Genomic DNA, 112855 nt, shown 5'->3' on the forward strand with positions numbered 1-112855 from the left:
CAAATGGCAAGATTTTGTTCTTTTTCATGGCTGCGTAATGTTCCATTGTATATAAATACCACATCCTCTTTATCGATTCCTGTATGGGTGGACACTTGCTTCCATAATTTGGCAATTGTAAGTAATGCTGCAGTAAACATAGGGGTGCATATATCTTTTCAAGTTCATGTTTTTGTCTTCTACCCAGAAGTAGAATTACTGGATCATACTGGTAGTTCTATTTTTAATTTTTTGAGGAACCTCCATACTGTTTTCCACAGTGGCCGCACCAGCTCACATTCCCACCAACAGTGCATGAGGGTTCCTTTTTCTCCGCATTCCCACTCGCCAACGCTTATTTCTTGTGTTTTTTATTCTAGCCATCCTGACAGGTGTGAGCTGATATCTCATTGTGGTTTTGATTTGCATTTCCCTGATGATGAGTGATATCGAACATCTTTTCATGTGTCTGTTGGCCATCTGTATGTCTTCTTTGAAAAAAACATCTATTCATGTCCTCTGCCCATTTTTTAATTGGATTATTTGGGGGTTTTGGTGTTGAGTTATAGAAGTTCTTTATATATGTGGATATAACCCCTTATTGGATACATCATTTGCAAAATATTCTCATTCAGTATGTTGTCTTTTTGCTTTGTTGAATAAAAAGCACAAAAGCTTTTCATTTTGACGTAGTCTTTAATTTTGCTTTTGTTTCCCTTGCCATAGGAGACGTATCTGGAGAAATGTTGCTAGAGCGGATGTCAGAGAAATCACTGCCTGTGCTTGAGGTCTCTGATATCCGCTCTAGTCTTCACTCCATGCATTACCGTATTTGTTTTTTAGGCTGCTGCAACGAAGTATCACAGACTGTGTGCTTTAAAACAAGAGACATTTGTTTTGCCCAAGTTCTGGAGGCTAAAAGTCTGAAATCAAAGTGTCAGCTGGGCCATGCTCCATTTTTCTTGCCTCTTCCTAGTTTCTGGTGGTCTCTGGGAGCCTCCCTCGGCTTGTAGATGGATCGCTTCAGTGTCAGCCTCCTGACTCCCTTGTCATGGGGTCTTCTCCCTCCGTGTGTCTCTTTGTGTGTGTCTCCTCTCCTATCCTTATAAGGACATCAGTCATATTGGATGAAGGTCCACCCTAATCCAGTATCACTCATCCTAACTCATGACATCTGCAAAGACTCCCTTTTCAAATAAGGTCACATTCTGATATTCTGGGTGGACATGACTTTTTGAACCCAGTATAATTATCTTTAAAAAACACTTTATATCTGACTTCCCATTGGTTTCTCCCTCACGTTCCTTTCTGGACAGATGTCAGCCCAGCCACTCCTGCTGATTCAGCTTCATCGCTCGGCAACCACCCAGATGCCAGATCTGCCCAGCCGTCCCATCCTCCGAGTGGCAGCACACAACTGAGCGGGACGCCAGGCCCGGGGCAGCGGGGCAGCAGTGGCCCATGGGACGAGACGAGGCCTCAGAAAATGAATGCATCTGGGCATCTGTCCCCGTTCTCCTCTTTGTACCGGCCCAACTCCAAGCCCTCTGGTAAACACTAGGAGCAGGTGGTGAAGTAGAGCCCATTGCTGGGAGGGAACACATTCTTTTTGGGCCCAAGGATTGTTTTACTCCTCTGTTAGATCCTGGCTCACAGAACTGGGTGAGGTGAAGGGGGCAGTATCCTGTGGCCCAGCCAGAGAATGAGATGCCAGCCCAGTGCCGAACCTTTCTAAGTACTTCTCCCTTTGCCCCTCCCGAGGGAGTCACTCTGAGCAGGAGAATACAGGAAGTCGGGGGCATTCTGAGGTATTCTACAGAGAGGATGAGTTGCTTCACATCCATGTGCTCCCTTTTCTCTGTGCTATAATCTTCCCAGGCCTAGATTGAGACTGTTCTTAGAATTCCCAACTCAGGCTTCCATGGGAAAGGTCTTCCTTAAGTCAAGAGCTATTTATTGCAGGATAGGAGACTATTTCTACAGGTACACACACACACAAACACACACACACACACACACACACACACGTGTGCACACACTTTGTATGCAACCATAAAGCAGTCTTGCCTCTCAAACTTTGCTGTGGAGTTTAAAGCCGGGCTTCCTGGCCACCAGTGACTAGAGGTGCAGCCGTGAGGAGGAAAGGCTTGAAGCATTTCCGTTTCTAGCACCCAGGCAGTGTACCAATAAGACATTTGAAATTCTCAGAGAAAAACCTGGCCCTCCCCAAGTCGTCCTGGCAGATGAAGTCCATCCTTGGTTTCTTTCCCCTTCCCTTTGTGCATCCATTGCCTTCCTCAGAGGTGTCCCCTTCTCTCGTGTTACTCCTTCAGGTCCTAACACCTCCCCAGGCCCTTCCTTGTCACTCTTCACCAAGAGCGGTCAAAGGGAAACACTCAGTATCACTCATTGTTCACTGCCTGATTTAATTTCATATGCATTTACCTTAGCCTTTCTGATAATAGGTGGGTGTTAAAGATTTTCAGTCATGGATCATCAGGTAGGGTAGGTACGAGGTAGAGAGAAAGGCCCTCTGGATTGCTACCACAGAAGGTAGACCAACTTTCTCATTGTTAGGCCAGTCTTTGTAGCAGATTCTCACCCTTGCTTTCCAGCCCAGTGTCCATCTCCCTCAGATGTACTCGGCCTCTATCTGGGAGGAGGCCCTTGAGGGGTTTCCTTACCGAGGGCCATCTTGTGTTTGAAAGCCCAGGAACTCTTTAAACAAAGTTGCCTGGTGCTTCCTGTTTACCCAGGTGAGAGAAAGAAATTGTCAAAGTACAGGGATGGGCAGGGATCTTGCAGAGAAGTTCTGGGCAGGCGCCATGGCTGCCCACGAGGGAATGGCTTTCCCCACCTCTTACCTCTCCCGTGCCTTGGTGGGATGCAACAGGGGCCGACCTACTGGAAAAGAATCTTGTGGAGATCCAGAACCTGCGCCAGCGCCTGGAGGAGTCCATCTGCATCAATGACCGCCTGCAGGAGAGGCTGGACCACGTGCTCAGCAGTGCTGACCAAGGAAAAAGTAGGAAAGGCGAAAAACTGATTCTGTCCACATCTTAAGTCTTGAAGGGCACATAGGTTCCCAGTTAAAAGGCATGTCAGTGTGCATGCAATACCCTGGTCTTCCCTACAATCTGCCCAGAGAGGGAAGCAGGGCAGTCACTGTTGGCCCCACTTTATCAATGAAGACACCGAGTGTTTGCCCCAGGTAGGGCTAGGTCTCACGCTCAGGGCTGTCTGACATGATGCCCATTCTTGTAACTCCCTCCACTACCTGGTGCTGACCTGGCTTATGCCTGACTGGCAAGTGGTAGAAGTGAGACTTGCACGAAGCCCACTCCAGCAGAGGGAGGACCGCATCTCACTTTCTTAGCATTACCACATGTCCTGGGCACCACCTGCCACTGCCCATATGTGAATGGCCCATACTCCCACACTTTCCATAGGATGCTGTCACTCGGAGACCAATACTTCCACATCCCTTCTCCCATGTCAAGCTCAGAAGAATGGCGGCCAGGGCCCCTACAACACCACAGTAGCAGCTAATTCATGGGAAAGACTGTCCCACAGTTGCAGCCATTGCACATGAATGTGTGGCCTGCTACAGCATGACTCAGCCACGTCACACGGTTGTGCCGGTGCACGAAGCCCCGGTGTTCTGTGTGGCGAAGGCTGTAACTTTGGTGGTTGCAGGAAAGTATATCTTTGAGAGCACCTGTTTCCCAAATATAGGACTTGCCTGGGTTTTTTAACTTCCTGTGATAGTAGCCGCATCCGGCTTCCACGGCTAGAACCCAGAGTCTGTGCCTCAGCTCCACCACAAGAAAAGGGCCTTTGGGAAAGCAAACTGGAGTTTTCAGGCTTATAGAGGGCAAAATCCAAACCTGGTCACTTCCGTGGTCCCCCTTTCCACAGCAGTACCCAGTCGCAGAGATAGAGAAGAGGGTGGAAAGTTCAAAAATGGCCCAGACCCACATGGGCCAAAATTGTAATCGTTATACTCAATTTGAATAGGCTGCTGCTACTTATAAGGTCCCATCTACTCAACCCTAGCAATGTAGGAGTGAATAGCTCTGGGAGATTCACATTTCACATATTAGTCCTTTGCTCCGTCTTTGCAGATAACCAGGGAGTCACTAGCTGTGAACTGGATACCAGCTTGGTGCTCTCTCCCTCCCTTTCCCACTCCCAGCTGAGTGTGAATAAGGAGGGAAAGGAACGTCAGATTATTTCGAGTAGTCAGTGAAGAGTTCCCTGAGTCCCTGCAGACATCACTGCCGCTCTGTCTCTCCCTCCCTAGGCACCACACAGGCCGCTCCAGGGGTCTCCTCTGCAACCCCACATTCATACGCTCGGAGTCACTCTTCTGGCTCTCCTCAGGATGTCTTGTGACATGATGTCTGATGGTCTAGAAGAATGTTCTCCAGAACTTTTGCAGCCCTATCGAACAGCATTCTTGGCTGTGAACTTGGAGGCATCGACATCGACCTTTAAATGAATGGATCAAATTAATAAATTCTTATTTAAAAATTATTGTTTACATGTATTGAATGCCTATAAAGAGTAAAATTTGTGAGGAAAGAATAAAACCAATAATGGCCAAAAATTCATAGAAAAAATTAAAGGAAAAAATGAGTTTTCTCTATGAGCTATTTTTTTTCTTTCTTTCTTTTTTTTTTTTTTTTTGCAGAACACTTCTTTATTACAGCAACATATAAAGCAAATATAACCTTAAATGTTTATGACCACAACTGTACATTACTATGACTGCTGGTGTCATCCAGCTTGTTCAAATTCGGGGGAATAGCTTATATGTAATTCTTGAAATCCACTGACCTTCTTTATAAAAATGTGGTTTGAAATGCATGTACACATTTTTAAAGTACATAAATTTTCACTCTCCTGACTTTATTCCCAATCTCTGCGTTTTCACACATCCTTGATGAGTTAACCAAACTCAAGGCCTTTTGTTACTAAGAGAGCCGGCGAGGTTATGTTCGCCAGTGGCAATATCCTTAAAAGTTAATAATAACTATGGTCACCGGTAGATTTTTGAACTAGTTCCTTCTTCCTTAAGGGCAAACGAGCTTTCACCTGGGCATTCAGACCGACAATCCTTCAAACATCTCCTTAAAAGACTTTATTAAACAGCCATTTCCATTTTAATAGTAGGGTGAGGATTGTACCCCTCAATCTGAAAGTCTTCAGCTTTGAAGTCATTGATTCTCTCAAGTTTGAGAAGCATTTTGAGCATTTTCGGCAGCTCAACGTGATTCAGGTAAATATGTGCATCTCCCAAAGTATGTACGAAGTTAGCTGGCTTCAGGCCCGCGATGTGTGCGACCATGTAGGTGAGCAGGGCCTACGAGCTGGCGATGAAAGGCACACCCAGGCCCATGTCTCACGACCTGTGGCACAACGGGCAAGACAGCTTGCCATTTACCACATAGAACCCGCAAAGGGCATGGCAGGGAGCCAGGGCCGGAAGAGGAAGAGCCAGAAGAGGAAGAGCCAGAAGAGGAAGAGCCAGGATTATTCGTGTGTCATCAGGATTGGTGTGGATTGCATCAGTCAGCTTTTGCACTGGGTCTACTCCTTCCTTGACCTGAAGAATCTGAGTTCTTACCTTTGTATTCTGCCCCACACACCTCCACTGAAAGCCTGACCTGGAGTTCTCCTTAGCGTCAGGGGTATGGACCTGTGCTGTCACTGGCCTTCCAGCTGCCCAGTAGCTACATCGGATGGCCTCCTTGAAAGCTGTCTTCACCTGGAGGACTTTAGAGGTGCGCTGGAGGGAAGCCCATCCCGAGATAGTTGCAGAGGGCGGGGTTTCAAGACGTAGAGCATCAGATGCCTGAGGTCTCCTTACCTTCGATAGCCTGTCCCTCTCTGCCAGGGACAGCCAACAAAGACTTAACTCAGGCTTCAGGGAAAAGTGTACACGCAGGAGAGCTCCCTCAAAGAACAATGGATAACTGAAGGCGAGCATTCAAGAGGAGAGCCTCAAGAGGTTCGTTCTCAACCAACACGAATGCCAAGAAAATGGGAAAGGGAAGAGGTGGGCTTCCAGCACTCCACCTGGGCTGCTCCAGGTTCAGTGACCTTTGAGGTCAGAGGGTACAATGACAGGGAGAAAACTATTCAGCTTGTCTGAACTGCCTGTAAAATGGGTAACTGTGGATTCAGGGAAAGGAGAGCAATGGAGGCAACAAGAAACAGAAGAATGAATACATGAGAGAGAATTGCTTTGGAAAACACATGCCGTGTCAAATTTGGGACCACACTGAAATTCTGCTTAGTTGTGTTATTACAATGACCAGGTCACATGCTATTTTGAAGAAGAAGTCAAGGATTGAGATCGGTCCACCAGTCAAGAGTCACAGAGGCTGCCCCCCAACCCACCACATATCCAGGGAACCATAAATATATATTGCTTTGCGACCTGCTGCTTTAGTTCATCATAACACTTCTGAAATTCTTCCTTGTTGTTGCGTGGATCAGTCATTCGTCTTTTTATGGTTGAGTACTATTTATTATATGAATAGCCCACAATTTGCCCATACTCCCATTTGTGTCCTTTCACTTTCCATCTTCTCCACAACAGTCCCCCTCCTTGTCTCCTTCCTGCTCTGTGCACCATCTCACTGGCATTTTTTTTTACTTTGTCTTTGTTACGTCAAGTTTTCAGTATGGCAAAATGCAACTCACTTGAATCTTGAAGGTGTGAAAGACAGGGGAGTTAGCTATAATTTAGCTTTGGATAAAGGGAGTCCATAGGCCAGTTTTATAAAATTGCAGAGAGAGGGGCACCTGGGTGGCTCAGTGAGTTAAGTGTTTGCCTTTGGCTAGGGTCATGTTCCCAGGGCTCCCTGGTGGGGGGAGCCTGCTTCTCCCTCTCCTTCTGCCTTCCGCTCCCCCTGCTTGTGCTCTCTCTCTGTCAAATAGATAAGTAAAATCTTTTTTAAAAATGCACAGAGATGCAGGAAGGTAAAACAATAATTATTAAGACAGGGGCGCCTGTGTGGCTCAGACAGTTAAACATCTGCCTTTGGCTCAGGTCACGATCCCAGGGTCCTGGGATCAAGCCCCACATCGAGCCCCCTGCTCGGCGGGGACCTGCTTCTCCCTCTCCCTCTGCAGCTCCCCTGATTGTGCTCTCTCTCTCTCTGTGTCAAATGAATAAATAAAATCTTTTTAAAAAATAATTAAGACAGCCATGGCCCTAAGGGAGAGAATGGTTTGTCGTCAGAAGGCAGAACATCACTATCTTTGCGCTATAGTGGGGAAGAAGTCACATCCAAGGAAAGGGTGAGGTTAAGGAATTTAGGTTCTCAATTTTGGTTGCACCTTACATTCACCTGAGGACCTTTAAAAATGATTATCAAACCTTATTAGAAATTCAGACTTATTCGATCTGGGATGGAGCTTGGCATAGAGTTTTAAATTCAGCACAGATGATTCCAACAAACAGCCGGGAATAAGAATTGCTTAGCATTGCAGATAAACCAGCTACAAACTGTTCCAAAGTGGGCATCTCCTTCATAGCAAAGGCTGAAAATCAGGCCATTTATGCAATTTGCATTTGTCTGTCAGGAGTGATGGTTATAGAACCTGGAACAAGGATCATTGGAAAAGCAACAGATGAATCATATCAATTGTGTTTCCCACACTGATATCCCCTCCTAGAGCCACGTTGCTTAAATTTTCTTGACCACAACCCACAATAAGAAACACATATCACACAGTGGCTCCATTCATACAGCATGTAAAATAGTTAAAATTTTGCACAATTATACTTACCCTTACTACATGCAATGTACTTTCATAATTTCCATACTAAGTTGATTTCCTGATCCACGAATTGAGAACATAGCTTGAATCTATGGCCATACCACCTTGAATGCGCCCGATCTGATCTTGGAAGCTAAGCAGGGTCGGGCCTGGTTAGTACTTGGATTGGAGAACATAGCTTGAAAAACATGGATTAAAATGTTTTCTTTGGGCATATTTTAAAAGACAAGTATTAGGTGTTACTGGCCTCAAAAATTCTCTAAATAGGAATTAAAACATAAAAGCATTCTTATCTATACGCTGTCCTTTACTGTGCCATAAGAAACTAAGAGGAAACCATTCTCTGATGAGTAATTCAGAGGATGACAGAAGAGGGAAATAGTTTAAAGTGCAACAGTTGAATCTTTTCACGCTATTCTTAGAATGTTCCTATAGTGTGATGAGATGTGAAGTCCCTTTGGAGAATACTGATCCCCAGGCAAAAATTTGGTAGTCATAGTTCAGCTAATTTTTTCGCCAATTCTTTTTTGCTTTCTCTGTTGGTTTCTTTCTCTCCTGAGCCTCTTCAAAAGAACACAAGACTTCTGTGAAGCCTTATTTCTTGTCCCCACAAAGGTGGCCCATCAGCCTCTGATGACTGTTGTCTCCTTCCAGATTGGGGCCTTTCATCTCTCTCCCACCAGCCTCTCCTTTCTCACCAAACGGTTGTGCGTCCTTAGCTACTCCCTCCGTCTCCTCGAACCACTGTCCCCTATTCTGTGGACGATGGAGCAGGACTTTTTTGATCTCTGAAGGCCCACTAGCTTTTACATTCTTGGGCTCTTCATTGACCCCTCTCCCTTCTCTTTAAAAGGAAAGGGAAATCTAGTTAGAGGTGTGTTCGCTGTAAAATTTAACAGGCTGTTCGTATATGTGCATATTCAAGGTTAAGCACCTGTTTTCCTCCTGAAAAAGGGAGGAGGCCATCACTTTCTTTAGAAAAGAAGGGTCTGGAGAGTAAACTTGGCAGCTAAGGAGGAGGTGGGGGGGATTTGGCTATCTAGTCGGTAGAAGCCGTGAGCAGGGATGTCACCAGCTTCTGGCCGTGAGCCCTGAGTCCCGCATCCAGGAAGGGAACTTAGCCTCTGCTTCATTGGTACTGCTTCCCCATTCCAGGCTGCTGCTCACTGCTTCGCCTGCCTTCTATGGACGCCCACTGTGCTCTTGGTCTTCAGGACCACATGACTCTCACTCCAGCCATTGATAGGATAAAGACGAAATGACTCCTGTTTAGGTTTCTTCCATTTTCTGTCTGCAGATCAAACCTCAGTGGATGACGCCATACACTCTAGTCCTGTGAATTCAGACTTCCAGAAGCCAGGCAACCAACAAACACAACCTTACTCTCTAAAGCATTAGGAAGTATGGGTCTGATATTCTCTCAACTTTTAGAGCTACTGATCTCATGAGCAGAATCTGGGCCTCATCTCCGCAAACCTACAGGGTGGCCCAGAAGAAGTAGTCACAGCTATGTCCTGTTGGGGTCGGTGGAAAGTTAGGAAGAGATTTTCCACTTCTGGCTGATCATTAGCCAATGCTAAGCAAAATGCACTTAGTCCGAAGACATAATTTGTGATCCTGATTTTTAATGAGACTCAGGTAAACTTGGACTGGCTACAGCAGCTTTTTACTTCAACTTCTGTCTTCAAATGATCAACTCAAGGTAAAGAAAATCCTGCCCCCCATGAATGAATTAGGTGGCCCCCAAATGGGCCTACTGCCTTACTACCTGGATCCCCTCAGGGATCAGTCTGACAACACCACGCAGTGGTGTTGCTCTGCTGGCTAAATGGTGGGAGAACGGCACGGGTCAGTGAACACTGCTTTCAGCCCTCACCTGACCCTGGGGCTGTCCAGTTAGATCATTGTCAAGATGGGCTTTGTCTAGACTGCGGTCAAGAAAGACTTCAAAGAATGGTGGGGACAAATGAAAATGCCACAGAAAACAGCTAGAAGGGGCTTCCAATGGAAAATCACACTATCTTTGTCAGATGACATTTAGAACAGTGATAGTGGCACAGTGGGTTAAGATAAAAAATTAGAATCTACAGAGGCGCCTGGGTGGCTCAGTCGGTTAAGCGTCCAACTCTTGATTTGGGCTTAGACCATGATCGCAGGGTTGTGAGATTGAGCCCCATGCCAGACTCTGTGCACACAATCTGCTTGAGATTCTCTCCCTGTCCCTCTGCTATTTCTTCATGGAAGCTCCTATGTTAAAGGTTGGGGTCTGGGGAGGAATGGGAGTCTGACCAACCACTGCCCCCAAAGCCAGGATGTGAGCACGTTATAGACCAGCAGAGGGAACACTAAGAGCAAGGCCTGGGGGCATCTCAGAATTGGGCAGCCTGGATAGAAACAGAGCTCTCACCCGTCACCAAAGAGGGGCTGCTGGCTTATCTTTCCAGCTTAGGGTCAACGCCCCAGCCCTCAAAGCTCAAGTCAAGCAAGGAGAACGATCCTAGTGTACTCCCAGGAGCACCCAGAACCAGGGTGGACACGCAGGCCTCTCCACCTGCCCGGTGCCGTGGAACAGTCACTTCTAGACTGATCACACCTGTAGCACTCGCAGTTGTCAAAAATAGAATGTGGATTGTTATTGTCTGTTCTCCCACAGAAATAACTTGTTTTTCTTTTTTTTTTCCCCAATGATAGTTATCTTGGAAAATGGAGTGGATGGGATTTACTGGGGATGCTTCTCTTCTCCTCCATAAGAAAGTGGAGACTGCTAAACAACGCAGTGGGAAGAGCTCGAGTGATCATTCCTTCAGTCGCACAGCTTTGGCCCAGGCAATGACTACTAAGATGAGAAGTTGTCTGGAAAACAGAAACCACACCAGGGAAGGGATTCAGCAATTGTTGGAGGCTCAACATGCAAACCACAAAACACCAGGTCAACACAGATCAACAGAGCAGGAAATAGTTGCCATAGCTAGGGCTGGAAAACCAAAAAGAATATACTGAGATTGTAGAATCTGGACGCTTGGAAGAGAGGCCCCAGCTGGAATCAAAGCTCTGAAGTGAAGACTGTCTAGCTATTGCTGTTACCACAGGTAATCAGAGGAGATGAGGCCCCCGGAATCAGGACCCAAATCTTTGGTCCGGTAGTTGGCTAAGCCTTGAGGAGTCAGAGGGAGGGACGCTGCAAAGTTTGCACCTGAGGAGGAGGGGCCGTCCACCTTTGGTAGTGCCTCCAGAGCCTGAAAAGACCCCTCGCAGAGCCGAGATCCAGACCTCCAAGGAGGGGACACTGGCAAACTGGTGCTGGCGCCCGTGCCTCGGGGGCTCTGAGGAGACCCGCTTGCCCTGCAGCTCAGAGCAGGAGACGCGGGGCGCTGAGGCCAGACTCTCTGAAGGGGCCCGCTAAAAACCGTTCCGGGAATGGGGGAAATCTAGAATCTGGGGCCAACTGTAACCACCAGAAACACCTGACACAGTGCAGAAGGGTTGCTGAGGTGATGCAGAAAAGGAACAGTGAGAAAACAGGAAGAAGCAAATCCCTCTCATTCTCCTGCCCTCGGGTGCCCCCCCACCCCCCCCCCCGCACAGTCTGATGGGAGCGGCTGGCTCGGAGGCACTCAGAAGCCAGTGCCTGAAGCTGACAGACCGTAGCTTCCAAACCAACACACCTCACATCCTCAAGGCAGGCTCTCTCCTCCTTTCTTCCCAGAGGTCTCTTCTCTTGTGACGAGTCAGATCTAGCACCGGGCCCTTAAATTTCTGCATGAACATCACTTCTCATGCTTGAAAAGCTTTTTTTGAAGTCCTCCTCACTGAAGTTGGTTGCCTTGAATAGCTCCACTTCTGCCTCTGTGAACAGGTCTCTCTGTTCCTTTTCCCCTGATTTCGGCGACAGTCTTGAGTGAGACAGCGACCCGAAGGATGAACAGATGCGCATTCTAAGACAGAGCCGTTTGGGATGTGGCCTGGTCACTAATGGCCGTTGCTGCTACAGGACAGGAGTAACTCTAGCATGAGTGAACAAGAGACAAAGGCTCGGGGATCTCTGGGGCCAGGCTCTGAGCATCTTGGCCTAAATACCTTGGTAATGCAACCCTCAGTTTGTTTCCTTAGTTAAGAGTCTCTTGGGGTTTGTCTGTCTCTCAAACAAACTGGGGGCTGCTGGAGGGAGGTGAGCGGGGGGATGGGGTAACTGGGTGATGGTCATTAAGGAGAGCACTTGATGTAATGAGGCCTGGATGTTATATGCAAACTCCACCTCTGAAACTAAAAGCAGTCATAAATACATACATCCATACGTACGTACCTCGATACTGCGAGCACCACTCACTGACTTTCAGCTTTAAGCAAACTGATTCATAAAGTCACTTCCTCATGGGGGGACCAACTGAGTTTACAGTTGGCAGTACTGTTTGTAATCAAACATTAAGTGCAAATGTTAAACTACTGTATGTGATTGCTGGCCGTCTTCTATGTTATTTGTATAATCGAGGAGTATTTCTAACATATTATCAAAAACAGCATTATTTGCCAGTTAAAAAAATTAAACCTATATCCTGTCCTCTTAAAATGAGAGAGTTTGAGGGGCGCCTGGGTGGCTCACTGGTTAGGCGTCTGCCTTCAGCTCAGGGCGTGATCCTGGCGTTATGGGATCGAGCCCCGCATCAGGCTCCTCCGCTGGGAGCCTGCTTCTTCCTCTCCCACTCCCCCTGCTTGTGTTCCCTCTCTCGCTGGCGGTCTCTATCTCTGTCGAGTAAATAAATAAAATCTTTTTAAAAAAGAAAATGAGAGAGTTTGAGAAGATGGATCTGGTGTACTTCCAGTATTAACATTCTAATGGATTAAATATAAAGAATATTTTAAAAATCTGGATCTACTTTCAGTTGATAGAATTCAATGGCATGTATACAAAAAGTACTTTAAGACTGGCAGTCATCATTGAAGTTAGACATTATCTTCTGGGCGGGGAGACGCTCCTTAGTATTTAGACGTAGATAGTCTGGGTGCAATTCCCTGTCGCACCCTCAAAACCTAAGCACCTGAGCAAAAAAATTATTTGGTCTCCCTAATCTTCAGCTTCTTTTCTGGTAAACTATGTATAATAATAACATTTCCTCAAAAGTTAATAGGAGATTTCAGGGCACCTGGGTGGTCCAGTTGGTTGAGCGTCCAACTCTTGGTTTCAGCTCAGGTCATGATCTCAGGGTCATGAGATCAAGCCCCACATCGGGCTCCACAATGACTGGGGAGTCTGCTTGAGGATTCTCTCTCTCCTTCTCCCTCTGCCCCTCCCCCTGCTCACACACACTCTCTCTCTCAAATAAATAAATAAATCTTTAAAAAAAAATTATGGGAGATTTACATGAGTTAATGTTTGTACTGGGCTTATCATGGTACCCGGTACACAACTGCTCAGTTAGTCTGTTATTGTGCTTATTCTTATTGTCACTGTCAATAACTCATCACTAAGTGGCATCATGTAAGCACAGGGTTTTAAGTAGGCCTTGATAGTTTTTAAAATAAAAGACTCGATTAGAATGTCTTTTTCTGACACAATGGCCCGTCCCGTAGTTACCGGAGAAGAGAGTTCAGAAATGTGTTTGAGACATTTCACAAAGCAACAGCGCCATGCAGCCAGGTGTAGTGCAGAGCAGAGTAAGGAAGACAACAACTTTCGAAAGTGATTTTCCCTGGTCTTTCTTCCTTCACTTTCTCATAAACATTTTGCTGCACATGGGCAGGTGTCTGGGATCAAACACGTGGTACCAGCAGCCTAGCTGCAAAGCCATCGAGACATATACTCCAAGACATCCTCCTCAGTCTCCTGCTTCACCCTCAGTGAGCGTGGAGACACAACGTGGGTCAGATAAGCCCCTCCCCTGCCACACCTGCGCATCCCTTGACGATCTCGGCTGCAACACCACTCAACACCACTGCACGTGTGGGGCATGGATTACCCACCAAATACCTAAGGGCCAGATTTTACCATGCTCTGTAGAAAGGTCACATTCATGGGCCATATGCAATGGCTTTATGGCAACCTCCAGCAAATCGGTCAAGATTCCTCCTGAGTGCTCTCATGTTCAGCATACTGGTAACCTGAATAAAAGAATTTAAAAAACCATCAGATGGGCAAGTCATCATCAAAATGGGTGTCCACGTCTATATTCAAGGAGATTTATTGAAAACTGAGCTTATATAGCCGGAATGAAATGTAAAACCAACAAGTAGAAGAATAATATTTATACAAAAAAAAGCAAAAACAAAGGCATCCCACAGGTAATGAGAGGTAAGACATTAGGAGGTCAAAACTGACCTCAATTTAAATGAGACATCAATATATTCCACTGCAAGGAAAAGGAAAATGGTTTTGGAATATATTAAGAAGAATACCAAAAGTCAGGGGGAGAAACCCTTCTACTGAATTAATTAGTCGTACTTCAGGAGAATAATATTTGTTTTAGTTACTATTTTTTTTTGAAGAATGTGAACATATGAAAACTGGAGAGGACTCAAAGAAGAAATACCTAAAACTCTTTGATTTTTTGTTTGAGAAAGAGCCATAAAATCCGTTTTAATTAAAAGAGAATGAGGAATGACTTTACGACAGTCCTCAATAAAGGGGGGGGGTGGGAATATGTACGCCTTGTATCGTACTTACATAGAAAGGGTTGAATGAGCAGCAGTATTTTAGGTTTTTAAAGGTGGTTGGTTGGCAATTTTGTCAGAAAGGTGTCCAAAGACTGCAAATGGCTGCTAAAATAGGCAATACCCGGAGACTTTTAGAGAAGGTTGCATTGGGCGTTGGTTTGGCTAGACAACCAAAGGGCAGAGCCTCTCGGGGTAAGAAGCTCTCCTTATATTCTATGTCTATGCTTGTAACTCCAGACAGTTAACTGGCAATTTTGTTGGAGCCTGGGCGACAAGCAGTGCCTCCGGCTTTAAGCTCTGGCACGGGGAGCCTCCCTCCCTGTGATCAAGCACTCAGTTGTCGTGGGTGCTAATGAAGCATTTGACCGCAGATAGGATTCTCAAGAGACTCTATCTCAACCGTAAATATCCTCCGCCCCACCCTTAAAACACCGTTAGTTTCCATCTTCATTTAATCCATTTTTTTCTTTCTTCTCACATTCCTCTGGACAGTCCTCAACCTCCCGCGGCAGCCTCTCCATAATTCGTTGATATGTTTTCCCCATGTTAAAGATTCTACCTTGATCATGCCATTGTCCTATCTCCCATGAGGGGCTGCCCTTATGATCTCTGCTCCTCTGGGATCCTCTTTTTTGACCTGACTTTTTATCAGTCATGATGTCTTTCAGCTCACTGAGGTGGCTTAGCAGAAAACCTAGAACTATGGAGATCCAGACTAATCTCCATCCTCTCTTTCACCAGGAGCAGACAAGTAACAGGATTCTTCATGAAGAAATGATCCACACGAGAGCTGAGATCACCCAGCAGTTAGAGCAGAGGAAAAATGGGGGGAACAGAAGGAGCCAAAGACATGCGCTGGGGAAGCAGTGTTTTTGTTTCCCAAATCAGTTGGGACGCCCTTTTCGGAAAACAGGGACACTTAGCGTTGCAAGACCACCCTGAGCAAAGGACTTGCATGCTTCAGCTGAGTCACTCTTGTTTCAAGTAGGGCTTTGGGGGTCTTCATCTCAAGTTGTTTGCTTAATGGTGGGGCTTTTCCTTTGCATGAAAATCTCCTGGGGAATTTGTCTGAAATGTGGTTTCTTGGGCTGTATCCCCAGCTGTTTTTTAAAATTCAAGGATAATTCATACAGTGTTAGTTTCGGGTGTACAATATAATAATTCAACAATTCTATACATTTCTCAGTGCTCATCATGATAAGTCTACTCTTAATCTCCTTTACCTACTTCGCTTGTCTCCCCACCCACCTCCCTTCTAGCAATCACCAGTTTGTTCTCTATAGTGAAGAGTCTGGATTTGTTCATCTCTTTTTCTCTGTTCATTTGTTTTGTTCTTAAATTCCACATATGAGTGAAATTATAGGGTATCTGTCTTTCTCTGACTTATTTCACTTAGCATTTTATCCTGTAGCTCCATCCATGTTGTTGCAAATGGCAAGATTTTATTCTTTTTATGGCTGAGTAATGTTCCGTTGTATATAAATCACATCTTCTTTGTCGATTCCTCTATGGGTGGTCACTTGCTTCCATAATTTGGCAATTGTAAATAATGCTGCAATAAACATAGGGGTGCATTTATCTTTTCAAATTCGTGTTTTTATTTTCTTTGGGTAAATACCCAGAAGTAGAATTACTGGATCATATTGGTAGTTCTATTTTTAATTTTTTGAGGAACCTCCGTACTGTTTTCCACAGTGGCCGCACCAACTCGCACTCCCAGCAACAGTGCACAAGGGATCCTTTTTCTCCACATCCTTACTCACCAACACTTACTTCTTGTGTTTTTTATTTTAACCATTCTGACAAGTGTGAGGGAATATCTCATTGTGGTTTTGACGAACATCTTTTTTCATGTGTCTGTTGGCCCATCTGTATGTCTTCTTTGGAAAAATGACTATTCATGTTCTCTGCTCATTTTTTAATTGGATTATTTGTTTTTTCGGTATTGAGTTGTATAAGGTCTTTATATATGTGGATATTAAGCCCCTTATTGGAAACATCATTTGCAAAATCATCTCCCATTCAGTAGACTCTCTTTGTTTTGTTGATTTCCTTCACCGTGCAAAAGCTTTTTGTTTTGATGTAGTCCCAATAGTTTAAATTTTGCTTTTGCTTCCTTTGCCAACGGAGACATCTAGAAAAATGTTTCTACAACTAATGTCAAAGAGGTCACTGCCTATGTTTTCTTAAAGGAATTTTATGGTTTCAGGTCTCACATCTAGGTCTTTAATTCATTTTGAGTTTATTTTTGGGTAGGGTACAAGAAAGCAGTCCAGTTTCATTCTTTTGCGTGTAGCTGTCCAATTTTCCCAACACCATGTATTGAAGAAACTGTTTTTACCCCCTCTATATTCTTGCCTCCTTTGTTGTAGCTTACTTGACCATAAAAGCATAAGTTTAGGGGTGCCTGGGTGGCTCAGTTGATTATCTGACTCTTGATGTCAGCTTAGGTCTTGATCTCAGGGTCATGAGTTCAAGCCCTGCACTGGGCTCCACACTGGGCATGGACCCTACCTGAAAAAAAAAAAAAAAAGCATGAGTCTATTTCTGACCTCTCTGTTCTGTTCTGTTGATCCATGTTATCTATTTTTGTTCCTGTACCACATTGTTTTGGTTACTACAGCTTTGTAGTATATCTTGAAATCTGGGATTGCAATACCTCCAGTTTTGTTCTTTTTCAAGATTGCTTTGGATGTTCAGGATGTTTTGTGGTTCCACACAAAATTTTAGAATTATTTATTCTAGTTCTGTGAAAAATGTTGTAGATATTTTGATAGGGATTGCATTAAGTCTATATATTGTTTTGGGTAGTATGGACATTTTAACAATATTTATTCTCCTAATCCATGAGCATGGAACATTTTTCATTTATTTGTGTCATCCTCAATTTCTTTCATTAGCATTTTATTGGTTTTGGTGTATAGGCATTTCGCCTCCTTGGTTAAGTTTATTCCTAGGTATTTTATTCTTTTTGGTGCAATCGTAAATAGAATTGTTTTCTTAATTTCTCTTTCTGCTACTTCATTATTAGTGTATAGAAATGCAACAGATTTCAGTATATTAATTTTGTATCCTCCAACTTTACTGAGTTCCAAATTTTTTTTTGGTGGAGTCTTTAGGGTTTCCTATATACAGTATCATGTCATCTGCTAATAGTGAAAATTTTACTTCTTCCTGACCAATTTGGATGCCTTTTATGTCTTTTTCTTGTCTGACTCCTGTGGCTAGGACTTCCAATACTGTGTTGAATGAAAGTGGTAAGAGTGAACACCCTTGCCTTACTCCTGATCTTAGAGGAAAAGTTCTCAGTTTTTCAGCATTGAGTATGATGTTAACTGTGGATTTTTCATATATTTCCCCAGATATTTTTAACAAGCACACTAATGACTATGATGCTGGGACTGGGAGCTTTCTCTGCTGATGTTAATTTGAGCACCCAGAAACTCTCCTGGTTAATGCTTCCTTCTCTATTTTAGATGTGAACAGAATAGGCTGAAAGAGGATAGTGACATCATCCATTTAAGCATATGTGATATGTGATGAAGCTGGTATTGAAATTTTGGACTGCTTAATGGGGTGCCTGGCTGGCTGGCTAAGTCAGTACAGCATGTGACTCTTGATCTCAGGGTTGTGGGATCAAGCCCTATGTTGGGTGTAGCGCTTACTTTAAAGACAACAAATAAATGAAAATATCAGATCTTGGGCTGCGTGTCCTAAGGCCATACTTTTATTTCTTCAGCAAGACCCAGAACAGGATTTGTTTGGAAACATGATTAGGACTGGACAACACAGTAAAAGCTATTCCTCGTAACTGTTATTTATCCATTTCACAAATATTTACTGAATGTCTTATCTGGTAGTTTCTTGTGCGCCACTGGGAAGAGGAGGTGAACAAGGCAGACAGAGTGCCTTCTCTCAGGAAGAGGACCTTCTAGCAAAGGAGCCCGATGTCTTATAGACAAGCACATCAATACATTTTAATTATGGCTGTGATCAATTTTACTTAATACTTGTGTTCCTCGATCCCATTGTGTCAGCCACAACTGAAAATTGACTGAGTATAAATAATAGGACTATAGAATTGTGATAAAATAATTGTCCCAGGAAAGACTCTTTGTTTTAACAGTGGAAATACCTATGTTTGACCCAAGGTCCCCTGAAATTTAGATGTGGGTTCCCTGGGGTGTGTTATGTGCTTTGGACAGAGAAGCTTGAGGCCAAGCTTTATGTGGTGATTCTGCTGCCGTCTAGTAGTGAGGGAGCTTGGGAATATCTCTTAGTCTGGGTCTGTTTTCTTCATCAATAAAATAAGGTTATTATTTATGCTCTTCGAGGTCTTTCCCATTCTTTTTTTTTCTCTGAGTCCATGTGGCACCAAAGTGTGTATTCAACATGCCCTGGGGACCGCAGCTGGGACCTGACCGTGGCTCCTACTGTGTGTGTTTCCTCTAAGAACCAGAGCTGAGCCAATACCCTGAGTCCAGAGCTAAAAGAGCAAGTGGAAGAAAATCAGCAAGTTTGGAAGATGAAAATTATCCAAAGAAAGTCAAGATAATGGCAGAGCATGTGGTAGCCAACAGTGGAGAGAATGAGAATAAAGATCTTCGGGCTGGGTTCAAAAAACTCAGCGGACACTGAGGAACGCCTATGGCATCATTAGACTCCTCAAAGAGCGTCCTGAGTGAAGCAGTGAGAACTAGGAGAGTAACTTACCCCACAGTGAACTTGTTGTAAAAGAAAAACATCCCTGGTTTGTGTCCTTTAGTTTCCGTATTACAACACTACTTTACTTCTGACACCAGCTATATGAATTTTCCACACATCAAGTAATTCTGCAACACCAGTTAGGTGTCTTACAATTTAACTCAATTTTGACACTGTCTACCTGGAGATAGTGTCAGATCCCTCAGGTGAAGGGTTCAGTCCCACCAGACTGCCTCCGTCCCATTTCAGATGCCAATCACCATGCTTCCCACCAGCTATAAACCGGAGGTTCCTAGAACCCCTTCCTTGGGTTCCATTAGTTTCCTAGAGTGTCTCACAGAACTCAGGAAAACAGTTTACTTACTAGGTTACTGGTTTGTTATAAAAATATATGTATAACTCAGAAACAACCAGATGGAAGAGATGCATAGGGCAAGGTATGTGGAACGGGGTGCAGAGCTTCCATGCCCTCTCTGGGCTCGCCACTCTCCCAGCAGCTCCATGCGTTCACCACCCTGGAAGCTCACCGAACCCTGTAGGTCAGGGATTTCTGACGGAGGCTTCATTACATAGGCAAGATGGAGTAAATCACTGGCTGTTGGTGATTGGTTCAACCTCCAGCCCCTCTCCCCTCCCCAGGGGTAAGAGGGTGGGACTGAAAGTTCCAACCTTCTCACCACGATTAGTTCCCCTGGCAACCAGCTCTCTTCCTTAAGGGCTTTCCAAAAGTCCCCGTATTAACATAAACTCAGGTGCTGTTGAAAGAGGCTCTTTATGAATAACAAAAAACACGTTCAAAAATTTAGAAGCATTTGGCTAATTCCTCAATAACTACAAACTAGTAAAACTCAACCAAGATGAAATAGCCTGAAAATCCTGTAAGATCGAAGAATTTAATTTGTAATTAAAAAATTCCCAATAAACAAATCTCCAGGCCCAGATGGTTTCACTGGAAAAGTCTATGAAACATTTAAAGAAGTAATATTAATTTTACACAATCGAATCTGGAATATACAAGAGAAAGGAACACCTTCCAACTCATTTTATGAGGCTAATATTACCCTGATACCTAAACCAAGCAAAGATAGTACAAAAGAAAACTGTAAACCCTCATGAACTTAAATGCAAAAATATTAGCAGATTGAATCAGCAGCAAAATACTAGCAGATTGAATCCAGCAACGTATAAAAAGAATTATAGGGGCGCCTGGGTGGCTCAGTCGGTTAAACTGTCTGCCTTTGGCTCGGGTCATGATCCCAGGGTCCTGGGATCGAGTCCCGCATCGGGCTCTCTGCTCAGCGGGAGCCTGCTTCTCCCTCTCCCTCTGCCTGCTGCTCCCCCTGCTTGTGCTCTCTCTCTCTCAAATAAATACATAAAGTCTTTTTAAAAAAAAAATTATACACCATGACAAAGTGGGATTTATTCCAAGTGTTCAAGGTTGGTTCAACACTAAAAAATTAATTGATATAATTTGTGGTGTCTTGTTTTGATCAGATGGAGGCCCCCAAATGTGGGGCAACAATCAGGTGGAAGTCAGTGGCATGGGTAGTGAAAGGATTCACACAAGGCAGAACAAAGGAGATAGAAATTTATTGAACATACCGCCAGGGAGCAGTGGGCAAGACAGCAGAGAGGCTGTCTGCCACAAGGATGCTGTTGTTAAAGAGGGAAGATGAGGAGGTGTGGCAACGTATGGAACTGTCCCCTTTTGGTTACCATGACTGGTTGTAAGTAGGCCATTGGTTAGCTGGAGCCTATGGATGTTCTGAGGCGGGCTGCCTGAGGGCTTGTCTGTGTTCAGCCAGGAGGCTGCCGTGGGCCCTTCTGCCACGGTCAGGTTTCCATTGCTCGAGTCTACTGTCTAAAGCGGCGTCTGCATAATTCACTGTCTCAACAGGCTAAAGAAGACACAACATACTATCACACCAACTGGCACAGAAAAAGTATTCAACAAAATCCAATACCCATTCACGAACAAAATTCTCAGATAAATAGGACTAGAGACGCACTTCCTCAATCTAATAAAGAGCATTTACCAAAAAAAAACCCTATAGGAACATTATACTTAGTGGTGAAATACTGTACGCTTTCCGGTATAATTTGGTGTTTGGGTCCGAGAGCGAAATGTCAAGAAAGAATTCTTGAGATGTTTTCGATGCAAAAAGGTGGTTTTGTTAAAGCACAGGGATAGGACCCATGGGCAGAAAAAGATGTATTTTAAGTATGAGGAGTAACCGATTATACAGGGTTTTTTATCCTATGGAGGCGGAAGGTGACGTTAGGGCTCCAGGAAATTGAGTCTATAGGTTCCTGGAGGTCTGACTATTCTCAAGATTGTGCTTTTCTTGTAAATCATTAAGACAGTTACAAACTGATGGACTTTTATGTCCTATATGGCTGTGGTATTTATCAGTTAACCATTTGCTTTTTCCTTCCTTTGTTCTTGGACAGTCATGAGTGCCTGAGAAATGTCACATACATCCCGCTCCCACTTTGAGAGACGGAGGTGGTATGTGGAGTGTCAGTTTGCCCTTTACCCTCAGCTTGCCTTTTGTTATCTCATCACTTTCCCCCAGAGATTAGGGAGAAGAAAATAATGTCTGCTCTCAAGACTTGTATTCAGTATCATACCGCAAGTTCTGGCCACTGCACTAAGGCAAGAATAAAGAAATAAAAGGCATATAGATTAATAAGAGAGAAAGAAAACTGTCCCTATTTGCAGATGACACAACTGTCTATATAGAAAATTCCAAGGAAAAAACAAGCCTAGAACTAATAAAGGAATTCAGCAAGGTTACAGAAGATGAGATCAACACACAAAAATCAACTGTATTTCTATACACTAACAATGAATATATGGAAATTATTTAATTGAATTTAATTGAAATTTAAAAACAATACAATTTACAATTGCTCCAAAGAAAATGAAATACTTTGGTATAAATCTAAAAAAGCAAATAAAGGATTTGTATGCTAATAATTATAAAACACTGATGAAAGAAATTAAAAAAACCTAAAAACAGCGAGAGATACTGTGTTCATGATCGGACATCTCAAGATAGTAATGATGTCAACTCTCCCCCGACTGATCTACAGGGTAAGTGTAATTCCTAGCAAAATCCCAGCAAAGTATTTACAGACATAGATATGCATATTGTAAAACTTCTATGGAAATAACAGACTCTTAAATAGCTAAAATGATCTTGAAAAAGGAGAAGAAAAGGGGAGGAATCATTCTACCTGATTAGGTAGGTTATTATATAGGGTTATTATATAGTTACAGTAACCATACAGTGTGGTAGTGTGAAGGGATAGACAGATCAATGGAACAGAACAGAGAACCTACAAAGAGACCCACACAAGCATGTCCAACTGATTTTTTTTTTAAGATTTTATTTATTCATTTGACAGAGATAGAAACAGCCCGCGAGAGAGGGAACACAAGCAGGGGGAGTGGGAGAGGGAGAAGCAGGCTCCCAGCAGAGGAGCCCGACGTGGGGCTCGATCCCAGGACTCCAGGATCACGCCCTGAGCCGAAGGCAGACGCCCAACAACTGAGCCACCCAGGCGCCCCCCAACTGATTTTTTATGAGGTGCAAGAGCAATTCAATGGAGGAAGGATAGCCTTTTTCAACAAATGATGCTGGAGCAATTGGACATCTATAGGCAAAAAAATGAGCCTCGACTTAAATCTCGCACTTTAAACAAAAGTAATCCAAGATGGATCACATGCTTAAATGTAAAATGTAAATAAAATTATAAAACTTTTTTAGAAAAGTAGGAGAAAATGTTCAGGGTTTAGGAGTAGGCAAAGAGTTATTAATCTTGGCACCAAAAGCATAATCCATAAAAGGAAAGATGGATAGATTGGACCATATCAAAATTAAAACCGTTGCTCTGGGGCGCCTGGGTAGCGCAGTCGTTAAAGCGTCTGCCTTCGGCTCAGGGCGTGATCCCGGCGTACCGGGATCGAGTCCCACATCGGGCTCCTCCGCTATGAGCCTGCTTCTTCCTCTCCCACTCCCCCTGCTGTGTATCCCTCTCTCGCTGGCTGTCTCTCTGTCACATAAATAAATAAAATCTTTAAAAAAAATAAAAAAATAAAACCGTTACTCTACAAAAGATTTTGTGAAGAGAATAAAAAGACAAGGAGAAAATATTTGCAAACCATATATCCACAAAGGACTAGTATCTAGAATATAAAAAGAATTTCAAAACTCACTTGTAAAATAATGACCCAATTAGAAAATGGACAAAGATATGAACAGATATTTCACCTGAAAGGATATAAAGCCTTCAAATAAGCACATGAAAAGCCATTCAACATCACTAGCCATTAGGCAAAGGCAAATTAAGACCACAATGAGATATCACTCCACACCTATCTGGAATGGCTAAAGTTAAAAATACCAAATGTTGTTATAAGTAACTTCATCGTATGCTCCTATGAAATTGTTAAATGCTGCCTAAATATGTAACTCGCTGCTCTTCCTACTAAAGGAAAATCTCATGACAGTCAAATAGATGTTCAAATTCTTTTTTTTTCACAATAGACATTTATTTAAAGTAATACATTGGGGGGCGCCTGGGTGGCACAGCGGTTAAGCGTCTGCCTTCGGCTCAGGGCGTGATCCCGGCGTTATGGGATCGAGCCCCACATCAGGCTCTTCTGCTATGAGCCTGCTTCTTTCTCCCCCACTCCCTCTGCTTGTGTTCCCTCTCTCGCTGGCTGTCTCTCTCTGTGTCAAATAAATAAATAAAATCTTTTAAAAAAATAAAATTAAATTAAATTAAAAAAAATAAAGTAATACATTGGCAGCTCAGATACTTCTAAATTGTACATTTCAGGTTTACTCAACTTAAAAATATTTGAGGGCAGCTGCAACCACAGATTTCAACTCCATGATTATTTCTTTGCCCATTCTTCTCTCTCTTTTCTTTCCCAAATAACTTCTTTCAGATATGGTTCAAGGTAGAATTTATCCTCCTCATATTTTGTCCACTACTCTTTAGGCAAGATCCGATGCTTTATGGTCAGGTCCAGTACCTTCTTAATGTGAAACATCCTGTCGTTTTAAAGGATCTCGGGAAGCCTTCTTATGGCCTCTTTCACATCTCATCTTGCATTAACCCCACTTTATTGAACCCAGCAGCACTGTAATACCATTTTCAAATACCCTCCAGCCACGGGCTTGATGCTGCAACAGCAGGCCTGTTCGCCATTTTGACCCGACTAGATGTTCAAATTCTAAACTTATCTCATTCTGATTTAACTGATAATCAGCCCCAATGATAATCCTTATGTAATATTTTTTAGCAATTAAGCATAACCAATAATAGCTAAGGTAAAGTAATATTTATTATGGTAGAATTGTCAAACATTCTGATATAAAGTTATCTTTAACTAATAGAGCATTCTACTCAGATGACTCTGGCATGAACGTGCTATTTGGCTAAAGGTCTGAGAGCATTAATTTTTAGCCGTATAAATAGCACCTTTCTTTGAGGGGACCTATCTTCCCTTCATTCAAAGGGCTCTATGATTGTGAATTTGTCGAGGATCTGGGGCTATTGTGATTCAAGTCAGACATGTTCACTAGACCTAAAATGTCTCTGCCTTTACGGATCAAGCAAAACTAATAGGCTACCCATCTACTTCAGACGTAGGGACACTGCTGAGTTAATGACAAAGGGAGCTGAGCCATTCTGATTAGTCTTTAGGTCTGCTATCCATCGTATTAAGTGTGATCACCTTGTCTTTGGAGACTAAATGTTGTCACGTGACCCTCTCAACTCCAGCTCCCTATTATCCCCGTTAATTTCAGGGATCACAGTTCAATGGCAGCAGTCCCCACTGTCCTTCCCAAAACAACCGCAACAGAGTCCTTTGAAGACGCAGAGAAAGACTTCTTGAATGTATACCCCACAGCCTTCTTCAAAGTAGTGTTCTTCTTGACCTTTCCAGAGGATATACACAGGGGTAAATGAGTTTGTCTTACATGACAAATTCACTCCAGCACCCTGATCTCCCTAAACCTTTGGATACTTTCCTCTGTAATATACCAAAGAAGTTCCGGCGCTCGAACTTCATTTGCAACAGGCCACCTTTTGGTGCACGTTTTCAGTCTACAAAGCAAATGAACAGTGAGAGCCTCTTGAGTAAATGTTGCTACTGCATGCCATGAACTTGTTAAGAGTTAGTTGGACAGTTAGGTAGTCAGGGTCAGGGTCCCCAACAAGAAAATACGGAGTCAGGACAGCAAAAATAAAACGGCACTAACATCCTGTTTAACAGCGTAGGACCACACTGGCTTTATGTTTTGCAACCTTTGCAGAAATGACTTCTGCAAAACGTCTTAAAATAAGACAATTAACCACAAAGCATTTGTCAATATCACGGGCAAGGGGCAGTTAAGACATAAGCCCCCAGATGTCAGCAAAAAAAGACCATCAGCATAGAGACATTAACCTAATTGGTAGATAGATGCCTGACCAAAGCCCTGATTGCCATGACTCATTACACCCTGATTGCTTAAGACAGCTCCACAGAAGAGCTCATAAAAACCCCTGAACTTAGAAACTCTGGAGGCAACCCACTTGGGCTCCCTCCCTCTCCAGGAGCTTTATACTATTGCTCAATAAACTTTGCTTTGCTGCCCACCACTCTTCGTCTGGTCTACCTCCTCATTCTTGGAAGTGGTGTGACCAAGAACTGTGGGCACCAAAGGCAGAGAATTCCTGCAACAAACTGACGATATGCCCTCACATCAGGACCCTTAATACCTTCAAATCTAATCAGGTCTAAGACCCAATTCCAGATAATCCAGAATAAATTCTGAGAACCCATGTGTAAGCTTATGCTCTACTGGAACCACTTCACTTACTACAACTCAGGTCTAACCAAGGATGTCACTACAACAGTGTTAAACACAACAGAACAACGGCACCTCACAGAGAAATAGGACTGGGAACTTCAGCAAAGTGGATCTCTGCTACCATGTTACTTTCTTGTGCCCACACACACACACACACACACACCCCTTACTCCCTCCTGACCATATATTGGATCAGGCATTTACACTAACCAGTTTTTCAAGAATTTAAAAATAGAGCTACCCTACGACCCAGCAATTGCACTACTGGGTATTTACCCAAAGGATTCAAACACTGTTATCTGAAGAGGCACCTGCACCCCAATGTTTATAGCAGCAATGTCCACAATAGCCAAACTATGGAAAGAGCCCAGATGCCCATCGACAGATGAATGGATAAAGAAGATGGTATATGACTACAATGGAATATTACTCAGCCATCAAAAAGGATGAAATTTTACCATTTACATTGACGTGTATGGAACTGAGGGTATTATGCTGAGCAAAATAAGTCAATCAAAGAAAGACAATTTCCATACGGTTTCACTCATATGTGGAATTTAAGAAACAAAACAGGATCATAGGGGGAGGAAGGGAAAAATAAAATAATACAAAATCAGAGAGGGAGACAAACCATGAGAGACTGTCAACCATAAGAAACAGAGGGTTGCTGGAGGGGAGGGGGATGGGGTAACTGGGTAATGGGCATTAAGGAGGGCACTTGATGTAATGAGCACTGGTTGTTAATTACAATTGATGAATTACTGAACTCTACATCTGAAACTGATGATCACTGTATGTTAACTGAATTTAAATAAAATAAGCTAAAAAAAAATTTTTTTTTAAATCAGATAACAAAAAGCCCTAAAGGGTGCCTGGGTGGCGCAGTCGTTGGGCTTCTGACTCTTGGTTTCCACGCAGGTTTTTGTCTCGGGTCATGGGATCCAGCCCTGACTCAGGCTCCAAGCTCAGGGCTGAGTCTGTTTGGATTTTCTCTCCCTCTCCCTCCCCCCCACTTGCTCTGGCACACACTCTCTCTCTCAAATAAATAAATAAATAAATAAATAAATAAAGCCCTAACGAGTGGAGTATTGGTGGACATAACTGAAATACTTTTCATCTGGAGCTCTAGAAATAAAGGTAAAACTTGTCTACAAAGCAGTTGTCTTGTATTGCTAGAATTTGGCTCTTTGTAACTGTATCCTTCCTTGGAAGGCAGGCTTGGTGTGCTCAAAACTTGTTTCTAACTCTTGATTGCTTCAGCGAGCTTAGACCATTTTACAGGGTTCCTTTGGAGTCCTCCAAGGACGCAAATGATGTCTTTTATATTTCTTGCTGAAGGCTGAAGTTCTCAAGGCATTTTCAAGCAAGACTCTTCAGAAAAGAGTACATTAAAGTCTTTCAAAAAAAATAATTTTGTCCAGTTTCTGAAAGGACATATTTTTTCTTTTTCTCTGTTTTCATTCAAATACAACTAACATAGGGTGTTACATTAGTTTCATTTTTCACATGTGAGGCAATCTCTCCACTGTAGTGTCTCCACCCCTTCCTGAATAAATTTCTGCTGCGTCCAAATTTAGGGCATGTGATATGCAAAATTCAACCAGAGCAATGTCTTCAGAAAGAACTAAGGCAGTGCTTCAGCCAAATGAGAGCTCAGCACTGCAGAGGCCCCTGCTTAGGGACTATATTGCCTTTCCCTGGAAGTAAGGGCCCAGGATTTTCACGTCCTGGATTCAGAATCCCACATTTCAGTCAGGACTCCTGATTTAGAACAAAGCACAGATTGAAAGTTTTTATCCCTTGGACCCTAGAGCTTCTGGAAGCTTCAGAAGCTGGGGGTCTTGCACACTCTGAGGCACGAGAGAGCTCCTTGCAAACCAAGAGCAGTGGGACTCCTTCCCTCCCCGTCTTTCCCTTCCGTTTCATTACATTGCTCTGGCAGGTCATTCCTCTCAAGCTGCAATGACTCTGCCTTGCCTTACTTTCAGAAATAGAGGATCCCTTTGGCTTCTGTCACTTTGTGTTTTGGGGTTTTTTTTGTATTTGATCAAATTTTAAGTCAAACACTTTAATCAGGCCATCATGTTTTAAACAGCTCCATAGCCAAGGCTGAAGGTCTCAGGGCATTTGGCTGTCGTAAAATGGTGAACATTCCACCCAAGTCAGTCCTTGATTATACGCTTGAACTAGACAGACCAGTCATGAGACCAAGTGTTACTCATATCACAGACCACCACCAAGTGCAGCGCCAAGGTCCAGGAAACACAGACTGCCATGTTGGCTCTACTTTCTCCTCTTTTGACTTTGTATTGTTTGTTTTGATGTAGGTAATAATGTTTTATAAGGGTGCAGTTGTATTTCTAGCTTTTCATTACCTGCACCACCTATTTTCTTGCCTTTTATGTATGTATATATGTATGTATGTATGTGTGTATTTCTGCTGGCCCAAAGGACACCAAATGAGAAATTTTAATCAGGATTAAGGAAAGCGTACAGACAGAAGCATCCTTAAGTCAAATGAATTTTTTCACTTGGATGGTTCTTCTTACAGGAGAGTATATCTAGCGGAAAGCAAGAAGCAACTGCTTTTGTGAAAGACCTTCATGCATCCATTTTCTCAAGGGTCTCTACAGAAATGTAAGGAAAAAATATCAAAAACATCCTTAAACTCCTCTAGGATTCTAGGAATAGCAACTCAGTCACTACCCCACTTGGGGAAGAAGCACAATTGAATACACACCTCAAATTAAGTTGCCTGTGTCTGCTTGGACTCAGACTGGAGCCAGGACCAGCTCAAGGCCAGAAGAAGATAAGACTAAGCACCATCATCACAGGGCAGCCACCTCCCTGATGGCACCAAGGCAGACAATTCTGGAAAGCTCTTGAAAACTTTCCCCTTGCCTTTGAAGTGTTTCTTTTCCGGTGCCCCTCATCCTGCCACCACAGGAAAGGATTCTTCACCTTTTGTTGGGCCAGGACCCTTTAAGATCCCTGCAGGACACAGAGAGCCAGGAGGGCAGGAGCCAAGGGGCAGCTGCACTTCCCTGAACAGTCTCTCCCTTGGGTGGGGGCTTCTAGAGCTCAGGCTGACCCTAGACCCACTGCCCACCAAAGTCACCAGAAGGAGTCCAGAGGGCAGGCGGTCAGTGCTGGGGGCATGACAACCTAATCGTATTCCTACAAGCACAGGGCCCACCTAGCCCGCATAATCTGGGAGAGACAAATAACACTGGGCCTGCCTGAAGCTTCTCTACAGCCTGAAGGCAACAGGTGTCTGGTTCCTGAAGGGACAGGAGGGGCCTCCTCCAGAGGACAGTGCCCTCCCGTGGCCTTGGAGGAAAGGTCCTGCAGAGGCTGCTTTTGAGGGACATTGCCCAAGGAAAGGAGCAACAGTGGCCCAACCAATTATTTTGAGATGTCTGCAAGGTACTTTCAAACGGTGTCCAGAACGTGTATATATAGAGAAAGAAAGTAAATGTGGGGTAAAAATTTTAACTGGTGCACTTAGGTGAGGGATATAGGTTGTTACTATTCTTGCAATGTTTTTGTGTATTTCAAAGTTGGTTGGTTGGTTGGTTGGTTTTTGTTTTTTGGTTTTGTTGTTTGTTTGTTTGTTTGTTTGTTTGTTTTAAGGAGTGACTGGAAGTTCCAAGTTCTCTTTAGATGGAAATTCTGAAAAGTGAGACCTTAGGTTTCTGAGGTGAGTGCAATAAGAGGAGTCTCTGTCCAGGCTATTCCCAGCTCTCCTCTCCCAGCGTGGGAGTTGCCACGGACCCTGGGGCCTGACCTCCCCGGCATTTAGGGACTCAGTGCAGAGGCTCTTCTTCATGAGCCCTGGGTGTACACTACACTTCCGGGGATGAAAATCAAGATTTGTGCACAGGAAGCCGTTGCAAAAGAATGTTCCCTGACCGGGAATCGAACCCGGGCCGCGGCGGTGAAAGCGCCGAATCCTAGCCACTAGACCACCAGGGAGCTGGCAGGTCGGTTTTTTTAAGAGATCCAAGTACCCTCTGCATTGAGCCGTGACTATTTCCCGTCTGTTTGTTCTTCTGGGTGGCGCACACCCGTCTCAAAAATTGTCCCCAAAGCCTCCCTCCCTGCTTTCTCAATAAAAAGAGCCCCACAGGAAAGACCAAGAGCTCGGCGCGCCCCGAGCCCCGCCATGTCCCCAAGTCCCGGCCGACCCCCCCCCCCCCCCAGATGCTCACGAGGTCGCCGCGAGGTTGCCGAGGAGAGGCGCCCGGCGTGAGACCCGGCGTCCCCAACATCACCCGGCGGACTCCGGGGGACGCAGCAGCACAGGGCGCAGAGCGGACCGAGACCGCCTTCAGGAGCGCTCGGCGGCCCCGAACTGGACGCGGGGTCTCGCCCCCGCAACCCGCCGCCCTGCGCTTCCGACCTACCTCAGCCGAGGCGCCGCACGCTCGGGCCCAACAGTTCTCTCGGACGCCGGCCTTTCTCCCGCGCCACACGGCCGCTCGGGCGGAAAACCCCGTCTCTTCTTTCGCTGCCCGCCGTCTGGGAGCCACACACTCTCCCCTCCGGCCCGCGTTCGGCGAACGACTGTCCCGTACCGGCGGGAGATCAGTCTAACGCTGGGCCATCGGCGCCCTCACCCTCAAGCGTCGGGACCGTGGGATTGAGCGCCCTTGCGCTTTTTCTTGGGGGGTAGGGGGTCCTCGAGGCCGGTCCTCGAGGGCCAGGGGTTAGGGCCGGGGCCCCTCAGCGCGGCCTCTCGCGCCGGGTCTGGAATCCCACGCGCCTTCCCTGTCGGCCTGCAGAGAAGCTCCAAGGAGCGCTCGATCGGGTCGGCGGGAACCCGGCGTCCGCGGGGCGAGGGTGCTAGTTTGTGGTCCTCGAGCGCTCACCGCCCTTCCCACTCCTGTAGGGGAAGGGACAACTACTCCTTCCTCCTGTCCACGCGGAACCGCAAAGGGTCCCCCAAAGCGACAGAAAGACGGTGAATCCTCTCCACTGCCTGGGCGGGGGAGGAGAAAAATAGAATTTGGAGAGAAGGAAAGGGGGAAAAACGAATGACATGTCACAATGGAATGCTACTTTGAAGGCCACGTCTTTTGGAAATAAGCCCTCCGGTTAATGGTGAAGGTGACGCAGTCCAGTCGCATCCTCAACTGCATTCTGAGCCAAAGCAGAACAAGACAGAGCACTGAGGGCTGGTGTCCAGTGAGTTTGCTGCCCGCCCTTCCTCAGGGTGGGAACCCTTGAACTTCGAGTGTGAAGGAAACTCGGTAATCATTGCTCTAAGAAGAGCAACTGCTGGAGAAAATGGCACATTTCTTCCCTCACACGTTTTAAGCTTTACTTCTGAAGGAAAATGAGAGAGAGAGAACGTGTTAAGGTCTTTCTGGGCATTTCTGCCCGTTGGCCCTTCACTCTGAGGTAAACGTGAAAACCCCTCTAGACACTGACTGGCTTTCTGTGAAAACCACCGTTACCTCTTTGTCCCTCCGAAGTTAAAAACTGCACTCTGTGACCTATTGAACAGAAAAACTATAGAAGGCAAATAAAAGAAGTTTCAGGCATTGTAAAACGTAAAGCAAAACTGTTCTTCAACAAATGGTGTTGGAAAAACTGGATAGTAATATGTAGAAGAATGAAACTGGACCACTTTCTTACACCATACATAAAAATTAATTCAAAATGGATGAAAGACCTAAAAGACAGGAAACCATCAAAATCCTAGAGGAGAACACAGGCAGAAGCCTTTTGATCTCAGCAGTAGTAACTTGTTACTAGACACATCGCCAGAGGCAAAGAAAACAAAAGCAAAAATGAACTATTGGGACTTCATCAAGATGAAAAGCTTCTGCACAGCGAAGGAAACAATCAACAAAACTAAAAGGCAGCCTACGGAATAGGAGAGGGTATTTGCAAACAACATATCTGATAAAGGGTTAGTACCCAGTCTATAAAGAACTTCTCAAACTCAACACCCAAAAGACAACTAATCCACTTAAGAAATGGGCAGAATACATGAATAGACATTTTTTCCCAAAGAAAACATCCAGATGGCTAACAGACACCTGAAAAGATGCTTAGCGTCACTATCATCAGGGAAATACAAATCAAAACCATGATGAGATAATACTTCACACCTGTCAGAATGGCTAAAATTAACAACACAACAAACAACCGGTGTTGGTGAGGATGGGAAAAAGGGGACTGCTCCTGCTCCTGCACGGTTGGTGGGAATGCAAACTGGTGCAGCCACTCTGGAGAACAGTTTGAAGTTTCCTCAAAAAGTTACAAATAGAACTACTACCCTAGGATCTAGGATTGCACTATTAGGTATTTACCCAAAGGATACAAAAATACAGATGCAAAGGGATACATGAACCCCAATGTTTATAGCAGCATTAATAACAATAGCCTAACTATGGAGAGAGCCCAAATGTCCATGGATTGATGAATGGATAAAGATGTGGAATACAATGGAATATTACTCAGCCATCAAAAAATGAAACCTTGCAATTTGCAACTATGTATTATACTAAATGAAATAAGTCAGTCGGAGAAAGACAAATACCATATAATCTCACTCATATGTGGAATTTAAGAAAGAAAACAGATGACCATATGGGAAGGGGTAAAAAAAGAAGAGAGGAAACAATAAGTGACTCCTAGGAATAGAGAACTGAGGGTTGATGGGCGGGTGGGGGGTGGGCTAGATGGGTGATGGGTCTTAAAGAGGGCACTTATGATGAGCACTGGGTGTTGTATGTAAGTGATGAATCACTGAAATCTACTCCAGAAACCAATATTGCAGTATGTGTTAACTAAAATTTAAATCTAAAAAACCCTGCTATTCAAAATGACTCTCAAGACGATTAGGGAGAAATCAAACAATCCTGAAATTTGAGTGGACTCCTCCTGGATCCTGAATAGATTTATACTCTACCAGGTCTTCAAACGAATTCAGTACTGCCCAGGAATCGTGAGTTGGCCTGTATGGTGTTCGATATTTTAAAACAGTTAAACGTCCTAACACATAGCCTTTGCTACGATATGCCTAAAATATCCAAAAATGATTAAGATGTTTTACTTAAGTTAGTCGACTAGAATAAGTGACAGTGCCAAGAATCGGAAAGACCCCCTCTCCCGAGAAGACCCGGGAGAAGCGCAGAGCCAAAGGGCCGGCGAGGGAAGAGCGCGCAGGGCAGGCGCCGCGGGGCAGCCGGGAGGCCGGGGAGAGCGCGCCCTCCGGTTCCTGGGAGGATTCCAGGCGCCGAGCGGCGGCCGCGAGCCGAAAACCCTGACCGCCCCCGCAGCGAGAGGGGCCGCCGTGGGCCCAGGCGGGCGGATGACCCCACGGCCGGGCGGCGGGGCTCCTGGGGCTCAGACGCACCTGACCCGCCCCCTCCGGGAGCTGGGGAGTCGGCGGGGCGCCTTCCGCACCGGGGCCCGTCGCTCCGGATCTGCAAAGGCTGCGTTTGATGCGGATCCGAAGCCAGACCGCCCAGGGTCCCCGGGCCTTCGCTTCCCCGGATGGGGAGACGCGGAATCCTAAGCCGGCGCCGCTGGGGCGCTGGGGTCCTCTTGCCTGCAGGGTCGCGGGTGCTTCCAGGGGCCTTTCGCACTTAGGAAAGCAGTTGGCGGGCACCGCAGCAGCGGCAGGCCGCAAGCTTTTCAGGGTTCCGGCATGAAACCCCGCCGGCTGTCTCGTTTCCGTAGTGTAGTGGTTATCACGTTCGCCTCACACGCGAAAGGTCCCCGGTTCGAAACCGGGCGGAAACAGCTTCCCTTTTACCCCCAAGGGCTGCTGTTCTCCTGAACCCACACAGGAGCGCGCTTTCAGCCAAGGCGGCCTCAGCGTGCGCAGCCCCAGTTTCCATTCAGAAAAGCGAACACAAAGCAAGGCTGGAGTCCCCTTGCTTCCTGAAAGCCTGCTCGGCGCTTAACAACGCGGCCGGGGTCGTCGGCTCCGAGTCTCGGTGGAGCGCAGGCCGCAGCCAGGTCGTCAGGCCAAGAGCGCACGCGGGACAAGGCCCCCTTCAGGTTTCCTCTGCATCCAGAAACCCCCTAACCTGCTCCTCTGGCGCCTCCATCGGCTCTGCTGGCTGACCGGGGCCCCACGGCTCTGAAAACCAACCAGTTCTTCCCTGGGGAGCACACTTGGCTTTCCCCGACCCCCGCACGCTTGCCCCGCACGTGGATTTGCCCGAGGGAACGAAAGAAAACGAAGCGCCCCTGGGACTCGTCGAGTAAGAGCTTCCGGCTCCACCTCCTGAGCCCGCGGGGACACCAGAGGAGCCCTTCCGGTGCCATCATCAGGAGAGTCCTTGAGCTAGTTGGGAGGTCACGAAGTCCAGGGACTCTCTGCTCCCCACCCGCTGAGAGCCAAGTCCGCACCTTAACTCACCAGGAAACCGAGGCTCAGAAAGAGAGCGTGGCCTTGCCGCGGCCACACACCGGGCTAAAGCTAGACTGCAATGCAGCACAGGCCAGTTACCCGGTGGTGGGACCTCAGAACCCAAAGCGCCGCTGAGGCTGGGAGAGGTGATGGGCAGCGGGGCGAAGGCTGGCAGCCTTGGGCTGCTGGGAATCACCCCCACTTTTGCTCTGTCTCTCTGGTAATCTAACTTTTACTGCAAAGGCCCAAGCAGAGATCTTGCATGGTCTACTGAGAGTCTAGTGGTCTAGTGGCTAGCATTCACATCTCTTTCACAGCCACTACCTAAGTCAAGGAAACTCTTTTCCCGGCTTCCCAGCATAAAGAAGCCTCTTCTTAATCCTCAGAGGTAGGTGTGTCCCAAGGTCCAGGTGACTCTGGTGAGGCCGGGCCTGAGGGTCCAAAACATCTCCCAGTCAGGGAGGGGTGAGATGCTATGTCTTGTCCCGGCCTTGACCCGGTCCTGGCTGCAGTCTGAGTCCAAGCAGACACATCCTGATTGGTGTGTGTTGAATTGTGTCTCTCCCTGAAGTGGGGTAGTGACTGAGCTTTAACATATCTAACATATACCATATAATATCTTTTAAGTGAAGATTAAGATTTTAAAATTCTAGAAATCATCATGACTTAATTATTCCACTCACAACTTTCAGTAAATGTTTTAGTTATCATCTAATATGATTCCAACATACATTTCTCTATTATGTGTCAGCTTCCTTTGAGATTTTAAGATCTATTAAGTTCTTTGAATGATATTAAATTGAATTAACGTATAATCTTTGCCTGGACAATTTCTAATTAAAAGAGAAATAACAGGGGTGCCTGGGTGGTTCAGTTGGTTAAGCATCCGACTCTTGATTTTAGCGCATGCTCTCAGGGTCCTGAGATTGAGCCCTGCATCAGGCTCCCCACTCAGTGGGGAGTCTACTTGAGATTCCCTCTCCCTCTGTTCCTCCCTGCTGCTCTCTCTCTCTGTGTCTCTCTTAGATAAATAAGTAAATCTTTAAAATATAGATAGATAGATAGATATATGTATGTATGTATAAGGAGAAATAACAAAACACTGTTTTTAATATAATGCTGCTGCATATTTTATAGATTATAGAGTGGCTGCAGGTTAACAGGTTGAAAGGAAGTGTGACTGACTTTAGGGGTGTTGGTACAGGTGGCCATCACTGTCACTTTAAGAAGTATAAAACCCATGCAATGTCTGCTCCAAGAAGTAAGGTGCTGTTACTGGAGGCCTGGTTTTTCCTGGGGTGCTTTTTTATAGAAAATATCTTTAAATGACTGGTGGGGGGGTAGTCAATGTGGAATTCTATGCTTCCTCCCCCCAAAAAAAGTCTTTCAAAAATGAAGGTGAATAATAACATTTGCATACAAATGCTGAAAGACTTCATCACCAGCAGACTCACGCTGCGAAAAATGTTAAAGGAGTCCTCCAGGAAGAAGGACACTGATACCGTATGGGAACCTGCATGTAGCCAAAGGAATGAAAGACAACAGAAATGATACTTGCATGGGAAAATAGATAAGATTTTTCTTCTTATTATTTAAATCTCTAAAAACAAGGGACAGATTAAACAAAGGTAATGATGACGGATTGTGAGGTTTATAACATGCAAAATAAAATGCATGACAAAACAAGCATAAAGACAGGCAGGGGAGAAATGTTAAGAGGTATGAGATGACTTAAAGGCCAACTGTGGTAAGTTACAGATGTATGCAGCTATGAAGCCTAAGCAGTCGCTGAAATAACAAACGAAAGATTTATAGCTAATAAGGCAACAAAAGAAAAAATCGAATCATACAGAAACCATGTAAAGACTATGATACAGCAATTGCTCTTCCAGCATTCTTCGGTAAAGAGTTGTCCAAGTATTGAAACGGCATATGGCTGCAGTATTATTTATAATACTGATAGCATAAAAACAACTTAATTTCAAAAGTATATGGAAAGGGTTAAATAAATACTAACACAAACAAAAAAACTTCATTGTTAAAAGGAATTCAGAAGGTAACGATGATGACTCTACTCTTGAGGATTCCTGGTGACCTGTTTTTCTCCCCAGCTCTTCCAGGATGCGAGGATCCATGACGATCTTGGCTTAGCTCCTTCACTTGTACACAAAATACTTAAGGACCGGAGGGTCATAGAGGCATTTCTCTCCCTTTAGGTGAGAGGATGCGCAGAGTAGAAACAACTGCAAACGCTGTCACATTCTAAAAATACAACTTCGTCCCTGGGTGGGCTCGAACCACCAACCTTTCGGTTAACAGCCGAACGCGCTAACCGATTGCGCCACAGAGACCCGTGGAAGCATACGTCCCCATCCAACAGAGAGCAAGCACACGCACTTAACGCTAGGGGGAGCCACCTATCTTTGCAGGACTGCCGTTAAGGGTCCAAAGTTTCGGAAAACCCGAGAGGAATGGATACCACGTGCTGGTCGCGTTTGAAACCCGTGCGTTGAGTGATTTCGAAGGCAGAAGGACAGCCAGCGGAACAGCCTTCCCACACCTCGTTCCATACCCGCTTCAGATGCCAACGCCCCCACAGACACCCAGGGCCGTGACCTCCCGGGCCTGACGCAAGAGGGGCCCAGAAGAAGGTAAACGCCTGGTGGGCACGCGTGATGGCTCTTCCAGTTGCTTCGCCTTCACCCGCCTATTTGCGTGGCAGGTGCTCCGCTCGGCTGCGGTCGGTGGGGTGGGAGCCGGAGTGGAGGATGCAGGGATCAAAAGAGGAAATGTGAGGAGGAGGGAAAGAAATGGGGGAGGCGTGGACGCTGCAAAGATACTTCCCAGGAGGCCTGTACAGATGCACGGGCTGCATGAAGAGGAGGTGATAAATGCATCAGAATGGGGAGGGAAACGGCACGAGTACCTTGTAGTTGTCCAAGAACAAAGCAGCGCAATAACTGGAATGAATTTGTCAAAATTAGTAGAGCAAGGCTTGAGCTTGCCACCGGGAGGGTGGCGCGCCGTGATCGTATAGTGGTTAGTACTCTGCGTTGTGGCCGCAGCAACCTCGGTTCGAATCCGAGTCACGGCAAGGCTTCCGTTTTGCTTTGTGTTTCAAACCGCAGGGGCTGCTCTCCTTACCTACAGGCCGAGAGCCACGTTTTTCGCGGACCACCAGGGCAATACGGTCAGGAGAAGAGAGGAAAACCTAATACTGCACTAAGCTATATGTAGCTGTCACACAGGAACCCCGGGTCTGCTCCACATTTCACCATTCAGCAGAAAATCTCTAAAAATGAGGTGCGAGCGGAAATGGTCTAGTCATATCGGGGGTTTTTCTGGTGGAAATATTTCACACATTAGTGAGACTTCTGTACACAAAAAGAGCAGATTTTAGAGAGTTTGCAATACACTCCAGACTAGTCCTGGTCTACGTTGGATTCTCTAATGTTGAATAGCTAATTCTTATCCTAAAAAGGAAATTAGTAACGTGTATTCACAGAACAAAAGGCCCAAATAATTAAGGGACAGCTATTTAAATATTGAAATGCACAATCATCACCAGGATCAAGACAGAAGTTTTCTATGATTCAAGCATGTGTTTGATACACTTTTAGGTAATGCCTGTCCATCCCTGCTATTTTAAACTATTCTGATGCCTACCCCTACAGATTAGGCTTCTTTCTTCAAATTCACATGAATGAATATACACTTTTTCTATCTAGCCCTTATCAAGCAACATTATGGTTTTTATGTATGTTATTGCATTTGTCACACTTTAATTTTGGTGTTAATGATAATGGTGTAATGATAAGTATCACATCCCTGTAAAACTAAAGACAAATGATAGATTTTTGAGTAATTTCAATCTGCAGCATTTGAGGAAAGACTCATACAAATGCCATTCTACTAGTAATGTGTGGATATGTGAATAAATGTACATTGAAGGAAAGGGAGCCATGGACCAAAAAAACAAAGCACACACACACACACACACACACACACACACACACACAAAGTCCGCAAGTTAAGCAAGACCACCGAACCGCTAAAATGGAAGAGCGGAAAGGAGCAGTGAGGAAAGTCGGAGAAAAGTGGAATTTTTATTGCCACTGAAGAATGCGTCCTCCTCCAGCATTCCTCCTCTCTCCAAGGCCCTTCCAGGGTTGGATGGGCCCATGGAAGTGACGTTGAGAAGTGGCCCGGTGCGCCGCTTGGGCTCCTGCTCGACCAGTTGTCAGGTGTCTCTTCTGGGTAAGAGCGACCCCACAGGATATTCCTGCTCTTCCCCGAGGAGCGGTGGGAGAGGCGCTAACTTGGCCAGCTCCTTGAGCCGCACGCGTCTCTGGCCCCTCAAGGAGCAACAGGGATTCCAGGCCCCTGAGCCGGGCCCCTGGAAGGGCTGAGCCCTGAGAACCAGCACAGGAACCGGTTGCCTGCTGCTGCAGGTTCTCTCTCTTCCCACGGTTTGGCGAAGGTGGAACCAACTCTCTCCGCAAGCACTGGCGAGGCGGCGGGGTCACTTCCGCGGGTTGGGGGGGGGGGGAGTGGTGGCGGCTTCCCGTCCCCAAGAACACAGAGGGAGTGGAAGACGACGAGGACGGAGAGGGAGAAGCGGGTGAAAGGCGAGGAACAGCAGGCTAGGGGGGGCCGGGACGGAGAGGGCGCGCTGGACCCGGGAGCCTCAGTGCGAAGGCCAGTCTCAGGCCTCCATGTTCCTGGAAGGGGTGCCTCCTTCCGACTTGGCCCCAAAGGGAATGTGGAGCGGGAGGCCTTCGGGCGACGTCCCCCAGGCTTTCCCACCAATATACGCCGCGTGGCCTTTCTTCTGTTGGTGCCGGCCCTCCAGCCTGCGAGAAATTCCCGGCCTGGTGCGGAGCTCGGGGAGCGGGGTCCCTGCGCGGGAGCTCCCACAGATACTTCCGGCTGTAGGGAGTGAGCAGAGTGTACCCCTGAAACCTGTGGACAGGCAGGAGGTGGGGTGCAAGAAGCAGTTACGTGCATACACTTCCGTCGCGAAATAGAAGAGCCAGAAGGATGAGAGTGGGGACCTGATTTCCCAAGCAGAGCTGAAAGCGATACCAGGAGGGAGAAACGCGCCTGACTCAACCAGCCTTGATGTTCCCACACAAACACGAGCACTGGAGAGGCCTTTAGCTCCTGTGGCTTGGAGCTGTGAACCCGGTGCCCACAGGCACCTTATAATGTAGGTGTGAGGGAGCCGCAAATGCTTGTCATCAAGGTCTGGAGTAGGAGATACACGGAATTGGTAGAATTGTCAATCCTGTGGGATGTTGGATCCACCCCAAGACCTTCTAGAATTGGTCCTGGATAGATTGTGGGTCAGGTCCCTGCCCTGGATGGGCGAGAAAGGGGAATGTGTGAAGGAGGTAAGTGTTCAAATATGACAAGTGTGAGTTTGCGTGTGTGAGAGAGAGTGTGTGTGTGTCTGTGCGTATGTGTGTGTGTGTTTGCATGATATGTTCTCAGGGCTTTTTAGAATGCCATCTAAAAAATAAATAAAATACCATCTAAAAAATAAAGTAAAATAAAATGTCATGTAAAGGAAACCAAATACTATGGAGGAATCACTGGAGATAGCCTTGGGAAGAATATAATTCGGAAAATACCTGTGCAAGTTATCTATGCAGACTTTCCCTGGATCCAGTAAACATCCATTGCAACTAGGGGGAAACTGTTGTAAAGATTTCCAAAAGAATCATTTTCACTCAACACTTGACAGGTTTGAAGGATAATTTCTGAATCTTCCTGTAATCATGGAGTATGCTAATACCATCATTCCTACAAGTATGGGAGCCTAATGGATTCTACTAAGAGCATTTTGGAAGTATTCTCTATGCATTGTCATTGATAGCTCCCAAGAATATTTTTATTTTGAGAATATGTCACAGATTTTTATTTTTTTAAAGATTTTATTTATTTATTTATTTATTTATTTATTTATTTATTTGACAGAGAGAGAGAGAGCCAGCGAGAGAGGGAACACAAGCAGGGGGAGTGGGAGAGGAAGAAGCAGGCTCCCAGTGGAACAGGGAGCCTGATGTGGGGCTCGATCCCCAGGACTCTGGGATCACGCCCTGAGCTGAAGGCAGACGCCTAACAACTGAGCCACCCAGGCGCCCCAGATTTTTAAATTAAACCTAAAATCCTAGAGCTCATAGAGAATTTGAGAGAATACATTCACAATATTTGGTACAAAGATTTCTCATAGAACATAAAAAGGCATAAATATAAACGAAAAACTGAAGCTAAAAAGATTTCATCCGAATTAAACACTCGTACTCATGAAAAATCGCCATATGAAAGACAAAAGTTAACTCACAAACTGAGAAAACACATTAGCCGTATCACTTTAAAATGTCTCAATTATTCAAATAGATGAAGAATTTTTATAAATCAGTAATAAAAAAACTAAACCAAATAAAAGTAGGCAAAATATTTGAATCGATTTTCTTCACAAAGTAAGATATCTTAATGACCAAAATGTAAGAAACATTCTTGAGGGGTGCTTGCGTGGCTCAGTCAGTTATGTGTCTGACGAGCTCAGCTCAGATCTGGATCTCGGGCCATGAGTTTGAGGTGTGGAGCTTATTAAAAAAAAATCTTGATTTTTTTACTTATTTGGGAAATACAGATTAAAAATATAAGCAGATAACATTATCCACCCTCCAGCATGGCTATATTTAAAAGAATTAGTACACCAAATGCTGATAAGAATATTGAGCAATTGCAACTCTAGTTACTGGCTCAAAACCATTCCAGAGGACTGTTGACAATTTCTAATAAAGTTAAACTCATACCTACTTCACAGCCCAGCAATTGCAGTACGTCTATCAGTGCACAAACACACAGAAAGACTGGTACAGAATATTCACCAAAACACTAAGAATATTCTTCAATCACACTAATTAATACCAAATAACACCAAAGTTACTCCAATAAAACCAAAATCAAGTCATGTACATATTAATACGGATATATTTAATGAACATAATGTTGCATAGAAAGGCAAACGCAAAAAATAAGCATTCATTCATTTGAATTTCAAGAATAAGCAATAGTAACCAATAGCAAATAGACCTCAAACTAATAATTAACTAAGCGAGATAAGGTATGAATTACCTGGAAAGGGGCTCAAGGTACACTTCTGAGATGATGGCAATTTTTTATAACTTTTTTTGAGTGATGATTACATTTGCCCACATTCAACAAAGTGGACGCTAAAGATTTGTGATCTTTAGTCTTCGAGAACTGTAATTCAATAATTCACTGTTCCCATAAAAACTAGCGGATGGCAGATGGCGACAAGCTGGCATAGACCATGACTTGTTGGCATTTTATCGTAAACTCGAAAATTCATTTTCATTTAGAGTTACCCCTCCCCCCCCACACTGATTCTTGAAATATCTTTACCAGAAAAAAGGCTACGAGGACACTATTTCATTAGTGAAAGCTATAGGCCAGTGTCCTTGAAAGGCGGTATTTCATCTTTGGGGATATTTTCTGCTCCGTAGGGAGACAAGGAAACCAAGCTTTCACTTTGGCCGGCCGCCGGAAGTGCACTGTGGGATTTACTCCTCTCCCGACCGCAGGGCGCTGTGGGCCAGCGGTGTACTCCGCTCCTAAGTACCCTCTGTTCCCCCTGCAGCAAACTAAGGTGCATAGCTGGTGCTGAGATTAAGAGCAACCCAAAAGATTGGCCAGACACTACCCTACGGCTACCTGGTTTGAACGGAGGTTTCTGCAGCCGCGAGGGCACTAACCACTCCGCAGGGACGATGCACCACAGTCCTGCTGGCAGCCACTGCACTTCAATTTTTTTTGATGTAAAAATATTCACACTTCCTTTGTTTTATTCCTGGACATCTACAGATGTTCATGCCGTTCTCTTTCATACTGTTCTCCGTTTCTCCCTCCCCATTCTGCTACATAACAAAACAACTTTCATATCTCAGGTTCGGGCTTGTGCCTCTTCACAGATTTCCTAGCAGTCTCTTCGTCTCATCCATACTTCTTTCTTTGTTCCTTCTCACGCTTCCTTTTTTCCTTTGATCTCGTTTCTGCTTCTCCCCCACGCTTACTCCGCCATCCCCCTTCCCTTTATCTTTCCGGTTCCCATCACAGCGACCAGCACTTCGGCTGGCTGCCCTTCCGCCTTCGGAATCACCCAACGCACGGGGTTCAAACGCAAGGAGCACAGCGCGACTCCTCCTCCTCCCGGGTTTTCCGAAGCCTTGGAGCCTGCACGGTGGTCCTGCCAGGGTTTCCCTTGGCGTTGAGTGCGTGCTTGTTTTCAGGTGGGAGGAGGGAAGAGGCTCCCGTAGGTCTCTGTGGCGCAATGGGTTAGCGCGTTCGGCTGTTAACCGAAAGGTTGGTGGTTCGAGCCCACCCAGGGACGAGACTTTGCATTTAGAAAGTCTTTGTTCTGTGGTCTTCTCCTCTTCAAGAAGACCCCACTTATATTACCATTCTGTCCTGTGCACCTCCTTTATGGGAAGGTCATCCCAGATCCTGGGAAGAGCTATTTAAAGCATATGTATGAGAAAGCAAGAACACCAGTGTTCTCTGCCTCACTTTCCATATCGCGTGTACTAGTGCTTATTTAACCCTTTGTGTATTAGGAGTTAGTTGGACAGTTAGGTGCTCAGGGCCAGCCTGAGTTCCCAACAAGAAAATATGGAGTCCAGACAGCTAAAGTAAGACAGAAATCCTGTTCTGCAGCTTAAATAGGACCACACTAACATTCTGCTTAGTAGCCCTTGCAGCAATGACTTCTGCAAAACGTCCTAAAAAAAGACAATTAACCACAAAGAATTTGTCAATATCACAGGCAAGGGGCAGTTAAGACATAAGCCCCCAAATGTCAGCAAAAAAAGACCATCAGCATAGAGACATTAACCTAATTGGTAGATAGATGCCTGACCAAAGCCCTGATTGGCATGACTCAGCGCACCCTGATTGCTTAAGACAGCTCCACAGACCTCATAAAAACCCCTAAACTTACAAACTCTGAAGGCAACCCACTTGGGCTCCCTCCCTCTCCAGGAGCTTTATACTATTGCTCAATAAACTTTGCTTTGCTGCCCACCACTCTTCATCTGGTTTACCTCTTCATTCTTAGAAGGTGTGACCAACACCCGCAGGACTGAAGGAAAAGAAATCCTGAAACAATGTTTTCCTACTTTTTAGTTCTTTCATGCATCGCTTGGTACAGATTTGTACTACTCTTAATATTTATCCCTTTTCTGTCTACTACCCTGCTGTAACTGGAATTTACTTTTATACACACCCTGAGAAGACTTGAATCCATTATAATTAGCAGTATTTAGTCTTTGTGTTGGGGATTCCTGACATAGTTGGTCTCATTTCCACCATATCGTGTATTTTTTAAAAATATTTTCCTTATGTTTTTCACTAGACTGGTTTACATAGATACAATTCTCTGTTTTCCTATAGCATTTTAAAAATTCCATTTCCCTGATTAGTTAATATATATTTTTAGATCCTGGGTACATAAGATTATGTTCCTTAGTTCAGGAAATATTAACATGCGTGCTCTAAGCAAGGCTCTTTCATACCTTTCAGTTATTTTCTGTTTATCCACACCCATTCCCTTTTCTACCCCTAGAGGTTTACACTCTCTGGGGTTCACTATATGTCTTTTTATTCCAGTTTCTCTTTGCGTATGTAAATAAGGTCATGTCTTTGAAAAATATATATAGTGTCCTTGGCTGTTATTTTTTTAATTGTGGCAAAATACAATACTATATACTTTAAATTGGTATGGATATGAAATATTGATTCCACAAATCCTTGGTTTGAGATCCAGGTACATATTTAGATTTATATACTTTGGCCTTGTAATGGAAGTGAACCTGTTTTGCAACTTTGCTCCAGAGCAAGGGAAGCTAAGCAGTACCCTTAGGAAATACTTGAGATACATAATCGTTTTCCGATGTCAGCCTATGGAGAAGGTTCAGGCACTAGGAGATAACAAAGGGAATTGTAAGGGATTGCCTGATATAAAATCCAACCTGAAGTGGCCACTGTTGTGTGCTTTTGGAGGGAACCCGGTAACTTTGTGGCCTCTTCAACCTGCTTAGGAGAAGAGAAATGAGTACTGGCTCACAGATAGTGGGCCGGTTGGGTAGTAATGGCACTTTCTCTCAGGGTTCCTAAGAATCACAGGTGCAGCTATTGCTTCCCGACGTCCCCTTTTCCCCTTCCGTCAGGAGGAGTTACTTTGAGGGGGAAAAAACGCTGTTTCCGCCCGGTTTCGAACCGGGGACCTTTCGCGTGTGAGGCGAACGTGATAACCACTACACTACGGAAACGAGAAGCCCGCGGAGTTTTCTGCCGGAACCCTGAAAAGCTTGCGTCCTGCCGCTGCTGCGGTGCCCGCCAACTGCTTTCCTAAGTGCGAAAGGCCCCTGGAAGCACCCGCGACGCTGCAGGCAAGAGGACCCCAGCGCCCCAGCGGCGCCGGCTTAGGACTCCGCGTCTCCCCATCCCGGGAAGCGAAGGCCCGGGGACCCTAGGCGGTCTGGCTTCGGATCCGCATCAAACGCTGCCTTTGCAGATCCGGAGCGACAGGCCCCGGTGCAGATGGCGCCCCGCCGACTCCCCAGCTCCCGGAGGAGGCGGGTCAGGTGCGTCTGAGCCCAGGCGCCCCGCCGCCCGGCCGTGGGGTCACCCGCCCTCCTGGGCCCACGGCGGCCCCTCTCGCTGCGGGGGCCGTCAGGGTTTTCGGCTCGCGGCCGCCGCTCGGCGCCTGGAATCCTCCCAGGAACCGGAGGGCGCGCTCTCCCCGGCCTCCCGGCTGCCCCGCGGCGCCTGCCCTGCGCGCTCTTCCCTCGCCGGCCCTTTGGCTCTGCGCTTCTCCCTCCTCCCGGGTCCTCTCGGCAGAGCGGGTCCTTCCGATTCCTGCCGCTGTCACTTATTCTACTCGACTAAAGTCCAACATTTTAATCGCACTTTCATCTTTTAGCTGGTTCCGTAGTAGAAGTTGACGTCCTTAGAGAATTTGTCCGTTTGAAGATGTCCAACATAGGCCAAACCATGTTTTCTGGCCTGTATTAATTCACTTGAAGACCAGGCTGCCAGGCGGAATATTGACCACAAAGCTTTCGGGATTTGCCTGAAGGTGGAGGGCCCGGGAACAGGCCATGCAGATTTCATGATCACCGAATTTCTCCCTCATTGGTCTTTAGATTTTTCTTTGTTGTGGGGGCAGTTTTATTTCAACTTTTGCAACACCCAAAACATCTTTTTAGTTGCCTTTTTACTTTTCCTGCTCAACAGGTCCTGGAGTGTAAATTTTAACAAAGAGGTAAGGATAGTTTTCAGAGAAAGGTAATGTCTGAAAAGTTTTCAGGTTTGCCTCTGTTAAAGAGCAAAAACTCAATTGAGTAATTAAAGATCTAATGGGTTTATTAGACACGGGGCCACCAGGCCAAGGTGGTTGGCCTTTTTCAACTCTGGCTGTAACTGGAGACCAGGGCAGGGATGGACCATATCACTCTCATCAGTGACTGGGGGCGAGGGCAGGGGGACAGTTCCAGATTAGGCACACTTTATGGTGGCTTTAAATCAGGAAATTCTGTGATATTTCCCCCCCTTCTATCCTTCCTTGATCTATCTCCCTCTTTCCCTGCCCAGTCAGAGGAGAAGATCCATCATTTTTCTGTTTGTGGGACACTTTGGGGTCCCTCCTGGACAGAACAAAGGGAGCAGTTGCCTTTCCTGTAGGGGAGTGTGAAGGGCTGCAGTCACTGGGAAACCACAAACCCACTTCGAGTGCACTTGCGCCTCTCAGGATCCTGCCATTCCCACCAAAGCGCCACCCTGCAGGCTGAACAGGAATGTGTGGGGCTCCTGACTCTGCTAGAGGAGAGGAGGCCCAAAGAGAGGACAGACCAGTAAGAGGCTGAAGTTGAGGGCAGGCCAACCTCACTGATGAGGCAACAAAAAGCAAACTGAGGGGGAAGCACACTGGCATTCCACATACTCCTTCCCTTCCCACCCAAGGTGGGACAATGTGTGACATTCCTCAAGCACTAACGATTGCCCAAGAACAAAGAAAGAAAAAACAAATGGTCAACTGATAAAGATCACAGTCATGTAGGATATGCAACTCCATCAGTTTGTTACTGTCTTAGTGATTTACAAGAAAAGCACGATCTTAATAATAGCCAGACCTCCAGGAACCTATAGACTCAATTTCCTGGAGCCCCAACATCACCTTCCCCACCACAGGATTAAAAAACAAACAAACAAGTGAACAAAAAAATTCCTATATAATCAATCACTCCTCACAGTTATAAGGCAGCTTTTTCTGCCTCGGGTCCTATGCCTGTGCTTTAATAAAACCACCTTTTTGCACTGAAAATGTCTCAAGAATTCTTTCTTGACTGTTCACTCTCAGACCCAAACATCAAATCACATTACCCAACCATCCTGAGACTAAGTGTCTGGAACCTAAGACCTTGAGTGAGCCAAGGATCACTTGTTTAGACTGATTTCTCCACTCTTATCAAGAGAGTTGTTTGCTCTAACTGCGAGTTCAAGAAAGAGGAGGATAGTGTAGACAGATATGCATACTTGACTGACAGGAAAACACGAATTCCTGACTAATTAGATGTGAGCAAAACACTGTCGTCAAGAAGAACTCTAAAGTTTTTTTGCTCAGAGCATTGGAAGGATGAGAACAAAGGATTCCAACTGAGAAGGAAACACTGTAAGGTACAAAATGTGTTAGGGAGAACACCCAGAGTTCTGTTTAAGACCTTGCTTGAAAGAGATCTCCATCCACCCCGTCTCCATTCCTGCCTGTGTCTGAATCCTGTTGTTGTCGATCCCTGGGTCTCAGTGCTCACCTTCTCCTCACCCTGGGAGCCTCCCCTTCTGTCTCCTCCCAGCAATCTGGTCTCCTCATTGTCGCAAGGAAAGGCACATCTCCAGGTCCCTAGCCAAGAAGTGCAAATTCCCTCCGTGACTTGTACACCTGGCTCCTAGGTGGCATGCCATTTGGGGCACAGGGTACCTGGTGCATCGCCTGTGGGCTTGCCTCTTAGAGAAAATTTGGAGGGTAGGACCTTTTAGACCATCCCTGGAGGGGCAGGCAAGGCAGGGCAGGATAAGGGGAAGAAACCAGCTACAGTACCATTCCAATGGAGCTATCATCAGAGGGCAGGAGAGAAGACCCAGAGGTCAATTCCCTGGTGGTCTAGTGGTTAGGATTTAAGGCTTTCACCACTGCAACCCGGGCTCGATTTCTGGCTAAGGAATGTGCTTTCTTGAAAAGTCTCAGCATGCAGGAGCAATCTCCTTGTGTACAGAGGAGTCTGGCGGTATGTGGGGTAGATGCAGAAGGGTCTGGTCTCCTTGCAATTTGTGAAGCCCTAAAACTGATGAAGGAAGAAAAGTGATGATGGTCTGCTCTAGTCCCTTCTCAAAAGTGCTGCTGGTGACCCAGCTCCTCACCCTCTGGAAGGGCCAATCCCCTTACTTGTGCCCCCTATTAATCCTCCTCCATACACCCTGGGTTTTGTCATATCCACATTTGAGGTAGGAGTGACTTTAGAAATTCATGAAACAGCTTGTGCCAAGCTGAGATCCAAGCTCAATTTGCTAAGCTCCCTTTACTGAGACAATAAGGTAAACTTGTGGTAATGGCTGCTTACTTTTTTTCAGAGTACTACAGATAATAACTATAAACTGGGGACAACGTATGTTTCTTAAATACTATCTCAAGGTTCTGGGGAGACTGAACAAAAGCAGGCAGACACAAGGTAGAACTGATATGGTGAGTTTTCCACTTTGCAAAGTTTTGGCTGAGACCACACCTTGGTCTGCCCTATTTGGGTCAGCTAAATTCCAATACAAAATCAAACTGTCTTGCTGGATTAAAGGAGCAGAGGACAATGCTTGGGCAAGCATAGCGGTTGAAACACCAAGAGGTGGAGATGAATCTGAGAAAGGAAAAAGCCACTGAAAGGAAGTTCTAAGTTGTTTGTAAAGTTCTGCCCGAGTTTCTGGCTGACTCCTGCATAATGCATGTTGGGCGGCCTCCAAGTAGTTCAGCAAAAGCTAAAGTGACAACTGAGATTTCGCCTGTCATCCATTGCAAGGGAGAGAATTCACAGTTTGATATCAACCAGGCCTGCTTTTATAAAAATTCAGTGTTTTTGTAACACATAGCAATCCAGAATCTGTATGTATACCATTTACAGTATCCACAATACAACCCAAAATGCTCTAATACTTTACTCTGATATTACTCTAGCCATGCTCAAGATAAGACAATCATGGGAGACTGGGACATCACCCAAATGTTGAAACTAGGAGGCAAGAAATACTAAGCCACAATTATAACTATTTCAAGACTGTAAAGGAAAATATAACCATAGTAAGTTAAAAGTTAGAAAAATTATCAGGAAATAGAGTAAGTGAAGGACCAAATGTAAATTTTGAAATTGGAAAGAGTTCTCAAAAAAACAACCACTGATGGATTTAATGGAGTAATGGAAATGACAAAAATTCAATGAATTTCAAGAGAGAGAAACAAAAATCATCTTACCTGAAGCACAAAAAGAATTGAAAAAAACAAAAACCCAGAACAGAACCTTAGCAACCTATAGGGCAATATCAAAAGTTCTAACATATTTAGAGCTCAAGAAGAGGAACGAGATGGGGCGCCTGGGTGGCGCAGTCGTTAAGCGTCTACCTTCGGCTGGGGCGTGATCCTGGCGTGAGGAGATCGAGCCCCACATCAGGCTCCTCCGCTGGGAGCCTGCTTCTTCCTCTCCCACTCCCTGCTGTGTTCCCTCTCTCGCTGGCTGTCTCTATCTCTGTCGAATAAATAAACAAAATCTTAAAAAAAAAAAAAAAGAGGAACGAGAGAATAAGGCAGGAAAAAAATCGGTATGTAAGTTTGTTGAGAAACATATTCACCACACAAAGCCCCTTTCACGGTTGGCTAGAGCCTACAGAAGTTACGTCGTGCTCCAGGAGAGGGCGAGCCCTGGGCCAACTGCAGGGCTTCATCTCCGAGCGAGGGCCTCACCTCTTCCAAACGCCCAGGACGTAGTTTACACGCAAAGAGAACCAAAGAGGCCGAGCGGACGACTGTCGTGGTCCGCAGAGCGCCTCAGGGGCGGCGACAGCAAGAGCGTGGGCTCGGCCTGAACCCCGTGCGAGATTTCATCTCTGCGCCTGGCTGTGGAAGTTTGGACAAGCGGCTTCGAGCGCCGTGTAGCCACTGCGGCCCGTGCGTGAAACGGAGATACGATCAGAACAGGGATACTCCGAGGGAAGACAGCGCGCGCAGGTAAGAGGGCCTGCGGGCGAGCGTGAGGAGCCGGGCGCTCAGCCCCGAGTCGGAGAAGCGACCCGCGCAGCCGTTACTTCCCCGTCTTCCCCGGAGCTTTAGGACTCGCCGCGGAGCCTCTTCTGCATCCGTCTTTGGCAACACCCCAAGGACCCGGGGATAAAGAGAATTCCTGCGTAAAAGGAGACGTTGCAAAACGCCACCAGACCAAGAATCTAGCCCAAGGCGTGGTGGCGAAAAAGCGCCAAGTCCCAGCCGCTACGTCACCAGGGCACCGCGTGTTACTTGGTTTTCTCGCAGCCTCCGACTCGCTGTAGCTGCGTTAGAAACGCGCACCGAGAAGCTCCGACTACTCACCCACCCTTGAGGCTGCCGCCCTTCCTTCCGCGGAAGATCCGGAAGACTATTCCTTTCCTGCTTTCCCCAAAACCGAGCCCTGACGCACTGAGCGCTCAGAGAAGCCAAAGACACACCCGGAGCCCCGCCAGATCCTCCACTCCGGCGCCAGTCGCCCCGGCCCGGCCGCCCCTCAGAGCGGCCCTGGAGACGCGCCTTCGCGAGGCCGCGTGCGGACACGAGGGCGCGGCGAGGGCGCGGGAGGGGAGGCGCCCGGCGTGAGACCCCGGCGTCCCCAACATCACCCGGTGGACTCCGGGGGACGCAGCAACCGAGACGGCGCGTACGGACCACTTTCAACGAGGGCTCGGCGGTCGGGAACTGGATTCCGGATTTTTGCCCCCCACCCGCGTGCAACGTGCTGCCCCGGCAGTTCTCCCGCCTTAGTTAATGCGAACTCCATCTTTCCGTGTGCCCAGGCCAAAATCTCAGCGTTCTCCCTGACACCAGTTTTCCTCAGACTCCATATCCGTAAGTCAGTAATTAGTGTTGTCTAGTAAATAAAGTGTGGACATGGATCCACACCTCGCACCACTGATACTGCCACGGTAATTCTTTCTTGTGGAGGCATTTCCCGTGCATTGTATGTACGCTATTTGGGTGCACTGTAGGCTGGCGCTTCCCCGGCGTCTGCGTACTACATGCCAGTAGAAGCCAAACACACCCTCCAGCCGCGATAATCAAACTTTTCAGACATTGCCAACTGTCCTAGTGGGAAAGCGGGTGGGGTGGGCAAGATCGTCCTCTGTTGAGAACCACTGATGTGTGCTCACTCCTGTCCTGGACGCTGAAGTTGGGCTAATGACTTCATAAATGTGGGAAACAGATTCAACTCATGGTCCTTACTTCATTCATAGGTTGAGATTTGAGCCTTTAGTCTCCGTATCCTCGGGTTGTGCTACCATTGCTCCTTTTCTTTGAATCAGCCTCCTTCAAGCCTGTCCTGGAAAGCTCAGTAAGGTTCTTCTTGACCTTTTTGGAACCTCACACTTCACTCAGTTTGGCCTGCAGAGAAGGTTTGTAGATAGTATTTTCTTCTTTACCGGAAACCCAGGTATCATGTGAGCCGTGCACTCAGGGCAACTGGGATTTAATTGTATGTAATCTCTACAGTTTGCACAGCTATCCAGATCCTTTTGGTCCAACAGGCAGGGAGTTATGTCGTGGGTCACTTCTGGTCGTTGAAAATCAACCAGATTGGGAAAGACACATAGGAGAAACCAGCTGCCTACCTCGGACATGTCCATGAGGGACCCCAAAAGAATGCTGACCAGAAAGAAAGGCAGTGAATCCCTCCTGTTAGGTAGGTGAGAGGTAGTTCAAAGAGAAGGGAAGAAACCCTGTGAGATTTAGGATCTAAAGTTACCATAAGTCAGCCTTCTCCAGATCCTTGTCTTCCCATGGCTGGTGAAAGTGAGTAGTATCCTTGCTAAAGTAAGGGAAATAGACAACTTTGACCAGGCTACCAATCAGTAGGCAATCTCTAATCTTGCCTTGATCTTCCTTAGCCAGGATTTCTGTGGATTCCAAGGGTGCAACTGAATACTTCTACTTTTCATTTGCCTTTATTTAAAGAAGAAAGGAGGCGCCTGACTGGCTTAGTTGGAGGAGCATAGGACTGTTGATCTCTGGGTCGTGAGTTTGAGCCCCATGTTGTGTGTAGAGATTACTTAAACTTTTTTAAAAAATGAAGAATCAGGTGTGAAAGAAATAGGAAAACTGCTACATTAGGGGCAACTAATATTCCTGTGACAGTCAGAACCTCTCTCCTTAATTTTAATTGCACTTTCGCAGGTAGATCTCCAGGTTGGGCCCATTTTACTCTCAGGGCACAGGTGATAGGGCCATGTATGTGGTTAAGAGGTTCACAGATAAATTTCTGAAGTATAATAGTCATTTAAAATATATATATACATTCCCAGGGTTGCCTGGTTAGCTCAGTAAGTAAAGCATGCCACTCTTGATCTCAGGATTGTGAGTTCAAGTTCCACTTTGGGCATAGAGCATACTTTAAAAAAATAAAAATAAAAATATATTCTAAAAAAACCCAACACATCAAGCTCAGCTATGCCACATTTACAAAGATGGAAAAGAATTATATATTCACAAATAAGTAACGTCATAAAAGGGACTTTAAATATGTTTATTTTTAAGTAGGCTCCGTGCCCAGCATAGGGCTTGAACTTGAGATCAAGAGTCACACGCTCTACCAGCTGAGCCAGCCAGGCACCCCAACTCTCTGTTGTTTCCACTAAAGTTTTTTTTCCCCTAGATATGCCCATGTAGTCTCTTCCCTTTTCCAAACTCTGACATTCACTACCAAATCCTAACATTAGTGTTCTGGTTCCAGACTATTCTTCCCACTTTGCATCTTTGCCTCTCTCCCATCTTCTTTCCTATGCAGAGAAAAGTTAAAGTCTTTCTTAATCTCCAATTTGCAACATCAGTTCTTACAATCAGGTTAACAAATTAGGGATCTTCCGTAGGACTCTATTTTCCTAGAAAAATTATAAATAACACAAGGCTTTATTTCACAGTTGGAAATGTTTCAGAAATAAGTAAAGGAAACATTTCCTAAGATCAAAGGCCAGAAAAGTGATCGAATTTTTTTTGTTGTTGTTCAGGAAAAATCCTGACTCTGCTGAGTGTTACGGACATCCTGCCTCTTCCTCAGCCTGCACACAACAGGTTTATTTTTCCTAAAGGGTACAATAAATAGAGAACCTTGGACCACAGGGGTCAACCAACACATAGGTGGGCATGTGTTCTACGCTGAAATGAAAGGGATGAAAATGACAGCACATCTTAATCTATGTAGTTGTTTACATAGAGTTTTACATTTTTCAAAATTGAGCTGTTGAAAAAGAAGAGCAAAACTAGAGGACTTGCACTTCCTGAATTAAGACTTACTGGGGCACCTGGGGCACTCAGTGAACTGAGCATTCGACTTTTTTTTTTCTCCAAGAGTTTATTTCAGAGAGAGAGAGAGTACACAAGGGTGGGGGGGAGATAGGCCGAGGGAGAGGGAGAAGCAGACTCCCCACTGAGCAGGGAGCCTGATATGGGGCTCATCCCAGGACCCTGAGATCAGGACTGGAGCTGAAGACAGACCCTTAACTGACTGAGACACCCAGGCACCCAACTCTTGGTTTTGGTTCAGGTCATGATCTTGGGGCTTCTGGGATGCAGCCCCTTAGCAGTGGGCTCTGTGCTCAGCAGGGAGTCTGCTTGAGATTTTCTCTCTCTCCCTCTGCCCCTCCTCCATGCTCTAAAACAAATTTTTTCTTAAAAAAGACTTATTATAAGCTATGGCAGACAAGGCAATGTGCTAGTGGCAGCAGGATACACCAGTAATTCGGCTGAATTGAGAGCCCTAAAACTGACATTTGTTCAACTGGTTTTCAGTAGAAACCAGTTCAATGAGGTTCAATAAATGGTGCTAGAACAACTAATATCCATATTGATGGGGAATGGAGATAAACCTGTGTAGACCTATGGCTACAGGAGTTTGGATTTTATTTAAAATGCAGTAAGATCATCCCCATTTCTCCTAAAACAGCTCCCACCATTTTAAATATCTCAACCAGAAAAACAGCTATGCTGACGCTATTTCATCAGTGGAAATTACAGAGAAGTCTCCTCGAGAGGAAGCATTTTGGAGTAGTTTCTGTACATGCTTATACATGGGGCATGTCCAAGTTTCCTACACACTTGGCTCTAGGAGTGTTTACTGAAGGTTTTCCTTCCCTTCTGACCACATTGTGCTGGAGAGTCAGCAGTAAATCTCTGGCAGCAAAACAGGGTCACAGTCAGTGCTGGGATTAAAAGCAAACTAAAAGACGAGTCAGTACCGGTCAAGATAGATGCCACGCACTACAGTTTTGGAGTCGAGGTTACTGCTGCCACGACACATCTGCTGGCAGATGCTGTATCTCCTTTAATATTTTCGACATAAAAATGTTCACAGTATTTTGTTGCTTTGTTCTTGGACAGCTTGCTTCTTGAGAGCATGCAATAAGAAACACAAATACTTACGTATTGTTCTTTCCAAAAATGTTGTTTGATCAGAAGATAAGATCTTGAACAAGATAACTAGCCTGTCCTCTTCAAAAATGTAATGCCATCAAAAACAACAAAAACAAAGATATCACGATAGAGTTCCAGGTAATAAGGACTGAAGTGCAATTTAGGGACTTCAATTAGAGCCTGGGGAAATATCAGTATCACAACACATACTCCTAATCCTTAATCTCTCATATATATATGATATAGACACAAATATTAAATGCATCTATATCTTTATACATACATGTGTATATAAATAGGACATTTTTTAAACAATGGGAACATTTATGCAGCATATATTAGATAATGTTATTGATTTAATATTGTCCTTAGATTTGATAATTGAATTGTATTATGGCTATATAGGATAATGCCCTTAATATTAGGAAATACATACTGAAGTATTTAGGGGTGAAGTGGGCTTGCATTTACTAAGTAATTGGAATGCAGGTGTGGGTCTCTGTAGACAGAGAAAAGGAGCAAATGAACATTTAATTGTTGAATTCAGATGAACAGAATAAAGGTGATAATTGTATTCTTCCAACTTTTCTGTAGGTTTGAAATGTTTCAAAGTAAATAATTTTGAGGGAAATTGATTATAAAATATGAAAGACTGAACAGCTATCTGAGTCCTGGACTAAAAATTGGCTCTCTATGGGTCTCCACCTTGCAGGAGGGTATGGCAGTCCTCAATACTGACCACCAGTACAAGAATATAAGTCACTAGTTTGCTGTACCCACCCATCAAAAGGATCTTTCCTGCCATCCAGGATTTGTCCTCCTTTCATTAATCAGCCTTCAAGCCTGGAAATCTGGTAAGTTTGAGGCTACTTTATATGTTTCAGAGCTTCAGAATAAGATGTCTGGTTTTTATATTTAATTGCAAAAGACAAATCAATGGGTACTTATTTTCAGGGAAAAAAAAATCCAAATGAGAGAGGAGTTATCTGAAACTTATCAGTTCCTGTAGATATACTATTTCTTCCTGTGTATTCTAAACAGAGACCTCTAGAATGCAACTTTTGCTAGACCTATACAGGAAGTACAAGAGTGAACAAAAACTCTCATGATCTTTCTCTGGCAGTGATTCTATCATCCTTTCTTTGGGTCGCCCACAGGTAGACGTGTATGAGACTGCTGCTCTGCTTACAGATCCCTGTGAAGGTAGAGATTTTGCCTGAGTTATCTCAGTTCCCAGAGTGTGGACACAGTGTCAGTTTTGTATCTAATACCAGGTGCTCGATAACATTTAATTTCGGAATGAAGTGATGCACCCAGACTTGGTTGCTGTCACTCTGGGATATAAATATAGTGGACATATTGTTTGACTTCCCTGTTGTTAGCTGGAGAGAGAAAGTTTTGTAATTTTGATTTGTTAAAAAAAAATGACAGGCAAGAGAATGTATATAAAATAAACTCCGTCCTTTAAGATTTCTCATCTTTCATCCTTCAAGGAAATGGACATGTGCTGAAGAGCTGATGAACAGTCTGCAATGACATTATTCTGATTTATTCTTGACCCGAGTCCTTGACATTTTTTTTTCCAGCTGCTGCTGACTCCAGTTATCCACAGGATGGGTTTGGCAAGAGAAAAGGATTAGGCATCTCAAGATCATTTGTGCGAATCTAGGTATTGGTGTCTCTTACATAGTTGTCAGATTTGCAGGCTGAAGAGCTGTGATTTCTGCAATCAGACTATCCATTTGGAGTAAAAATCTAGAGTGGCTGTGAAATTTGACTCTTAGAGATGAAGCCTTTCTTGCCTTCAGATTTGGTAATTTCACTGTTTTGTTGTTTTAGTTTTTTTCATCGATGGGGGAACCATTTATGACTAAGCTTTGTTGAAATAAGAACTTTTCATATTTCCACTGTTAGTTCTTACCTGAAATAGAAGAGAAAAAAAAAACTAAATTAAATGAGAATCTTCTATTTGTTCTGCTGATACCTGAGGCTGAAGTGACAGCTAAGGAAGAAAAGAGGCCGAGTGCAACCTGAAAAGTAGATAAGTCATGGTGGTGAAATACAATCTGGAAGGAGTTACACTAGCATATTAGAGGGAAAGTCCTCTGAAATATACCATGTGCCCTGTGGTGTGAAATACAGGGCCCCACTACCTCATAACGCTAATAGCGTGCTTAAAGCTGCTCCAAGTGGGTAAGCCAGATCCCTACCACCTCCTCCCTCAGGATCAGTTTACTCTACATTCTACTCTTCTGGAAAAAAATGAAGGCCTTTCACACCTCCCAGGAGGTGTGCCTTGCTTCAAACGTGCACATTCAGAAAGTCTGTTCTAGAAATGAGAGCATATTGTGCATGGAAATACATGTCCTATTTTATTTATTTATTTATTTTTCTAATAGGAGGGTGGTGCCAAGGGAAGAGTCCTAGCCTAGAGTGTGAAAACCAGCAGGGTCGTTAGACACCATCTGTAATATTGTGATTTATAATAAGAAATGTAAATTTGGTCTTTGTTCCAGTTTCTGGCAGAATTCCTAAAATGCTTGGGATTGGTCTTTGTTACGTTAATGAGGCAACTGCTGGAAAGTCCTGGAAGAATGGAAGGTGATTACCCAGGGAACCAACCATATGATTTGGAGGGTTGGAACTTTTAGTCTTATCCCCCTGACCTCTGAGGATGAGAGAGGGGTTGAAGTTGACTTCAGTCATCAACTGCCAATGATTTATTCAATCATGCCTATGTAAAGAAGCCTCCATCAAAAACCCGAAAGATGGGGGGTTCAGAGAGCTTCTGGGTTGGTGAACACATAGAGGTGCTGGGAGAGTAGAGCTCCCAGACAAAGCATGGAGGCTCTGCACCCTTTCCCCATCACTTGCCCTATGCATCTCTTCCTCTGGCTGTTCCTGAGTTTTATCCTTTTAAAATAAACCAGTAATCAGGGCTCCTGGCTGGCTCAGTCAGTGGAGCATGTGACTCTTGATCCTGGGGTCATGAGTTCCAGCCCCACACTGGGTGCAGAGATCACAGACATACATACATATATACATGAAAAAAAAAATAAACCAGTAATCTAGTATGTAAAATGTTTCTTTGAGTTCTGTAAGCCACTCTAGCAAATTAATTAAACCCTCATGGGGGGGGGGGGTTCTCAAGAAACTCTGATTACAAAGTCAGAAATACAGGTGACAACCTGGATTTTCTACTAGCATCTGAAGTGGGGGCCAGGGTGGGGCCAGTCTCACAGGACTGAACCCTTAACCTGTGGAATCTAATGCTGTCTTCTACTAGGTGAACCTAGTAGGTAGTGTCAGAATTGATTTGAATTGATTTGAATCACCACACCATCCAGGTGGTGTCCAAAAATTTGCTTGTTGGTGTGGGAAACACCCCCTCCCCAAGTTGGAATTGGTACCGTAATCTATTTACCATTCAAACACAGTTCCATCTTTGGCCATGAGGAAACAGTGGTATCTAGAGGCCAAGTATTAACTAAAGCCACAAGACTTATAAATGAAAATACTGAGATTAAAATCCACGCCTTGAGCCTTTTCACTATGTCACAAAGTTTAAGACAAGGGAGAGAAAAGGCTCCAGTCTGGAGGAAGCCAACAGGCTCCACAGTGTATTGGGTGCCTTGGCTGGGGCAGGAGTTGACTTTATAGAAAGTCTCTTTTAAGTATTCTTCTTAAGAGATTACAGACAAAGAGAGGAATCATCAGAAAGAGAAAAAAGAAAATTAGCAAATTAAGAGCAAAGTTAAACCTTGGACTGATCCATTTACACCCTTTAGAGACTGATATCCTATAACGTTAATTCTGCATCAGGTTGTTAGAGCAGGCAGTCAGGTTCTGACAGGATACCTGGAGGCTAACAATGAGGAAGTCGTGGGCAGCTGAGAAGTCAGAGGCCTGTCTCTGGCAGCCTGCCAAAAGAAGCCGGATCAAACCAGATCAGCCAAGATGGCAGATGCCATCACATGAACCCCCAACCAAATTAGGAAGAAAAAGCCGAAACCCTGCTTCCCGCCCCCTAGTTAACAACTGTGAATGTAAGAAACCCAACCCCCAGGGGACGCTGCTCTACCTCTCTCTTGAGCTTGCCTGCTCTGATATCTCAAGAGTGTACTTTTTGCTTTAACAAACTTTACTCCTTCTTTACTTATCCACTGGGCTGCGTGTCTGTCTTTGAATTTCTTCTCATGGTAAGACCAAGAACCTTCAGTAACTCCTTCCAGTCTGGCGGGGTGGAAGCACCAGGGCTGGAGGTCCCTCCAGGTCACATGGCAACACAGTTGCTACTTGGGAACATTTGTAGGAATATTTCCACTAGATCGAGTAACAGAGTTCCTAAGTGAAAACTGAAAAAATAATTTCTCATTCCTAGGTGTTCCTTATCACCTAATTCTATCCAAACTACTTCTTAGAGAAAGATTTTATTTTTAAGTATAGGGAAGGCAAGTATAAATATAAATTTGTTCCCTAAAGTTTTAGTGTTATATTCTCTTTAGGACACTAAGATCTAAAAGCTTTTGAAGGTATCATAGATTTGGTGTAAAGATTATTTTCAAGTTAAAACATCTAAAATCTTATCTGAATTTGCTTTATCTGCTCCAGATAGACTGATTATAGATCTAATCCATCCATCTATCTTTTCTTTTCTCTTTCCAGCTATACAAATAAGACTGTTGAGAGAGGAATGCAAATCCCATCAATGGCTAGTGTTGGCCTTTCCTAAGTAACCGCACGTTTGGGATCCTTCTGTATTGGTGAGCTGAGATCTTAGTAGATCGATGGTCCTTCTCACTGGTAGCCTCATATTTGAATCACCTAGGAGCTTTTAAAAACTAATACCCCAAACACATGTGAAACCATTTTAATCAGAATCTCTAGCTGTGATATCTAGGCATTTGTGTTAGGCAAGACCTTACCAGGTTCTTATAATGACAGCGTGATTTAAAGCTACTTAGGAGACCTGACCTATTTCCCATGGTTCTCTGTTTCTCTCTAGCTGTCCCACCATGGGCTTCTAAACCTAAAGATTTTAATCTTCCTTCTTATGATCTGAGGTGAATCTCTCTTTCTCAATTGGATTTCCAAGGCAAGGATTTCCTTCTGTTTATCTAGCTGGGTCTTTACCAAGTTCACCTCTAGATTTGCTTTTCCTAAAGCTAATTCACCACAAAGATGTCCTCAAGTCAAGTAGCTGGGCTTTCCTATGCCTATACCTGTCAATCATGGATAATGATTTACAGGTAGGGTCACTGGGTGCTGTGGGACTGATATAAATTCCCAGGTCCTTCCATTCTCTGAGCCACCAGGCAACTGGTTCCACTAATCTGAGGACAGTCCTATTTAGAAGAGTCCTTGGGAAAAAAAACAACATAAGTACAAGAAGGTAAAAGGAGGGGTGCCTGTGTGGCTCAGTTGGTTAAGTCAGTTAAGTGTCTGCTTTCAGCTCAGGTCATGATCTCAGGGTCCTGGAATCAAGCCTCAGGTGGGGCTCCCTGCTCAGTGGGGAGTCTGTTTTTCCCTCTCCCTCTGCCCCCCCCTCCTGCCTGTGCTCTCTCTCTCAAATAAATAAATAAAATCTTAAAAAAAAAAAAAAGAAGGTAAAAGGAATCTTAGGTGACCTTCCTTACCTGGCACCTACAAGATCAGGCAAGGATGTCTATTGGGGTGGGCATTGCACACAGCAAAAACTCAGTAAATACTGAGTCTGGTATATAGGAGATAGGCTGAAGATATTTTGCAGGTTTGTAAATATTTTTACCAATCTGAAGGTAATTTGGTTTGGTTTGGCTTTTTTCAATAGTAAGAGTTGGGAACCATAAGGTGACTGGAATATTACAGTTTGAGTGCAATAAATTTGTATTTTGCCAAGGATCAATATAAGCTATACTTATTTCAATTTTTTAGTACTTTATTTTCACCAGTTTTTGAAAATTGGGGTTTTACTCCTTTTAAGCTCATGGTACCTCTTCTGGTCCTCACATTTCCTCAAAGACTACTGACCCAGAATTTAAATTCTATTTGCTTGTTCTTTCCGCATTCAAAGACAGCGTTTATCTAATCTTGGCAAATTTTACTCAATTGAAATAATTGTTCTCTCATGTCTTTTCACCTTTGAGGATTGTGCTTTTCAGGCTTGCATTAGTGAGGTGTGGTTTGTACCTAATGGTGGGTTTCCCAGACGTACCCCTTCCTGGAGCCTGGAGTCTGGGCACCTGTGGAGGGAGCACCTAGGAGGTAGCCCTCTCTAGATTGAGAATTATGAGTCGTGAGGCTTTGGGTAGCTGTGGCCTCCCCATCACCTTTTGTTTTTATAGCTGGGTACGGCAGGAGAAAAGGCGGCTCTGAGCGCGACCCTCTCTTGGGGGTTTTGATCACTTACCTCTGGAAATACGATTCAGGTGAGCCAGGAGGCTCAGACTTCCTTCCCTGATGCCTCTGTTTTCATTGAACCGCTGGGCGACAGACTCCACGCTCTGCCTGTTGAGGTTAGATGTGCATCCTAGTCCAGGAAATAATGACAGTTTAGGCAAGTTAAACACATTCACTTGAGATAATGCTTTCTGCAATTCCTTTTCCCCTTCTTTCTCAGCCCAGAAACCTTGGGGACTCAAAGGTCGGGACTTCGATGTAATGGGACGGAAGCTTAATTTTCACAAGGCCATTAACAAATGCCAGCTCATTCATTAATATTATCACACCGAATGGCTGAAATTATGAAGGAGACTTTTCTCATGAAAGAGCTGCTGCTTTGGTGTGGAAAGAGGCCAAGACACTGCTCTGGCCCAGTCCAAGACTGAGGAATGATGGCCTCTGTGTGAGTGCAATCCAAGAGGAGGATGCGGGGAGAAGAACAACACTGGGGACAATGAAGAGTAACCAAGACATTAGAGAGGGGGATGAGGATGGCAGCAGCAGAGACCCTCACTCTGCTGAATGCGGTACTCAGCAACCCAAGTTCTACCGAATGACTGCCACGTGAGAGGAGAGGAGCCGCAGAAAGTATATAGAAGAGGAGTCACAAGAAGAGTTTTGGAGGTCAGACAACTTGAAGACGGAGGGATAGCTCAGCCTTGGGGCAAATCTCTATCTGAACTTATTTACTCATCTAAAAAGTAGGAGTATTCATACCTGCCCTATTCTCCCTAGTTGGGCCATTTGTAAGAGTAAGGAAAGTAAGGTTTATCAAGTTCTTGAAATCTTATGAAGCCCTGAAACACAGGACAAGTCCTTAGAAAGATACATATTGCCAGAAGCAGGCAGACCTGGGCTGCCCCTACCGTTTCCTTGGTCAGAAATGCTGAGATGATGTTCCAGCTTTTCTTGAAGGCAGTCATTGATGAAAAGAATTTCCTTCAGGTGCTGCTGCAGGTTCTGGATCTCATCTTCTGCAGCCGTTCCACCAGCACAGGGAATGAGGTAGGAGATGGAGAATCCTTATCACTAATGGGGTGGCCAAGGGCCTCTCAGCAAGATCCCTGCCTTTCACCATTTTTCTGCCAACTTCCTCTTTCATCAGGGAACACCAGGGAACTTCCTTTAAGAGCCCTTAAAGGCCTTCAAACAAAGCATGGTCCAGTGCTAAGCAAACTCCACAGGACCACCTCTCACACAAGGATGTGGGAAGTATAAAGGAGGTTGACACAAGGCAGGGAAAACATCAAATAAGGCTTCTGAGAAGGGCTTATCTAGTTCTGGGAGAGATGTGGCCACTTCTTATGTAAGACTTTCAGGTACTAATAAATGTCTCTACTAAATACCTCTCCCACATGATTTATGACTGAACATCTTTAATAGATGACAAAGACCTCCTTCTACATCTCAAGGTGAAATGGGAAATAGGAATGAGGAAGCCTTTGTAAGGGGACTGCCTGGGTAATAAAAGGCACACACCATTGGCGAAAAGACAAAACCTGAGGTGGCTTATATCACTATTAAAAAACTCAGCTAACACTGAGTGGATTAAGAGTCTCTTTCTCAGGATGCCTGGGTGGCTCAGTTGATTGAGCATCTGACTCTTGATTTCCACTCAGGTCATGATCTTAAGTTGTGAGATCGAGCCCCGCATCAGGCTCTGTGGTCAGCGCAAAGTCTGTTTGTCCTGCCCCCTCTGCTCCTCTGCCTGTTTTCTCTCTCTCTCAAATAAATAAATAAATAAAATATTTTTTTTTAAAAAAGTCTATTTTCATGCCTATGAGAGGACGTAAAACATATAATTCTCTAACAATTCAAACTTTGATCCCCAAAGGAAAGTCAAACAGTCAAAAAAGGGAAAAGAGATGAAGGTTGAGGTTTTAATCTACACACACACACACACACACACACACACACACACACACACACACACCAGTGAGGCTGCTACCCCCCTAGGGGCTCTTACATACCTGGAGGAGCTACACTGGCTAGTTTGGGGTTCTTAGGAAAGGGGCATGCTAGCGGCATGGCTGCTCGATTAGGCCTTTTTTCCAGTAGACAGGCTGGTTGTTGGTTTAGATTAGATTATAGCGCTGAGACTAAACCCACAGACATTTTTTAAAAATAGTGTCACACAAAGGATGGGAACCCTAGTATTTACCCAAGGGTTGCCAAGAGCTGAGCCTTGTCCTTAGGGAAACCACCTGATGTTCTGGTAGTAAGACGGAACCTTATAAGGAAGCAAGTCATCTGTAGAGGAGATGAAGACTGGAGACTGGAACCATGATACTGCACCTCCAAAAATATGGGCAAGACTGCTAGTATATCTCAGGCAGTTAGAAAAGTTTAAGGGACACTGTTCAGGAACTATAATTAGCAAGAACATTCCCAGAAAGCTAAGATGCTTCATCTTAGAGGAGGCCTATTAGATTCTGTACACACGCTGAAGTGGTAGCAGTCTGCCACGGTCCCTTCACTCTCAATCTGGCTTGCCTCGAGTCCATCAGCTTGCACATGCCAGTGGGGGCCAGAGTGACTGAGGTGAGGTGTGGGCCAGGAACAATGCAAATTACCTGACCCACCAGGGACCTGTACTTGAAACTTGGTCCCAGAGCTGTGTTCAGGCTCATCACTTTTTCAAGGTTAATCTTTAGGGCCTGCCTGCCGAGATGATCTCATTCAGCCTAGGCAGAGGCGGTTAGTATGTAGAAGCTACTGGAGCTTTATTCTCCATTCTTCCGGTGTTGTTGGAGTTTTGTTCTCTTTATAATGGGAGTACTCACTGGTGACTTCCACAGCAGAGCTGGCTTCCTGCACATCAGAGGGGAAGGCACTGCTGCTGGGAGGCTGGTGAGAGTCACAGTGACTGGAATGAGTCAAATACCGTTCATCTAGTGAGTCTTCCGGGACTTCATTCACTTCTTCCTCCTGGAGCTCCCTGCTGAGCCTGGGATAGGGGCAAGGAAGGCGGTAAGACAGGAGATTAAACTAAGGCAACCTGGAACCACAGTTTTACAGCAGCTGGTCCTATCTGAAGCTCCTGGAAGATACGCCAGAAACCAAAGAGGCCAACTGGATGAGAAAGAAAACATAACAATCCACTTCTGACCGGGGTTACTGTGCCTAGAGTTGGGTAGAAGGGAGCAGCAGGTGTTCAGTGTGCTGACTGCATAACATGTGGATGAGGAAGTAGACTCGACTACTCTCAAATACACGTATGACACACAGAGACCTAGGATAGCAGTTTTAAAATGCTGTGGACAACTTTTGTTTAATACAATATGAAGTGGGCCACTGAATACTGGCTCCTGAGACGTGGTTTTTTGTTTTTTTTCACCATACAGGTTTTTAGAATACAGACACCAGGAATCTCTGGCCTTTATGTCAGACTGACTCTAGCTAACTAAACTTGATGAATTACTAGGAAACGGTAATCAATACAAGAACTCACAGAGAACAGACAATATTGATTGTTTAAAAGGACAGACACATCATTGTATGATGAATGAATGAAAAAGGTACAATCGGGGGCACCTGGGTGGTTCAGTTGGTTAAGCAGCTGCCTTCAGCTCAGGTCATGATCCTGGAGTCCCAGGATAGAGTCCCACAGCCGGCTCCTTGCTCAGCAGGGAGTCTGCTTCTCCCTCTGACACTCCCCCCTCTCATGCTTTCAATCTCTCTTTCTCTCATTCTCTCTCAAATAAATAAGATCTTTTTTAAAAAATTTAAAAAAAAAGAAATAGGTACAATCAGTAGTTTCTGAGTTTTTTCCTGGAACTGGGACTTTGGCGTCTTGGTCCTTGCTTCTGGAATCTTCTCTAGACCTCACCATTCCATTACCAGCCCTTTCATCATTCAGTTACCTGGGTGCTAGTGGCTCCTGTCCATCTTCATCCTTCTTATCATTGTGATTTTCTGTGAACCAAAAAATAGAAAGAGCTATTCAGAAATTGAGCAAGTCCCATTTCACACGTTACAAATATGAGGGCCTATATGATTTGAGACGTAATACTCTGCATGTTTGCTCGGAAGGCTCTGAGAGAGAGGGCTTAGGATGTCTTCAGAGAAGTAGCCTGGAAGGCTTTCCTGAGCAACACTGGCAGTGTGTTCCTGGTGTGGCAAATCATCACCATGACATCTGCTACCAAGTCAAGGCAAAAAAAGTTTAAAATGTCTTTTGTCCAGTGTTGCTTCTCCACCTGTAACCTTCATTTTTGCCACAAGGCTGGCCGGTGGCTAGACCATGGTTGTGTGTCCTAATAGGCTCTCATAAAGCACCCACTGCAGTCTCTGAGGAGCAAAAACTTTAGGAGAATCCACCTAACCCTTCTAACCAAATGACTGGAGAAAAGCACCTGTGCATGCCAGAGTGTGTGAAGAGAATCCTCCCTCTTTTTTCCCTCACCCACCTAGAGACCAGCACAGTTGCAGAACTGTATTGTCAAGGCAGCTGAATGGTGACCTAAACCACAAAAGAGAATCCAACTCTTTGATCAAAAGAACCAAGAAAAAGGGATCTCTTCCCTAAAAAATGTGAAGAGTGCTCCCTTTTATTTTCTATTTCTCAATTTTTTTGCCTCCTTGCTCTCCTCAAATTAGCCCCAGTCATGCAAAACTGCAACACAGTGTGAGAAAAGAAATCTCTGAGAACTCAATCTTTCTGAACAGAGGAACTTTTTGGAAAAGGGACCCTTGGGAACTTGAAAGTACGGAAGAAATACCAGAGAGGAGAGAGGCTGGAAAACTGTCTATAAGCTGACAAAAGTCCCAGGACTCATCGCCAAACCGAATATGTATGTAATAGACCCAACAAATCATGACAAAGGATTAGAGAACTGAATTACCACATAAACCACCACCCAGTCCAGACTAAACCTGAGTACCATATTTGCTGGACCAACCCAAACAGCAGCATATCAAAGGCACTGAACACTCACCTGACATTGGAACTACTGCCTACAGAAGGTGAGACAGAACTTGGGAGTCTGAACCTAATAGGATTAATTGCCTGCTAAAAAAATAATTTCCAGAGGGTTTTAACAGGACCCAGTGTCTTACGATATAACATTCAATCGTTAAATAAATGAATAAAAAGCATTTGACAGAATTCGACATCTATTGAAAATAAAACTCTCAGAAAATAAGGAATAAGAAGGAACTTCCTCAAAAAAAAAAAAAAAAAAAAGAAGGAACTTCCTCAGGTAAGTTGGAAACATTTCTTGGTTGGACCATGCCTACTCATGTTTGCATTAGGAGACATAATTTTTTTCCCTGTTGTCAGCAGTCACCATCATAAAACAAAAAACAAAAGGTTTGCTCATTCAAATATGAATAAAACAAAAAAATTAAAAAGGAAATGTCCTCAGCCTAATAAGGTACTATGATCATTAATTAGGAAACTCAGTATTATTTTAAGATTTATTTATTTGTTTGAGAGAGAGAGTGGGAGAGGGGCAGAGGGCGAGAACCCACACAGGGCTCAATCCCAGGACCCTGAGATCATGACCTGAGACAAAACCAAGAGTCAGACACTCAATCGACTGAGCCATTCAAGTGCCCCAGAAAACTCAGTATTATTAAAAATGTCAATTCTCCTCAAACTTTTCATAGATTCAAAGCAATGCCACTCAAAATCCCAAGAGGATTTTGTTGCTGTTGCTTTTTTTTTTTTTAAACAGATAATGGCAAGCCGATTGTAAAATTTATATGGAAAGGCAAAGGACCTGGTTTTAGGCAAAGAGTTCTTAGATATAACATAAAAGCATGATCCATAAGTTAGACTTCATTAAAATTAAGAAATTCTACTCTCTGAAAGACACTGTTAAGAGAATGAAAAGATAAGCCATAGTCCAGGAGAAAATATTTGTAAATTAAATAGCTCATAAAGGACTTGTATCCAGAAATGTAAAGAACCCTCAAAACTTGATAATAAGAAAACAAACAACTCAATTTTAAAATGACAAAATGTTCGACACTGGCTTCACCAAAGATATAAGGAGAGTCAATAGGCATATGAGAAGATCCTTAACATCATTAGTCATTAAGGAAGTGCAAATTAAAACCACAATGCATTCCCCTGCCCCCATACTTACTAAAACTGCTAAGACAAAAAGCAAAAAGAACAACAACCTGAAATTATCCAAAGTTGATATTGGGGAACAACGGAAACTTTCACACGTTGCCAGTGGGAATCTGAAATGGTATAGCCACACTGGAAAACAGTGTGGCAGTTTCTTCTAGGTTAAACATACACTTACCATGTGACCCAGCAATCCCTCTTCTATGTATTTACCCAAGGGAAGTGAAGTGAATAGAAAATGTATTTTCACATAAAAACCTGTATGTGAATCTTTATAGCTATTATTCATAATTGCCCTAAACTGGAAATAATCCAAGTATCCTTCGATGGGTAAATAGATACATAAAAGTGGTGTACCCATATAATGCAATAGTACTCAACAGTAGAAAAAGAAACAAACTACTGATACATTCAGGAGATGGTAAATCTGTAGGGACAGAAAACAGACCCAGTGGCTTCCAGAAACTGGGGCGGGAGACAATGATTGGCTACACAGAAGCACAAAGGAACTTTTAGTGGTGATGGAACTATTCTGTATCTTGATTGTGGTGGTGCTTACACCACTGTATATGCATTTCTCAAAGTTCACAGAACTGACACTACAATGGGCTGTTTTATTGTAAATCAATTATCCTTAAAAGGAGGAGGAAATTGTGGGGCCTTACCTTGGGCCCAGGTGAGTGCCCCTAGGTATTTCTACCTGATAGCATCACTATCAATAAGCTGACATCTTTTTTTTTTTAGATTTTATTTATTTATTTGACAGAGAGACAGCCAGCGAGAGAGGGAACACAAGCAGGGGGAGTGGGAGAGGAAGAAGCAGGCTCCCAGCGGAGGAGCCTGATGTGGGGCTCGATCCCATAACGCTGGGATCACGCATAACGCTGGGATCACGCATAACGCTGGGATCACGCATAACGCTGGGATCACGCCCTGAGCCGAAGGCAGACACTTAACGACTGAGCCACCCAGGCGCCCCAACAGCAGGACATCTTAGAGTCACTCTTAGAGTCGTGGAAGCATGGAGACTTACGTGGGGCTTTGGGAGGATCTAAGGGTCTCCCTAGCCTGTAAGCCAACTTACCAGTGGTGAGTTTGCTGGCAAGGTTCTCTGCCAGCTGGCTTCCTTGGGCCAGTTGTTCACAGAATCTCTGTCCCTGGTAGCGGGCAATGTCAGTGCTCCTGAGGAGGCCCTCAAAAGACTTGACCGTGCTCTTTGTATGCTGAATGAAAAGATAACAGACACCTTTCCCTTCCTGTATCCTCTGTCGTAAGTGGGTCAGTTCTCGCGCCTGAGCCTGAATTAGGGGATCATACTTCCTAAAGTAAGGGAAAAAAGCAAAATGTAATAGTGGATAGGTTATGGGAGTTTCAGCAGAGACATCTCGTAGAATGCCCCTAAGGAATTTCCCAATTTTTGAATTTTTACAGAAGTTGTATGACTTGCCTGTGACAGAGGGAATGAGGAAACAGCACTGGGTTTGTTTCTTTGTTTTTTATTAACTTTACTTTGAAATGATGCCCCTTCAGTTCCTCAGTTCAGCCCACCTCCATTTCCATGAAATATATATCATCAAGCATTATGCAGAAAGTGGCGTGCACACACGTACAAGCCAGTTATAGAAGTGTTGGATGGCTACACGTGGTGTTGACTCAAAGGATGAAAAGAAAAATCAATGAAAGGATCAAGGATAGCATTCTTTTCAGTGACATGAAAATAAGCCATCATTGGTAAGAAGACACTGAAGAGTAAATAAAGTTCTGAGTAACAGCAATTACATCACTCTAAGTGGGTTTTCACCATTTTCTAATGATTATACAAATATTTTGCATGGATTCCAATCTAAAATGTGAGCTCTCTGAGGCTAGAGACAGTACCACATATTATCCAACTTACAGTACCCAACAGAGAGCACACATGTAAGTAGGTATTCAGTTAATACTTAGAACCACATAATCCTAGAGCTGGATTAGACGTTTATAGTCATCTACCTCAGCCGATGCCTGAATCTCCTCCCTGCTGTCCTACTAAGTGATCTTCTACAGCCTGTCTCTCAGACTCTTCCACAGAGCTCCTATAAAGTGTCAGAGCTGGTGAAGGCATAGACTAGAGAGCAACAGAGGCTCCAGACCTAGGCTTCCTTCAGTCACGTATCTCTGCTTTAGATTTTACACATTTGAGCTTCTCAGATTTCATTTCAATAAAGGGTTAAAAGACATCTTGAATGCCACAATCTACCCTATATTTGAAGCCCTCTGAGGGGAGACAATGCTAGTCCTCAGCACATTCTTAATCTATTTTCCAGACAACAGTTGCTTGATTATCTGTCTACCTAATAGCCCTGCCAGTTAGTACTCCACATAGTATAAATTCAGAAAAAAAATTAAAGTTGAGAAGGAGAAACATTTTTATCATGAAGAGTCACTTTGAAAAGCTTGGAAAGTATCTCTTGTGGTAGAAAATGTTAGTCCATTAATGACAACTACCACACCTATCAAAAATAAAAGTATAATAATTACAGAAAATATCGTTGAGAGCTTCATATGTGTCAGAGATGGTTCTAACTTGTAATCATGCATTTAATCTTCATAACCTTCTGAGGGTTATGATACTGTTTGTATTTTCATTTTTCAGATGAAGTAGTTGAGGTAACGAAGATGCAGGAAAGTTAAGTAAATCTGCGCAAGGTCACGCAGCTAGAAGCCACATTGCTAGTGTTCCATCTCACGCATCTGTCTCCATTTTATTCATATGCTATTTAAGGGAGAACCCCAGAGACCTAACTACTCTACTACCCAATTCCCACAGCCCCGCCAGTTGTCTTTCTCTAGTTCTGTGCCTGCCATGTACTTTTCTATCCCTCTCCTTGGACAAATGCGCTCTTTATGCTAGCAGCCTGGGCTGCCCCACTTCAAATAGTAGTTCACACTTTCCCACACAGGTACCTCCTTACCCAAGCCTTGCAGCTGGTCTCATCTTCTCTGCCTGTTCCCTGTCAAACTGCACTTCCTCCTCCAGCACGGATTCGATGAGGCCTTTGTACTCTTCGTTCTCTGAGAAAATAGACACACCTGCCTCAGTGGAAAGCTGGACATACCGCTGTCAAGGACAAATATAACCCCATTACCAGGCTCCATGCTGGGATTTCCCGATCTCATTCCTCAATCTCCCAGACTACATGGCAGTTTAGAGATGAGGAAAGAGAAGCTCAGGACGCGTAACGTACTCAAAATGATTGAACTGGAAGAAGACAAGTCAGAATTCATATCCCCTGAGGTCTGACTCCAAATCTTGGGCCAGTTCACCAAGCCTCCTAGCCACTTAGGTAAACCATTAACCTGGGACATGAAGTAGTGATTTCATGTGTGTTGGGAAAGTTCCAAAGATTGTAGGACTGACAGTTCTCCCATGTTGAGAGTTTCAATAATCCCCCCAATATTTCAAAGATTTCCAAGTTTATCTGGACTCAACTGTGTAATATGTATACGGAGGGGAAGAAATCTGAAAGATGTATGTTCAAATGCTACCAGGTGTTGTGTTAGAGGGAGAACTAATACGTAGTGCTTCCATGGCATTGTTCTAGTAGATTTTCAAGAATTATTATCGTGTAATCATCACCATTAGCTGAAAAGGTAAATATTATTCTTACTACTATTACAGATGAGGAAACTGAGGTATAAAGAGGATAACTTGGATTTGAACCCAGAAGTCTGGCCCCAGGATACATGCTTTTAATCACTGCACTGTATTATCTTTACACTAAGATCTAGGGTGATACCTTTTTTCTTCTCTAGCTTCAAACAATGTGTCTTACAATTGTGATTTTAATGAGTGATGTAAAAAAAAAATCCTATATTTTTACACCCCAAAGCTCATCTTTTCCATCTTTAATAAGTAGGCTTTTTAACTTTCTTCTCCATGTCTAGTAAGCTGGATAGCAAATTTTATCCCCCATTGATTTATTGAAAAATAACTGTAAACATTTGAAAGCAAACTCTAATTCAATATCAGCAAGAATCCTCCTCTAATATTCCTGTCTCTCGTGTCCTCACTTCCATCATGGTTCCTTCCGTCACTACAGCTTCCCGCTGCTTCCCTGCTGGCCCCCATTACCAACAGGTTTGGGATTGTCCAAGGATTTCCAAATGTGAGAGCTGAGCATGGAGAAGGAAGGGCCAGCTCCTACACTGACCTGGTCTGCTGGACTGGAGGCCTCGCCCACTTAGAATCATTCTAATTTTGGCTACACGTCTCAAAGCCCAGATCGTGGACTAGCTTGCTGTCTCCAAAAGTTCATATTCAGGGAAAGATCAAAAAGGTGTTACAGAGTCTCTGATTTTCCTGGAAATACTTTCAATCTTGGAGTGTGAGGAACAACTTCTTAGAACTTGTATGGGGAAATAAATCGTGCTCGGGGCATCAGGACTTCCCTCAGTGTTGCTATCGAGGTTCTGTTCTCCAGATATCTTCGGTTCAGTTGGGAACAGACAACTCTGAGCTCCTATAAGGCAGGTAGAGAATACTAGTACTTGTTCAGTGCAGCTAACACAATGTTTTGCAAAGGGGTGCTCGGTAAAAGTCGGAATTGAATCCTGAGATATTTAAGCCAACTGTGATACTATATGTTTCTAGAAACTGACACATATTCCTGAGAAAGAAAAGATAGTTCAGTGTCTTAACCAGGGTTTTAGCCTCAATGCCTCCCTACCTCTCACAGTAAACTTTATTCCTTTGTGCCTCAGTGTTTCCATCTTCTGCAAATTGCAGGTAAAATACCCACTTCTAGGGGTGCCTGGGTAGCGCAGTGGTTAAGCATCTGCCTTTGGCTCAGGGTGTGATCCCAGCATTCTGGGTTCGAGCCCCACATCAGGCTCCTCCTCTAGGAGCCTGCTTCTTCCTCTCCCACTCCCCCTGCTTGTGTTCCCTCTCTCGCTGGCTGTCTCTCTCTGTCAAATAAATAAATAAAATCTTTAAAAAAAAAAATACCCACTTCTACTTTTCCAGGAGTATAGGCAGGATGAGATTTATTTTGATGGAGAGAGAAGAATAAAGTTTGGAGAGTGTTTAGTTTCTCATAGGGAAGATAGGCAATCATTTATCACTCTGGTGACTGTGAACCCACAGGGCTTACTGTATTTCTGCAGCTGGTTGGCCAGGACATAAGCAGTAGCCTTGGATGTGAGGAATTTCTCCATGAGGTCTTGGAAGTTCTGTTTGTTTTTTTCCAGCTGGGAGCACAAGTACCGGTTGGTTTCTAGGATGCTCATTTCTGTCCTCAGATCAGAGAAAGTAGTGAGAGATTCTGCCATACTGAACTTTGTGGTTGTAGAAGAAGTAGAGCCAGAACCTGGGAGCAGAAACCCAACAAATAATTAGAAACAAGTGAATAGATTATGGTGATGGCTGCGCTGCCTGGTAAATTACTAAAAATCACTGAACTGTACAATCCTAATAAGTGAGTTTTATAGTTTGTAAATTATACCTCGAAGTTTCCTTAAGTGGAAAAAAAATGGACTTAAACAGGTCTAAAGTATGCAGATGTAATTCATACTTACTTTGAGGCCAAACTTTGTCAGCATTCCACAACTGTAAGAATTCTTAACCACAAAAACAAGGCAGAAGATACCAGAACCCAGAGCCTAGGCACTGCCTTCAGCTCAGGCTCGGTTAGAGTGCCAGATGGAGCACCCAGCCTGCCAGGTAACTGTTTGGAGTCACAATAACAGAACTGGAAAGTGAGGGGTGTCATGGAATCTTAGGAGCCCCTGTCTTCCAGTTGCTGAGGCCAGGCTGATACACAAGTCACCTGTTCTGTAGTGAAGGTCACCACCTGTGGGGACCACCCCCTTCAGCAGCCACTCTCAGTATTTCTGTGCCCTTGTGCTGATACCACATCTCTTTCTAAAATTTAAGCATATTTTTGTTTATTCTTGTAAGTGCATAGAAAACATGAAGGAATCAATATTTTCCCAAATTCTTTCATTGTCTTAAGGACTGTCACGAAGTCACTTCACTTTTCCGTCAGGAAATATTTAAAACTTTTTGATAGTCTTGGTGTTATTCTTTGGTTCTCTAGTTTTATTCCACAACAGTTTAGTAATATAGGGAAAATTCTGAGTATAATATTCAATGTGTGAATAATTAATTTATAAAGATTTCTTTTTTTTTTAAAGATTTTATTTATTTGACAGAGAGAGACAGCCAGCGAGAGAGGGAACACAAGCAGGAGGAGTGGGAGAGGAAGAAGCAGGCTCCCAGTGGAGGAGCCCGATGTGGGGTTCGATCCCAGAATGCCGGGATCACGCCCTGAGCCGAAGGCAGGCACTTAACGACTGAGCCACCCAGGCGCCCCTAATTTGTAAAGATTTCTATCCTGTGTCTGAATTTTCTTCTTGCCATAGCCCAGGGTTATGTTTGCTTTTTTCCTTCATTGAGGAAGTATACTGGCTTTTCATTAAACTGGAAGCCAAGTTTGACATCCCTACTTCCTAGCCCCACCCTCCTCCTGTATGTGTGGATTGCTTTATGTTTTAATCTCTATACACATATTTTATGATTGTCACTTATGACATTCATTCTAGCTCCACAGGAAATCTTTCCCATTTGTCAAAGTCATTGAAAGAGTTTTTGTCTATGTCTTTGAATGCATGTAATGGCCACTTTGGGATGACTTATAAACTAATGTTATTCTTTTTTTTTTTTTTAAGATTGTTATTTATTTAGTTGACAGAGAGAGAGAGCACACGCAGGGGGAGTGGCAGGCAAAGGGAGAAGCAGACTCCCTGCTGAGCAAGGAGCCCAATGCAGGACTGGATCCCAGGGCCACGGGATCATGACCTGAGCCAAAGGCAGACACTTAAGCGACGGAGCCACCCAGGCGCCCCAAACTAATGCTATTCTTACATCCAGAGCAGCTTTTGTAGAACACTGATTGATAGTTTATGTTGAACCATATCCGCTAACTTGTGGTTGTTTTGTCAGAGCAAGGTAAAATCAAGGTCATGGGTCTATAATGGTTGGTGGTGATCCACAGCATTTCTGTGCAATGACATTTAATGACATAGAGGCTGAAGTTTTAAAGAGAGGCACAGTTAGGAGAGAAAGTGATCCTCTGACACCTCCTTACTTCCTATGGAGGAATTTCTCCCTGGTTTTGTGAGCCTGACACTAAAGAAACTACTCTGGAATATTTGTCTCTTCCCTTTAGCTGTTTTGCTTTCCAGGCTAGTGGCCCACATACGTGTGACCATGGCCACCTCCATATGTGTCACTGAACATTCATGACAAAGTGAAAGAAGACCCAACAAATTACCCATTCTGCTTGCCAACTTACAACTAGACTATGTGATAGTATTGGTTTGTGAGATGTTTCAAAATTTTATGATCTTAGTCCTTTTAAATATATTGAGGCTTTTTTATGGTTTAGTGTATGTTCTATACTGGACAATGCTCTGAGTGCAATTGAGAGGAACTGTGTTATTTTGTTCCTATTGGGTGGAGTGTTCGATAGATGTCTGTTATGTCATGTTGTTTAAGTCTTTTATCTCCTTGTTGATCTTCTGCAAGATTTTTTAAGTTTTTTTTAAAGATTTTATTTATTTATTTGTCGGAGAGAGAGAGAGTGAGGGAGCGCACAAGCAGGGGGAGCAGCAGGCAGAGAGAGAAGCAGGCTCCCTGCTGAGCAAGGAGCCCAATGCGGGACTCGATCTCAGGACTCAGGCAGGGAAAAAATTTTTTTTTAACAACAGAAATCACACAATAAGGTGGTGGAAGTGAAAACAACTGTCAGCAATCTCCAACACTAAATACAACCAATTACAATGGATTCAAAACCTCGCAAATTGGGTGTAAAAGTAAGTTCCAGCTATGGCAGTGTGTTAGACAGAAAAAGGCTATATATTAAGAATAGTATAAGTCTGTACCAGGTTAATTGTAAGGCATTGTCAGTGAAGACATGACTCTCATACAAAGACAAAGCGCAGGGGGAAGCTTTTAAATTGGTTGAAGAAGTGATATTCTAGTGTCTACAGGAAATGTCAAATTGTTTTTCCCTGGCTGCCCTCTGCGGCCAAGATAATGTGATGAAGGAAAGAAACCCTGGAATTTTCACTTTTTATTCATCCTGCATAGGTCTCTTTAAGACATCAGAGTTTAAAAGCTGGGCTATTTTTTCCTTGCTCTTTTCTAGACACTCAAAAGAAGATTCAGAACTGAGGAACTCAATTATCACTCCAATTTTCCTGGGTATCTCAGCGCATACCCAAAGAGCCAGCCTCCTGAACCTTCACTGTGTAAAGAACTGGTGAAAAAATGGGAGGAAAGAGTTTGGGAGGCACCAAGCAATGGGAGGGCAAAGAGATTGCTTCAGCCAGGGAGGAAATTAGCTTTCCATAGGTCCATGCTAGATTTAGGACTAGACAAGAGTCTGAATTAATTTCTTTTTTAAAAAGATTTTAATCTCCACACCCAACACGGGGCTCAAACTCACAACACTGAGATTGAGTCACATGTTCCACCAACTGAGCCAGCCAGGTGCCCTATTTTCTGATGTTTTTCTAGAAGTTTATTATCTATTTGGGAAGAGATTCCCGCTGCCCCCCTCCCCTGAATTAGGCTCTTTCAAATCAGATATTTTGATTTGAGTGCCATTACTTTTTAGTGCTACTTTACCTAACTCTCCTCTGCGAGCCTTTGTTGCAAGTGCTTTCTATGTGCTACCTGTTTTCCAAAGAGAACAGCTGTGTAAAGCTATTTTAGAATTGCTTTTTCAAAGTCCTTCCAGAGACTCTGATTAGACCTACTCTCCAGCAGTTGAGAAACAAGCATCAGTGGTTCAGTAGCAGAATTCTGGCTTTCCATATGGGAGGTCTGGGTTCCATTTCTGGTCAAAGGAGGGTTTTCCTTGCACTTTTATGTGTCCAGTGCTCTCTCTGTTGGATTATCTCCTGCACTAGCAGGACAGGTTATTACAGGGTTGTGGGTCTCAGGAGGCAACGCTAAAAAGGAAAAAGGACAACTATACCCCTTAGGTTAATTCCAGAGCAGAACAGGCTGAGGTCTAAACAAGGGATTTCTTAGAGCTCTCTCTCTTTGAAAGGACAGGTGAGTATGGTACGTCATTTGAATACTTGAAACCAAAGCCATTGCTACTTTTGATCTTTCTGCTGGCAGATATCTGGAATTTAACACGTCATTAGGTCACTGATGAGCATGCTGGGTCTAGGGCTGACCACTGAGCAGCCAGCCTCTCCCTCGGGAGTGAGTATCAAGAAATGAAGGTCCAGGAAGGAGAGAAGCTGTGGAACCCAGGAGACACCCTGGTGACTGGAGAGGCATCAGCCGCCTAAGGAAAGGAAAGGTTTGTGTGGAGGAATTAGCCTGGACATGGGGGCTTCAGACTTTTTTCTGTGGAAGTAGGCCCTAGATTTTGGTGGTCTTGGTAAAATTAAGGACAAGAATGAGCCCCAAGTAGACAGCAGCACGTACAAGAAAACCATCATCACCACTGTTTATTTTACATTCCCCTAAGCCAGACCTCTGGCAGAAGGCTCATTTTTAATGCTTATGGGTCAGCAGCACGGGGGGAAGGCCATGCCCATCGCTGGCTCTGGAGGGCTGGAGGAGGCTCTGGAAAAGGAAGGCTCTTGGAATCAAACCGTTTAGGCCTGTTTTCATCACCTCTTCCTCAGCGAAGACTGGGCGAGGTTGCCGAGGAGAGGCGCCCGGCGTGAGACCCGGCGTCCCCAACATCACCCGGCGGACTCCGGGGGACGCAGCAGCACAGGGCGCAGAGCGGACCGAGACCGCCTTCAGGAGCGCTCGGCGGCCCCGAACTGGACGCGGGGTCTCGCCCCCGCAACCCGCCGCCCTGCGCTTCCGACCTACCTCAGCCGAGGCGCCGCACGCTCGGGCCCAACAGTTCTCTCGGACGCCGGCCTTTCTCCCGCGCCACACGGCCGCTCGGGCGGAAAACCCCGTCTCTTCTTTCGCTGGCCGCCGTCTGGGAGCCACACACTCTCCCCTCCGGCCCGCGTTCGGCGAACCACTGTCCCGTACCGGCGGGAGAAGGACTCCCCTCGCCACCTCGCTCCGCTAACGCTCGGGCTTGGAGACCTCTCACCTCGGGACCGGGCCCGGGCCGCCGTGGACGCCCTTCCTGGGCTCGGCGCCTCAAACTAGCCTCCTCCGGCCCGGCCCCCTCAGCGCGGCCCCTCTCGCGGGTCCGAGCCGCGCACCCCTGCGTGCGGCCTGCGGACCAGCCCCGGGCGGCGTCGAGTCCCTGGGTCTGGGCCGGCGACGCGCAGGTGCGCGGGGCGCGCGGACACGGGCGGCGAACTCGCGGCCCCGCACCCGCTGCCCTCGCGGCCCTAACGTCCCGGCGCGACTGAGCCGCCGAGACGCCCAGGCGGGAGCGACCGGGAGGAGAAGGGCAGCCTCCCCTCTCGGTCCTGTCCGATATTAGCTTCCCAGGACGCTCTGGAAGAGACAGAGAGGGAGAGGTGGAAGTAGAGCCGAGGGAAAGGAAGAACTCCGTGCGATTTTCCTCATCTGAAAACCGCATGACGATGAAATCGGGGTCCCGTCGCTGGTGGAGGTGAGTCGAGTTCCCGTCTCCAGTGGGAGCCAAAGCCTTGGCCTGGCTACCAGTGAGTGAGCGGCCCCTGTTCCTTTGGCGTTTGAACGTCTCCCCCGGGCTCTCTGTGGATTCCAAGGAGGCAACTGGTAAGCTTATTTATTTATTTTTTTAATTTTTAAGGATTTTATTTATTTGGGGGAGAGAGAGAGAGAAAGAGCACGTGTTGGGAGGGAGAGGGAGAAGTAGACTCCCAGCAGAGCCGGGAGCCCCCGACTTGACTTGTGGGCTCCATCCCAGGAGATCACGACCTGAGCCAAATGCAGACGCTTAACCAACTGAGCCGCGGGGGCGCCCCTGGTAAATTTATTTTTAATGCACTTACTTGAAGTAAGAGTACTTTAAAATCTTTTAGCAGAGGAAACGGTTTCTGATGGGTTTTGAATGAGGACGTTCAGGTGTGGGGGAAACTAGAGAAAGCAACTGCAGAGGCCGCTTTTAGGCAACAGGCTTGAGAGAGAGAATGTAGGAAGGGCCCACAGCCACCCCCTGGCTGAATACCATGTGACCCACTCAAAATATCTGTAGATCTTAACTCACCAATGGGCTATTTACAACCAGACAGGGTTACCAAAAAAGGGAAAGCGCCATAGTGACCATATGTCCTCACCCTCCTCCTTTAAATACAGCCCCCACCCACTGCTTGGTTGCAGATAGTCTCTGCTTTGCTGACCTGCCAACTACTTCCTTGTGGTGTATTCAGTAAACTTCTGTCTCCTTTGTTCTGCCTTAGGTGAATGCTTTTACCACCTGTGCCACCCCCCCCCCCCAGTCAGGCAGGCCTCACATTTGGGGGCCTCATCACAACAGGTGACACCACAGCAACTACAGTTGAGAGTGTCACACACCGCATCCAAATAGGTTTGACCACCAGGTTGGGCCTATCTTACTTTCAATGCATTGTTTGTGGAACTTACTTAAATATGCATTCAAAAAATATATAACAAGTACATCAAGTCCACCTTTTGCTATTTTTACACAGATAGAAAAGAAGAATCAATGATAAAGGCTGGTAAGATAGCCTTTAAATATCTGATATTTCCATTAAAATTCTTCCTCTCTTATATATAACCATCCAGCCTCTTTTTATCCCAAATCTGATATCCATGGCCAAACCCTAAAATCAGTTTATTGGTTCCAGCTTATTCTTCCTCCTACTGTATCTAAACCTCACTCCCATATTCCTTCATATGCCAAAAAAAAAAAAAAAAAAAAAAATCCACTCACTTGGAGTTGCCAATTTGCAACCTTATGTTTGACAAATCAGCCCAGCAAATGGGGCTTTCCCTAAGACTCTCCTTAGAATTAAGCAGAAAATTTAAACAACACATTATTTTTCATGATCAGAAATAATTAAAAGGCCTTGAAACTGAACTAATTTTACTTCAAGAAAAAATCCAGAGGAAATGCTAAGTATTGTAGACATTGTGCCTCTCTATTATCTTTGCAGACAACTGAAGATTTATTCTCTTCAGAGGGTACAAGAGAATATCTTTAGCCACATGATCAACCAGTACATGTAAGGACATGGATACAATACTAAAGTGAGAGGGGCAAAGTAACAGCATACTTTGATCTGTGTGATGATTACATAAGTATATGCATATTTCAAAATTCATAGAGCTGTGAAAAAAAAAAATACAAAGCTGGCAAACTTAGGGGCGCCTGGTTGGTTCAGTTAGTTAAGTGTCTGACTCTTGATTTCAGCTTAGGTCATGATCTCAGGGTTGTGAGGTTGGATTCTGTCCTGGGCATGGAGTCGGCTTAAAATTCTCTCCCCCTCCAAGAAAAAAAAAAAAAAAAAAGATTCTCTCTCTCCCTCTGCCCCTCCTCATTCCTTTTCTCTCTTAAAAAAAAGCTGGTAGGGGGCCTGGGTGGCTCAGTTGGTCAAGTGTCTGCCTTTGCTCAGGTCATAATCCTGGGATCCTGGGAGGGAGCCCCACATTCTGCTGCCTGCTCCGTGGGAAGCCTGCTTCTCCCTCTCCCCACCACCCCCTGCGAGTGTTCTCTCTCCCTCTCTTCTCTTTCTCTCAAATAAATAAATAAAATCTTTTTTTAAAAAAAGCTGGCAAACTTATACTACCTAACTTTAAGACTTATTATAAGCTCTTCTAAGCAAAACAGTGGGCAGTAGCGTAAGGAAAATAATATAGATAAACGGAACTGAGTTGAGAGGCCTGAAATAGACTCACGCCTATATGGTCAGGTGGTTTTCAATAAAGACTTAAACCAATGCAATGGGTAAAGGAATGTTACTGAAACCAGTGGTGCTAGAAGAAAACTTTATTCCTGCCTCACAAAAGTTATTTTTTTATGACTCATAGATCAAAACATTTAAGTTTTTAGAAGGAAACATATGAAAATATCTTTGTGAACTGTGTAAGCAAATATTCCTAGCACAGGGCACAGAAAAAAATCATTATAAGAGAAAGGAATAGTAAATTAGATTTTATCAGTGTTTTAAAAAATCTACTCAAGAAGACACCATCATGAAAGGAAAAAAGCAAGCCATAGACTGAGACTAAATATTCAAAAAAAAAAAATCTATAAAGTACCTGTGTCCATAATATATTATGAGCTCCTAAAATTTGTTTTTAAAAAATCAGGCAATGCGTCTATTAAAATATGGGTAAAAGACTTGAACAGATACTTTAGAAATAAAGTTATAATAGTCAATAAACACCAAAAAAGGGAAAGCGCCAATAAGAGTGCTCAGTATCATTAGTTGTCAAGAAAATGGAAATTAAAACCACATTGAGATATTATTACACTCAGCAGAATAAATAAAATTCAAGTCTGAAAACACCAAATCTTGGTAAAGATATGGAACAATGTTAAAAATCATTCACGACAATTGTTAAGGAACAGTAAGGCAGGCTTTATTCAGAAGGACTACTACAGTGGGGTTTTGTTTTAGACTAGCCTAGGCTCAACTCCAAGTACAACAAAGGATAGTGGGAAATGTATAGCCTGAAGCAGGAACAGAGAGAGGGTTAGTGAATGACGATTTACTAAGAGGAAACATCGGGAGTAAGGGAGAATATACTGGCTGTATATTGTGGTTTTCCCGGAGTCCAGGGGACTCTTGCTGAAGGCCTACCAAAATGATCAGGCACCACCCCAAGGATGGTGGAGGATGAGGAACTCGACCAGATACCATGCAAGGGGGAATTCTGGTTAAAAGGACATGGCAGGATTCTTGCTAAAACTGGACAACACAAAAACAAACTCAGAAGTCTGAAAATCAGGGCCTACTGAAGAAGAGAGTTTTAGAAGAGCCTGGCAGAGTTTGGTCAAAGAGAATTTTTGTCAACAACCAGAGCCCTCATATATTGTTGGCATGACCATAAAATGATACGACCACTTTGGGAAACATTTTGGCAGTTTCTTTTAAAATCAAACATACACCACCACCCCCCCTTCGATTCCATCAAACCCTCTCTTAGATGTTCGTCCAAGAGAAATTAAAAAAAAAAAATTGTCTATGAAAATACTTACAATAAGAATGTTCATAGTAGCTTTATTCACAACAGCTCGAACTGGAAACAACCCAAATATCCATGATCAGGAGAATGGTAAAGAAATTGTGAATTATCTATGTGATGGAATCCTACTCAGCAATAAAAAAAGAATGAAAATCTGATATACTTAATAACATGGGTAAAATTCAAAGACATTATGCAGAGAGAAGTAGACATAAGCATACATATTCTGTGATCCCATTTACAGGAATTTCTAGAAAGAGCAGAACTAATTTAAGGTGAAATAAACGGTTGTCAAAAGAGTCAGAGGATAATGACAATATTCATGATTCTACAGCTTTTAACATGAATGATCCAATATTTCCTAAATCCAAGCACATCTGACAAAGAATGAAGTAGAATGCTCTTAGTCCCATTTTACAGAACAAAGAATGACATCATTGAATGAAGTATATTTATCCAAAGCTATGCAAGGGCAAAACCATTTTTTCTTTTTTTTTAATCGAAGTATAATTAGTCAGTGTTCAGAAAACACATACCAAGAAAGAGATTGGCAGACGCAACTGCCCACAACTGCGGACACTGCACCTGGTTGTTTTCTTAAACTGTAGTTCAATGTAACCGCATTTTCAGATAAGGAAAATCTAAAATTACTTCTGACAGTTAAAAAAAAGTTAACTACAATTCCTACTGCCATTTGAGAAGGAATATTAAGGAAGCTTCCTAATTTGCCAGGCTTCTGAAGCGTGACAAGTGCAAACTGGAAGTTGAGAGAGCGCTACTCTTTTTCTGTATATGAAGGTATTAAGAGAGCCCAAGAGAAGAGGTGGGAGGAAGAGGAAACCGAAGCCAAAAATACGAAGAAGCTACTTTGGGGTAGGAAGGATGGGTGAGTGGTAACTTGGAAACTAGCTAGTAATGGTTGTAAGGTGTAAAAGCAAGACTTATCAAACAAGGCAGCAAACGCTTAAAACATGAAGTCTGAAGGAAGATTAGATATTTAAAGGACAGGAGATAGCCTAGTCGCACCTCTCACTAGATCAGCAGATGAGAAACTGGTCACCGTTCACTTCCAAAACTCTCTATTGTATGTTCCTGGGAGGACCACAGGGCATTCAACAAAGATTCAGGTGACTGTGGTTCCGACTTGCGTGGACGGTATGTACACGATCCGTGTATCAAAGTCGCTTCCTGGCATAAAATAACCATATTACATGTTCAATTAAACAAAACTTGCACGTCGCAAGCAGCTGATTCTACCTAGCACGCGGAAGAAAGCGCACTACTGCTCCGGAAAAACCACAAATGTTTCCTTGGACGTTGTTAGGAAAAAAAAAAAGTTAACAACATTTGGTTTCCGCGAAAACAACAAAAGCAAGCCAACCTATAACCACAGAGCAAAACTAAAACCGCCCCAGTTGTACTTTGCCACAAATTACAAGCTTCATCGAGAGACATTAGCATTCCGTACTACACAACAAGCTAAAAGAGAGACGTCTACTTTTCAACCAAGACAACTTAGGGGAAAGCGCGAACGCAGTCCCCCACTACCACAAATTATGCAGTCGAGTTTCCCACATTTGGGGAAATCGCAGGGGTCAACACATCCGAAGTGCAATGGACGAGCCTCGCCCTGGGAAAACCACCTACGTGATCATGGTATCTCCCCTGCCAGGTAAGTATGACTGGCCCTGTCTCCGCCCCACACCACCCTCACACGCATTACACTGTTTCACACACGCTCACTTGCCTCCCGGACACCCTGAGCCTCCCTACGCCTTACACACATACGCCACGCGCAGCTTCCAAAGACACCACCGCACTCCTTCCCGCCGCACGCAGATGAGATTGTATTTAGGCGGCGGGGGCCGAGGCAGCAGCCCCTGCGCTGCCATATTTACATAGGACACGTCCTACCTGTGACGTCATGGGAGTGGCCCTTCCCTCCGGCCCATGCCCCGCCCCTGCCCTCGTCCTCTCCTCCCTCCTCCCCAGAAGTTCAGCCCGCCAACCAGCCTGCGGGTGGCCGTGGGGGAAGGGACGTCTGCCTCTCCCTCTTTCCCTCCCAACCCCGCGACCACCCCCCCCCGCCCCCCGCGGCGGCGGCGGGCGCGGGTTCTGCCCTTTTGGCCAGCGGGGAGCCTGGCTGGCCATCTGCTGACACCTCTGTACCTTTCTTCAAATAATGCCTTTCAGAGTAGAGAGGTGGAGAGTAGAACATTTAGGAATACAAAGGAAACGCGTTCCTTTCCAATCCAGTCACTTATCTTTACGATATAGGATTTCAATTAAAATTTGAAGTTATACAGAGGTGCCTGGTGGCGTGGTTGGTTAAGCACTGGACACTTTGTTTCACCTCTGGTCTCGATCTGTGGGTGGTGGGCTCCAGCCCGGAGTGGACTCCCGGCTAAGGGCAGAGCGCCTTGGACTATCTCTGGGTCTCCCTCTGTGCTCCACCACCCCTACCCACCCCCCCCGCATGTGCACTCTCTAAAACAGATAAATCTTTTTTAAAAATTGAATTTCGAAGCTATCCAATATCCGAAAGAAACTGAATTTATGGAACTAGAGACAACAGGTGACTGCAAACCAACCCTTCTTACTGTTTTTACCACTATTGGTGTTCCAGCCTGGGAAACTCAAATGAAAGGCTATTTATTTGAACATTAAAAGTAGATTCTATTCTATTGCTCCTATCACGAAACATTTATTGTAGGGTTCCCCTCTGGAGACGTTAAAGCAAGGGTCTGTGGCCAGTCAGGCCAGTAGAGGACATGGCAACAGGGATTAGGTGACAATGTAGCGACTGAATGTGAATGCTTGATCCAGGCCCTATTACCTGAATGCTGGCAGCCAGACTCATTGTCCAGGTGGGAGTGAAGAAGTACTTTCTGGGGAATCTGACCAGCCTTGTAACAGAGAGAACCAGCATATCCTGCTTTATATTGCTTCTATCTCCCCCGCTGCTATGACCTAGAGTGTAGAAATATGTGCTTGCTTAGCTCTGCGGGTAGGCATCTGACAGCTAAGTTTTGCAAAAATTGCTTTTTACCTGAAATCTATCTCACCAGAAGAGATAAGGAAGTAGGCACAGAAATGACCATGCTGTCTTTAAGATTTACAGGATTGACATGACCAGATTCCTGTACACAAAGATCAACTGACCAAGGACAAAAAACTTACATGACCTTCCTCAGATGTCTACAGACAGACATCAGCCAGCTTTTGACCCCCTCCTGCTTCCCTCTTTGGTAACACAAAAGAAACTTCAATTTCCTGCCAAGAGGAAATGGTTCTTTGGGCTAACAGTCCACCATCTCCTTGGTTTGCTGGCTTTCTGAATAAAATCCCCGCTCCGCCCCCAACATCTTGCCTCTTGACTTACTGGCCTGGCATGGGGGGAGCAGAACGAGCTTGGACTCGCTGACAGCCTGCGTGGAAAGACCTGGCATCGGCCTGTAAGGGAATGCGCAGACACCTGGTAAAAATGCAAGGCAGAGTTTTTGCTTTAGATACTGCAGTAGAGGAAAGAGACTTCAATATAAAACTGAGGGCAACTTCCAAATACAGCAAAGACAACTGTGGATTTCTAGCCAAAGGTAAGAGAAAGGGCGTCAGTGATTGGAAAATTACTAACAGAAACTTGTTTAGATATTAAGGGTGGGGGGATTCTTGCTGGAACTGGACTTGGAAGGCCGAGAACTAGGACTACTCGAGGGCTCAGAGGAGCTTGACTAAAGTTTAGTCAAGGAGGGAGCCCTTGCCAGCCCTACAGTGACACTCCCGGAAATAAGCAAAGACCCAAAACAAAAAGAAATGTATTTTTTCAGAGCTTGCAGCTTGCGTTTTTGCAGAGACTGAAAGGAAGGCAGAGGAGTGGGAGAGCTTTATAGTACAAAGATGGGAAGGCTTCAGATGTACCACGATAGGAGGTTGTTGGCATGGGTAAGGCATAGGCAGATGTTAACTTTAAAAATAAGTTATTTTCGCAGCAAAAACATGGGCTTATTTGGGAATAGCAGAGAATTGCAATCCAGGACATGCATGCTATGGCAAAACCATAGGCAAGCTGAATAAACAAAGGTGGCGAATGTCATTTTATGGAGGAGAAGGAGGAAGTTGGGAGGGGTGGTTTTGAACAAAAATCCACTGAAGAAAAAGCAAGAGTTCAGGGTGATGAAGGTTTCTCATGGGCTGAGTTGCTGGGGGGTAATCGATTTCTTGTAGGGGATACAATCTACATTCTTTTTCCTTTGGGGGCTCATGGATGATTCTTTCCTGTTGAGAATTCTTCTGTTGGGGTCTACCATTGACAAGTCTTCCTGTAATTGATGTTGAGTGGTATGGCTCCCCCTTCTGGCCTCCCAACTATTTTAGTGAGGTTTCCTTTATTAATTTTCACACAAACTAGAATTTAGGCATCCTGTGAGAGTGGTTGGGGTGCATTGCACATCTGGCTTTCTCTAGTTGGTCTTAAATTGGAAGCAGAAACAAAAATTACGGAAATTGTCAATTACCAACCCCTGGCACTGTGGATGGGTATATTAGCATGCTCAGGCCCCTGTAAGAAAATACCACAGCCTGGGTGGCTTAAACAACGGCAAGTTATTTCTCACAGTTCTGGAGGTTGGGAAGTCCAAGATCCGGGTGCCACCAGTGGAGGTTTTGAATGTAGCCAAATACTCTACCCCAAAACGTGTCACTTTGGCGTAAGGGTTATTTTGAGCTAAAGGTATATTTCAAAAACAGCACATGCAAGAAGGGTGCGCTGACCTCCCTTCTTCCGAAAAGCAGGAGATAAAACTCCCATGTGAAAGATGCCATCCCTTTACAGGAGGAAAGAAACGTTCTCGTTACCAGAGATAGGAAGTTGAGGCTGAGAGAAATCTATACAAACAGAACTTGTTAAAATAACCCTTATCTGTCTCTTGCCTCCTCATTTATCTTGGTTACTTTTTCACAATTTCTACTCTTTGCTCAACCTAGTACACAAGCACTTAGGCCTAAGCACTTTTTGGGCCTTTATTTTTCCTAGAAAGCTTCCATGTACATGTAAAATACTTCTATGATTTTCTCCTGTTAGTCTGTTTTACATGAACTTAATTCTCAGGCCCAGCCAGAGACCTTAAGAGGGGACAGGAAGAGTTGAGCCTCCCCTGCAGGTTCATTCTGAGGCCTCTTGTCAGGGCTTACACGCAGCCGCCATATTGCTTTGTGCTCACAGGGCCTCTTTTTAGATGAGGGGGAGAAGGAGGGTGTTGAGGAAAAAATATCTTGGGTTTTTACTTCCCCAGAAGTGTTAATCCAGGTTTAGCAGGTGGTGCTGGCTGCAGCCCAGACACCTCTTTCCTCAGCTAAAAGATCATCAAGAGCTATTTCATTATCAAGAACAACTTTGGCCAAAGATTCTAAGGATCTTTGCCCAGCAGTTATCACTTTCAGAATTAAGAAGTTCCTGATCAAAGCCTTATTTACTTTCATCCCTCACCAGGGAAGTAGGGATCAGCCAATAGAAGTGAATCCTGAATTGAGAAAGCCTCCTGGTAGGTTCTCTCTAACTCACAATGTAAATTGGGATTCGACTAATGAGATGCCTTATTTTGCTTGTGAAAAGCTAGGGGCAGAATTAGATTTTTTCCCCAGCCTGAAATAAAAGGTTGCTCTAAATTCCAGAGGTTACCTCCACTTAGCAGTGGCCTGGGAGATAAAGATGAAGGTGTAATCTTTCCAGGCCAATGCTAAAGCAAAGGAAAGGAGAAGAAGGAGAAAGCGCTTCATGTTTAGTTAAAGTATGGAGTCTTGATCCATTGTCTTGGGCAGAAGCAGTCTACCTGGATGTCAGCTACTTCGCTTCATCAATTGATCGGGAGGTCTCCAGCATCTGCCCAGGCTCCGGTGTCAGGTGGAAACTTTTTTAGTTGTGTGATGTGTACCCGAGGTTCAATGCTTCCTAGTTTTGCAGCAGTGTTTGTGGTCAGAAACACAGAGTAAGATTCCTCCGAATGAGGCGCAAGGGCTGTCTTCCCCTGATGACACTTCCAGAATACCCAGTCATCAGGCCATACAGACTGTGACTAACAGAATCCTTTGAATTGGGATCTGGGAAGGCTTCTTTAACCTACTGATGACAGGCCTGAGCATAAGACACTACATACTTACAGTAGCTGGGGACACTGACAAGGGATAGAATTCCAAAAAGTCTGCAAGGTTTTTGTTAGGTTTGTATTTGTCCAGTGATGTGGAGACTGTGGAAGGTATAATGCAAGTGGGAAACACACTTTCTAACAGATTTTCCCTGGGGACATCAGCCTTGCAGTAAGGATAAACCTCAGCCCATCGGAAAACATACAGTAACAAGAACAATTGATAATCTATACTAGGTGGCACTTGAATGAAGCCCAGCTGCAGGTGTTCAAAGGGTCCAGAGGGAGGTTTGAGTCTTCTAGAGTAAAAGTAGTTTTTCCAAGATTATACACCGGACAGGTCAGACTTTGCTGGTAGACTGTTTTTGTAATTTTATACAAGTCTTCCCACCAATGTCTATTTATAATTTGAGTCAACGTAAATGTACTACGGTAGGTGAAAGAATGCGAAAACCAAAAAGTGGGGTTTGTTAGGGAGTCAGGAAGAACCAAGTGACCATCTTCATTTAATTTACAGCCATCGTTTACCCACCTTAATTTTTCTGATTCAGGAGCAGACTGCTTGCTATGTTATAGGACATTAAGACGGCAAAAATCTGGCAACAAGGGGCCATTTTTTGCAGAAGCAAAATGGACTTTATCCAAATATATCATAACCTTTATAGGATCTCTTGCTGTTACTTTGTATGAAAGTCAGCTTGATCACATAGTGAAATTTCTCTCCAAAAACATCTTTTCTACAAACCTTCTACAACTTTCTTTTTACATTCAGGTTTTGGGGACTCCTGGCTGGCTCAGTCAGTGGACCAAGCAACCTTGATCTTGGGTTCTACCCATGTTGGGGTAGAATTTACTTAAAAAAAAAATTCAGATTTTGTCCTACGTTTCTCTTCTTTAAATTACCAGTCTCACTTTAGTCACTAAGACAAAATTACTTTCTTTTCCCTCAACAAAAATGTATTCCCATTCTTCATATTTTTTCTTACCAAAAACACGTATCTTACCTTCCTCATATATGGAAACATTTCCCTTATTATTTCTAATAGTCCGAATTACTTTTATTAGAATTTTTAACTCTCAGAAACCTTAATTTCTAGTCATAATTAAGTAGTAAGCAATTGTGAACTGTCTGTTACAGCAGTGAGGTGGGAAATTGAAGCGACTCCAGTTTAGAAAGTTTCCCTCTCTGCTGTTTTTCTGCTAGGCCCCATTTACTCATGTTCCATATTTTGCCTCTGAATCAGCCAAAGAAGCTATGTTCCCACTTCAAGGGGGAATCAAGAAAATTAACCATTCTCTGGGTTTTGTCCTAGACCTGGAACACCTGTAAACACCTAAGAAGAGCCAGATCCCAAACATGTTCCAGGATATTAGCTTCAAACAAACCCCCTGACACTGGCATCAATATCCCTACCTTCCTTAAGTTATGCAGTAACACCTGCAGTTCCCCTGACACTCTGGTGACACTTGGACTGGATCTCCCAGGGATTCCTGAAGAAACACAACCCTAGACCCTTTCCAAGGTAAACGCCTTGCCTCAAGCAACAAGGAGACTTACTCTCCTTTCTTTCCCAGTCTTTTAGCCATTGGGTCTGCTATTCTCCACCTGTCACTCACGCTATTCAGTACACTTTGTTTTCACTTTCTCTGGCTTGTGTTTCATTTCTGTCCTGCATGAAGCCAAGGAACCTCGTGGTTGGTCCTGTGGGACCCTCCCTGGGTGCTCGGACCCAGCCTGCCTGCATCACGAGTTTCCCTAGATTTGCAAATTTATATTTTATAATTTCTAGAAGCACTTGCCTTTTTAAATTTTCTAATGTGGCACTAACACATTTAAGTAGCTTTTAGTTTCTGTGTAATAAGAAGCCAAAAGTAGATAAACCTATTATTTAGTAATTAAGGTTCTAATATTTTGTCTTATTTGGAAATGATCTAGATATTTAATGAATTTAACCTACTATTTAACCTCACTTAGCAAAACGGTAAGGTTTTAGGTTACCAAAAAGATTGGGGAAAACTACTGAAGCAGACACAACATGAATTTATTTGGCTAGTAAACTCCAGTAGAATAAAAGTTTCATATTTAATGCTGATAACTCTAAAGATGTGTCTGTTTTAATTAAACCATCAACCTTAAACTAGATTTTATAATTTAATATTTTCCCAGATCATATAAACTTTAAAAATACTTAGGTTAGTTTCTTTTCCTTTTCTTTCTTTCTTTTTTTTTTTTTTTTTTTTTTTTTGTAGAGAGGAAGTAGGGGAAAGTCAGGGGGAGGGGGAGAGAGAGATTCCCAAGCAGGCTCCACGCAAGGAACCTGAGGCAGGGCTGTTCTCACAACCTTGAGATCAAGACCTGAGCTGAAATCAGGAGCCGGACGCTTAACCAACTGCCCCAGTTTCTCTTTCTTTCTTTCTTTCTTTCTTTCTTTCTTTCTTTCTTTCTTTCTTCTTTCTTTCTTTCTTTCTTTCTTTCTTCTTCTTTGAGTTTTAGAATGTCCAATCCTTACAAGCACGTGCCTTCAAACCAAGTAAACAGAGCTCTTTCACAAATTAATTTCAACAATACCATCCAGAGGTAGAAAAATATTTGACATTACTCTCTCACTCTCTCTCTCTCTCCACATACACACAAACACACATAGATGGGTGCAAAAACCCTATAGTTACTAATATTTGTAGAGATGTTAAGATGTGTATTTGTCCCTGAAATTAATCTTAAGGAGACTGTGCTAGACCTTTGGGCATAAGGTCCCTTCTAGCAGTTTGTATTTTTACGTGGCCGCTTTCCCTTTTCTCCAGCCTCTAGTCTCAGGGGATTGTGGGCTGTGTTTACATTTCAAAGACGTGGAAAGATGTATAACTTCAAGGGACAGAGAATCTAAGTTTTTCCAAGAAGGGTTTTGGGGGTTTTGTTTGTTTGTTTTTTAAGCTATTATTTGTCAGAGAGGGAGAGAGAGCACAAGCAGGGGGAGCAGCAGATGCAGAGGGAAAAGCAGGCTCCCAGCTTTGCTGGGAGCCCAGATGCAGGACTCAATCCCAGGACCCTGGGATCAAGGCCTGAGCCAAAGGCAGATGCTTAACTCACTGAGACACCCAGGTGTCCCAGGACTTTTTTTTTTAAGGCATATTCAATAAGTCTTTTTGAGATAAACAGGAGAGGTTTGGGGATTAGTAAGGGAATAGGTGAATTCCGAATCGCCTCTAAAACTAACTTTTGTTTTGCAAAAGCTACAATGTAAGATAAGGACAGTTTGCTGGGACTGCCTCAAAGATTTGGGTTTTAAATTAAATGACAATTTAGGCTGAGCCACCTATCCAACTACATTATCGGCTTTCTTTCTTTCCCTCTGGGTACAGAGTTTTAATTTTAAATATTTCTGGCAGTATTGAATAACCCCACTTGGGTGTAAGCTGGGTCCCCAAAGGGGGTGCAAAGGATATTAGCTTTCCAAAATCCAAAGTCACTCTCACCGAGACCCAAAACAAAGAACCAACAACTTCCATGCTCCAGGCAGACAAAAAGCCTAGCCCAGTAATGCAAAGTGAGACAAACAAGACAACAGCTATCCCAGGGAGAGAAAGGATCATACAATGGGTTTGGATTTGAAACGAAAGGGACAATATGAAATTTTATTTTTCCTCTCTCAGTTGGGCACTGTAGATAGAAATTCAGAACTGATTCTGGTAAGAATTTTCACCCTTCACCTGGCTTCTACCAGTTTTTCCAGGATCCCCTCTGTAGGCCCTAGTATCTGCCAGAGTTTCCCCTTGTCTGTTTAAAGGAATAAAATAGCAGGTTACCAGAAAATCCCTCGTTTTCACCAACTCTGGGAGGGGCCCATATGGGGCCCTCCTTTGAAGGTAGGTAAGGAAGTGTCTATAAGGCCATCGACTTGGGAGGACTTTTGTTTACACTTTTGTAGTCTTTTCTGAGTGGAAAAACAATGCAGAGGATTAGTAGAATGAGTACTCAAAGGAGGAAAGAGGGGAAAAATAGCAGTTACATCAGTGGTATAGTCTTTTGTTTAATTTTCCATGAGCCTTTTGCAATGAATCTTTCAATGAGTTGGAAGGCTTCTGGAGGCTTTTGCTGGCCAATTAAAACAGGTATCCCATTCTGTTTAATTTGAAAACCCTGACTTTTAATACACTTAAGTTATCTTATCTACTTGCAATGTTCCCCATCATGGCCATTGTAATTCCGAGTTGCCATTTCTTTTTTTTTTTTTTTTTTTTTAAGATTTTATTCATTCATGTGACAGAGAGACAGCCAGCGAGAGAGGGAACACAGCAGGGGGAGTGGGAGAGGAAGAAGCTGGCTCTCAGTGGAGAAGCCCAATGTGGGATTCAATCCCGGAACGCCAGGATCACGCCCCGAGCCAAAGGCAGCCGCCCAACAACTGCGTCACCCAGGTGCCCCCCGAGTTGCCATTTCTATAGATATCCACAGCTCCTGGCACCATAGTTTTTAGACATAATGTAAGCAGGCTGGCCAGAAGGTGGCGCGCTTGACTCCTTAGAATCTCAGAATTCTTTGAACTAAGCCTTCCTTCACACAAAACAAGACAAACAAGGGCACCTCAACACACCAGCAGGAACCAAAGATGTTACTGGCAAAGAGAAGGCCCTGTATACCACCATCAATTCCCAGCGTGGACTAAACCAGTAGACTCCAGTAAATGGGGAGTGGACAGGAAATAAAGGACCAACCAGCAAATCCTAGTAAATGGAAACTGTGGACTGGAAACGGGGAAAGGAATCCAACATGCAACTGCGGAGTGGACTGAACCAAGGGCTAAGGACTGCGGCTCTCTCAGAGCCTCCTGTCAGTCTAGACTACCCCCATTACCCCAGGACTGGGAAGCCAATTAGGTAAGTAGCTCGAACGCAAAAAAGAGGGGACCTCAAACCAAGAGAGGCTTACCAATAGTCCTTGGAAAGGGCAAGAAAGACTGAGCTCAAAAGGCACCACGCCTGTTTCTCATTGTCCCTGAAAGCCGTCAGAAGTTCACTTTGGATCCCTATGCTGCACCAAATCTGTTAAAAATACCAAATTCAGCCCGTGAAATTTGAAGATCTAATTGGCTTTATTAAATAATTCACGAATCAGGCAGCATCCCATCTAGCAAGGGCAGGGGAACTCCGCTGAGTTTACACAGAACAAAGGTTTTTAAAGACAGACGGCACAAAGATAAAAGAAGAAAGGAATTTTTGAGCAAGAACTGCATAGTTAGGCAAGGTTGCCTTCCTAGGGGGAAAGAGGGGTCTATCAGTGAAGTTCCTAGGATTGACCAGGAAATTCCACGTTGACTGGTTAAAGGTGACATTTCTGGGAGGTTGAAACTGCAGTTGGATTAGGTAGTAAATCTTGTCTTACTGGGTTGGGGTCTTAACCTAAGTGACGCCATTTGGAGCCTGGTTTTCTTTGTAACATACTGTTGCCCGGTGAACTGGGGAGACACCAGGCTGTGGGGCCTCAATCCAGCCAGTCGTGAAGAGAGGGAGAGAGGGAGGGAAAGCAAGAGTGACAGGAAAAGCTAGAGCAAGAAGGAGCTGCGCGCCTGAGGATTGGGTTTCTATCTTTTATTGACAGTTGTTAACTAGGTGGCAGAATCTTTACTACTTGGGGTAGGAAGCAGGGTTTCCCATTTTTTCTTCCTAATTTGGTCAGGGGGTTCCTGTCATGGCACCTGCCATCTTGGCTGGTCTGGTTTGATCCGGCTTCTTGTGGAGTGCTTCTGGGACGGCCTCTGACCTCCCCTGTAGCTGGCCACGACTTCCTCATTGCTGACCTCCAGGTCTCCTGTCAGAACCTCACAGCCCCCCTGTTCTCACAGCATCAAAACCAGACAAATGATCCAGGATGTTGAACTAGGCTGCTGACCAGCTCCTCAAAACTCAACCCTGGAAGAATTAGAGAAGCAAGAAAGAAACATGACTTACAGGAATTATAAAAAATTATAAACCTCCATAGAGCCTAAAGGCGATTTTGAACTGGTACGTGTGTGGAAGGCTGATGTTCAGAGGGAGCAGAGAGACAAGGTTCAGAGGGAGCAGAGAGACAAGATGGAGAAAAGCGCTGTAAGTGCTGCTCTTGCATCTCACTCCCATGGCACTGGCTCAATCATTTCTTATCCCTTCAAGAAAGAAATTACCCATGGCACTTACTCAGTTTGCCAATGTGGCAGGTGCAGTTTGGTATGTGGGACCCACATAAACTTTGTGGAGGAAAACAGATGCAAACAGGTGTAGCAGACAAACCTGATGATCCCTGAGTCTCCTCCAAGACTCCGGAGCTGATGATTGCCATAGCCTCCCCCAGTGCTGCTTACCCATCCGTAAGCATAAAAAGGATCCCTTAAGTAGATTTCCCCAATGGACTGTAAGACAATAGTAACGCAAATGATTGTATTGTACGTGCTGCTGTACACTTGGGGACTCACCCTTGATTTTACTAAGACCACCAAAGACGGAGACCTACCTCTACCGAGTTCCCCTCATCTCCCTGTGGATTCTTTCCCACAAGTCTCCCCCTTCCTGGTGCCCTTAATTCCTTCCCCTCCACCGGGGCATCTGCCCAGCCCTGCAACTTCTCTCAATTTTGGAATTTCATTTCTTGATCCCCATTCCATAGTGAGATGTGGCCCAATGGTCTGTCCAAGTCCAGCATGTGAATCAGTGACCAGAAGACTCTTTGGATTCCAGGGACCACCAGAAGAAAGAATAAAAGTAACACTGGTTTTAGACCCAAATATGCAAAACTTCAAAGACCCATCAGACACACCTGCCACTTGAAGGACATGGCCTCTCCAAAGTCCCTGTTCACCCAAATTCTTCAATGTCTTCTTCCCTGCAAATTATTGGAGGGGTTTAGTTCTCACTTTCCTCCCCTAATGTGGCAGCTGTTCCCTGAAGGTCAGAACCCCAAAGGGACCTAACTTGCCTGAACAATAGATAGATAGTTCAAAGTAAAACTGCTGAACACACTGCCTTGGCTGGATTTGAAGCTCAAGGGGGCGGGGGCTAGAGTTACACCACTGAAACACCAATGCCGCCCAGTGGTGTGCTGTACGAGGTCAAATCAGAAAGAGACACCGGAGAGACTTGGAAAAAGCAACTGTAAACTAGTTTTTCAGTGCTCTCTGAACAACACAGTCAAAAAACAGACACCCAGAGCAAAGGCTTGCATAGGAGATTTAATGTCAGTCAATGCTATAGAGTTTTGGCCTTCAACTCTAAATATAGGATTTGAAAAAGCCTAATTCTGAAGTAGGCTCTTTACAAACTGATAACAAATCTCTGTAGAAAAACATCAGAGATTCGTCTTGTTCTTATCTCTGGTCCATACCTGTTGTGGACCCACGGAAAGTTGATTCCTTCACTGCTGACATATTCTCTTTGCCCACCCATTGCTTGGGACCTCCCAAACCCTTTCCTCCCAACCATGAGATGAACACCGGTTCTTTTCCCCAAGCAGGTGTTCAGGACCCAGTGATGGTTCAGGAGGCTGGACTGGTGGGGTAAGGATGTGTCTGACTTACTCCAGAACATCTGGGTGATAACTGAGTTTCTCTCCTTCTGTGCCTCTATTGAGTTTCTGGAAAAGGCCAAGGATTGAATCTTGCTTTTCAATTCTTCTGCCCGACACAGACCTCTATAAAAGCAAATAAAGGAAAATTTGTTCACGATGTCCTCCCTTCATCACATGCTCTGACCTGGCCCCCCAGAAACGCTGGTTCAGGGAAAAAAATTGGAGTAGATTACAGGTACTGGTAGATGTCGGCATATTACTCCTCTATCTAATTTAAAGCTTTCTTTTGCTTTTTACCTTTGTCTGATATTCATGTTTCACTCTTTCATCCTTTTGTTTACAATTAGCCTGGTACAGATTTTTACTACTCTTAAGATTTAACTCTTTTCTAATATAGTGCTATATCTAGAAGTTACTTTTTTATCCAATCTGAGAACATTGGATCCATTGTAATCCACAGTTATTGGTGTCGTGTTGGAAATTCCTGTCACAGTATCCCTTCCACCACCTCAGCGTGTGGTTTGTTGTTTTGCTTTTTAAGAAAAAATTTCATCCTGTCTTTGTTAATTAGACAGGTCTCCTTAGATAAATTGTATTTTCCTATAGCATCTTTGGAATTCCCAAGTCACTAATCAGGGCGGGAGGGGGTTATTGGAGGGGATGGGAGGGATTTAAAATAGCTTTATTTTTTTTTAAGACTTTATTTATGTGAGAGAGAGGGAGAGAGACAGTGAGAGCACCAGGAGAGGGAGAAGAGCGGAAAGGAGAGGGAGAAGCAGGCTCTCTGCTGAGCAGGGAGCCCAGCCTGGGCTCAATCCCAGGACCCCAGGACCATGACCTAAGCCGAAGGCAGACGCTTAGCTGACTGAGCCCCCCAGGTGCTCCTAAAACAACTTTAAATATAGATTGATTCACTCAAAATCCATTCCATCCTCTTAGTTGACGAGGTCAAAAAATTAAAAACTATTGTATTTCTCAGATTCCCTTGCAGGTCGGGTTCTGGATGGAAATTAGATGCACACAAGAGAGTTGGCAGGGGGAGCGCCAGAGCCTGCTTCTCCCTCTGCTTCTGCCTCTCCCCTCCACTCGTGTTCTCTCATGCTCTCTCTCAAACAAATAAATAAAATCTTAAAAAAAGAGAGAGTTGTCAGAAGTGAGGATAGGCAAACTTCTCACTGCTGCTGTTGATGATAAATAAGGTTATGGAACCATGAGTGTTTAAACACTTTGTTGACAGTCACATTCTAGATTCTATCACTAGTTTAGTAGGTGTGAGAGATGGTGGTGTTGGCAGAGTTGACGCTTCCTGGTTCCTGGATGGCAGCTAAGGAGGAAAGCCATTGGATTGGGTATACCAGTGCTTTGACTACTTCTGTGGCGCAGGCGTTGGGGGAGGAGATAAGGACAGGGGAGGAAAGCACCAGAGCAGGGCAGGAAAACACTGTTCGTGTCTTTCCATAAAAAATGTAGAATAGGTTTCTGGGAGGTCATATTGTTGGTGGATACACCATGGTTCTCGGTGTTTAGTATTCCCAAGCCTTCTGTGTTCAGGAGATGAATTTGAGATGACTCCTAACTTTAAAAGCGAAAATACAATGTCTAAAGCTCCTAGAATTAAATATAGTATAGTATGTTCACAGTCCTGGGAGAGGAGAGATTTCTCAGAGAACAAAAAAGACTTAACAATAAAAGAAAAAAATATATGAATTGAATTTCATTAAAAAAAAAAACAAAACATTTATGCTCATAAAAAATTATAAAAAGTGAAAAGGCAAGCCATTCTGGGAGAAGCTATTGCAATACATTTATCTAACAAATGATTCAAATCCTGAATATAAAAAAATTTAGGCACCAGTAATAAAAAGTCAAGCCATCAGTAAAAGGAATCAGGACTCTGGGCCCCAGCCTGGCTCAGCTGAAAGAGCATGCAACTTTTGATCTGAGGGTCGTCAGTTTAAGCCCCACATTCAGCATAGAGACTACTTTAAAAAAAATAAAAGTTAAAAAAATTTTTAAAAAAGGGGGGCGCCTGGGTGGCACAGCGGTTGGGCGTCTGCCTTTGGCTGGGGGTGTGATCCCGGCCTTGTGGGATCGAGCCCCCCTGTCGGGCTCCTCCACTATGAGCCTGCTTCTTCCTCTCCCACTCCCCCTGCTTGTGTTCCCTCTCTTGCTGGCTGTCTCTATCTCTGTCAAATAAATAAATAAAATCTTTAAAAAAAGTTTTTAAAAAGGAATCAACGCTTTTTGGAGAAATGGCTGATTCTGACACTGGGGCAGGAAATATACAAAGGTGATCCTAGCACATTTTGTAATGCCAGAAAATACTAAAGTATTAAAGAAAAAAAAAACAAACTCCGCAATGGGGGGGTACGTCAAAGGAACACAGAAATCAACTGAAAAAGCTCCGAGTGGCTGAAACTGAAACAATTTGGGCAACAAAATAAATAGTATTGGATTATAACACCAAAATATAAAATAAATATCCATGGCGGCACTGGGTGGCTCAGTTGGTTAAGCGGCTGCCTTGGGCTCAGGTCATGATCCCAGGTTCCTGCCATCAAGGTCTGGGTTCGAGCACTGGGATTGAGCCCTGGGATAGAGCGGTATTAGGCTCCCTCCTCAGCCTCTGCCCCTCCCCCCCGCTCGTGTGCGCGCGCGCGCGCGCTCTCTCAAATAAATAAAATCTTTTAAAATAAATAAATAAATATCCACGTGTCCATATTGATATGAGTAAATAGATAAATAAATGAATAGGGAAAATAGACAAATGTCCCAAGCAAAGGTATTCCAAATTTATGTAGACACTCTACTGAGTGATTCCTTCTCCCCATGGAAATGGGGTAAAAAGTGATTTTACAGTGGAGAAGCCTAACGAACACTACCTCAGCCCGCTGACCAAGATCGACATCAACGTGCTAAGTCATGGTAATAGTACATACTGTCAGGAAACAGCTCAGGAGCACCTGGGTGGCTCAGTCGGTTTAGCTTCTGACTCTTGGTTTCTGCTGGGGTGATGATCTCAGGGCCGTGGGATCCAGCCTTGGGTCCAGCTCTGTGTTCAGGGAGGAGTATGCTTCTTTCCCTCCCCCTACCCCCACTTCCAAGCTCGCTCTCTCTCTCAAATAAACCAATAAATCTTAAAAAAAAAAAAAAAGGAATAAAATTCAAGTAAATTCGAAGATCAAATTGGTTTTTTAAAAGATCCCTGAATCTGACAGCATGCCAACCAACAAGTGCAGGGGAGCTCCACTAAAAGGAGATTTTTTTTTAATTAATTTATTTATTTGAGAGAGTGAGAGTGAACAGGGTTTGCGAGGGGCAGAGGGGCAGAGGGAGAGGGAGACAGAATACTAAGCAGACTCCACCCTCAGCGCAGAGCCCCATGTGCCGCTGGATCCCACGACCCTGAGATCAGGACCTGAGCCGAAACCAAAAGTCGGATGCTTAACAAACTGCACCACCGAGGCACCCCCAAAAGGAGGTTTTTAAAGGCAAAGAGAAGGCATTAAAAAAAGAAGAAGAAAGAAAGAAAAACAAGAACGAGGAACTTACCAGCAAGGAACGTATTATTTAGGCAAGATGGCCCTCCTTAGGTGAGAGGAAGGGGTTTACCAGTAAAGCTCCTAGTATTGACCAAGAAATCCCATGTTGACTGGTTGAAGGTTACATTGCTGGGGGGTTGAAACTGCAGTTGGGTCAGGTATTAAGTTTTGGTTTACTTACTGGGCCCTTAATGTAAGTGATGCCACTTTGGGCCTGTGGTTTTCTTTTTAACACGACTCAGAAATCAAAGTGATGAGAATGGTACTTTACCTCCCCAAACCCACAACCCCCGTCTGATCGGGGGAAACATCAGACAGATCCCAGTTGAGGGACATTCTACAAAGTACATGACCTGTACTCCTGAGATTTTCAAAGTCATCAATGACAAAGGAAATCTGAGAAACTGTGACAGTCAATGGGAACATAAGGAGAATGTAATGGGATATTCTGGGTGGAATCCTGGAATAAGAAAAGGTCATTACGTAAAAACTAAGGAAATATGAATGAAATATGAACTTTAGTTAATAATAATGTATTCGTTCAATTATGACAAACATACCAATCTAATGCAAGATGCTAATGGTAGGGGAAACTGAATGCAGGGTATATGGGAATCTTCTGTACTATCTTCTCAACTTTTCTATAAATCTGAATCTACTCTCATATAAAAAAGTTTATGTAAAAAGTAAAAAAAAAAAGTCAAGCCAATTATAAAAGTGGACAAAACACTTGAAATCTCTTCACAAAAGAAGATTTCTTTATGGCCAAAAGGTATAAGAAAGAATCCTCAATCATGACTCATTAGAAACACAAATTTAAAATACCGTGATATACCAATACATACCTATCAAAATGGCCAAGATTTAAGTGACGGAGAACACTCATGCTGACAAAAATGTTGCTGGTAAGAGAGTAAAACAGTACAACCTTTCTGGGAAACTGATAGATCCTAATAAAGTTAAAAATATAAATATCCAGGGGCACCTGGGTGGCACAGTCAGTTAAGCAACTGACTCGGTTTTGGCTCAGGTTGTGATCTCCAGGTCATGATCTCAGGGTCATGAGATCAAGCCCCACATGGAGCCCCAGGGCAACTCTGTGCTGTGCTCGGAGTCTGCCTGGGATTCTCTCTCCCTCTGCCCCTCCCCAATGCACACTCTCTCTCCCTAATAAATAAATCTTTTAAAAAATATATAAATATCTCATGACCTAGCAATTCTACTACCAGGGTTATACTCAAACAAAAAGAACATACAGTGCACAAAAAGATTCCTACAAGAATATTCATAGCAGCATGATTCGTAATGTCCAAAACCAAAAATAGCCCAATTCACACATTGGGAAAACACTCATTGATAATACCAAAGTGATCTACTGATACACATGACAAAATGGATGCATCTCAAAAATATTATGTTGCAAGAAAATAAAAAAGCCAGACACAAAAAGTATATTCGCTTATGAGTATTTCAAGAAGAGGCAAAATTAATCTATGGGTATAGAAATCGGAATGGTGATTGCTTCAGTGGGGGCGGGGTGAGGATTGACTGTGTTAAAAAACAAAATTCAACCGAGTAAATTTGAAGACCTAATTGGCTTTATTGAGCCGTTCATGAACCAGGCAGCATGCCACGTAGCAAGCACAGAGATGCTCCCAAGAGTTGTACAAAATGGAAGGTTCTTACACGAAGGAGGGTAGGGCAAGGAAGTTATTAGCTAAAGAAAAGAAAGTTGTGGGGTATTTTTAAGGACCCAGAGAATACTACACATTTTTACCAGTAAAATTTTTTCTATCTCTCTAGGAATAGAGGCCAAGCTATTAATTCAGGTATCTCACGGGTATGGTTTGTTCTGGCAGAAATCAACAGTCAGTCAGGTTTGTAGAGTCAGATGGTTTTTTGCAGGGTGGGGGCAAAAAGATAGGATAAGTCTTGACCATCAGCAACGAGGGTCACAAAAAAAAATAATAATATGTTAACCCAGGGGCTACGATTTATTCCTAATAACAGGCCATTGTAAGAAGAACTTAGGTAAAGACAGTTAGGTGTTTTGGCTAGTATATGGGTTTCAGGCAAGACAGAGGAATTAACAAGTAAGAGATTCAGTCCATACAGCAAATAACCTATGAAAGCAGTGAGTTTTTCGATATTAGAGGGTTTTACCACCAACTAAGGAGTCTTACTTACTGTGTGTAATATAGCAACAAGCGTTAGCATACTAATATAGTAGGACAAGTAAAAGCCCCAATACCTCAATCCGACAGTCCTTAATGATTAATTCCCCAAAGAGTCTAAAGGCTGTTCTGCAAGTGAAAATGCCAAGTATAAGCCCATTCGCGGAATTCTTCATTTCATGCAAAGAGGTCCACAAGAAGGAGTATAAGGACACACGTTACAAATACTGTCTTATCACTTCAGAGAGAAATAGATAAAGGAGATTCCCCGATAAAACGATTATGAAAAGTGTTATGAAGAAAATAACAAGTTATTGGTTAAAAAAAAAAAGGCACTGTACCCATCAATTGTGCCTCTTTGGTGGCCCTAGAAATATAGTCCCTCCCGTATCGTTTCATGAGATTTCTAAGTTTATCAGCTGCCCAGTGGGTCAGCTGATGAGTCATTTCCATCAGGGGTCTTTTCATGGACTGTGGCAGGACAGGTTTCTTGTCTGGACCATACCAAAAATCAGTCAGCGGACTGAAACTACAACCGTTGTCAGCCCAATATGGTTTTTCTTTGTGGGATGCTCTAGACTGAACATCCTTGCAAAGGAGTTTTGGGTTTTCTTTCAGGAGGTAAGTGATTGCCTATGAGGGCCTTGGTTTTGATAGATTTTAAGGCAGTGGTCCTTGCCGCTTGATCAGCCAAAAATTTGTCTTTGCTTCTCCTGAGTCTAATTTTGAATGCCTAGGAAACTTGATCATGGCCAAGGTGGATGCAGGTTTGTCAAAAATATCAAAAGGTTTTAGACACCTGACCAAATAGGATTACAGATTATGAATCAATACTTAATTATGTATTTGACCACAGTGACAATAAAAGATTTTAATGGCAAATACCAGGAGGTTACATAGTTGAGCAAAACCCAATAAAAGACCAATAAAGCACAGAAAATTATTTTGATAAAACACAAATCTTTGCTTTCCTGTTTTAATCTCCACTCAGGTTGTAGAGCAATAGTACAGGAAAACTTTGCCCTTTTAGCAAATGAAAGAATATTAAGTTTTGGTTTTATAGAAGTAAATTACCGTGCAAAATCCATTCCTTTTTATAGGTTCATCCTGACATTGTTCTGCTAGACTGGGAATGACAGAACAGGCAGGGCAACAGGATTCCCATATTGCGGACGAGGGCTGCTCTAAGCCGAGTAGGCAGAATAAACATTTAAAAGATGGGGCAAGTTCTAAACAGATGGCGGAGGGCATAAATACCAAAGAAGCCATCACCAGAATCCCAGGTTTGCAAATAGTTTTAAAAAATGGGAGAGGTTCTTTTTTTTTTTTTCATTTTAAAACTTACCTTTTCATTATAAAAAGAATGTATGTTCAGTATAGAAAATTTGGAAAATGCAGATAAGGCAAAGCAAGCATTAGTAATCTTATCACCCAAAGAGATAACCACTGTTGACATTTTAATATTCTCATCCTTACACACATACTCACATACACACGTACATGCACACACACACAGACAACATTTCAAATAATTTAAAGAAAGTCAAAATATTCATCCAGCTTTTTTTTTTTTCGTTAAAGATGTTATTTATTTATTCGACAAAGATAGAGAGAGCCAGGGAGAAAGGGAACACAAGCAGGGGGAGTGGGAGAGGAAGAAGCAGGCTCATAGCGGAGGAGCCTGATGTGGGGCTCGATCCCATAACACCCGGATCACACCCTGAGCAGAAGGCAGACACTTAACCGCTGAGCCACCCAGGCACCCCTCATCCAGCTTTTTAAACATGTTCTACTCAGCAATAAATTGTGATTTTAATTCTTATCAGTTCCTATAGTTTTAACATTGATTTTCTTGCATTTGTAGACCTATTACATAAAATATTTTGACCTAATTTTTGCAAATATTTATACTGCTGGCCTTGTTTTCCCACCTAACTTCATTGACTTTCCAGAACAATGATAACTAATTATGATAACATATGCTTATCATGTTCTTGACTTTAATGGAATTGTATGTAACTATGTGTAAAAGTGTGTATGTGCACGTGTGTGTGGCGTATGTGTGTCAGCATTGATGGTATCACATGAAAGGGGTCCTCAGAGTCTGTGATTGGCTCCTAGGGTGGGATAAGAAACCATCAGTAAAGATTAGGGGATTGAATAAATTCAGAATTGACAATTGTTCCAGCTTTTGGGAAGTAAGAAAGGGTTAGAGGTGAAGGAAAACTAAAGGCAGACTCACCAATACTTTTTCTAAGACCGTAGTCTCTGGTAGAAATTCATTTATATGCTATTTATTGGAGAGAAATGGGTGAGCCTGGATCTAGACAGGGAACAAACCATTTAGAATCCCTTTCACGGTACTGGGGCAACAACACTTGAAAGCAGCCCCAGGATCTGTGCAGGAGCTAAATTGAGCAAAGGCTGGTAGCGCAGCAGGGCGTTTGCACCCAGCGGAAAACCCAGGAGGGAGGCCTGTGAGGGCCAGAACATGTGATTGGTGCGGAGGCCAGGCTAAGCATAAAGCTCTCAAGAAGAGAAGCGGGCCTCTATCACACAAGCAGCACTCATGCTTAAGATTGAAAAGGGGGAAGTTCTTTTAAACAAGGATTGCTGCCTGGCTATAAATCTTAAAAGACAAGGCAGCAGAGTATGAGCCCAAAAAGAGCGATTGCAGCCTGGCCATGAGGAGTGACCACTGTGCGTGTACAGGACAGAAAGGATGACTGTTCTTGTATTGGCCTTTCCTGCTGGCCACAGAGACCCTTTGTTGCTCAATTTACTGTGGTATAAAAGCAGTGGCTTTCAAACATGTTGGATCATTTCACAGCAAGAAATGTTCTGTGTATTATGTCTCAGCACATACTGACACATATAAAACCAAATAAGTAACTGAAGTAAAAGTGTAATAAACTGCCATGTATGGCCTGTTTTCAGTATATGCCATGTATGTACCCTTCTTTCTACTTTTTTTTTTAAGATTTTATTTCTTTATTTGACGGAGAAAGAGACAGCCAGCGAGAGAGGGAACACAAGCAGGGGGAGTGGGAGAGGAAGAAGCAGTCTCCCTGCAGAGGAGCCTGATGTGGGGCTCATCCCACAACACCGGGATCACGCCCTGAGCTGAAGACAGACGCTTAAAGACTGAGCCACCCAGGCGCCCCTTCTTTCTACTTTTTAATGAAATTTTTCTTTTTTATTCGTATACAGATAATAAACGCATCTATAATAAAATTTATAAATTACAGATAAAATTGAAGATACATATATCATCCATTCTATTTTCTACTTAAATAAATGTTCCTCATTTATGATACTCATCAATGGTCTGTGACCACAGTTTGAAAACCCAGAATTTACAACACATCCTTCCACAGTAGGAGAAAGCTCTTGTGAAAGTTCATGGATTGTTCTCTTCCAAAGGTGCACCTGCTCCCTCGTCTGCTTTCTCTCAGCATCAATGCACATGGTATATGCAGAGTTAATGTATGCTTATTATTCTAAGTGTTTTGACATTTTCTCCTTGATTCATTTGTATTTTTAGCTCCTTTTCCAACTTTCTTAACCATTCGTAATCTTTGCTTTTCAGTGACTATTAGAAAGCAGGTCATTGTGAACTGCCTATCATAAATTAGCGTCCTGTAGTATATTAGCAAACTTATAGACACATTTCAAAATTTTTAGAGATATATTCTTTCTCATAATTTTTTGGTAAAAATTAAAAAGCCAAAGCTAGATAAACTATGTTTAGCATTTAATGTTTATCTTTTTTGGAAATGATTTACGTATTCAATGAATATCCATTATTTAGTGTCACAGTACAAACTTTGATCTTATTCATATTTATTTAAATTATTTGTTTTTAACAATTATACTTGGATTAGACATTAAACAGCGAATCATACTTTTTTTTTTATGTAGACTCCATGCCCAGGTTGGAGCCCAATGTGTGGCTTGAACTCATGACCCTGAGATCGAGACCTGAGCTGAGATCAAGAGTCAGTCGGAAGTTTAACTGACTGAGCCACCCAGGTGCCCCAACTAATAATCATTTTAAGTTATTTCTTTCATTGACAAATTTTGTAACACAGAGATAACATGAGCTTATTTGATTAGTAAACCCAGGTAAAAGTTGTTGTTTATCTGCATTATATTTAATGCTGATAACTCTGAAGATATACTTGTTTTTATTAAACCAACAAACTTGAATTAGCTTTTATTTATCAAAGATTATCCAAGATTATATGAACTTGAAAAAAATTTGGCTTAGCTTTTATTCTATTTCTGAGAACTTTAGGAATACTTAATTTATAAGCACTTGATTTTCCTTAAGCCAATTAAGTAGAACTGCTTCAAAAATTAATTTTGGCAATACCATCCTAAGGTAGCAAAATACCATATCTACAACATACATATACACATGCGAATAGGGAGCTCTTTATTTTTAATTTTAGCTATGTCTTGGGTAGGAAACTCAAAAGAATAGTTGGATCCAAATTATGTTTCTAGCAGACAGACTAATTTAAGGTTACCCGCTCAGATGACCAAAGTCTCTTATTAAAATTTTATTTTATTATTATTATTATTATTATTATTATTATTATTATTATTTGCAAGCATAAGGAACCTTTTAGAGCTGTTTTGGACTTATTTTGTCCTTTGTACTATTCAAGGAACACATTCCATTGCCTCAGAGAGGTTTGGAATCCTCTTTTTTAAGGATGCCCCAAAGGTTTCCTGGAATGGTCACTGCAATTTAAAACTATCCAACACTTGTTGTAAAACACCGGAATCACAAGGTTTCCCACCTTTTGAAACAAAAGGGTACTCCTCAATAGTGAAATCCCTCCAGTGGTATAAAAGGTATCTCTCTCTCTCTGGACAGTCACCCACCTGATCCCTAAGAAAGGCAAGGACCTCGACCAAAAGGACGGAGGTCGGTACCTAAGAGGACTCACAGCGCAAGTAGAAGGCTCTCCCTATACAATCGGTCAGCACAGGAATCTCCTATGGGTACCGCACGGGATTCCAGGAGACACCGGCCCTGCTGTGCTGAAGTCACCTCAGGTCCTGCTCCTGACAGCAAGCATGTCAACCTAAAACTGTCAAGAGGCAATAATTAAGCTGGAGTGTTTATTTGGGATCAAAGAACTGCAGTTTGACACAAACATACTTGAACAACCACCTAGGTAGTTGCTTAGCAAGGGTTCCTCCCCTCCCCGCGGTTGTGGGGGCTTGAACTCCAACTTTCAGATGCCAGAACTGATGATTAACCCACAGAGCCACTGGAGAACCCCTAGAAAGAACTTGCCATTGGGATTCAGGGCAGAAAGCTAATCTTGACTATGATTGCTAAGGCTATCTCTAAACAAAGTCTCTTCTTGTGGCAAATTACAAGGTTTTCGGGCTTAGTCCTTGTAATATTTGGGGTTTGACGCATTTCAAAATTCCCGGTTCTATCCAGTGGAGATGAGCATGAAAGCGCATCTCCTTAATGGCTTCCTGGTTCCATTTTAAAACCCCTTCACGCAAGTGACCCCATTTCATTGCATCTTTCAGATTCTTTTTTTAACAACTGGAAAGGAACTCTAAATTTTTAGACTAAAATAAAATTTCCCTAATTTGATCTAGATACCAGTTACTTTTAGCAAAATTCGCTGGACTGTGCACTTAAGATTGGTGCACTCGATGTTCAATCATTTACTGTTCGAGAAAAATTGGGGCGGGGGAAATGTTATCAAGTTAAGATTATTTTTTTTTAAGATTTTATTTATTCGTAAGAGATAGAGACAGCCAGCGAGGGAGGGAACACAAGCAGGGGGAGTGGGAGAGGAAGAAGCAGGCTCACAGCGGAGGAGCCTGACGTGGGGCTCGATCCCAGAACGCCGGGATCACGCCCTGAGCCGCAGGCAGACGCCCAACCGCTGTGCCACCCAGGCGCCCCTCAAGTTAAGATTTTATTTTATTTGTTAGATTTTATTTAAAGTATCCAACTGGAATGCGATCACTCATTTCATCTCCTTTCCTTTTGGATCTAAAAAGGCCCCGCGCTGATGTTTGAAATATCTCAACCAGAAAAATGGCTGTAGCCTCACCATTCATTTTTAGAAAGATCAATACGCGGTGGCACCTCCCTCACCTCCTTCAGCATTTCCAGACGACTGTGGCTCAAGCGTGCACGGTGGGGTTTCCCCTTTCCTCAGCGCAGAGCTCGGGAGTCACGGGCACCGTGCTCTCCAGCCGCTCTGGCAAGGGGCGCAGCTCCTGCAGGTTTGTAACCCTCGCCACAGCCTGACGAGATACTGCTTTGAGGCGGATTGGAACCGAGGGCAACGCAGACTACTAAGCACTACCCAGCGACGGAGAGCCACGGACCGGCTGGCAACCGCTGTGCTCGACGTCCCTCTGACCAACAGCCTTCATAATAGTTTGCTGTCTTTTTTTTTTTTTTTTTTTTTTGAGAGCGAGCGAGCGCTATAGTTCTACGCGGTTGTCGTTCTTGCAGGTTCTCTTTCCTCTTCCTTCCTCCTCCTTCAGCTACGATACAAGAACCGTTCTCCTCTCTCCAGGATCTGGCGCTTACCGCTGCGCACGGCGCGGGGAGGTCTTGTTGCCCCGGGACCCGCCTCCGCAGCTTCCCGGCCTCGCGGCGCCTCCCTCTGCTCCCGGTGCCTTCGCGCGGCCTGCGCCCCCGGCCGCCCCCACGGAGCGCGCGGAGCTCGCGCGTGCATGGCCCGCGGGAGGCCTTTCCTGTTGCCCCCGCTGGGGATGCTGCGCAGTGAATGCTTAGAAGTTTGAGAAGTTCGAAAAAAGAAATTTCCATTTGAAAAGCTTTTCATTATTTCCATTCACGGGGCTCCTCAGTTCGTCAAGGGCCTAAAAGCCAAGACGGCCACGGAATTTAACACGTCCCAGTAGAGCGTCCTGGTGAATATGTGACCCTGTGCTTGGCGTGGGGACACAAGAGCCACCATCACCACAACGACTGCCCTCGTAGAGCTTCCCCGCTCGGCAAGGGAAGCCAGGAAGGCAGCGGAAGTACCCCACCGGCCCCGAAGGCAACCCCAAACGGCGGACACATGCTCTCCTTCCGACCGCTTATCTCTTTCCCACCCCCTCCAGGCCGCACATTCGTCCTGGCCAGGAGAAGTGGCGACCAGCGGCGGTCCGGTGAAGGCGGGAAACGGGAAGGGCCCTCAGGCGAGCCCACCAACTTGCACCTTCCCGTGCAGCCCGCGCGCCTCAGACCGCGAGGACCCAGCACTGAAGGCGGGTGGGGAGCAAACCCGGCGAGGCCGTGGGCTGCCCTTTTGTCTTCAGAATCGCCCAACACAGCGGTTTCACGTGATGAACGAGCTGCGTCGATTCCGGTCCCGGTCCCGGGTTTTCCAAGGCTTTAGAACTTCTGTCGTCTAGTGGGCGGCGCGTCCCCGAGGTGAGTAGGTCCTTCCTACTTGAGAAGGCCAGGGCGAGAAAGGGACCTGTGTCTCTGTGGCGCAATCGGTTAGCGCGTTCGGCTGTTAACCGAAAGGTTGGTGGTTCGAGCCCACCCAGGGACGGAGCCCCAGACTTTTAACTCAATTCCTCTTTCCTGCTGGGTTCTGGGTCCTGTCCACCTCACAGAAGCTAACTCATATGTAAGACCCATCTCCCCATCCCCGACCTGGTTCTCTTACATAGCTGCTGGGCTATCAGCTTCATACCTCTAAACGGGAACTCTTCAGACAGATATAAGGAACCAGGTATGGTGGGGTAAAATTTCTTTTTCTGCCCTTAAAGACTGGAAGAATAAGTTAAACTTTTGTGTCTCAATTTAAAAAAACGTCTAAATTTCTTTGCATTCGTTGTTCAAAATTGCTTACTTTTGGAAGATTCTTCTTAAAGGTGCTTCCTTTTTTTTTAAATTAAGACTTATTTTTTAGAGCAGTTTTAGATTCACAGCAAATTGAGGGGAAGGTACAGAGATGTCCCACATACTTCCTGCCCTCCACCCCCACATGAATAGCCTCCCTCATTGTCAACATCCCCCACTGGAGCGCTGCATTTCTTACAACTGATGAACCTACATTAACACATCATCATCACCCAAAAGCCATAGTTTACCTTGGGGTTCACTCTTGGTATTCTCCTCTCTCTGGCTTTGGACAAATGTATCCTGAAAGTATCCGCCATTATAGGATCACACAAAGTATTTCCACTACCCTAAAAATCCTCTGTGCCCCCTATCTGGCAACCACGGATCCTTTTACTGTTTCCACAGTTTTGCCTTTTCCAGAATGTCATATAGCTGGAATCCTACTATGCAAGCCTTTTCAAATCGGCTTCTTTCACGTATAATACACATTTAAGATTCCTGGATGTCTTGTCAAGGATTGGCAGCTCATTTCTTTGAAGTGCTGAGTATTACTACCTTGTCTGTAAGTACCACAGTTCATTTATCCCTTCACCTACTAAAGGACGCCTTGGTTGCTTCTAAGTTTTGGCAGTTGTGACCAAAGCTGCTGTAGGCATCCTTGGGCAGGTTTTTTGTGGCGTAACTTTTCCACTCCTCTGGCTAATAGCAGGGAGCCCGACTGCAGGCCTCTCCAGTAAGAAGATATTTTTAGTTTTGTAGGAAATGGCCAAACTGTCTTCCAAAGTGGCTGTATGTTTTTGCATTCCCATCAGCAATAAATGAGAGTTCCTGTTGCTCCGCGTGTTCACCAGCATTTGGTGTTGATGTGCCTCAGTGTTTTTCATCTGTGGCATGAGGCCAACAGTGGTAACCTGTCCCCAGGAAGTGCGTGGATTTGGTAATTGCTCTATCAATAAGGTCCTGATCAGTAGAATCTTCGTCATAATTATCCTCTGCATTTTTTTTGGACAGAGGCATTTCTTCCATAGTATATGTGTAGTCTCTATTTAACCTCTTTCATATTGCTTTTGCGATTAAGTCGGCTTTATGGTTTTATGATTATGAATAGGCTGCAACCATCATTCTTGTACACATGCCTTTGGCCCCCTGTGCAGGTATTTCTATAGTGCACAGAGCTGGAAGAGCAAGTACTATATTACAATATTCATAGGCTTCTAATTTTAGGAAATCCTGCAAATTTGTCTTCCACAGAAACAGTACCAAATATATTCCCATTTATTTCCCACCCTATCCATGTCCCTTTCTTCGTTTCCTTGTCAAGGGAACCATCTCTCTGAACCTCTCTCTATGATATTCTGATAAGGGAAATGGTGCCCTCCTGACTTAACTAAAGGGCAGGTACAACAGAGGGACATCGTGAACAGTACACAGAGACATTCTGCTGCATATGTTGGACAGCTAACCTTTCAGCGTGCAGTCATTGAATACAGAGTCCTCCAATCACTGTCATTGTTTTCTGTAGTCAGCTGAGTCCGGGGCAGCCTGCTCAGAGTGATGGCTTTGCTTCCAGCCAAGTAGCTTACCCAAGGGGAGAAAAATCTCTCTGGCTCTAGATGGTTTTTCTCTTTTTGAAAAATAAATCTTGGGGGCACCTGGCTGGCTCAGTTGGAACAGCATGCGACTCTTGATCTCAGGATCATGAGTTTGAGCCCCATGTTGGCTGTAGAGATTGCTTAATGAAGTAAAATTAAAAAAATTAAAATAAACGTTGGTTTTGCTTTTATTTGATGAAAACAATCTGTATGGCTTATTCTCCTTGCTATGCAATGGTGAGTTGGCATGCAGATAACTGACCGTTTTGGTTTTTGCTATGTCCACACAAATTAGCCCTTCTGAGACCTCTCACTGGTGCCAATAGAATCCTGTCCTCTGCCGGCTCCTCCTGCACACCTGGACCGTTAATGCTATTGGCTCAGTTCTTCTTTTGAATCTCGTGAGCAGAAAGTGAACTCTTTGCCTTTTACCCAGTAAGTAGGGTGATTGGAAAACTCTTTTCTCTCTCTCTCTCTCTCTCACTGTGCATCGCCATTTTCTCCTATCAGCAGGCATCGGTATGTAATTGTGGTTTAATTTTATGAAGGAAATTCCTGGGGCTAATCTCTGATGAGTGGTAGTTGACAGGGACCTCTTCCCTGTTAGGTCATAGATGACAACGAATCTAGCGTGTGAGATTTTTTGATTGTCTGTTGTCCTGAGGACTCCGGTCGGTATTTTCAGGTTTTTACTTGGGGAACGCTATTGCTTGCTGGGTTCACGTATATATTCTGTATATTGTGGGTATGTGGGTGGTGCTGTGCATATTCTTACATGTTCTCTTGACTCTCTGCTAAAGTTCAACAGAGCAATTTCTTGTTTTCCGTGTTCTGATATTTCAAAATCATATGTCTTGCTGTTGTGCACTGCACGGCTTCTCAGATCTTCTCACACTTCATTCCTAGTCACACACTGATTTGTTTTGTTTTGCGTGGTGCTCGCTTTTCATCACAGCAACCACCAACATCCAGCTTTGTGAAGAAACAATACCATGTAAAGAATGTAACATAATCTAATGTTCATGAATTTTACTGTATGTAAATTACATCTCTATAAACCTGACTTAAAAAAAAATTAAAAAGACTGACAACCCCAAATGCTGATGGGATGAGGAGCTCTGGAGATGCTTAATTCTGGAAAGAGTAAAAATAAATTCCAAAACTGTTGGAAAAAAATTTGGCAGTGTCAACTGAGGGTCATGCATTCATGGTTATATACTGTGGCCCAGAAATTCTGCTTTTAGCTACGTGCCTTAGTCCTGTGCTGTCCAAATGAGAATTCAAGCCCCATGCAACTCCTGAACACCTGAAATGTTGTTCGTATCACATGTTGCAATGATAATAGTTGTGATAAAGTAGGTCTAGTACAATATTAAAATAGATTTCATCTCTTTCATTTTACTTTTTAAAATGTATCTACTATGGGGAACCTGGGTGGCTCAGTGATTTAAGTGTCTGCCTTCAGCTCAGGTCACGATCCCAGAGTCCTGGGATGAAGCCCTACGTCAGAGCCTACTTCTCCTTCTCCCCCACTTGTGCTCTCTAGCTCTCTGTCTCTCAAATAAATAAATAAATAAATAAAATCATTAAAAAAAATGTATCTCCTAGAAAAATTAGAATTATATGTGACTGGCATTTATTTCCATTAAAACGGGCTGTCCTAGAGAAATGTGTATGTCCACTAAAAGACATATAAAAGAATGTTCCTATCCATTCAAAACATCCTAAGCTGGAACCAACTCAAATGCCCAAGAGCAGAATAAATATATTGAGACATAATTCATGCAAGGAATATGGAAACAAGAACGGCATGGAAAACATGGATAAATTTCACAGACATGATGTTGAGTGAAAGAAATCAGACCAATACCTCTCTCCCCACCCCAAAATACCAGTATATGCTTTATGATTCAACGTATGTGAAAGTAAAGGCCAAGAAAAATTAACATATATTGATAGAAGTGGGGGGGTTGCTGTGGGATGGAGATGACTCTGTGAGCTCTTGGGTGGGAAAAGTCATGGGGAAGATTTCTGTGGCAGGTAAAGTTCGGTACTTCAGTTGGTCCTGCATCAGGTCTTATTCAGGTTGGCTTACATTGGTAAAGGTTTTTAATGGTTCACATTTTGTACTTTATATTTAGTAGGCCTTGGTTTGAAAAAGTTTAAAGCCACTTGGCTATGGTAGAGTGGAGAAGTTGATACTTCTTCTGGTTTGGCCGAGGCAGGAAGGCAAAGTAAGTTGACGCTATTACTGTGATATTTTGCCGTCCTCGGATTTTTGGCTTTCCTCTGCTATGCAGTTACTTCTGTGTTGCTCACAACCGGCACCTTAGGCTGATATCCAGCTGTTAAAGTGTGTCAAGGAGAGAGCAAAGTGCGCATTGTCAAGTCTGCTCGCTTCAGAATAATTATGACTCAACAGGGGTGGTGGTGAAGTTGAGAAATGCTGATGGAGAAAGTAGTTCAGTTAGGCTTAATTAAGAGATGCCAAAGGAAGGGCCTTGGCAGGTATCACACAAAGAAAGTCGGGGTGTGGGCAGGGAGTCACCACATTCATCCCACAACTAAACTTTCAAGAACTTTTGGGAGCATCCACAAATAGCCTAAACTATTGACCTGGTGAGGTAGGCAGCTTCACCAGAATGAAGTGTCCAGACTGGCTGTTTACTGGCTTCCAGCTCATCCATTTACCAAGGAAAGGAAAAACAAAAACAAAAACAAAATATTCTCAAGCCTTCTGTGGGTTTTTTCTTTCTCCTGTCTTTTCTGTCTCTTTTATAAATCCTGTTTTTCTCTTTGTTTAATGACAACATTCTTATAACTGTTCCCATTTCTATAAGTCGACAGTGAGTGAGATACCTCATTCAGAATCTCTTTACTACTGATATTGAAATATGATTTTCATATTAACCTCTGTTACACATCGTAGCTAGCTTGGAAATATGTTCGGGGGTGGAGGGGCCTCTGTGGAAAATGGAGCCCTTGGACCATCTGAAGACAGGTCCTTTCTAGTCCTTAAATAAAGCCAATTCCCAGTTAGTGTTCAGTCAGCACACCCGTTGTCCTTTGCTCTGTGTCACTCTCCACTCTGGTCCTTTGTGTCCCACCCTCAGCTTCTGGTGGATCTAGGCGAATTGTTGTGTTTTCCCTTTGTTCTAGGATGCTCTTTCACTCTGGACAGACTTGGGGAATGAAGGGTATTGGCATCCAGAGTCAAAGCCCCTAAGGGGCCAGAGCTTTGCTGGGCTTGGC

General features: G+C 44.2%; 1 protein-coding gene, 8 non-coding genes and 2 pseudogenes across 9 annotated transcripts; 4 read left to right on the forward strand and 7 right to left on the reverse strand.

Moving 5' to 3' along the window:
• Positions 1-4952: 4952 nt before the first annotated feature.
• On the reverse strand, positions 4953-6487 carry LOC113246180 (thymidylate synthase-like; annotated as a pseudogene).
• A 17544-nt stretch (positions 6488-24031) lies between these two features.
• LOC113246204 (cytochrome b-c1 complex subunit 7-like) lies at positions 24032-24348 on the reverse strand (annotated as a pseudogene).
• Positions 24349-29903: 5555 nt separating this feature from the next.
• TRNAE-UUC (transfer RNA glutamic acid (anticodon UUC)) lies at positions 29904-29975 on the reverse strand. Its single transcript has one exon. It is a non-coding gene; the product is annotated as a tRNA-Glu (tRNA).
• Positions 29976-33685: 3710 nt separating this feature from the next.
• On the forward strand, positions 33686-33758 carry TRNAV-CAC (transfer RNA valine (anticodon CAC)). The gene has a single exon. It is a non-coding gene; the product is annotated as a tRNA-Val (tRNA).
• A 2893-nt stretch (positions 33759-36651) lies between these two features.
• On the reverse strand, positions 36652-36725 carry TRNAN-GUU (transfer RNA asparagine (anticodon GUU)). The gene has a single exon. It is a non-coding gene; the product is annotated as a tRNA-Asn (tRNA).
• Positions 36726-37396: 671 nt separating this feature from the next.
• Positions 37397-37468, forward strand: TRNAH-GUG (transfer RNA histidin (anticodon GUG)). The gene has a single exon. It is a non-coding gene; the product is annotated as a tRNA-His (tRNA).
• Positions 37469-42722: 5254 nt separating this feature from the next.
• TRNAN-GUU (transfer RNA asparagine (anticodon GUU)) lies at positions 42723-42796 on the forward strand. The gene has a single exon. It is a non-coding gene; the product is annotated as a tRNA-Asn (tRNA).
• A 1863-nt stretch (positions 42797-44659) lies between these two features.
• TRNAV-CAC (transfer RNA valine (anticodon CAC)) lies at positions 44660-44732 on the reverse strand. The gene has a single exon. It is a non-coding gene; the product is annotated as a tRNA-Val (tRNA).
• A 9895-nt stretch (positions 44733-54627) lies between these two features.
• Positions 54628-71982, reverse strand: LOC113246125 (neuroblastoma breakpoint family member 6-like protein). Its single transcript, XM_026486609.4, has 8 exons — positions 71780-71982; positions 69602-69701; positions 67732-67967; positions 64432-64483; positions 63352-63515; positions 61435-61542; positions 60537-60656; positions 54628-56069 (listed from the first exon to the last, which is right to left on the reverse strand). The coding sequence occupies exons 1-8, from the start codon at positions 71955-71957 to the stop codon at positions 56059-56061; spliced, it is 969 nt and encodes a 322-aa protein (XP_026342394.3). The 5' UTR covers positions 71958-71982; the 3' UTR covers positions 54628-56058.
• Positions 71983-82282: 10300 nt separating this feature from the next.
• On the reverse strand, positions 82283-82446 carry LOC125282911 (U1 spliceosomal RNA). Its single transcript, XR_007190390.1, has one exon. It is a non-coding gene; the product is annotated as a U1 spliceosomal RNA (small nuclear RNA).
• A 25195-nt stretch (positions 82447-107641) lies between these two features.
• Positions 107642-107715, forward strand: TRNAN-GUU (transfer RNA asparagine (anticodon GUU)). The gene has a single exon. It is a non-coding gene; the product is annotated as a tRNA-Asn (tRNA).
• Positions 107716-112855: the final 5140 nt, after the last annotated feature.

The sequence above is a fragment of the Ursus arctos genome, unplaced genomic scaffold (genome assembly GCF_023065955.2).
Source record: "Ursus arctos isolate Adak ecotype North America unplaced genomic scaffold, UrsArc2.0 scaffold_12, whole genome shotgun sequence".
Lineage (NCBI taxonomy): Eukaryota > Metazoa > Chordata > Mammalia > Carnivora > Ursidae > Ursus > Ursus arctos.

What these genes read in the sequence shown, in the direction of transcription:
- LOC113246125 (XM_026486609.4), bottom strand. Translation starts at nt 71,957, where the DNA reads ATGGCAGAATCTCTCACTACTTTCTCTGATCTGAGGACAGAAATGAGC. An exon ending in CAACCAGCTGCAGAAATACA is followed by an intron (nt 69,702 to 71,779) that starts GTAAGCCCTGTG and finishes CTATTTTCTCAG; the next exon opens with AGAACGAAGAGTACAAAGGC. An exon ending in CTCTGCTGTGGAAGTCACCA is followed by an intron (nt 61,543 to 63,351) that starts GTGAGTACTCCC and finishes GAACGGCTGCAG; the next exon opens with AAGATGAGATCCAGAACCTG.